The 143587-nt window shown below is 44.3% G+C and overlaps 4 protein-coding genes, 1 non-coding gene and 1 pseudogene across 10 annotated transcripts; 3 read left to right on the plus strand and 3 right to left on the minus strand.

Moving 5' to 3' along the window:
- The first annotated feature begins 5491 nt into the window (after window positions 1-5491).
- LOC137768506 (katanin p60 ATPase-containing subunit A-like 1) lies at window positions 5492-6955 on the plus strand (annotated as a pseudogene).
- A 6507-nt stretch (window positions 6956-13462) lies between these two features.
- On the minus strand, window positions 13463-37704 carry HUS1 (HUS1 checkpoint clamp component). 2 transcript variants are annotated; one of them, XM_068550220.1, is made up of 8 exons: window positions 37511-37704; window positions 36770-36897; window positions 36493-36669; window positions 27639-27746; window positions 26542-26616; window positions 22529-22628; window positions 15015-15134; window positions 13463-13847 (listed from the first exon to the last, which is right to left on the minus strand). In XM_068550220.1, the coding sequence occupies exons 1-8, from the start codon at window positions 37560-37562 to the stop codon at window positions 13765-13767; spliced, it is 843 nt and encodes a 280-aa protein (XP_068406321.1). In that variant the 5' UTR covers window positions 37563-37704; the 3' UTR covers window positions 13463-13764. The 2 variants fall into 2 exon arrangements, with proteins under 2 accessions (XP_068406321.1, XP_068406322.1); XM_068550221.1 differs by lacking the exon at window positions 37511-37704 and adding an exon at window positions 37032-37365.
- A 5898-nt stretch (window positions 37705-43602) lies between these two features.
- On the minus strand, window positions 43603-82889 carry SUN3 (Sad1 and UNC84 domain containing 3). The gene is made up of 10 exons (XM_068550031.1): window positions 82768-82889; window positions 78649-78710; window positions 72383-72486; window positions 66783-66823; window positions 65590-65761; window positions 64238-64322; window positions 56061-56176; window positions 54835-55002; window positions 44751-44843; window positions 43603-43722 (listed from the first exon to the last, which is right to left on the minus strand). The coding sequence occupies exons 1-10, from the start codon at window positions 82887-82889 to the stop codon at window positions 43603-43605; spliced, it is 1083 nt and encodes a 360-aa protein (XP_068406132.1).
- LOC137768989 (U6 spliceosomal RNA) lies at window positions 70891-70997 on the minus strand. The gene has a single exon (XR_011074904.1). It is a non-coding gene; the product is annotated as a U6 spliceosomal RNA (small nuclear RNA).
- Window positions 82890-90282: 7393 nt separating the features above from the next.
- On the plus strand, window positions 90283-106693 carry C8H7orf57 (chromosome 8 C7orf57 homolog). 5 transcript variants are annotated; one of them, XM_068549851.1, is made up of 9 exons: window positions 90283-90448; window positions 90666-90834; window positions 97908-98093; window positions 99821-99929; window positions 100363-100519; window positions 101565-101662; window positions 103122-103327; window positions 104211-104225; window positions 106180-106693. In XM_068549851.1, the coding sequence occupies exons 2-9, from the start codon at window positions 90780-90782 to the stop codon at window positions 106224-106226; spliced, it is 873 nt and encodes a 290-aa protein (XP_068405952.1). In that variant the 5' UTR covers window positions 90283-90448; window positions 90666-90779; the 3' UTR covers window positions 106227-106693. The 5 variants fall into 5 exon arrangements, 3 of the variants coding, with proteins under 3 accessions (XP_068405952.1, XP_068405953.1, XP_068405951.1); XR_011074745.1 differs by lacking the exon at window positions 90283-90448 and adding an exon at window positions 105916-106007 and having other exon boundaries at window positions 90685-90834; window positions 106180-106230; XM_068549852.1 differs by lacking the exon at window positions 90283-90448 and having other exon boundaries at window positions 90669-90834; window positions 103170-103327.
- Window positions 106694-109304: 2611 nt separating this feature from the next.
- On the plus strand, window positions 109305-133505 carry UPP1 (uridine phosphorylase 1). The gene is made up of 8 exons (XM_068549848.1): window positions 109305-109380; window positions 117611-117674; window positions 126541-126655; window positions 128277-128435; window positions 129458-129572; window positions 132154-132363; window positions 132597-132743; window positions 133366-133505. Exons 2-8 carry the CDS (start codon window positions 117631-117633, stop codon window positions 133503-133505), a joined length of 930 nt encoding a protein of 309 aa, XP_068405949.1. The 5' UTR covers window positions 109305-109380; window positions 117611-117630.
- The last annotated feature ends 10082 nt before the right edge of the window (window positions 133506-143587 follow it).

The following is a 143587-nucleotide window of genomic DNA, read 5'->3' on the forward strand; positions in this document are numbered from 1 at the left end:
TATGAGACTAGATATCAATTACAGGAAAAGATCTGTAAAAAATACAAACACATGGAGGCTACACAATACACTACTTAATAACGAAGTGATCACTGAAGAAATCAAAGGGGAAATCAAAAAATACCTAGAAACAAATGACAATGGAGATACGACGACCCAAAACCTATGGGACGCAGCAAAAGCAGTGCTAAGAGGGAAGTTTATAGCAATACAAGCCTACCTCAAGAAACAGGAAACATCTCGAATAAACAACCTAACCTTGCACCTAAAGCAATTACAGAAAGAAGAACAAAAAACCCCCAAAGCCAGCAGAAGGAAAGAAATCATAAAGATTAGGTCAGAAATAAATGAAAAAGAAATGAAGGAAACAATAGCAAAAATCAATGAAACTAAAAGCTGGTTCTTTGAGAAGATAAACAAAATTGATAAACCATTAGCCAGACTCATCAAGAGAAAAAGGGAGAAGACTCAAATCAATAGAATTAGAAATGAAAAAGGAGAAGTAACCACTGACACTGCAGAAATACAAATGATCATGAGAGATTACTACAAGCAACTCTATGCCAATAAAATGGACAACCTGGAAGAAATGGACAGATTCTTAGAAATGCACAAACTGCCGAGACTGAACCAGGAAGAAATAGAAAATATGAACAGACCAATCACAAGCACTGAAATTGAAACTGTGATTAAAAACCTTCCAACAAACAAAAGCCCAGGACCAGATGGCTTCACAGGCGAATTCTATCAAACATTTAGAGAAGAGCTAACACCTATCCTTCTCAAACTCTTCCAAAATATTGCAGAGGGAGGAACACTCCCAAACTCATTCTACGAGGCCACCATCACCCTGATACCAAAACCAGACAAAGATGTCACAAAGAAAGAAAACTACAGGCCAATATCACTGATGAACAAAGATGCAAAAATCCTCAACAAAATACTAGCAAACAGAATCCACAGAATCCAACAGCACATTAAAAGGATCATACACCATGATCAAGTGGGGTTTATCCCAGGAATGCAAGGATTCTTCAACATACGCAAATCAATCAATGTGATACACCATATTAACAAATTGAAGGAGAAAAACCATATGATCATCTCAATAGATGCAGAGAAAGCTTTCGACAAAATTCAACACCCATTTATGATAAAAGCCCTGCAGAAAGTAGGCATAGAGGGAACTTTCCTCAACATAATAAAGGCCATATATGACAAACCCACAGCCAACATTGTCCTCAATGGTGAAAAACTGAAACCATTTCCACTAAGATCAGGAACAAGACAAGGTTGCCCACTCTCACCACTATTATTCAACATAGTTTTGGAAGTGTTAGCCACAGCAATCAGAGAAGACAAAGAAATAAAAGGAATCCAAATCGGAAAAGAAGAAGTAAAGCTGTCACTATTTGCAGATGACATGATACTATACATAGAGAATCCTAAAGATGCTACCAGAAAACTCCTAGAGCTAATCAATGAATTTGGTAAAGTAGCAGGATACAAAATTAATGCACAGAAATCTCTTGCATTTCTATACACTAATGACGAAAAATCTGAAAGTGAAATTAAGAAAACACTCCCGTTTACCATTGCAACAAAAAGAATAAAATATCTAGGAATAAACCTACCGAAGGAGACAAAAGACCTGTATGCAGAAAATTATAAGACACTGATGAAAGAAATTAAAGATGATACAAATAGATGGAGAGATATACCATGTTCCTGGATTGGAAGAATCAACATTGTGAAAATGACTCTACTACCCAAAGCAATCTACAGATTCAATGCAATCCCTATCAAACTACCAGTGGCATTTTTCACAGAACTAGAACAAAAAATTTCACAATTTGTATGGAAACACAAAAGACCCCGAATAGCCAAAGCAATCTTGAGAACGAAAAATGGAGGTGGGGGAATCAGGCTCCCTGACTTCAGACTATATTACAAAGCTTCAGTAATCAAGACAGTTTGGTACTGGCACAAAAACAGAAATATAGATCAATGGAACAGGATAGAAAGCCCAGAGATAAACCCACACACATATGGTCACCTTATCTTTGATAAAGGAGGCAAGCATATACAGTGGAGAAAAGACAGCCTCTTCAATAAGTGGTGCTGGGAAAATTGGACAGCTACATGTAAAAGTATGAAATTAGAACACTCCCTGACACCATGCACAAAAATAAACTCAAAATGGATTAAAGACCTAAGTGTAAGGGCAGACACTATCAAACTCTTAGAGGAAAACATAGGCAGAACACTCTATGACATACATCACAGCAAGATTCTTTTTGACCCAGCTCCCAGAGAAATGGAAATAAGAACACAAATAAACAAATGGGACCTAATGAAACTTAAAAGCTTTTGCACAGCAAAGGAAACCATAAACAAGACAAAAAGACAACCATCAGAATGGGAGAAAATATTTGCAAATGAAGCAACTGACAAAGGATTAATCTCCAAGATTTACAAGCAGCTCATGCAGCTCAATAACAAAAAAACGAACAACCCAATCCAAAAATGGGCAGAAGACCTAAATAGACATTTCTCCAAAGAAGATATACAGATGGCCTACAGACACATGAAAGAATGCTCAACATCATTAATCATTAGAGAAATGCAAATCAAAACTACAATGAGATATCATCTCACACCGGTCAGAATGGCCATCATCAAAAAATCTAGAAACAATAAATGCTGGAGAGGGTGTGGAGGAAAGGGAACACTCTTGCACTGTTGGTGGGAATGTAAATTGATACAGCCACTATGGAGAACAGTATGGAGGTTCCTTAAAAAACTACAAATAGAACTACCATACGACCCAGCAATCCCACTACTGGGCATATACCCTGAGAAAACCATAGGTCAAAAAGAGTCATGTACCAAAATGTTCATTGCAGCTCTATTTACAATAGCCAGGACATGGAAGCAACCTAAATGTCCATCGACAGATGAATGGATAAAGAAGATGTGGCACATATATACAATGGAATATTACTCAGCCATAAAAAGAAATGAAATGGAGGTATTTGTAATGAGGTGGATGGAGTTAGAGTCTGTCATACAGAGTGAAGTAAGTCAGAAAGAGAAAAACAAATACAGTATGCTAACACATATATACGGAATCTAAGGAAAAAAAAAAAAAGGCCATGAAGAACCTAGTGGCAAGACGGGAATAAAGACACAGACCTACCAGAGAATGGACTTGAGGATATGGGGAGGGGGAGGGGTGAGATGTGACAGGGTAAGAGAGTGTCATGGACATATATACACTACCAAATGTAAAATAGATAGCTAGTGGGAAGCAGCCGCATAGCACAGGGAGATCAGCTCGGTGCTTTGTGACCACCTAGAGGGGTGGGATGGGGAGGGTGGGAGGGAGGGAGATGCAAGAGGGAAGAGAAATGGGAACATATTGTATATGTATAACTGATTCACTTTGTTATAAAGCAGAAGCTAACACACCATTGTAAGGCAATTATACTTCAATAAAGATGTTTAAAAAAAAAACAAACATGGAGGAACCTTAAATGCGTATTAGTAAGTCAGAAAAGCCCATCTGAAATGGCTGCATAAGATTCTAACTATATGACATTGTGGAAAAGGGAAAGCTATGGAGACAGTAAAAAGATTAGTGGTGACCAGAGGTCCAGGGGAAGGAAGGGATGAACAGGTGGTGCACAGGAAAGGTATTTGCAGACAGTGAAACTACTCTGTAGTGGTAGACACATATCATGTCACCATACATTTGTCAAAACCCATATAATGTACAATACAAAGAGTGAACCCTAATATGTAAACTGCAGATTTTAAATAATAATGTTTCTGTATTAGTTTACTGACTGTAACAAATGTACCACACTAATACAAGATATTAATAGCACAGAAGCTGGAGTGGGGAAGGGAATACATGGGAACCCTCTGTGCTTTCCATTCAATTTCTATGTAAATCTAAAACTGCTCTAAAAAAGTAAATTTTATGGGACTTCCCTTGTGGTCCAGTGGTCGAGAATCCACCTTCCAATGCAGGGGACTCTGGTTCGATCCTTGGTCGGGGAGCTAAGATCCCACAGGCCATGGGGCAACTAAGCCCGAGCACCACAACTAGAGAAGCCAGCATGGTGCAACTACTGAGCCTGCACGCTCTAGAGCCTGCGCGCCACAACAAGAGAGAAGCCCCCATGTGCTGCAACGAAGACCCAGCGCAGCCAAAAATAAATTTTACTGGAGAACGATCAAGGTGGCCGAGGAGTAGGACGTGGAGCTCACCACCTCCCATAAATACATCAAAACTACATCCACACGTGGAACGACTCTCACAGAACATCTATTGAGACCTGGCAGAAGGCCTCAGGCTTCAGAAAGGGCAAGGAAACCTCCACACAACTGGGTAGGACAAAAGAAAAAAGAAAAAGAGAGAAAAGTAAATTTCATTAACTAAAAATATCTGAATGATGACAATCACGAGTATAGTGTTTACCTATTTGAATATCATGCAGCAATTAAAATGGTTAATCTGGATGTTAAATGTATCCTCCTAGTGGTAACCACAAAAATAAAAAAAGAAAGAAAGAAAAGAAAAAGGAAAAAGCAACTAAACACAAAAGAAGATAGTAATTCAGGAAATGTGAGACAAAAAAGCTAAAAGGCATATAGAAAACAAACAGCAAAATGACAGAAGTCCCTCCATATCAGTGATTACTGTAAATGAACTTTAACTAATAGATTTTAAAACATGATTTAACTATATGCTGTCTACAAGAGACTCACTTCAGATCAAAAGACACAAAATTGGCTGAAAATTAAACAATGGAAAAAGACAATCAATGCAAATCAAAAGCAAAAGAGAGCAGGAGTAACGGTACTGATACCAGACAAAATGATATTAAATCAAAAAGGTTTAAAAGAGAAAAATAAAAGCATTATATTAATAAATGGTTCATACAGCAGGAACATATAACAATTATAAACATTTATGTACCTAATCACAAACACTCAAAATACACAAAGCAAAAAATGACAGACCTGAAGGAGAGAGAGTTCTACAATAATGGTTGGAGATTTCTACACCCAACTCTCAATAATGGATAGAAAACCAGACAGAATATAGGTGAGGGAATAGAGGACTTAATATAATAAATCAACTAGACCAACTATACAGGAGAACAATCTACTCAGCAACAGAACTCACACTTTTCAAGAGGACATGGGACATTCCCCAAGACAGTCCACATCTTAGGCCATGAATTAAATCTCAATGGATTTTAAAAGATAAGTATCATATAAAGTATCTTCTCTGAATGCAACAGATGAAGTTAGAATTCATTAGCAGAAGGAAAAATGGAAAATTCACAAATATACAGAAATTATCCAACACACTCTAGAACAACCAGGTCAGAGGAAAAATCAAGAGAAACTAGACTCCCACCCCACCTGGACCACAGCAAAGTGGTCGGCTGACCTGCAGCACCTAGGTCTCTGAAAGATGAATTTGGGTGAGATTCGTGACAATGCAAAGAAAGGAAGAGACTATGCACTTCTTGGAAATTATGACTCATCAGTGGTATATTACTAGGGGTGATAACAGCAAATTCAGAGACATTGTCAGTCAATCGGAGACCCAGCTGTCAAAGGCCAATGGCAGCAGGTTCAACAGGAATTATTGGAAGAATATGAACAAGTTAAAAGTATTGTCAGCACTTTGGAAAGTTTTAAAATCGACAGGCCCCAGATTTCCCTGTGTCCTGTCAAGAGGAGCCATTTAGAGATCCTGCTGCTTGGCCGCCCCCTGTACATGCAGAACACAGAACTCCACCTCAGATAAGGCGTCCCAATCGAGAAGACCTCTGAGCAAAGAAATGCCGGGAGGAGGAGCCCAGGGAGCTGTAGGCTGAGCACTTCCTATATCAAAGAGTGAAAAACCCTCTACGAGAAGGGGCAAGGATTGTAGACAAGAAGGAGAGATGACAAGGGAAGGAAAAATATGCAAGGCGGTGCAAGTGATGGTGAAATTCCAAAATTCGATGGTGCTGCATATGATAAGGATCTGGTGGAAGTCCTCGGCGAGACATCGTCTCCAGGAATCCTAGCAGGAACCCTGTGGGACGACACAGCAGACCTAGAAGAAGTGAAGAGGTTGCTAAGGGAAGCTGCTGTTCTTCCTGTGTGGATGCCTGACTTTCTCAAAGGACCAGAAGGCCATGGAAGGGTGTGCTGATGCTTGGGCCCCCAGGCACTGGCAAGACCACACTGGCTGAAGCTGCACCACTGAATGTGACACAACACCCTTCAACAGCGCCCTCCTCCACACTGACCTCTAAATCCATAGGGGGGCCTGAGAAGCTAATCTGTCTGTTGTTTGAAATGGCTAGATTGTATGTCCCCACCACGATCTTCACTGATGAGACAGATTCTATCTGCAGTCGAAGAGGAACCTCTGATGAACACGAGGCAACTTGCAGTCACATCTGAGCTACTCATTCAGATGGATGGAGTTGCAGGAGCTTTAGAGAATGGCAGTCCTCCCAAAATGGTTATGGTATTGGCTGCTACTATGTTCCCATGGGACACTGATGAAGCTTTGTGAAGGAGATTAGGAAAAAGGATATATATACCTCTCCCAACAGCAAAAGGAAGAACTGAGCTTCTGAAAATCAATCTTCGTGAGGTTGATTGGATCCTGATATTTAACTGGAAGATACAGCAGAGTAAGACTGAGGGCTATTCTGGTGCTGATATAACTAAGGTTTCCAGGGACGCCTCTTTAATGGCAACGAGACGGTGAACGGCCTAAGTCCAGAAGAGATCTCTGCACTTTCTAAAGAGGAACTTCAGATGCCTGTTACCAAAGGAGATTTTGAATTGGCTCTTAAGAAAATTGCGAAGTCTGTCTCTGCTGCAGAATTTGGAGAAGTATGAAAAGTGGATGGTTGAATTTGGATCTGCTTGAATTTCTGTCAGCCTTCATTTCTGGTATTTTTGTTTATAAAATGAAGAAATTCCAGCAATTTTTTTAAAAAGCAGGTTTGGAACTTTTCCTTGGAGAGATTTTCTCTTAAAGGGGAAAAATTTAAAACCACAAAGAATATAACCACAAAGCTAATAAGAAAATCTTACATAGAGAGCCTCATATCCACATACCCATGCATTACAACTGCACACCCAAACCAGAGCATCAAGGCCTGAAGAAAGCGACCAGTGTGCTACTGCAGACACTTGTTTACAGAAGATTCAGAAGAACCTCTGTTTCTCACTGGCATTTGTTGGTTTTGGTTTTTTTTTTCTATTCCTTGCTCTAAACACGAGGGACCTATATCTGTTGACTTTTAACATCAAAACTGGGTTGGTGTCCGATCCATTATTTGTTAAGAATGATGGTTTTGGATTAACTAATGAATCTGCTAGTTAAACCTTTAGAATTCAATGCTTACAGTCTATCATATAATTTTTACCTTCCCTTCCCTCACCATTTCTTCTATTAGCTATTTAATCATTTATTGAGCTTTATGGGGGAATAGCCTCATGCTTTGTGGTTTTTGAATCATTTTTGCTGGATGGCTTTCTCCGGTCTTTAGTATTTTTTGCTGGCAATATTTCATGTTGGAAGGGTGGGAAGAACATCGTGTTTGCATAAGATGCTTTTCTTCATTCTAAGACTTCTGAGTTTGTTTTCACTTTTCTTTCAATATGCTCAATGCATAAACCTTTTATTTTTCTCAGCTTCAACACTGTTTTTTGCTGGATTTGCCTTTGGTATGCTAAATAAACGCTTTCGTATTCTAAAAAAAAGGGTGGGGGGAAGTAAAGAGAAACTAGAAAATACTTGGAAATGAACGACAATGAAAACACTACGTACCAAAACTTACTTAGGGGATGCAGAAAAAGCAGTGCTGAGGGAAATGTATAGCTTTAAATGCCTACGTTAAAAAACAAAAAAGATACCAAATTAACACTTAACTTTACAACTTAAGGACTCAGAAAAACCAAACCCACATCTAAAGCCACACCAAATACATTATTTGATGTAACTAATATCATAAAATATGAATAAAATCGTCTCTAGAAACCTTCGCATTTAAATCAACCTAACCATGTGATGCAAGTCAAACACTCCGCTTGTCGCGCAGATTCAGGACGAGGCCACGGTCCGGCAGGTGGCCGGAGCGGAAATTGAGCCACCAGTTTCCGGGTCGCTTCAGACGCGCCTGGTGTGAAAGGAGGTTGGCCTGCGGCACCGGGAACGCCCCACGTCACGCTGAGCATGACGTTCTTGATTTGGGAGGACCGCCTGCCCCGGAAACGGTGAAGCCCCGAGTCAGGGCTGCTGCGGAAGCCTGCACAGAAGGGGCTCGGCTCCCCGGGGGGAGGGGGAGGGAGGCCCCGTGCCCCGCCTCCCCCCGCCCCTCTGCCGAGCCCCAGGCCCAGTCGGGACGTCACTGCCCACTCCTCGTCTTCTCTTCCACCCAGAAAGCCCGACCTGCGGTTCCTCGCCCTAAGGAAGGTTTCCCTCCCTAAGGAAGGCTCCTAGGTGCTTTCCAAGCGCCTAAATGTTGAAGCCGTTTAAACACAGGGCTGTCCTCACAGAGCTGGGTAGCAGCAGACCGACAGGTACAGTCCCGTTTCTCGTGTTCTGACCAGATCCCCAGGTTGGAAAAGTGCCGAGAGCTGCACTTCCTCTAAACGCCACCGGGGGGAGCGCGTCAGTCACTGCTCCAGAGGCTGTTCTCTAAAAAGACCAGGACGCGGATGCTGGGAAGGGCCGGCGTCTCCCCCAGGCCCGGGCTGGGGACACAGGGCTCCCTCCGTGTTGAGCATGGTCAGAACACGGCTCACTCCGGGGACAGCAACAACAGAGAGGCCCGGCTCTCAGCAGGGCGGCTCCTATTCCCCTGCTATCCCTGGGGTCTTCTTTCATGTCATCAGGAGACTGTCTCCCCACATCCCCTGGCCTGGAACTTGAATTGTCTTACAAAGACTTTGTTACATACACTGACTCAGCCTCATGCGTGATGGGCCCACCAAAAGAAGTTATTCTGTGATGCGATCTTACCGTATTGATCCAGACTCAGTATTTCAAACCCGTGGTAATTTCAACATGACAAACAAAAGTTTAGTTTTCTACTTGTGAATAAGGATGTGCCGTGAAAATTAAAGTCCAATATTCAGGAAACTGTAACTGCCAGTTGATTATGCACTGCATTCAAATAATAAATATTATTACTCAGTCCCTTAAAAATGTTTTTGTCATAAAGCAGATTATAAAGGTTTTAGAAAATACTTAATTTACAAAAATTGAAATAAAACATCCAGAAATAACCAAGTTTAAATACTGGTGCCTATCTTCCCAATCTTTTTCTCATACATACACATGTACATTATTATTCTTCAAACTGGGATCAGATGGTACACACTAATGCCTGGTCTGCTTTTGTAACTTTAAGTCATAAACATTTTGCCATATCGGTATATTTTCTTCTGTAACATTACTTTTATTTTTTTGGTCACACTGCGTGGCATATGGGATCTTAGTTCCCGACCAGGGACCAAGCCCACGTCTCCAGCATTGGACGTGCAGAGTCTTAACCACTGGACCGCCAGGGAAGTCCCTGTAACATTACTTTCAGAGTATGAAATATAGACTGTTTAACCAATCCCCTATTTCATGTTTTTTTCAGTATAAGAGTATAAAACACCTTTGAATATGTGAATATGTATGTAAATTCCTATAAGGAGTATTTAATGAGTACTGAGTCAAAGGGTACATACCATTTTAAGGCTTTCCATATATAGTAAATGCCAAACTGGACTCCAAAAAACGTGCTATCAAGTCACACTCCCACAGCGGTGTCTGAGGGGATGACGTATCTCCCTGATCACCTCACAACAGGTGGTTCTTGCCCCCTGCACTGAGAAGGAGCTGTAAAAACACAGAAATGCCCAAGCTTCCTTTTGAACCCCCACTAGAATCCACGTAAAGGGACACAACCGCATCTCTTCAAAACGATGCTCTGCTCATCCGACAGCATCCGCCAAGGACACAAAGCCATCAAGCACCTCCCGCTCCTGGGGCAGAGCCAGAATTCCAGCCCAGGACTGATGCTGAGGCCACGTTCCAGGCCGCCTCCACCAGGCCCTGGGGATCACGGTGGGCAGGTGGTCCCCGTAGGGAGGAGGACGAGGCACTTGGATTCTTAGACATCCAGGACCCAGTACAGGATGGCCCCCAAACTTAGCCCAGACAGGTTCCCAAAGCAACATGGGCCTGAGCAGGACCACCCAGGACAGCCCTCCACACGGCAGCTCCTTCCACAATCACAGCCAGCCAAAGCATGTCTCTAAAACCCAGAGAGCGGTTTAAAGAGAGACCTCAACATCTGGAGATGTCAGTCTTGAAATAAGTTAATTTCTCAAATTATATTCTTTCCTCTAAACGAACTAAACTGCTATTTCCTGACCTAGTGAAATTCTGCCCTGGGATACCTGTTCAGTACAGCAGCACCGTTGTCTCCCCAGGTCGCCACGTCTGCTAGCTCCCCCATGGGAGGAAGGGCCACCCTCACTCAGCAGCTCTGTGGGAGCAGCGGCCGAGGCAGACACTGAGCCGCAAGTCTTGCTGACAGTCAGAAGGAGACCCGGCTTCGCCACTCCAAGGAAGGCCCCCTTTGGCCACATCCATGCAGAGAAAACCTTGAGCCATCCATAAAACCGTCCAAATCAGGTCTCCTTAAATGAACACTATGCAGAGCTGAGGGAAATTATATCTGGTTTTATGACATTTTAAAAATTGCATGCAAACTTGCTTTATCTTAAAACTAAGACGTTCTTCATTCTATGACATAAATCACAGCAAGATCCTTTTTGACCCACCTCCTAGAGAAATGGAAATAAAACAAAAATAAACAAATGGGACCTAATGAAACTTAAAAGCTTTTGCCCAGCAAAGGAAACCATAAACAAGACAAAAAGACAACCCTCAGAATGGAAGAAAATATTTGCAAATGAAGCAACGGACAAAGGATTCTCCAAAATATACAAGCGGCTCATGCAGCTCAGTATCAAAAAAACAAACAACCCAATCCAAAAATGGGCAGATGACCTAAACAGACATTTCTCCAAAGAAGATATACAGATTGCCAACAAACACATGAAAGGATGCTCAACATCACTAATCATTAGAGAAATGCAAATCAAAACTACAATGAGGTATCACCTCACACTTGTCAGAATGGCCATCATCAAAAAATCTACAAACAATAAATGCTGGAGAGGGTGTGGAGAAAAGGGAACCCTCTTGCACTGTTGGTGGGAATGTAAATTGATACAGCCACTATGGAGAACAGTATGGAGGTTCCTGAAAAAACTACAAATAGAACTACCATACGACCCAGCAATCCCAATACTGGGCATATACCCTGAGAAAACCATAATTCAAAAAGAGTCATGTACCATAATGTTCACTGCAGCTCTATTTACAATAGCCAGGACATGGAAGCAACCTAAGTGTCCATCATTGGATGAATGGATAAAGAAGATGTGGCACATATATACAATGGAATATTACTCAGCCATAAAAAGAAACGAAATTGAGTTATTTGTAGTGAGATGGATGGACCCAGAGTCTGTCATACAGAGTGAAGTAAGTCAGAAAGAGAAAAACAAATACCATATGCTAACACATATATATGGAATTCAAAAAAAAAAAAAAAGGGTTCTGAAGAACCTAAGGGCACGACAGGAATAAAGATGCAGACGTAGAGAATGGACTTGAGGACACGGGGAGGGGGAAGGGTAAGCTGGGACGAAGTGAGAGAGTGGCATGGACATATATACACTACCAAGTGTAAAATAAATAGCTAGTGGGAAGCAGCCGCATAGCACAGGGAGATCAGCTCTGTGCTTTGTGACCACCTAGAGGGGTGGGATAGGGAGGGTGGGAGGGAGACACAAGAGGGAGGGGATATGGGGATATATGTATATGTACAGCTGATTTACTTTGTTATAAAGCAGAAACTAACACAACAATGTAAAGCAATTATACTCCAATAAAGACGTTAAAAAAAACAAAAAAAACTAAGACGTTCTCTCCAGATTCCCAAAATGGTTGGTGACTGTTAACTCTGAAATGTATTATTCTTTATTCTGGTCACGTAGCAGAAGTGAGGGAAAGGGAAATCAGAATTCCTGTATTCGAATCCCACCCCTGCCGCCAGCTGTGTGGCGCAGGGCAGGTCGCTCAACCTCCTCAGAGTCCATACTGCTCTGATGGGACAGGCCCTGCCCATGCATCCTCCTCAGGACGACCGTGATATCTGACCCCGGACAGTGAGAGGCCGAAGGATGCATGTTAAACTCTTGAGAGGCAAAACTTGAAGGCATGTTGTGTAACGCAGATGAGGACATGTGCTCCGTTACTATTAACTTACACTAAAAAGCCCTAGATTATCTTCATTATACGTTATAAATCATCATTTAAACAATCAGAAATAGCTAGTTTTCCAGATTGGTGAGTCGCTTCCACAGTTTAACAGAAATCTAAGTTTTATAAAACTATTTTCAGGTGTTGCTTCATTGTACGTAATGAGTTTTAAGTTTTATCACTGCAGCTGGAATTAACTTGCTATAAGCCACAGACAGGAGAGAGGCTTCAAAATTCAAATAATATCCTGATTCTGATTTTAAAGTGTTAACTTAACAAATATTACATCCCATTCGAACTAACATTAGTAAGCACTGGAAGAGTCATTCAAATACATTGGTTTTTACCAAACAATAGGAAAAAGACATAAAATAATTTTTCAATTTTGCTGATGTTCCATTTCTTCCTCTTATCCTAAGCAACTGCCTCATTTCTCAGCTCTGCAGGGTGATGCTGAGATAGCGTTTATGATGTCCACCCACACAGGACAAGTGCAACTCAATCATGACAGGAATTATGATGCAGGATGCCTTTGGGAGGAGGAGAATGCAGGCCTGCCAGGACCCGCACCAGCTGTGACGTCCAAACACAAATGTGGGTCCTCACTGACTACTGACCCTGACCGAAGTCTCATTTGCTTCTCCCCTTTCCAGAATGGCAAACCCAATGCGTTGTGGAAGAAAGAACTGTGAGATGACAACTGGGACCACACCGGCCTCAGAGAGACACTGGGAGCTGGGGCAGCTGGACCACCTCACGGCACCACAAGGGGCCAACTCCAGTCTCCGTGGGCGTCATGACAAGGCTGCACGCACTGCAGCCGGACCCCAAGATGCTCTGCGGGGTCCGCTCTGTGGGACAGAGGTGGCAGGAGGGCCATCCTCACCTTCTTGAGCTCCAAGCACACGGAAACTTAAGTGCCCCAGGTCTGTTCCCACAATGATATGCTGAGCTGGAGACAGTGCCTTGGGGAAAAGTGCCAGGCTCAGCAAACATTATCTTTGCCAGTTTTGATTACTACACCAATTCCAAACACAGGAGGATTTTTAAAACTTTAATAAGAAAGTTTAAAGTCTGAATAAATAAATTTTAACTTTTCAACATCTTAAAGGCAAAACAAAGCAGACAGAATAAAGAAATAATACGAAGAAATGTTTATCCAACTGTGTTTCATTAATTCATTAACTCAATTTCTAGTTAAAATATTATAGAAGGGAAAAAAAGTAAAAATACATAGGATTCCACTGCTATGGGGACAGAGACAAATGACTTAGAACACATCACCCTACGGCCTCTTCGGGTCCAGAACAAGGTCCCTGAGCTCCCCGATACCGTAGGTGGGGTTACGACAATGCTGGGATGAAATACTGCAGGGAGACGTCTTCATGGAGCAGGTCAAAATGAACAATCTTGTTCTTCACAATATCTAGGCAGAGAGGAAATCCATTACCGTAGAGACCCATTCCGCACACACACTTTCACCCCTGGACACTGCAGCAGCTTCTCCCCCGAGCCTCTCCTGGAGCACCCAGGCCCTCCCAAGGTGACTGGTCTCCACTGTCCCAGCCGATGCCAAACCAGGGGCCTGGCCCAGGCCGGCTCACCTGCTGCCAAGGAACAGGCCAAGGTATCCAAGGAAAAACCCACACGGCAGACTTCCCAGAAGCCACATGTACCCAAGTCACCATCCTTCCAGGAAAAAAGCAGCTTCCCATCAGCGAGTGCCCTGAGTGTGCTGAGAAGAGCCAAGCATGCAGGGCCTTGTTACAGAGCGGGAGGCAGCCTGCAAGGGCAGGCATCATGCAGCCTAAGGTGAGCACCGAGGCATGGGGCCCAAGACCAAAAAGAGAAGCCAGACAAGAGGAAAAGGAGTGGCCGCAGCATGAAAGCAGCCCAGCTGCCAGGGCCACACCACCGAGGGCAGGAGCTGCAGGGGGAGCCATGGGGCAGGCCACACCTGAGGAAAGCCGGCTGAAGCTAGAACAAGCCAGGCAGCAGGAGAACGGCAAACAAAGAGCACACGCCCAGGCTGCTGAGAGACCAGTCCCAAGAGAATGGGAGGTTGGGAAGGGACACAGGGGACCAGCAGAAGGACACTTCAGGAGACATGCTGGACACACAGAGGTGGCAGTGGAGACTGAGGGTGGCAGGGAGAGCTCCCCAGAGGCGGGCAGCGGAGCCAACCACTGTTAAAAGTCAGGAGTCAAGAGGAAGCACAGATGACAAGACACCGACTACTGCAACAAGTCAGGCTCAGACACAGGAAGGAAATAAATGCTTTCAGATGGAAACTTAAATCCAAGCCCAGTGGTATCAGAGACTCCACATACGTAAGGTTAGAGAACACAGCAAGACTGGGCCGGACGCCCCTGCCCACATGCAGCTTCTCTCCAGGTGCAGACTCACACGTGACGCCAGGCAAAGTAGCACAGACCCAACGGCTGGGAAAACCCAAATACCTGACTACCCCAGAAAACTGGAGTCCACCAGTGACCGAGCTGTTCCCTGCACTTACGAAACTGCACACAACGCCTAAGACTACAGTTGATTAAAGTACTTGAAGTGTGAAAAACGAATCAAAATGCAAACTTACTGCATGTGGCCTTTGTAGGATTTACTTGTTGTCCAGCAAGGAACTGTAGGAGCTTCCTAATGTCTATGTGCACTTGAGCCATTTGTTCTGAGTTTCTATCTTGAGAAGCATTTTCAGAAGCTAAAATGACATAATATTTTAAGATACAATTATCTTCAAGTGGAACGGGGAACCCAGAGATCGTACGATGACTGTTTATGTAAATAAATGATTTACATGACCACTCATTTTAGCAGCCTAGAGAAATACTGCATGATATAAATGCAATCACTCACTAAGCAAACATTAAGTACTGACTCTTTTAAGATGCTATGCTACAGGAATTCCCTGGCAGTCCAGTGGTTTTAGGACTCCGTGCTTTCACTGCTGAGGGCCAGGGTTCGATCCCTGGTCAGGGAACTAAGATCCCACAAGAGTCACAGCCCCCGCAAAATACTATGCTAATGTACAGGGAATCTTCAATTATAGGGCCCTGAAATATGACCCAATCTCCTCCTTAAGGACAAAGAAAACAGTTTCTCTTAGAAACATATACAGGACTTCCCGGGTGGTCCAGTGGTTAGGACTCTGCACTTTCACTGCTGAGGGCCCAGGTTCAATTCCTGGTTGGGGAACTAAGATCCCGCATACCTCATGGCATGGCCAAAAAAAACCCCCAAAAAGAAAAAAGACCATATACACCTAAAGCAAGGCCTCTCATTATAAAGTGGAATGAAAGGGAAGAAAACATCCTTTCATCTCTGGGAAGGTATCAAAGACCCTCTTTGTTACTTACTAAAATAAACAAAATGAGGAACACCAAAATAAGTCATTTCATACAACTGCTGTCAAAGCTTTATTCACATGGATTTCACTTTGCTCCAGAAGCATGCCCGGCACTATAAAGTAAAATTCCCTCGCAATGGTAAGCTACAATGTGTCTCTAATAAGCAAACTTGTAGTAACAAATTTTAATTCTAAAAGTGGCAGGAGCCTTATTAGATCTACTTTGGAACACACGGGTGACTAAAACGGCCTTCACGGAGCGAGCACCGTCCCCAGGGCCTCTGCCTTGCTCCCTGCTGGAGCTTCCCTCCCACAGCCTGCCCGCCACTGTGAGCTCCACAGCACAGGACTCTGATTCCTGAGCCAATCCGCTCAACCACCCTCTCATCCACTGCTTACTGAACTGATTCCTAGTCCCTTACGACCTTGTATGAGACAAGAAATTTGATGATGTGTGAAAAGCTAATATTTGCTAATATAATTCTGTAAGTACCAAAGAGAGTAAAGTAGGAAAAGTGGGTGGGGTTGGAGACAAGATAGTGGAGTAGGACTTGAGCTCACCTCCTTACCTCCTCTCATGCAAACACCAAAATCACAACTAACTGCTGAAAAACCATCAACAGAAAAAGAATAGAACCTACCAAAATGATATTCTACATCCAAAGACAAAGAAAAAGCCACAAAGAGATGGTAGGAGGGGCACATTCACAATACAATCAAATCCTACACCAGCTGGGTGGGTGACACACAAACTGGAAAATAACTATTATCGCAGAGGTTCTCCCAGAGGAGTGAGAATTCTGGGCCCCACATCAGGCTCCCCAGTCTGGGTGCCCAGCATCAGGAGGAGGAGCCCCCAGAGCATCTGGCTTTGAAGGCCAGCAGGGCTTGAGTGCAAGAGCTCCACAGGACTGGGGAAACAGAGACTCCATCCTTGAAGGGTGCACACAAAGTCTCATGCACACTGGGACCCAGGGAAAAAAGCAGTGACTTCATATCAGCCTGGGCCAGACCTACTCGCTGGTCTTGGAGCATCTCCCGAGGAAGTGGGGGGCGGCTGTGGCTCACTTTTGTGGAGAAAAGGACACTGGTGGCAGAGGTAACACCGAGTACTCATCGGCGTGAGCTCTCCTGGAGGCAGCCATCTTGACACCAAGACCCGGCCCCACCCAACAGCCTGTAGGCTCCAGTGCTGGGACACCTCAGCACAAACAAGCAACAGGATGGGGGAACGGCCCCGCCCATCAGCAGACAGGCTGCCTAGTCATCTTAAGTCAACAGCCACCTCAAAACACACCCCTTCACAAGTCCCTGTGCACCAGATGGACAAGACCCAGCTCTACCTGATAGTGGGCAGGCACCAATCCCTCCCACCAGGAAACCTGCACAAGCCTCTAGACCAGCTTCACCCACCAGGGGGCAGAAATCAGAAGCAAGAGGAACTACAATCCTGCAGCCTGTGGGATCGCAAACACGAAAAGTTAGACAAAATGGGACAGCAGAGGAATATGTTCCAGATGAAGGAACAAGATAACACCCCAGAAGAACAACTACGTGAAGTGGAGATAGACAATCTACCTGAAAAAGAAATCAGAGTAATGACAGTAAAGATGTTTCAAGATCTCTGAAAAAGAATGGCGGCACAGACCAAGAAGAGACAAGAAATGTTTAACAAACAGCTAAAAGACATAAAGAACAGAGTGGAACAATTCAATAACTGAAATGAAAAATACACTAGAAGGAATCAATAGCAGAATAAATGAGGCAGAAGAACAGATAAGTGAACTGGGAGACAGAATGGTGGGAAATCACTGCTGCGCAAGAGAATAAAGAAAAAAGAATGAAAAGAAATGAGGACAGTTTAAGAGACCTCTGGGACAACATTAAAAACACCAACATTCCCATTATAAGGGTCCCAGAAGGAGAAGAGAGAGAGAAAGGGCCTGAGAAAGTATTTGAACAGATAACAGCTGAAAACTTCCCTAACCTGGGAAAGGAAACAGTCACCCAAGTCCAGGAAGCGCAGAGTCCCATACAAGACAAACCCAAGGAGGAACTTGCCGAGACACACTGTAATCAAATTGACAGAAATAAAAGACAAAGAAAAAAATATTAAAAGCAACAAGGGAAAAGCAACAAATAACATACAAGGGAATCCCCATAAGGTTATCAGTTTATTTCTCACCAGAAACTCTGCAGGCCAGAAGGCAGTGGCACAATATATTTCAAGTGATGAAAGGGAAAACCTATAACCAAGAATACCCAGCAAGGCTCTCATTCAGATTCAATGGAGAAATCAAAAGCTTTACAGACAAGCAAAAGCTAAAAGAATTCAGCATCACCAAACCAACTTTGCAACAAATGCTAAATGAAGTTCTCTAGGTGAAAAAGAAAAGGCCACAACTAGAAAAAAGAAAATGAGGAATGGTAAAGCTCGCTGGTAAAGGCAAGCATACAGTAAAAGTAGGAAATCATCCACACACAAATATGAAATGAAAATCAGCAATCGTGAGAAGATGAGAGTACAGTTTTGTATATATATAGCCTGCCATATCAAAACATCATGGGAACCGCAAACCAAAAATCTACAAAACATATACACACAAAAAAGAAAAAGGAATCCAAACACAACACTAAGGGCAGTCATCAAATCACATGAGAACAAAAGAGGAAGGGAAGAAAAAAGACCTACAAAAACAAATCCAAAACAATTAACAAAATGGCAATAAGAACATACATACTGGTAATTACCTTGAATGTAAATGGATTAAATGCTCCAATTAAAAGACACAGACTGGCTGAATGGATATAAAAACAAGCAACTAGAGACAGAACAAACAAAACCCAAAGTTAGTAGAAGGAAAGAAATCATAAAGATCACAGCACAAATAAATGAACTACAGATGAAGGAAGTAGAAAAGATCAATGAAATTAAAAGCTGGTTCTTTGAAAAGATAAACAAAACTGATAAACCTTTAGCCAGACTCATTAAGAAAAAAAGGTAGAGGATCCAAATCAATAATATTAGAAATGGAAAAGGAGAAGTTACAACAGACACCAAAGAAATACAAAGGATAAGAGACTACTACAAGCAACTATATGCCAATAAAATGGACAACCTAGAAGAAATGGAAAAATTCTTAGAAAGGCACAATCTCCCAAGACTGAACCAGGAAGAAATAGAAAATATGAACAGACTAATTATGAGTACTGAAATTGAAACTGTGATTAAAAATCTTCCAACAAACAAAAGTCCAGGACCACAGGCATGTTCTATCAAACACAGAGAGGAGAGTTAACACCTATTCTTCTGAAACTCTTCCAAAAATTTGCAAAGGAAGGAACACTCCCAAGCTCATTCTATGAGGCCACCATTACCCTGATACCAAAACCAAACAAAGATACCACAAAAAAAGAAAATTACAGGCCAATATCACTGGTGAACATAGACACAAAAATCCTCAACAAAATACTAGCAAAAAGAATCCAACAACACATTAAAAGGATCATACACTATGATCAAGTGGGATTTATCCCAGGGATGCAAAGAATTTTCAATATCCGCAAATCAAACAGTGTGATACACCACATTAACAAAAAATTAAAAAACCATACGATCATCCCAACATGCACCAATAGATGCAGAAAAAGCTTTTGACAAAATTCAACACCATTTATGATAAAAACTCTCCAGAAAGTGGGCACAGAGGGAACCTACCTTAACGTAATAAAGGCCATATATGAGAAACCCACAGCTAACATCATAGTCAACGGTGAAAAGCTGACAGCATTTCCTCTAAGATCAGGAACAAGATAAGGATGTCCACTTCCACCACGTTTTTCCAACATAGTTTTGGAAGACCTAGCCAGAACAATGAGAGAAGAAAAAGAAATAAAAGGAATCCAAATTGGAAAAAAAGTAAAACTGTCACTGTTTGCACATGACATGATTCTATACATAGAAAATCCTAAAGATGCTACCAGAAAACTACTAGAGCTCATCAATGAATTCAGGAAAGTTGCAGAACACAAGATTAATACACATAAATCTGTTGCATTTCTACACTTTAACAACGAAAGATCAGAAAGAGAAGTTAAGGGAACAATCCCATTTACCATTGCATCAAAAAGAATAAAATACCTAGGAATAAACCTACCTAAGGAGGCAAAGACCTGCACTCCAAAAACTATAAGACGCTGATGAGAGAAATCAGAGATGACACAAACAGATGGAAAAATATACCATGCTCCTGGATTGGAAGAATCAAAATGACTATACCACCTAAGGCAATCTACAGATTCAATGCAATCCCCGTCAAATTACCAATGACATTTTTCACAGAACTAGAACAAAACATTTTAAAATTTGGATGGGAACAAATAAGACCCCAAATAGCCAAAGCAATCTTGAGAAAGAAAAATGGACCTGGAGGAATAAGCCTCTCTGACTTCAGACTATACTACAAAGCTACGGTCATCAAAACAGTATGGTACTGGCACAAAATCAGAAATACAGATCAATGGAAGAGGATGGAAAGCCCAGAAATAAACCCACGTACCTGTGGTCAATTAATCTTTTATAAAGAATCCCAGAATATACAATGGAGAAAAGACAGTCTCTTTGGTAAGTGCTGCTGGGAAAACTGGACAACCACGTGTAGAAGAATGAAATTAGGACATTCTCTAACACCATACACCAAAATAAACTCAAAATGGATTAAATACCTAAATGTAAGACCAGACACTGTAAAATTCTTAGAGAAAAACATAGGCAGAACACTCTTTGACATAAATCGCAGCAATATCTTTGTGGAGCTAACCTCCTCGAGCAATGAAACAAAAATAAACAAATAATTAAACTTAAAAGCTTTTGCACAGCAAAGGAATCCATCAAGAAAATGAAAAGACAACCCAAAAATGGGAGAAAATATTTGCAAACGATACGACCGACAAGGGATTAATCTCCAAAATAAGCAAACAGCTCAAGCATCTCAGTCTCAAAAAACCAAACAATTCAATCAAAAAATGGGCAGAAGAGACTTCCCTGGTGGGGCAGTGGTCAGGAATCCACCTGCCAGTGCAGGGGACGTGGGTTCGAGCCCTGGTCCAGGAAGATCCCACATTCCCCGGAGCAACTAACCCTGTGCGCCACAACTACTGACCCTGCGCTCTACAGCCCACGAGCCACAACTACAGAGCCTGTGTGCCACAACTACTAAAGCCCGCGCACCCTAGAGCCTTGTGCTCTGCAACAAGAGAAGCCACTGCAATGCAAAGCCCGCGCACTGCCACGAAGAGTAGCCCCCGCTCGCCGCAACAAGAGAAAGCCCACGCGCAGCAATGAAGACCCAACACGGCCAAAAATTAATTAATAAAAAAAAAATGGGCAGATGATCTAAAAAGACATTTCTCCAAAGAAGACATACAGACAGCCAAAAAGCACATGAAAAGATACTTAACATCGCTAACTACTAGACAAATGCAAATCAAAACTACAATGAGGTATCACCTCACACCAGTCAGAATGTCCATCATCGAAAAGTCTACAAACAATTAAATGCTGGAGAGGGTGTGGAGAAAAGGGAACCCTCCTACGCTGTTGGTGGCAATGTATATTGCCATAGTGGTGCAGCCACTATGAAGAAAAGTATGGAGGTTCCTTAAAAAACTAAAAATAGAGCCACCATATGATCCAGCAATCCCACTCCTGGGGACAAAACCTGGACAAAACCGTAATTCAAAAAAATACATGCACCCCAATGTCCATTCCAGCACTATTTACAATAGCCAAGACACGGAAGCAACCTGAATGTTCATAGACAGAGGAATGGATAAAGGAGTGGTACATACATACAATATAAAATAACTCAGCCATAAAAAAGAATGAAATAATGCCATTTGCAGCAACATGGATGGACACAGAGATTATCATACTAAGTGAAGTAAGCCAGACAGAGAAAGACAAACATCATTATGATATCTTTATATGCAGAATCTAAAAAAATGATACAAATGAACTTATTTACCAAACAGAAACAGATTCACAGACTTAGAAAACAAACTTAGGGTTACCAAAGGGAATAGGTGAAGGGGAGGAATAAACCAGGAGTTTGGGATTAATGTATATAAACCAGTATATATAAAATAAACGACAAGGACCTACTGTATAGCACAGGAAACTACACTCAGTACTCTGTAATAACCTATACGGGAAAAGAATCAGAAAAAGAATATATATATATGTAAGTATTACTGAATCACTCTGCCATACACCTGAAAATAATACAACATTGTAAGGCAACTATATTCCAACAATTAAGAAAAAAAGAAAGAAAGAAAGAAAAACTTTTTACTTTTTTAATACACACACAAAAAAAGTAGGAGAAAATGAGAAGTGTCACCCACATTTCTGACTCCATCCCAAGTGAGAAACTACAACCTCTGGGAGAAGGCACAGGCAGTGAAGAGCTGGACGGGCTCTTGGAGACCGAGCCCAAGCCCAGGTTCTACGGACGATGAACGAGGGAGCCCCAGGGCTCACCCTTCAGCCACCGGTGGAGGCACGGCTCCTCAAGCCCAGGAGGCTCAGCTGCCCACCGCACTGCAGTAACAAGTGACCCAGGCCCGTTATCTGTTCCCTTCCCGAGCATGAAACACAGGCACCCAAAGTTCAACCATTTTCCATCTAGAGACCTCGGTATGGCATGACAACTTATCAAAAGCAAAACATAACCCAGCAGGAAACTTACCTAGTGGAGGATTTCCAAGATCTTTAAAATGAGTTGTAACACACACTAGTTCAGTTTCTATTTTCAAGTTCAATTCTCCATTTAGGTTTGCTTCAATAATCTGCAAATTGAGTATTTTACAGTCTTAAGAAAAGTAAAAAGGAAAAAAAAGTGGACATCAGCTTCCAACAAACCAGGTGACAAGGTAGCCCCCCAAAACCCAGGGCACTCCTGACAGCACCAAGCCCCACATGGCATCAGCAAGAAGACAAGGCCTGAGAGCCAGGGACTCAGAAATCCCCGGAGAGCAGCCCCTCCGCGTGCAGAGCGCCGTGGGAAGACCTGAGAACAGGTGGGGCTGGGGGTCCCTGCTAGAAGCTCTGACAACACAGACACTGTGCGACTCCTGCAAAACGGAGGGAGGAGAACCGGAAGAGAACGTGAAGTTAGAAGCTCACCACCTGCCTTATCTTTATAAACGGACCAAACCATCTACTACAACTGCCAATTCCACATAATCAGAAAGCCTTCAGAATATCAGGAGAACATAACCATCTACCTAAAAAATAAACTCAGACATTGGGAAGTGAGATTTCCAAATTCAGAAAGGCCCGGAGATGCCGTCAGGTGTCCAGGACTCCAACATGCTGCAAGGCCCCTGGCCGCTGTGCTTTCTGCACTCAGAGGACAGCTGGGCTTGGTGACCAACTGCCGTGGCCCCTACCGGCCACACCTCTCCCCACCCCAACAGCGCCTGGAACTTCTCCCAAGATCAGAGGGACCCTTTCCTTTCAAGCTCTGCCCTCCACCAACCGACAGGGTCTTTAAACTGGACAGAATCTAGAAATGAAGCTCAGAGAAAGATACAGGTACCATGATACGCTGAAGATTTGGGTCATCTGCCCAGGGCACGCTGCATTTCGCCTTTTACCGTCAGTACCTGGCCATCTCTAAAGCCTGGCAGGTCTTCGGAAAGCCCGTGCAGCACTGTGCAGGTCAGCATTTTGCTCAGCCAACAATACAAGACTGCCCCCGAGCCGCCGCAGATGACGGTGGCTGTCTCACCGAGGAGCCATTCCAGAGGTGCAGCAAGAGGAGCGGAGGCCATGGGACGAGTGGAGCACGCCCTGCTCCGCAGGGCTCAGCTGCAGCTAAATCTTACACAGATTTACTTCGGAGTATCACCTAGTAGACCTCATTCTTGTTCCTTAAATTAGTGAACTCTGAATAGTTTCCATCCTAGTAACAAAATCAAAAAATGCTTTTAACTTGAGTAAGCTCTCATTTCTAAGGCTTTGATGTTACATAGAAAACAGCCTCTACATTTCCTTGCTGCATTGTCTAGTAAACGTTACCTCTGAATGGGAAGAATTCATTATTCTTTCACTACCCAGAAACACACGGTGATGTTTCTAAGCCCGCTCTCTTATCCGGACACAATACTTGACTGAAATAAAATATGTAAAACAATCCTTGTGCCTACTGCGACTCTAAAGCTAACCCATAACACAGGCCCGTCTGCTTCGAGTAAGCACACACTCAGTGTCTACCTGTAAATTCTCCCCGCTTTTGAAAAACAGGTTTTATATAAATACAGATTTATTCAAGAAGGCAGCTTGCAAGGTTCTAGATTCACTCCAGACTTCAAACACTCTCGCAGCTTTCTTCACATCCCCACCACCTGAGTGATCAAACAGTAGCTCCACACCTCTGAGCACAGCCGGTGCCTGGTGTGGGGCAGCGTTCAAACAGAACTTGCCACGGGAGTTCACGAGCGACTCCCCGCACACTGGTCACCACGTTTATTTTGTGAGCGATGGCCAGAGTATTAGCCACATCAACACACTCTGCTTCTCAGGGACCTGGACAAGGTCTCACCTCTTTCGGAGATTCCCCAAATCATAATTACCTACCATTTACGGAACAGTGGCTAAACGCACTGGGAACCTAACACAAATGATCTCGATTCACAAAAAGGAGCAGAGCCACTGTGACAGTTGGGCTGCCATTCCCGTGCCGGGTAACAGCCAGCACCAGGGGGCACCGCTCAGCCGGGGGCCCAGGGTGGCTGCAAGGACTCGGCGCCTGTGAGGCTGAGACAACGTGCGAGGCGTAAGCAGCAGAGCACCGCTCCGACCACCAAGCACCGCCGACCCACGCGTCCACCGCAGCAAGAGCATCCCTGCGCGCTCGTCACACACTCAGCCCGACCCCACCGCAGACCTCCCGAACCAGACCTGCATTTGGCTGGAGGGGATCCCAATGCCTTAAAACCTGACGGAGACTCCTGTCAGCCCATGCCTGTTTTTTCTGCTCCTACCTGAGTTGCACACGTCTCTCACTAAAGGAAGTAAGGTAAGGATGGCATCTCAACAAGGGCTGCTGGGGCGTCTGACGGGACAGGGATATTTTTAAAGTGTTAAGTCCTATTCATTTTCCTTAGTTCTCTTGCTTGTAATCTTCAGACACAGAATTCTGGTTACTCAAGTAGATCTCATTATGCATTTGGCTACTCCAACTTTCCATACGTTTGATGACTTCCCATTTAGTATTTCACAATGCAGTAGCCACTTCCACAAAATTCTCGCTTTTAAACACTCCAGGGAAGAGAAAAACACCTCTGATGCTTTTATCTAAGCGACTTTGCTGACCCATTTCCCTTGGACCAAAAGAACAAACAATCGGATCCTGGACTTAATCGCCCTGCCTTTTCTCTCCTGGGCCTCTCGAACCTCTCTGGAGGTCCCCAGGGTACCCTCAGAGGAAGCTCCCAGCCTGACAACTGGATCAACATCAAGGCAGGCACAGCAGAACACCCATGTCTGCCCAGCACACACTGCTTCATTCACAGCCATTGTAAATTAAAGTGAAATCTATAAAGATTAAGTCATGAGTGAGCACACCTGCGGCGATAAAACAGCCCATCAGCGTTTTCCAGGCTTCAGGAAACTTTTGGATTCCAAAGATCTCTTGAAGCTAAGTTTCATTCCAGGTCCGTGTGCAAACACCTATTACCCGCGTGCTGACTGGCCGCCCCACAGTGGGTGGCCGTCACGCAGAGACGGTTAAGACAATCTCCCTTTTCGGGAAGCTGCCACTTGAGGAGGGTTCCCAGGTGCTAGCAGATAACTTATGTGGTGCCGAGCAGAGCAGCTCGGCAGAGGAGGGGCTTACAGCCAGTGCGGTGGGAGAAGGGCTAAGTGCTTTCCAGGGGACAACGGGAGAGAAGCAGCCAAGTGTGAACGGCAGAGACGGGCCTGGGAAGAACCGGTGCTGTGGGGATGGACGAGAGTCTAGAGGGGTCCTGCAGGGAGGGGGCAGCCGTGTGGCAGGTAACCAGCCTGCAGACACCGAAAGCAAAGGTTTCACCAGGTGGACAGGGGTTTCTATAATGAAACATCCAGGGCCACAATCGAATGAGTTCTGGGGGTGAGTAAAGAACTCAGGAGAACCCCAGGAGGGAAGGAGAATGACCCACACAATCCCCCAACACTGTCACTGTCACATACAGTGTTTCACGACATTGGCAGAAAACCTTCCCAGAAGTAAACAGGGAAGTAAACATGACCCTCGACCTGACCTAAGAGCTGCCTACGGGAAGAGGGGTGTGTCCTGGGGGATCTCTGTCCTGGGCTCACGGAGACATCTGGCAAGTAGAGAGGCCAGCATCAGTGATCATAAGAAAATATGTACATTATCAGATAAAACATGTAATATGCTGCCCAAAACATATGGAAAGAAAGCCAGAACTGTTGAATATATCCTTAACGTACTATTAATATAGACATGAGGGACTAGGGCAAATGCGAGTGAGGAAAGTTGAAAAGACCTAGAGCAGGTTGCTACGGGCGCCTGTAAAACTGCAAGCTCTCAACAACCAGCCAGGCCCCCAGAGCCGGGGGGTGAGGGACGCCCCACGCGGACACCACATGGTGAACGGCAGGGCACCAAGCCTCCATCAGACGGGGCTCCTCCCAGGACACGCAGCCGAAACCACACACTTGGGAGCTCTTTTCCAAGAAGTTAGGGCTTACAAGGTGATTGCTGATGTTTTTCATCTTCTCCACAATGCTCTTCATAGTCTTCAAGACTGGTAAATAAATACTAACCTACAAAGCAAATGAGAAAAATCAGTCGTATTAAAACATTAACATAACATAGTCAAGTACTGACAGGTGCTCATTACCTGTTTGCAATGTGTGTACACTTAAAAGCTCTGGAATCTTGTTTTTAAATTGCCTGAATACAGGTCCTGCTTAAAATATAAAAAGAAAAACAATTCTACAGCTTCACTCACTCATGCCTGCCTCTGGTGACATCAGTGACCATGCCCCTGTAGGCATTCCCTGGTTCCAAGACTGCAGCCCTGCAGCCAAGATGCCCTGCACATGCCCCAGCGGACTAAGACTCAGCACAGGCGGAGGCCGTCCTCCAGGGGTTCACACCCAGGCTCAAGGTCCGCCTCCTACTCTACGCAGAAACACTGGGGGCCAGTCTCTGCAGCAGTGTCCAGACTGGGTTACAGCAGTACTTGGTACGATGCTGGCTTTTTCCCAGCAAAGATGTCTTCTAGTAAAAGTCAAATAAATATTCCATTCGCTGTATTTTCACAGTCTCTTCTTCAATAAATCGTGAGCAAGAGTTTGACCCTTGGGCATCATCTTTATTCCCAGTGGCTCTGGGACTCCTGTCAGGAGAACTAAAGCAGGCTCTCCTTTTGGCTCTTACACACACCCTGGACATCACTCCTTACGAGACAAAGGAAAAAACCACGTTCTGTGAAACCCAAGCTGGTGCCTAGGACCGTTACTCCTGATAAATGCGATGGTCCTCCAAAATACTACCTTAGTTTTACTTAAGCGTTATTATTGGGCAAGACTTTCTCTCTCCTAACTGTAAAGAATGTGGCATTTCTATTATGTAAAACGCTACTTTAAGATGTTTTATGTAAACAACTAAAGACAAATATTGCAATTTTTTTTTCCTGGAGTGTCCTTTAAAAATGACTATCTCTTTTCAGGCACTATACAACTTTCAAATAAAACCTACGGCAAGACTTTATCTGAAGTCAGAGAATTCAAATCACACCATTTAATACGTGGTGAGCGACAGGACGCCGGGCATCACTCACGTCAGCGTCTGGGACCGTCGGTTCTTGTAAGTCCTTCCACAGTTTTCTAGGAATAACCTTTACAGGGATGTCATGTGTCACAACACGACTACTGCTTGACACGGATAACTGCCAACAGAAAAATTAAAAATAATTTGTATCACGTCAACACTTAAAAAAAAAAAGAACTGAAAGACAAAAAAAGTTGATCCCAAATCTAAGTGGAATGTTCTCAATTCAACAAATATTTATGGTGTGCCTATCCAGCTTGGGGCCCTGCTAGGAGCTGGGAAGTGTGGTGAGCAAGAACAAGATAAGGTCCCCTCTGTTCCAGAGGTACAGGTGGGTAAGGAAGGAAACACAAACTGTACATGCTGGGTGCACTACATATGATCACCGCAGATGTGAAGAAAGCAGAAGAGCGACCAGGTGAGCGTGGGAGGAGGGTCTTAGACTGGGAGGCCCGGAAAAGCTTCTCCAAGAGGTGACGTCTCAGACAGGACCAGAACAAGGATGAGCTGCCAGTCATGGGAAAACAGAGACGAGGGGGACAGTGTTCCCCCAGGCAGGGGGAGAGCACATGCAAAGCCGTGAGGCACAAGCTGACTTGCTATGCAGAAGGGACCAAGAGACCGTTCTGTGTGCACAGGACACTCGGGTGCTGCTGGAAGGATAGAACTCGACCTGTCCATGTGCAGAGGCTCCTCTGAGACTCCACAGACCAAAATATTCTGCTCTTTAAGAAAGAAAAGCATGATATGTTACTCTCTTACTTTTCCTTAAGTAACTTTAGAACCATACCACACTTATATTGTGAGGTGAAATACAGATTAGCTCTGAGAACTGCCTGACTGCAAAGAGCTGAGAAAAAGGAAGGAAGGTTGAGGAAGAGAGTGATCAAGACGGTGGAGGAGTAGGACGTGGAGCTCACCACCTCCCACAGATACATCAAAACTACATCCACACATGGAACGGCTCTCACAGAACATCTACTGAGACCTGGCAGAAGGCCTCAGGCTTCAGAAAGGGCAAGGAAACCTCCACGCAACTGGGTAGGACAAAAGAAAAAAGAAAAAAAGAGAGAGAGGAATTGGGATGGGGCCTGCACCCCAGGGAGGGAGCTGTGAAAGAGGAAAGGTGCCCACACCCTGGATGTCCCCTCACAGGCAGGGAGATCAGCCTGGACAGAGGGGGAGCTGTGGAACCTTGGAGGAGAATCCAGCAACCAGTTTACAGAAGGCAGAATGGAGAGAGACCTGCACAGACGGGAGATGCCACCGCCCTGCACTGCCCAGCCTGAGACACGTGTCCGCCGGGGCGGGTGGGGGCTGGGTGCTGAAGCGCAGGCTTCGGAGCTCAGGCCCGGGGAGAGGACTGGGGTGGGCTGCCTGAAGGGGCTGGAGTGTGGTGTGGCCATGACCAAGGGTGCACCTGGGCCCGCCAGAGAGGCAACGTGCCACTGCTGGAGGACGTGTGAAGGGAGGGGCGGGGCCGCCACAGGAGCTTCTTTCCACGTGCACGCGCACTCTCAGGCAACACAACACCACCTATACGAGCTCCTGGGGCGGGCGTGAGCCACCGCTGCTGCTGAGTGTCGGGAGTGGGCGCCAGCTGCCACTGCCGTCGCAGGCTCCAGGAGCACGTGCAAGCTGCTGCAGGCTCTGGGAATACACACGAGCTGCTGTTGTGGGCTCTGGGTGGGCAGGTGCCAGCCGCCGCCACTGCTTAGAGCTCCAGGAGGGGGCACCAGCTGCCCTCACTGTTGCAGCTCCAGGAACATGCAAAAGCCACTACATCTGCACACTCCCTATCAAGGGGATAGTGGCCAACACATGCTGAGGAGAGGCAAAGGCATCCATACTAAAAGCAGCCCTCGCACCAAAAATATTAAACCTACACAAGCTACACAGGGATGCTCCCGCATATAAATAGCCTTCTAAGACCACAGGTGGTAACTGTTTCTCCTAAACTCAGAGAAAGAGAAATACAAGTAAAATGAAGAAGCAGAGGAACCACTCCCAGTTAAAAGACCAAGAGAGAATTCCCCAAAGGAACAAACAATGAAACAGACTTCTTCAGTCTAACAGAGAAAAAGTTCAAAAAGGTGGTAATGATAATAGTGAAGGAATTAAGAAAGGCTTTTTTTTTTTTTTTTTTTTTTTTCAAAACAACCATTTCCACACACAGAGGAAGCTGCAGCAGGCAGATGCCCACGCTACGGGAACTCAGCCCTCCCGGGTCCACGCAAAGAAAGGCTTTTGACAGAAGTGCAGATTACCGTAAAAAAGAACTAGAGACAATAAGGAGGAGCCAAGAAAAATTACAAAATTAATTTGCCAAGATGAAAGCTGAGCTAAAGGCAACGAATAACAGAATGAATAACACAGAAGAAAGAATAAGTGAGCTGGAAGATAGAATAATGGAAATCACTCAATCAGAACAGCAGACAGAAAGCCAAAAGAAAAAAAAAAATGAAAGCAAGATAAGAGATCTATGGGATAATATAAAGCATGCCAATCAATGCATAATACGGATTCCAGAAGGAGAAGAAAGAGAAAAGTGGATTGAAAATGTTTTGAAGAAATTATTGCTGAAAGCTTCCCAAACCTAAAGAAGGAAACATATATCCAGGTACAGGAAGCACAGAGGGTCCCAAGTAAGATGAACCCAAACAGACGTACACCGAGACATAATTAAAATGGCAAAAGTTAAAGAGAGGATTCTAAAGACAGCAAGAGAAAAACAAGGAGTTAATTACAAGGGAACCCCCATAAGGCTATCAGCTGATTTCACTATGGAAATGTTGCAGGCCAGAAGGGAGTGGCAAAATAAATTCAAAGTCTTGAAAGGGAAAAAAATCTGCAACCTAGAATACTCTCTCTACCCAGCAAGATTATCATTTAGAATAGGAGGAGAAAAATTTCTCAGACAAGCAAAATCTGAAAGAATACAGTGATACTAAACCTATCCTAAAAGAAATATTGAAAGGTCTTCTCTAAATGTAAAAGAAGCAACAAGCTATACCAAAGAGGGAATAACAAATGGAAAGTAAATCACTTAAGCCAATACACAGATTAAAAAGAAAAAAAAAATTTTTAAATCTACTTGTGAAAACAATGATAACCACAACAAACTACAAAAGAATAAACATGAAGATGTAAAAGAGGACGTCAGACTCATAAAACGCAGGGGAGGAGAATTAGAAAACGAAGATTTTTTTTTTTTTTAAATGTGTTTGAGCCTACAATGACTATCAGTCTAAAGCAAGTAGATATAGGAAGGGGTTAACATACTTGAAAAACAGGGTAACCACAAATCAACAACATACAATAGATTCACAAAAACCAAAAAGAACAGAACACAAGCATAAAATAAAAGGAATCAAACCACAAAAAGAAAAACAAGACTAGAAATAAAGGAACAAAGAAGAAACACAAGATCAATTGGAAAACAAGGTTTAAAATGGCAATAAATACATATTTATCAATAATTTCCTCAAATGTCAATGGACTAAATGCTCCAATCAAAAGACAGAGTGGTGGACTGGATAAAAAAGAAGAGCCTGCAATATGCTGCCTACAAGAGACCCACTTCAGGGACTTCCCTGGCAGTCCAGTGGTTAAGGCTCTGTGCTTCCACTACAGGGGGCACAGGTTCGATCCCTGGTTGGGAACTAAGATCCCGCACACGGCATGGTACAGTGTGGCCAAAAAAAACACTAGAGACCCACTTCAGGGCAAAAGAAACACAAAGATTGAAAGTGAGGGAATGGAAAAAGGTATTTCATGGAAACGGAATTGACAAGAAAGTGGCAGTCGCACTACTCGTATCGGACAAAATAGACTTTAAAACAAAGGCCATAAAGAAGGATAAATAAGGACAGTATATAATGATAAAAGGATGAATACAAGAGGAGGATTTTATACTCATCAACATATATGCAACTAATATCAGAGCCCCCAAATACATAAAACAAATACTAACAAACATAAAGGAAGGAACTGACAGGAATACAATAATAGTAGGAGACTTTAACACCCCACTTGCATCAGTGGACAGCTCTTTGAGACAGAAAATCAATAAGGCAACAGAGATCCTAAATGATACAATAGAACAGTTAGACTTAATTGTTATTTTTGGGACATTACGTTAAAAAAAAAAGAATACACATTCTTTTCAAGTGCACATGGAACATTCTTTAGGACTGACCACATACTAGGGCACAAAACAAACCTCAACAAATTTAAGAGCACAGACATTATTTCAAGCATCTTTTCTGACCACAATGGCATGAAAACAGAAATCAACCACAGCAAAAGAAATGAGAAAAAAACAATCACATGGAGACTAAACTATGCTACTAAGAAACCAATGGGTCAACAAGGAAATCAAGAATGAAATTTAAAAATACCTTGAGACAAATGACAATGAAAACACAACCATACAAAATCTAAGGATGCAGCAAAAGCAGTTCTTGGAAGTTCATAGCAATACAGGCCTTCCTCAAAAAACAAGAATAATCTCAAATAAACAACCTAATCTACTGCCTAAAAGATTCAAAAAAAAGAACAACACCTAAAGTCTGCAGAAGGAAGGAAATAATAAAGATCAGAGGGGAAATACATAAAATAGAGATTAAAAAAATAGAAAAAGGGGCTTCCCTCGTGGCTCAGTGGTTAAGAATCCGCCTGCCAATACAAGGGACACAGGTTCGATCCCTGGTCCAGGAAGATCCCACATGCCACGGAGCAACTAAGCCCGTGTGCCACTAATAGTGAAGCCAGTGAGCCATAACTACTGAAGCCAGTGAGCCACAACTATTGAAGCCAGCAAGCCACAACTACTGAAGCCCGCGCCTAGAGCCCGTGCTCTGCAACAAGAGAAGCCACCGCAATGAGAAGCCCAAGCGCAGCAACAAAGACCCAATGCAGCCAAAAATAAATCAATAAATAAATTTATAAAAACAAAAAAATAGAAAAAAATCAATAAAGCCAAGAGCTGGTTCTTTGAAAGGGTAAACAAAATTGACAAACGTCTGGCAAGGATCACCAAGAAGAAAAGAGAGAGAAACCAAACAAAATAAGAAATGAAAAAGGAGAACTATCAACTGATACTGCAGAAAAAACCATAAGAGAATGCTATGAACAATTATATTTGAACAAATCGGACAACCTAGAGGAAATGGACAAGTTTCGAGAAACATACAGCCCACCAAAAGTTGAATCAAGAGGAAATCAATAATTTGAACAGACCGATCACTAGAAGTGAAATAGAATCTGTAATAAAAAAAATTCCCTACAAACAAAAGTCAAGGACCAGATGGCTTCACAGGCAAATTCTACCAAACATACAAAGAACTTTTACGGATCCTTCTCAAACTCTTCCAAAAGATTGAAGAGGAGGGAACACTCCCAAAAGCATTCTATTAAGCCACCATCGACCCAATACCAAAACCAGACAAAGATACCAGCAAAAATGAAAATTACAGGCCGATATCTTTGATGAACATAGATGCAAAAATTCTCAACAAAATATTAGCAAACCGAATCCAACAACATGTAAAAAAATCAGACACCATGACCAAGTGGGATTCATCCCAAGTTAACAAGGATGGTTCAACATATGCAAACTGATGTTATACACCACATCAACAAAAGAAAAGACTGGGACTTCCCTGGTGGTCCAGTGGTTAAGACTCCGTGCTTCCACTGTAGGGGCATGGGTTTGATCCTGGTCAGGGAACTAAGATACTGCATGCCACGCAGCGCAGCCAAAAATTAAAAAAATTAAAAAATTAAAAAAATTAAAAAATTAAAAAAAGAACAAAAGAAAAGACAAAAACCACAGGATCATCTCAATGGATGCAGAAAAAGCATTTGACAAAATTCAACATCCATTCATGATAAAAACTCTTACCAAAGTGGGTATAGAGGGAACATATCTCAACATAACAAAAGCTATTTATGACAAACCCATAGCCAATATAATAAGAGTGAAAAGCTGAAAGCCTATCCACTAAAATCTAGATAAATACAAGGATGCCCACTCTCACCACGTCTATTCAACATATTACTGGAAGTGTTAGCCACGGCAATCAAACAAGAAAAAGAAATAAAAGGCATCCAAATTGGAAGGGAAAAGGCAAAACTGTCATTATATGTAGATGGCATGATGCTACATATAGAAAATCCTAAAGACTTGACACAAAAACTACTAGAACTGATAAATGAATTCAGCAAGGTAGCAGGATACAAGATTAACATACAGAAATCTGTTGCATTTCTTTACAGTAACAATGAAATATCAGAAAGAGAAAGTAAAAAAGAAAAAAAAAAGACTCTTTTAAAATCACATCAAAGAAAAATACAATAAAATACTTAGGAATAAACCTGACCAAGGAGGTGAAAGACTTACATGCTGAGAACTATAAAACATTAATAAAGGTAATTAAAGATGATTCAAAGAAATGGAAAGATATCTCATGCTCTTGGATTGGAAGAATTAATACTGCTAAAATGGCCATACTAAGCAAAGCAATCTACAGATTTAATGCAAACCCTATCAAATTACCCATGACATTTTTCACAGAACTAGAACAAATAACTCTAAAATTCATATGGAACCATAAAAGACCCAGAATTGCCAAAGCAATCCTGAGGAAGAAGAACAAAGCAGGAGGCATAACCCTCCCAGACTTCAGACAATACTACAAAGCTACAGTAATCAAATCAGCATGGTACTGACACAAAAAAAAGCCATATGGATCAATGGAACAGAATAGAGAGCCCAGAAATAAACCCACACACCTACAGTCAATCTTTGTGACAAAGGAGGCAAGAATATACAATGGGAAAAAGACAGTTCCTTCAGCAAGTGGTGCTGGGAAACTTGGACAGCTGCATGTAAATGAATGAAGTTAGAACACACCCTCATGGCATACACAAAAATAAACTCAAAATGGCTTAAAGACTTAAATGTAAGACATGACACCATAAAACTCCTAGAAAAGAGCATATGCAAAACATTCTCCAACATAAATCGTAGCAACATTTTCTTAGGTCAGTCTCCCAAGGCAATAGAAATAGAAACAAAAACAAACAAATGGGACCTAATCAAACTTACAAGATTTTGCACAGCAAAGGAAACCATAAACAAAACAAAAAGACAACCCACAGAATAGGATAAAATATATGCAAATGATGTGACCGACAAGGGATTAATTTTCAAAATATACTACAATGAGGTACCACCTCACACCAGGCAGAATGGCCATCATTAAAAAATCTACAAATAACAAATGCTGGAGAGGGTGGGGAGAAAAGGGAACCCTCCTCTACTGTTGGTGGGAATGTAAGTTGGTGCAGCCACTACGGAGAACAGTATGGAGGTTCCTCACAATACTAAAAACAGAATTACCATGTGACCCAGCAATCCCACCCCCGGAAATATACCCAGACAAAACTATAATCCAAAAAGATGCATGCACCCATATGTTCATAGCAGCACTATTTACAATAGCCAGGACATGGAAACAACCTAAATGTCCATCGACAGATGAATGGATAAAGAACATGTGGTATATATAAACATTCAATGTTATAATACTCAGCCATAAAAAAAGAATGAAATAATGCCATTGCAGCAACATGGATGGACCTAGAGATTATCATACTAAGTCAGAAAGAGGAAGACAAATACCATATGATATCACTTATATGTGGAATCTAAAACATAACACAAATGAATCTACCTTCCAAACAGAAACAGACTCACAGACATAGAGAACAGGCTTGTGGTTGCCAAGGGGGAGAGTGGGTGGGGGAGGGATGGACTGGGAGTTTGGGGTTAGCAGATGCAAACTATTACATACAGAATGGATAAACAACAAGGTGCTACTGTATAGCACAGGGAACCATATTCAATACCCTGAGATAAACCATAATGGAAAAGAATATTAAAAAAAGAATGCATACATATGTATAACTGAGTCACTTTGCTGTACGGCAGAAATTAACACAACATTGTAAATCAACTATACTTCAATTAAAAAAAAAGTTGAGAAATCCTCTTCCATAAAGAGCATTAAACTGAATACAACACTCACCCGAAAAACAAAGTCCACAAATCACATAAGGAGGAGAGGTGCCAGGATGAGGGAAGGCCAGGGAAGAGGCAGCATTGGCGCTAAAGGAAGTTAAGGCTTCAAAGAGTAAGAGGAGAGACTCCAAGGAGAAGACCCAGCATCACCAAAGCGTGGGAGTTGGGAAAGAACGGGACACACCTGGGGAACCACTCGGAGGGCAAGTGTTTGCAATTTGGCTCTACAATGGGTTGGGCCACACGTGAAGGGCTTCGGACAGTAAGTTGGAAACGTGAACTTCATTCTGTGAGCAGTGACAGCCTGTGGGGTACATGTGTCCTGAAGAGAGCTGCGCATTGGATTCATCTGGTAGTAGCATGGAAGAAAGATGTATTCCTCGAGAACCAGAGGTCATTTTAAAGGTGTTAGCAGCAGAGGTGTGGGAGAAGGGAGCGACACACAAATGCTTCAAAAGTGAAAATGGAGAGAAACCATGGTTTCTAGACTAGGTGACAAAACCAGTAAAAGAAATGGAGATGCTGGGATATGCAGATATGAGAAGAAAGATGCAGACGTGCTATTTCATAGGAAAAGCAGTATCCTCGTTGAATATTATGGGATCACAATGCTATTTAAATATGAGGAGGACCTGACTCCAATGGAAAACAAATACTGATGTGCAGATCTTTCATTTTAATAAAACCAATTAGCTTTCCACATACTGTTAGAAAGCCTAGGCTTATAACTACTTTTGAATCCTCTGGGAAGTTTCAGAAACACTCCCGTCGTACTCACCAGCTCTATAGAAACTGTGAGGCAGGGAAAGTGTTTATTAGTCAGCTTGATTTTCAAGGCTCGGGCATTCTGGGCAGTTTTCAAGGCTCGAGATAAATTTTCCGATGTTAGCTCTAAATAAATCGCATTGTTTTCTGCGGAGACACCTTCCATTTGAAATTCGCTGAAGAAGTTCTCCTAAGGGAAGAAAAAGGGGGGGCATCTGTGCTCTTTCGGGCGGCATTCGTGGCGGGCGGGGGTGGAGGCGGTGTGCAGGCCTCTCCGAGCCTCCGCTCACCTGTTCCAGCTCACACCACATGCTCACCCCTCCATTGGCCACCTTGTCCGAGAGGACGAAGTTCAACTTATCCGGACAGATGCGCAGAGTGCAGGTTTTGGCAAGCTTGGCTATCATGTTACTGACTCCTACAAAGAAGGATTCTAGTAAGGAATTACTAAGAAGCACGCCAAGTATCCCAGACGCTAACTTAGCTCGCAGAACTCCCAGTTCGGCCCGACGGGCTTGCCGGTGGGAGAATCACGTTTACGCTGGTACCCACCGGGAAGCCTTTAATGCCGCTGAGGTCACGCCAGCCTCCCAACAACCCTGCGCGGTTCGCATCACCAGCCATCAGGGCTGGAATAAGGAAACCGAGATTCGGAAGTGAAATGGCGCCTACTGGCCGCCTTCATCCCTCCTACGGCCACTCGGGGCCCCCGGGTGCTGCAGGGATCGGGGCAGGGCCAGGCGCCGCAGGGGGCGGGGAAACCAACGGGGCCGGGCTGTGAAGGGCGGTCTGCGCCAGATAAAGGTGTCTGTGCCGCCAGCGGCCGGGTTAAGAAAAGACACGAGATAGGACTCAAGCTTCAGGGACAACCCTCGGCACCTGCGCCCGCCCCATCCAACAGCGGCCCGCCAGGCCAGCGCGCCCCCATCTTCCTCGCGGGGCCCCGGCCGCAAGCACTGCCCCTTCCGGGCCTCCCGCCCACCCCTCTGCCCTCCTCCCCGCTGCCCGGGGCCGACGCGGCCCCCACTCACGCGTGAAGTTGTTCAGACAGGCCGCATCCACAAGCTTAGCCCGAAACTTCATGGCGGGACGCAGCCCCTGCGGGGCGCCCACAGGCGGCCGACTCCAGGGACCCCAGCCTTAAGCGGCCCGCCGGAAACGCCACCGCGGGCCTGGGTTCCGCCTGGCTCGGCCGGACGCGCGCCCGCGGAGGGGAGGAGGGCTTTCGGGTCGCGCCTCTGAGGTGACGCGACCTCTGCCGGAAGTGACGCGTCCTCCGCCCGCAGGTACCGGAAGTGGTTCTGCCGATTTGAAGTTTGAGCTCCGTAATCCTTATTTCCAATTCTCTTTCACAACATGAGAAATAAAATCAATCCCTTATTTATAAAGTATTGAGTAGAGTTACCGCTTAAATACACACCTCTCTGGGGTAGGGGAGCTTTAGAACCTCCCTCGGCTCAGACGTTCGCAATAGTACCTCAGCGCTGCAGGACCACGTTGGATGATGCTGTGAAATTGTTTCAAATTTAAACTTTTAAAGTGTGCAAACCACAGGATGTTTAAAGAACACTAATGTTAAGTGGTAATTCTGTAGTCTTATCTCAAGATGAACTTCACCAGAGCCTGTTTAAAAATAATCTCACAGCATAGGGGCTTCCCTGGTGGCGCACTGGTTAAGAATCTGCCTGCCAATGCAGGGGCCACGGGTTCGAGCCCTAGTCCGGGAAGATCCCACATGCCATAGAGCAGCTAAGCCCGTGCACCACAACTACTGAGCCTGTGCTCTAGAGCCCACGCGCCGCAACTACTGAGCCCGTGTGCCACAACTACTGAAGCCTGCACGCCTAGAGCTGGTGCAACAAGAGAAGCCACCGCAGTGAGAAGCCCGCGTGCACCACACCGAAAGCCCTGTGCAGCAACAAAGACCCAACGCAGCCACAAATTAATTAATTAATTAATTTTTAAAAATCTGACAGCACAAACAATATAAATGATGTGGTAGAATTTTGAAAAACAAAACGAGAAATAGAACAATTGTCTCCAACTTGGTTTTTCAGAGACAAGATTGTCCATGTTAAGAATGTTTTATTTTTAATGTGCTTTGCAAGTAGAAACCTACAACCTTGTTTTTACCTTGGTGTATAGACTCAAGATATGATAAACAGTAATAACAGATCATTTTAAAAGTGCAAAGTACGAAAATTACAAGCAGTTCTGCCTATTTTAAGACTATAACATGAAGGTAGACTCCAATCTACATTGTTACAAGTGTTTGCCAAGCCAAACGTGATTAATGTCACATTTAAATTTTTTAGTAACAAAACATGCTTTTTAGTAGTTCATAAGTTAATTTTAAAATAGATAAATCATTAAATGAGGTGGTTGCTATGGAGGTCATGGATATGATTAAATACTAAGTAAGCTTTGTAAACAATGTTTCATAATGTATTGATATTTACTTCGAATCACTTAATTTTTTGCCATAAAATAAAAAAAAACCGATTTGTTTAGTCATAACAACATCAATGGCGTTGGGCGTTGTGGAGAAAATTGTCTAAGCATGGATAATGAGTTGTTTTATTCAAGAGGAAAAAAATTAAAGCTCTTTGGCAATATTAACCAAAAAAGGGGCTTCCCTGGTGGCGCAGTGGTTGAGAGTCTTCCTGCTAATGCAGGGGACACGGGTTTGAGCCCTGGTCTGGGAAGATCCCACATGCCGCGGAGCGACTGGGCCCGTGAGCCACAAGTACTGAGCCTGCGCGTCTGGAGCTTGTGCTCCGCAACGAGGGAGGCCGCGATGGTGAGAAACCCGCGCACCGCGATGAAGAGTGGCCCCCGCTTGCCGCAACTGGAGAAGGCCCTTGCACAGAAACGAAGACCCAGCACAGCCAAAAATAAATAAATTAATTAATTAATTAAAAAAAAAGTACAGTTCGTGAATTAAAAAAATATATATATTAACCAAAAAAAAAAAAAGATTTTTTTTAAAACTTCCTAAGAAGATACGTGAGTATACATTCTGCACAAAGGCCCAAATAATATAGGGAATTTTGACCCAACAAATATAAAATTAAGTTGCAATGATCTTTTCTTGAAAGATAATAGGAATCTTATGTTTTCTTGCAGTTTTCTTAAATAGGTTTGGCAAATTATTAATTCAGGCTAAGCCTGTCATTAGGACTCAAGTGCTATTGTTACTTGGTTCCCATTCTTGAAAGAGTAGCAAAGACTGGTGGTCCAGAAACTAGATAATAGTCTTGGTACAGGGAAAATTGGCAAGCTTAAAGCATTTGAAATGATTAGAAATGTATTTGGATCAATTTTACCAAAGTAAACTAATTTATATTTTGATATCTCTCTAATTATAGGTATTAGTTGATAATCAATACATACTTAATGAACTGAGTTGAATTTCATCACACTAATGAGGCTGTGTCTTGCTTCAGTCTTTTGGACCTTTTTGCTGTGGCTTGCTCTGTGCCGCACCATCTCTCAGAGAGGCATGCCATCCTGGATCCATCTTTATTTATGAAGGTCATAATCCATACGATAATATGATTATAAATCAATAAAAATGGACTTTTTGCATGCTTCTTAGAAACAAATAATAATTCAATAATTTCAGTATTGATAATTAAATATATTGACACTACTTCCCTACATTTCTTCCAAAAGTTTTGAAAGTGAGGAATGAGGTCACCAGAGCTGTCTAGAAGCGTGTGTGGTACTGAGTTTTCTAATGCAATGTATACTCATATTGTTGTTGGTCTAGCTAATATATAGTCTTCTAATGTATATGATTATAAGATCCGGAGAGCAGTGTTGATGTTATTCATTATGTTTGTTTATTGTGCAAGGAAATGCCCTCATCTTGAAAATGGAAATACAATGAGTGAAGCATACAAAACATCAATCAGGGTGTGGAGTTGGAAGTAAGGAACTAACCTTTTTATAGCTGCAGAGATGGTAAACTCCACCTAGATAAGTATCATGCATTTAGTAGCTGTCACCCAAAGCTGCATCTGCCAGTGTCTGTCAGGTGCCTGCTTCCCCCTACAGTCCCAGGGGAAGGCTATTTGCAGTCCTGTAGTTACCAGTTAATGCTGGAAAAATTACCCAAGGGGAAAGATACTGGCATAGCTCAGAGGTTCTGCATCAGTCCTGATGGGCAATATTTGTCTTTTTTTTTTTTCTTTTACATGGGAAAACTGTAAAATGAGGGAAAGCATACTGCAGAGGTGGCATGAGTGAATGTCTTTCGAGAATTATACTAGTTTAAGGGTGGGTTTTGCTTAAACAGTTCTTCAAAGACTCTTCTCATCTTTTAGATGTTAAAGGAAAAATACTTCAATACATTTCATAATTTAAAAAATTGACATCTGTGGAGCCTGTTAGAAGTGTCAGGTACAGTGCTTGGGGCTGGGGCTCCGAGGAGGGGGCTCCTCCACCCAGGAGGGGGGAAGACCCACGTTTGTTGGGTCGCTCCTGTGTTTCGTTTTGATGTAGTAGAAATTATTTTTTTTTTCTTTTGTGACTCCTGAAGTCTGAGTCATATTCAGAAAGGTGTTCCTCTATCCAATGCCATACGGGAGTTTTTCCAAGTTTTCTTGTTATATTTTTATGTTTTTTTATGGTTTTGTTACACCTGTAAATCTTTTCCCATATTGGGAATTCATCATGTTGCAAACTGAGAAGTATGGATGCAATGTTCTTTTCTTAACGAGAAGATAATTGTTCCAAGCCATTTGTTTTTTCCCATCCCTTTTGAGATGCCACCTTTATCATATATACTATGTTCCGACATAGATATTAATCTATTTCTGAATATCAGAAACAGAGTTTTTTGTTTGTTCCATTGGTCCGTCAATGTTCCAGTGTCACACAGTTTAAATTATTTATATCTATGTCATTAATAATTCTGGGACACCAATTCCAATGTGTGGGGCTTTCTCCCCCACCCCAAGAAATTCTCCAAGACCAGCTGGGTGTCCTATGATTCAAGTCTGACACTACCTACCTGGAGAGAGCGTCAGACCCCACAGGTCCCACAAGACTGGCCCCCCCCGTTCAGATGATGGTCACCGTCCAGATGTCACCTGTGCTTCTGATCAACTGGCTGTGAATTGGGGTACCATGATCCCCTCAGTGGATTTGAATGTTTTGCCAGAGCCACTCACAGAACTCAAGAGAATCATTACTAGTTACATTACTTACTAGTTGCAAGAGAAAGATTTTACTCACTGGCTTATTATAAAAAGATGTAACTCAGGAACAGCCAAATGGAAGCAATGAATAGAGCAAGGCATGATGAAGGAGCTCAAAGCTTCCCTACTGCCTCGGAGCTGGCCACTGTTCCCTAATCTCCATGGGTTCACCAAACCGGAAGCTCTCCAAACCCCATCCTTTTGGATTTTTATGAAGGCGTCTTACATAAGCACGATTGATTTGATTTAATCACTGGCCTTTGGCATTCAATTCAGCCTCCAGCTCCTCTCCTGTCCCCAGATGTCGAGGGTTGAGACTGAAATTTCCAACCCTCTATTCAGTGGTTGGTTCTCCTGGCAACCAGCCCCCATCCTTTCCAAAAGTCACCTCACTGACACAACAAAAGACACCTTGATCACTCTTACGCTCGGGAAATTCCAAGGGTTTTAGGAGCTCTGCACCATAAACTGGGAAGAAAAACAAATGTATATTTCTTACTGTAAATCACAGTACAGCAGTCTTAGAGCTATTTCCCTTTGTTGATTGTCTTCATTTCAGGGGTTTCCTAGCTTCTCACTAAGTTTATATTTCCGTGGAAACTTGAGAGTCAGTTTGGTTGAAAACACAACACTTTGGTTTCTTATGCATATGTGTTTTAATCTTTTTAAACCTTTCTAAAACTGAAAATGTCAAACATATATAAATGTAGACAGAATAGTATTAAGTGAAACCTTGTGGACCAACACCTGACTTCAGTGATCATTTCATGACCAATCTTTTTCATTGATCCTCCCACCCATTTCCTCCTATATTATTTTGAAACATATCCCAGGTATATCATTTCATTTGTAAATTTTAAAATATATATTATAAATCTAAGTGATAAGAATTCTTTGTTGTAACAAAATCATAATACCGTAATAACCTAAATATTGTTTTTAAAAACAATTCCTTAATATTTCATAATTGTCTCATAAATACCATAATTTTTTTTCTGGCTTTTAATTGAGATCAAATTGAATTTGTAGATCAATTTAGAGAGAACTGACTTCTTGACAGTGAAGTTTTTGTATCCACAGATGAGTTATGTCTTTCCATTTATTGAAGTCTTTTTTTCATTATCCACTTCTTTTTCATTGGCTCTTCATACAGTTTAATTCTTTCATTTGATTTTTTAAAATCTTTGCTGTGGCTTTTGTAAATTATATCCTCTTACTGGTTGTGGTTTGCATTTATGAATGATTTTGATTTATATATGATAATTTTATCTCCATCTGTGTTTGTAATGTATTTTTTAATCGAATTTATTGCATTTCAAGGAATTCATCAAGTCATCTGCAAATTAGTCACGGTCAGACTTCCTCACTAATTTTTACCTCTAATTTTATTAGCTTCTCTAATTGCACTGAGAGTGTATCCAGATCAGTGTTAAATAACAGTGGTAACAGCAAACATCCATTCCTGGTATGGATGAATAATAAATGAAGGCAAAGATGCTATTATGTGAAAGACTGTTGAAAAATACCATCTTCTTCTAAATGCAAACTCATTTTTCAGTGCTTCAACAACATGATTCATCCTCAGAAGCTACACTAACATGGGACTTCCCTAGCGGTCCAGTGGTTAAGACTCTGTGCTTCCACTGCAGGGGGTGTGGGTTCGATCCCTGGTTGGGGAACTAAGATCCCACATGCCCTGAAGCTAAAAATTTTTTTTAAAAAAGCACAGTAACGCAGAGAGATTGAATTTACTTTCATATTTTTTATTAGTAAAATTCATTCACTTTTTACTGGCAGGTAGGAACCACTTGGAGGTTTCTTTCTCACTCCTGATTTTTGATTCCTATAGGTGTGGTGTAATCTAAGGGAATCACTTGAATATTTTGGACCTGTGGTCATGGCCTTCTGCACCAGTTCTTCTAGGTGTCATCTCTTGGGGTGCCATGAACCCTGAATCTATATAAACAAGTATATTTCGGGTGTCCCCAATTACTAAGGATTTTAAGTTTCACACATAATAAGAATTCAGAAACTTCATGCTGAAAATACAGAAAAGATTGAAATTAATGTCTTATAAATTAAACCTTCTCAAAGAACCCTAAGTCATGCTGATGTAATAAAAAATTAAAACACTGTCTTTCCTTCTTAAGTCAAGTACTTTCAAGTACCAGTCTAATGGATGGTGTAATGAGCTACTGTAAGTAAAGAGCTCATAAAAAGGCAAATACAGGGGAGGGAGATAACATGGTGGTCTATACGCCAAGGCCTCTCACTGCCTTGTCCCGCCTCCGTGGTGCTCCTTGTTGGATGCCCCAGGGAGGGATGTGGGTATACAACTGAATGTGAAACTCTACAAGTACATTCATTTCTGACACATATACTGCTTTCAGCTTAGATTTTCTCACCATTGACCAAGAAGTGTAGTAATACATTTGTTTTTACATGGTTTGAGATGCCTTCAACATCTCTTCATTACTTCCTGTGACTAATGGGAAATGATGAAATATATTTCATATGCCCTAATGACTTTCAAGGGTTTCTAAGTTACCAGTTGGTATTCTTTCCCCATTGAGTTAGGGTGAGAAGTGTTACTTATATTATCTGGTATTAAATATTTATTCTCTCCAAGTTCCTCTCTGCCCCCAACCATCTCATTTTGTACCATCATCATCCCATCCCTTTTACCGATGGAAGATGATAGTGACCATCACACCTAATCTTATCAGGGGAATCTAATAAGTAAGATAAGGACTGAGAAAGAGTATATATATATATATATATATATATATATATATATATATATATATATATATATATATATATATATTAAAGTGATAGCAAATGATGAAGAATTTGGCCTAGAAACCACTTTTTTATTTGCTTATTTTTTGCATTAAAACTTATGTACATGATTGGAGCTAAGAATTGAAATTCAGACAAGCCTTGCTTATCTCATACTTTTGTCATATTTATTCTCACACACACCACTTTGCATCAAGCAATCCCAACAAATCCCTCCCTGGGATGGAGTCACTGATACCCTGTCTTTTCCCAAGGGTCTCATTACCTGGAGCACAAATGTTTGAACGGTGGTTCCTGTTTTATTATATATAAACTGACCTAGGAAAACTTCTTCTCCTTCATATTGTTTCGAGATGCCCTGTAAAGAAAGCAACAGACACAGAGGTTGTAATGAATGGGTGTTCAGTTACAGTAAACGGAGGCAAGTGTCTGTTCAAGTAGCAACGATTCTCCAGACGTCTTTGGGTGTCCCCCGGGGCACAGCGCTATGCTAGGTGCCAGTACTGCCCTATAAACCCAAAAGGTGTTTAACTCGGGTGGGGGAACCCTTAGGCAAGAAACAGGCTAATCAAAGGGCTGAATAGATTCAGATAGAGAGATAAACAGAGAGGTGAGAGAGAGAGATGACAAAGCAAATTCCAGTATTCACTTTGGCCTCATAAATGTATTTGCTATACATTGAATAAAATAAACACCAAATGAGTCCCCATATTGACCCAATATGCGTGAAACTTAACCAGTTTGCCAAACTTTGATCACACAAATAGCTCCATCCAAAATGTAAGCTTTTGTTGATTTGTGTATGCAATTTCCCTTGTGCTTTTGACCTTCTTTCTCTAAATTTTATTTATTTATTTATTTTTTTCCACTATCAAATATTTTTTTTTTCTTATTAGTCATCCATTTTATACACATCAGTGTATACATGTCAATCCCAATCGCCCAATTTATCACACCACTACCCCCACCCCCCGCCATGCTTTCCCTCATTGGTGTCCATATATTTTTCCTCTACTTCTGTGTCTCAATTTCTGCTTGGCAAACTGGTTCATCTGTACCATTTCTAGTTTCCACATATATGCGTTAATATACGATATTTGTTTTTCTCTTTCTGAATTACTTCACTCTGTATGACAGTCTCCAGATCCATCCACATCTCTACACATGACCCAATTTCGTTCCTTTTTATGGCTGAGTAATATTCCATTGTATATATGTACCACACTTCTTTATCCATTCGTCTGTCGATGGGCATTTAGGTTGCTTCCATGACCTGGCTATTGTAAATAGTGCTGCAATGAACATTGGGGTGCATGTGTCTTTTTGAATTATGTTTTTCTCAGGGTATATGCCCAGTAGTGGGATTGCTGGGTCATATGGTAATTCTATTTTTAGTTCTTTAAGGAACCTCCATACTGTTCTCCATAGTGGCTGTATCAATTTACATTCGCACCAACAGTGCAAGAGGGTTCCCTTTTCTCCACACCGTCTCCAGCATCTGTTGCTTCTAGATTTTCTGATGCTGCCCATTCTAACTGGTGTGAGGGGCTACCTCATTGTAGTTTTGATTTGCATTTCTCTAATAATTAGTGATGTTGAGCAGCTTTTCATGTGCTTCATGGCCATCTGTATGTCTTCTTTGGAGAAATGTCTATTTAGGTCCTCTGCCCATTTTTGGATTGGGTTGTTTCTTTTTTTAATATTGAGCCACAAGAGCTGTTTATATATTTTGGAAATTAATCCTTTGTCCAATGATTAATTTGCAAATATTTTCTCCCATTCTGAGAGTTGTCTTTTCGTCTTGTTTATGGTTTCCTTTGCTGTGCAAAAGCTTTGAAGTTTCATTAGGTCCCATTTGTTTATTTTTGTTTTTATTTCCATTACTCTAGGAGGTGGATCAAAAAAGATCTTGCTGTGATTTATGCCAAAGAGCATTCTTCCTATGTTTTCCTCTAAGAGTTTTATAGTGTCCGGTCTTATATTTAGGTCTCTAATCCATTTTGAGTTTATTTTTGTGTATGGTGTTAGGGAGTGTTCTAATTTCATTCTTTTACATGTAGCTGTCCAGTTTTCCCAGCACCACTTATTGAAGAGACTGTCTTTTCTCTATTGTATATCCTTGCCTTCTTTGTCATAGATTAGTTGACCATAGGTGCGTGGGTTTATCTCTGGGCTTTCTATCTTGTTCCATTGATCTATGTTTCTGTTTTTGTGCCAGTACCATATTGTCTTGATTACTGTAGCTTTGTAGTGTAGTCTGAAGTCAGGGAGTCTGATTCCTCCAGCTCCGTTTTTTTCCCTGAAGACTGCATTGGCTACTTGGGGTCTTTTGTGTTTCCATACAAATTGTGGAATTTTTTGTTCTAGTTCTGTAAAAAATGCCTTTGGTAATTTGATAGGGATTGCATTGAATCTGTAGATTGCTTTGGGTAGTATAGTCATTTTCACAATATTGATTCTTCCAATCCAAGAACATGGTATATCTCTCCATCTGTTGTTATCATCTTTAATTTCTTTCATCAGTGTCTTATAGTTTTCTGCATACAGGTCATTTGTCTCCCTAGGTAGGTTTATTCCTAGGTATTTTATTCTTTTTGTTGCAGTGGTAAATGGGAGTGTTTCCTTAATTTCCCTTTCAGATTTTTCATCATTAGTGTATAGGAATGCAAGAGATTTCTGTGCATTAATTTTGTATCCTGCAACTTTACCAAATTCATTGATTAGCTCTAGTAGTTTTCTGGTGGCATATTTAGGATTCTCCATGTATAGTATCATGTCATCTGCAAACAGTGACAGTTTTACTTCTTCTTTTCCAATTTGTATTCCTTTTATTTCTTTTTCTTCTCTGATTACCATGGCTAGGACTTCCAAAACTATGTTGAATAATAGTGTTGAGAGTGGACATCCTTGTCTTGTTCTTGATCTTAGAGGAAATGCTTTCCGTTTTTCTGCATTGAGAATGATGTTTGATATGGGTTTGTCATATATGGCATTTATTATGTTGAGGTAGGTTCCCTCTATGCCCACTTTCTGGAGAGTTTTTATCATAAATGGGTGTTGAATTTTGTGAAAAGCTTTTTCTGCATCTATGGAGATGATCATATGATTTTTATTCTTCAATTTGTTAATATGGTGTATCACATTGATTGATTTGCATATATTGAAGAATCCTTGCATCCCTGGGATAAATCCAACTTGATTGTGGTGTATGATCCTTTTAATGTGTTGTTGGATTCTGTTTGCTAGTATTATGTTGAGGATTTTTGCATCTATATTCATCAGTGATATTGGTCTGTAATTTTCTTTCTTTGTAGTATCTTTGTCTGGTTTTGGTATCAGGGTGATGGTGGCCTCATAGAATGAGTTTCAGTGTGTTCCTTCCTCTGTAATTTTTTGGGAGAGTTTGAGAAGGATGGGTGTTAGCTCTTCTCTAAATGTTTGATAGAATTCACCTGTGAAGCCATCTGGTCCTGGGCTTTTGTTTGTTGGAAGATTTTTAATCACAGTTTCAATTTCAGTGCTTGTGATTGGTCTGTTCATATTTTCTATTTCTTCCTGGTTCAGTCTTGGAAGATTATACCTTTCTAAGAATTTGTCCATTTCTTCCAGGTTGTCCATTTTATTGGCATAGAGTTGCTTGTAGTAGTCTCTTAGGATGTTGTGTATTTCTGCAGTGTCTGTTGTAACTTCTCCCTTTTTATTTCTAATTTTATTGATTTGAGTCCTCTCCCTCTTTTTCTTGATGAGTCTGGCTGATGGTTGATCAATTTTGTTTATCTTCTCAAAGAACCAGCTTTTAGTTTTATTGATCTTTGCTATTGTTTTCCTTGGTTCTATTTCATTTATTTCTGCTCTGATCTTTATGATTTCTTTCCTTCTGCTAACTTTGGGTTTTGTTTGTTCTTCTTCCTCTAGCTCCTTTAGGTGTAAGGTTAGATTGTTTATTTGAGATTTTTCTTGTTTCTTGAGGTAGGCTTGTATAGCTGTAAACTTCCCTCTTAGAACGGCTTTTGCTGCATCCCATAGGTTTTGGGTCGTCGTGTTTTCATTGTCATTTGTCTCTAGGTATTTTTTTTGATTTCCGTTTTGATTTCTTCCGTGATTTCTTGGTTCTTTAGTAATGTATTGTTTAGCCTCCATGTGATTGTGTTTTTTACGTTTTTTTCCCATAATTCATTTCTAATCTCATAGCGTTGTGGTCAGAAAAGATGCTTTATATGACTTCAATTTTCTTAAATTTACTGAGGTTTGATTTGTGACCCAAGATGTGATCTATCCTGGAGAATGTTCTGTGCGCACTTGAGAAGAAAGTGTAATCTGCTGTTTTGGGATGGAATGTCCTATAAATATAAATTAAATCTATGTGGTCTATTGTGTCATTTAAAGCTTCTGTTTCCTTATTTATTTTCATTTTGGATGATCTGTCCATTGGTGTAAGTGACGTGTTAAAGTCCCCCACTATTATTGTGTTACTGTCGATTTCCTCTTTTATAGCTGTTAGCAGTTGCCTTACGTATTGACGTGCCCCTATGTTGGGTGCATATATATCTATAATTGTTATATCTTCTTCTTGGATTGATCCCTTGATCGTTATGTAGTGTCCTTCCTTGTCTTTTGTAACATTCTTTATTTTAAAGTCTATTTTATCTGATATGAGTATTGCTACTCCATCTTTCTTTTGATTTCCATTTGCATGAAATATCGTTTTCCATCCCCTCACTTTCAATCTGTATGTGTCCCTAGGTCTGAAGCAGGTCTCTTGTAGACAGCATATATGTGGGTCTTGTTTTTGTATCCATTCTGCAAGCCTGTGTCTTTTGGTTGGAGCATTTAATCCATTCATGTTTAAGGTAATTATCAATATGTATGTTCCTATGACCATTTTCTTAATTGTATTGGGTTTGTTTTTGTAGGTCCTTTTCTTCTCTTGTGTTTCCCACTTAGAGAAGTTCCTTTAGCATTTGTTGTAGAGCTGGTTTGGTGGTGCTGAATTCTCTTAGCTTTTGCTTGTCTGTAAAGCTTTTGATTTCTCCATCAAATCTGAATGAGATCCTTGCCAGGTAGAGTAATCTTGGTTGTAGGTTCTTCCTTTTCATCACTTTAAGTATATCATGCCACTCCCTTCTGGCTTGTAGAGTTTCTGCTGAGAAATCAGCTGTTAACATTATGGGAGTTCCCTTGTGTGTTATTTGTCATTTTTCCCTTGCTGCTTTCAATAATTTTTCTTTGTCTTTATTTTTTGCCAGTTTGATTACTATGTGTCTTGGCGTGTTTCTCCTTGGGTTTATCCTCTATGGGACTCGCTGCGCTTCCTGGACTTGGGTGGCTATTTCCTTTCCCATGTTAGGGAAGTTTTCGGCTATAATCTCTTCAAATATTTTCTCTGGTCCTTTCTCTCTCTCTTCTCCTTCTGGGACCCCTATAATGCGAATGTTGTTGCGTTTAATGTTGTCCCAGAGGTCTCTTAGGCTGTCTTCTTTTCTTTTCATTCTTTTGTCTTTATTCTGTTCCACAGCAGTGAATTCCACGATTCTGTCTTCCAGGTCACTTATCCGTTCTTCTGCCTCAGTTATTCTGCTATTGATTCCTTCTAGTGTAGTTTTCATTTCAGTTATTGTATTGTTCATCTCTGTTTGTTTGTTCTTTAATTCTTCTAGGTCTTTGTTATACATTTCTTGCATCTTCTCGATCTTTTCCTCAATTCTTTTTCCGAGGTCCTGGGTCATCTTCACTATCATTATTCTGAATTCTTTTTCTGGAAGGTTGCCTATCTCCACTTCATTAAGTTGTTTTTCTGGGGTTTTATCTTGTTCCTTCATCTGGTACATAGCCCTCTGCCTTTTCATCTTGTCTGTTTTTCTGTGAATGTGGTTTTTGTTCCACAGGCTGCAGGATTGTAGTTCTTCTTGCTTCTCTCTACCCTTTAAAATTGAAGATTTTTGAGAGGAGAGCACACTGGTGGAAATTAATTTACCTTGTAAATCTAAAGTTTATTGTTAGGTTCCTTGAATCATAGTAACACAACAAAATAAAGATTTCATGAGTTCAGTCATTTTATTCAATATAATGAAAATCATAATATCAACATTTAAACTATTTATCAATTAATTTATTAAAAGAATTGGATACATCATGACTAAATAATGCACTCACAATTTTATATAATATATATTATATTCAATTATATATAATATATTCTATTATATATAATATATATTATATATAATATATACATTATCTATATATTGACATATCAATTTACATAGTTCACATTTGAAATATATATATATATATATATATATATATATATATATATATATATATATATATATATAAAGTCTCATATAGTTCCTTTAACCTGTTGAGAGGCATGCTAGTTTTATTTCCACCTTCTTTATCATTCTATTTTAATTTCACTTGGTTATAAATTCACTAATATTAGAGAAAAACAATGAGAAGTAATTTTTCTTACTAAAGGATTCTTGACTGAAGGATTCATCCATAAAATCCCTCTATAATGAGCAACTGTGCACACTTTTGTGAGATAGGGTTTGATCTGCTCAAATCCAACATAACTCAACTATAGGTGTCTGCAGACACTGACTGTGGATGGCATCAGGCTTGCATCAAAGGACAGTAGTCTCTGTGTTTTATAACTCCAGGACCATGTCATTTAAAGGCGTTTGAATGACACACAAGGCAGGCTGAACACCCTTGTTTAACTCTGAGCCCTCCTCTGGATAGGAACACAAAGGGATTGAAGTAAGGCATAAACCTCTGAGGAAAACACGGGAGCAGACACTGAGAGAAAAACATGTGGAGATAGCCAGATGGTGACTGGTGTAGTGGCCTGGAGAAAAGTCACGCTACCCTGGCTGTAGGGGGAATCAGCAGCATGCTGGTGCTGATGTTTACTGCAAGGGCCCAGAAAGGGCCAGAGCTGGGGCCGTGCTGTGGGGCCCAGCATGAGGTTGAGGGGTCCCTACACCTGAGAGTGGGCTAACTGTCTTTTTAAGAAGCAGTTAGACCCTAGTCATCACCCCTGCCCTTGTCCAGAAAGAGATTATATTTTTCCTCCCAGGTCTAGGACAGCTGACCTCAGGAGCACCCGGCAAAAATAAGAGGTGAAGGTATAACCTCTGCATGAATGGTGGGCTGTGCACCTCCACACCCAGCACATTGGCCAAGCTGAAACCCCCAGGGCACAAGGTTGCAGGATTCCTGGGGTCAAACTTCGGGATACCACACTCTGCAGTCTCCAACCAGACCATCTAGCCGTGAAGCTCACTGTTGACTTGCCTCTCATGTGTGCAGAAAAAGCCAGCTTTTGACTGTTCAGCTCTTAAATGTGACAAGCGTCACCAGACAAATGTGGAAAGCAACTAACAAGAAACATGGAGCCCCTGTTAACAAATAGGAAAGGGGGTACTTGGGAGTAAAGATGTGAGGGAGCTAAAAACATGGAACAAAACTGTAATTGCACCCAGTAATATAGGAAAACATATAGACTCTAGAAAAAGGAGTATTTATAGAAAAAAAAAGTCTTAGAATAATCATAACAGCAGAAATGAAAAATTTAGCATAGGGTTTAAAATATAAATTGATAAAATATTCCAGAAGGTGGAACAGAAAACAAAGAAGAAAAATAAGATAGAAAAGATTTTTAAAATAATAGATTAGACAAAACTACAATGAGGTATCACCTCACACCAGTCATAATGGCCATCATCAAAAAATCTACAAACAATAAATGCTGGAGAGGGTGTGGAGAGAAGGGAACACTCTTGCACTGTTGGTGGGAATGTAAATTGATACAGCCACTATGGAGAACAGTATGGAGGTTCCTTAAAAAACTAAAAATAGAACTACCATATGACCCAGCAATTCCACTACTGGGCATATACCCTGAGAAAACCATAATTCAAAAAGAGTCATGTACCAAAATGTTCATTGCAGCTCTATTTACAATAGCCAGGACATGGAAGCAACCTAAGTGTCCATCAACAGATGAATGGATAAAGAAGATGTGGCACACATATACAATGGAATATTACTCAGCCATAAAAAGAAACGAAATTGAGTTATTTGTAGTGAGGTGGATGGACCTAGAGTCTGTCATACAGAGTGAAGTAAGTCAGAAAGAGAAAAACAAATACCGTATGCTAACACATATATATGGAATCTAAAAAAAAAAAAAATGGTCATGAAGAACCTAGGGGCAAGATGGGAATAAAGACACAGACCTACTAGAGAATGGACTTGAGGGTAAGGGGAGGGGGAAGGGGAAGCTGTGACAAAGTGAGAGAGTGGCATGGACATATATACACTACCAAATGTAAAATATATAGCTAGTGGGAAGCAGTCGCATAGCACAGGGAGATCAGCTCGGTGCTTTGTGACCACCTAGAGGGGTGGGATAGCGAGGGTGGGAGGGAGGGAGACGCAAGAGGGAAGAGATATGGGGACATATGTATATGTATAACTGATTCACTTTGTTATAAAGCAGAAACTAACACACCATTGTAAAGCAATTATACTCCAATAAAGATGTTAATAAAAAAATAGATAAGTCAAATCCTCAGGATGTGGACATGAAACCCCCTGACAACAGTTGTGCATCAGGCCTGGCCAGCAACCAGGTTGGAGCAGATGAGCAGTGCTCCAGAGGATATCTTTAAAAAATAAAAAAGAAATTATTTTTAAAGTATCTGACATGAATGGGCAGAATGGGAGGATATTTACACATCTGAAGAAGAGGTTGGGAATGTTTTCATGATAGAAATATAGATAACTAAGCAAATTAAATTAAAATGAGGCAATTATCCTCAAGAACATCAAAATTTTCATGTAAAGAAAATAGTATTCCAGTGCATTGTATGACTCAACTAAAACAATATTGTTCACAGAGTCACAGTGAAAACGTTGGCTATGGATTAAAACTGAGATAAGCCGTCTGGCAGTGTCTCACACATGAAACACGGATTCATCATGTGATCCAGCAATTCCACTCTGTGGCACAAACCCAAGAGAAATGAAGACTGAGGTCCACAGAAAACCTTGTACCCAGCTCCTCACAGCAGCTTTATTCATAATAGTCAAATGGGTGGGATCCATTCAAATGTCCAGCAACTGACTAACGGATCAATAAAAGGGGTCTATCCATATAAGAAGATATTATCCAGAGATTAAAAATATAAAGTACTGACACATTATAATATACATGAACCTTGGAAACATTATGCTGAGTGAAAGAAGCCATTCACAAAAGACCAGGACTTCCCTGGTGGTGCAGTGGTTAGGAATCCGCCTGCCAGTGCAGGGCACAGGGGTTCGAGCCCTGGTCCGGGAATATCTCACATGCCGCCGCGGAGCAACTGGGCCCGTGTGCCACAACTACTGAGCCTGTGCTCTAGAGCCCGTGAGCCACAACTACTGAGCCCTGAGTGCCTAGAGCCCGTGCTCCGCCACAAAGAGAAGCCACCGCTCGCTGCAACTAGAGAAAGCCCGCACGCAGCAACAGAGACCCAATGCAGCCAAAAATAAATAAATTTTAAAAAACAAAAAAACAAAAGACCACATATTATATGATTCCATTTTATACAAAATATCCAAAATAGGGAAATCTACAGGTACAAAGTAGATTAGTGGTTGTCAGCGGCTGGGGGAGTGAGGTGGGGGATGGGAAGTGACAGCTAAGGAGTGCAGGCTTTCTTTGGAGAATAGTAAAAATATTCTAAAATTGATCATGTTGATGGTTACACAACTCTGTGAATATACCAAAAGCCACTAAGTGTATACTTTACATGACTGAATCGCCAGAGTGTGAATTATATCTCAATAAACCTGTTTGTTTTTTTTTAAGTTAAGACATAAATATTTTGGGAGAATGGGAGAGGCATGGAAGAGAAGTAATCTCCATTTTCCATTAGAGGAAGTCAGTAGATAATAATCAAAACTGAAAAATCAAGGAATAACAGTAAAAGCAAATATGAAGGCAGTAATGACATAAGCAGCTAAAACTGTTGCAAGTGGAAGCTTCCAGAGAGTAAAAATTGGGGTGGGAGAAGTGGGACAAGGGGAAATCATGTTTCCCTATAAACATGGAAATGTTTCTTTTTAAATTATACACATATAACTTTGATAAAAGTAAAAAATAGAATTAAGTAATAGTAATCATCTGGTCCAACCCTCTTACTTTGTAGATGACAAAACAGGATCCAGGAAGTAAGGGATTTTCTCACAGTGATACAAATGGTTAGCTGCACAGTTCAGATGAGATCCCAGCTCCCAATTCCTAGCCAATCACCTACTATAACCCCTTCTGAATGAAGATTTAGACAGCTTCTCACATAGACAGAAAATTCCTTGGGTGCGCTGGAGATGTTTCCTGAGGGAGACACCTTCTCTGAGATGTGCTCCATGGTAACAGCAGTTGGTATGATCTTCCTGGCAAGCTTGATTAGGGCATGACCCTGGGAACCTGGAAAGGCCCAGCACTTCCCAGGGTGGACATCTGGCTGGAAAGAAAGCACTGCATTAATCTTTTATCTGCTTATATAAATCCACCCCACAATGTTGGCCAGCTAATCACTATTGACCAAAGAACTTGCTTATGCCTATAATATGAAGGCACTGTGTGGGATGTATCAAACAGGAAAGCTTCCATGACACCCATAGTTTTGGTTGTGCTGATGTCAATCAGAGCCTTTTATTGCGTGAGTATGTTTTCTTTTATTGCTCTAACTAGACTGTAAGTCGCTACAGGCAGCTAGTTGGTATGAGTGGTGAAGGCACTGGTGAAGACAGTGCTGGTGGTGGTAATGAAGAGGGTGGTGGCAGTCACTGTGGTGACGATGATGGCAGGTGATGATGGTGATGGTGGTGGTGATGGTAGTAGTGGTGATGATAATGGTGGTGATAGCGAAGCAGGCTATCCTGGTGGTAAGGAAGAAAGATGATTTCTACCATTTTCTAGATCTAGACTGTACTCTGGAGTGAGATCTATACATTTGCCCCTGAAGGTATTTCTAAACTGGAAATAAATTCAGGTGTGTAGTTATAGTTAAGAAGAGCTGTACTGTCAGTTGGTGTCTAGTGCCTTTTGAACTGAACTGAAATGATAGTGAAAATCTTACTTGGAAATATCGCCTATTATAATTGGACTTTATAAAAATGTGTTGGCCTGAACAGCACATGGCACAGTGCTTGCACTTAGGGGTCATGCATCTTCAACAAGTGTTTGGTGAGTGACTGAAGTTTTCAGTGGAAAAGGAAAACCACAGAATCAACTTAAAGAAAAGATATGGAATATGTATGTTTTATTTGAGAAGTACATACTCTAGTTCACTGATCTTAGAATAATAAATAATTATTAATTAATTAATTAATCATAGTTCATTGCCCATAAGTAGGAAGTGTTTCATGTAGTTTGATGACTGTAGAAATGCAAGAGGACAATTTCAGTTTCTCTGACAAGTTCAGAGTTGTTTCCATTTCAGACATAAATATTTTTCATGATAAGTAATAGGAACAGAATCCTAAAATATAAACAGGTTATTTTAAATCTAGCTTTTACCTGGAGAATGATATCTGGAGGCATTTCATAATTTAAGAACCCAATCCCATGCCAGTAGAGTTTTGCTTTATTATTTTTGTAACTTTCTGAGGTCCCAGCTTCAACAACAGAGGCTCCTGAAATTATAAAATAATTTTTAAAATAAAAAAATCACACAATTCAAAACACCATTTAGATTTTAATGTTGCTGGAAAACTATTACTGGGCAACTTACAAATAAGGTAAAATGCATACCAGGAAACTGATAAGAAAAGTATGACTTTCAGCTTTCACTACCACTGAAATTTTGTCACTTTGAGAAAACCATGCTTGCTCTGTGTGGTTTCACAAAATTTCTGGAACTGATATTACAATAAAAAATTGAAATCTGGAGCAATTGATTTAGACATGGAAGTATTATGTGTACTGTGTTTATTAGCTAAGGAGACATATGGATCCCCATATTTCAACAACTCATGTGATAAATAAGCCCAATTCACTCAAAAACAAAAGCAGAATGACCAGCAATGTCATAAATGTACTAACAAGTTGTATTCATACAGCCATTCTGCAGATTTATTGAGCTTTCATTTTAATCAAAGAAATATAAAATATACTCATCAAATATTATCCCTTCAGGTTACTTCATTTTAGAAGCAAAATGTATCTGACACATAAGAAATAAAGAAAATGCAAATCACTTCCTTAAATTCCATCTGGATATCACAATACAACATTAAAAAGACACATACGTGATGAATATCAGATCACCAGTGCCTTTTCTAAGATGGTAGGATTTGAAATAGTGAACGTACCCAGGGTTGCAGGACTTAGCAAGTAGAAACACAAGATTCCCAGTTAAATTTTAATTTTACATAAACGATGAATAATTTTTTAGTACAGTTACGTCCCATACAATATCTGGGACATGTACTAAAAAATCGTTTGCTGTTTGCCTGAAACTCAAATTTCACTGAGCATCCTTTATTTTACCTGGCAACCCTGTGAGTACCTTGTTGTTTTTTTTTTTCTTTTTTTCTGGTATGTTTGTAGAATATAGATTTTTAAAAATGCTCTGGTTTTGTCTACATGGTTATTTCCTTGTCATATTTTTTTTTAACATCTTTATTGGAGTATAATTGCTTTACAATGGTGTGTTAGTCTCTGCTTTATAACAAAGTGAATCAGTTATACATATACATATGTTCCCATATCTCTTCCCTCTTACATCTCCCTCCCTCCCACCCTCCCTATCTCACCCCTCTAGGTGGTCAAAAAGCACAGAGCTGATCTCCCTGTGCTATGCGGTTGCTTCCCACTAGCTATCTATTTTACGTTTGGTAGTGTATATATGTCCATGCCACTCTCTCACTTTATCACATCTTACCCCTCCCCCTCCCCAAATCCTCAAGTCCATTCTCTAGTAGGTCTGTGTCTTTATTCCCGTCTTGCCACTAGGTTCTTCATGACCTTTTTTTTTTTCCCCCTTAGATTCCATATATATGTGTTAGCATACTGTATTTGTTTTTCTCTTTCTGACTTCCTTCACTCTGTATGACAGACTCTAACTCCATCCACCTCACTACAGATATATACAATGGAATATTACTCAGCCATCAAAAGAAACGAAATGGAGTTATTTGTAGTACCTTGTTTCTGAGTGCTGATACCGTCTGCTTGGTCAGTGAATGTTCCTGCTGGACTGATTGGACGGGAATTAAACTTCCACATACTGATGTGAGGACTGACCCCACCCCAGCCATAATCTAGTTCAGAAAACGCTAATTGTGGCAGGTAGGGTTTTTAAGTAATTCAAATTCACTTTTCTCATTCTCATTTTTTAAGTTTCTATTCAGCTTTAATGAGATATACATACTACCCAATTTACTCATTTAAAGTGTACAATTCAGTGGTTTTTAGCGTATTCACAGAGTTGTACAACCATGACTGAAATCAACATTAGAACACTTTCAATCAGCCCCCAAAGAAACCCTATTGTGCTCAGCGGTCACTCCCCACTCCCCCGAACCCCACCCCATCCCTAGGCAATCACTGACCTACTTGCTATCTACATTTGCCTATTCTGGACCTTCTGTCTTGCTGTCTCTTTGTAGTCAATCACAGTAGTAGCCTCTTGAATATGGCTACTTTCACTTAGCACAATTGATACATTTGAGCTTCCTGGCAGGTATAATGAATGTGTTCCTTCTTATTGTTGTGTAACATTCCACTGTATGGATACAACACAACTAGCTATTCCTTCATCTATTTCCAGTTTTGGTCACAATGAATAAAGTTGCTGTAGACATTCTCAGACAGGTTTTATTGTGAACATAAGTTTAAACTTCTCTTAGGTAAATATTGATACGTAGAGGTGGAATTGCTGGGTCATACATGTTATGTTTAACTTCACAAGAAATTGTCAAATGTCATACCCTAGTGAAGTAAGTCAGACAGAGAAAGACAATTATTGTATGTTTTCACTTATATGTGGAATCTAAATAATAAAACGAGTGAGTGAATATAACAAAACAGAAACAGACTCATTGATACAAAAGAGCAAACTAGTGGTTACCAAAGGGGAGAGGGCTGGGGGGAGGGGCAAGATAGGGGAAGGAGATTAAGAAGTGCAAACTACTAGGTATAAAATAAATAAGATACAAGGATATAATGCATAGCACAGGGAATATAACCAGTATTTTATATGTAATGACTTTAAATGGAGTATAAGTTATAAAAATATTGAATGACTGTGTTGTACACCTGAAACTAATGCAACATTGTAAATCAACTATATTTCAATTAAAAAAAAAAAAAAAAAGAAAGAAATTGGCAAATGGTTTTCCAAAATGGCTGTACCACGTTACATTCTCACCAGCCACGTGTGAGAGTTCTGCTTGCTTTCCTTTGCTGCCGCCATTTCAGTGTCAGGTTTTGTTTGTTTGTTTGCTGTTCTAATGGGTATATCTACATTTCACTAATGGATACTAATGATGAGCATTTTTTCATGTGCTTTTTTGACATGCATATATCTTCTTTGATGAGGTGGCTTTCAAATCGCTTGCCCACTTTTTATTGGATTGGCTGTTTTCTTACCATTGAAATTTGAGAGTGTTTATAAATTGTGGATATAAGTCCTGTGTCAAGTATTTGGTTTGCAGTCCTGTCTCCCAGCCTGTGACTTGTCTTTTCATTCTCTTCAATGGCTTTTCCAAGCAGAAGTTTTAAATTTAGATGAAGTCCAAATTATCCATTCTTTTCTTTTTACGGATCACATTTTGGATATTGTGTCTAAGAAATCTTTTCCCAACTCAAAGTCACAAAAACTTTCTCTTATTTTTTCTTCTAGAAGTTTTATAGCTTTAAGCTTTATATTTAGATCATACTTTTTACATTTAACGCATTTTGAGTTAATTTTTGTAAGGTGTGAGCTGTGAGTCAAGGTTTATTTTTGCATATGAATGTCCAACTCTTCCAGCACTATCAACTTGCTTTTTCTCCTTTGTCAAAAGTTAATTAGTGTGGGACTATTTCTGGACTTTTTATTATGTTTCATTAATTTCATCGACATCACATTCTCTCATTACTGTAGCTTTATAGTAAGCTTTCAAATCAGTGTGAGTCTTCCAAATTTGTTCTTCCTTTCAAAACTGTTTTGGCTATTTTAGAAAGAGCTTGTAGATTTCTAAACAATCATGCTGGGATTTTGACTGGGATTGTATTGAATCAATAGACTGGTTAGGAAGAATTGCCATCTTACCAATATTGATGCTTCTAATACACAAACTTGGAAGATCTGTCCGCTTATTTAGGTCTTCTGTTATTTCATTCATTAGTGGGTTTTTTTTTTTTTTTTTGCTTTTAGCATGTTTTTCATGTTTTTTACTGCTGTTGTGAATAAGACTGTTTTTAAAATTTCCTTTTCCAATTTCTTACTACTAGCATCTAAAAATTATATATATACAATTGAACTTACTAACTTCACTTATTAGTTCTAGTAGATTTTTTGATCATTCTCTATATAAATCATCATGCTGTCTGTGAATACAGAGATTTTTATTTCTTCCTTTCCAATTTGCTTGCTTCTTTCTTCTTTCCCTCTCTTCCCCTCCACACCCCCACTCTTTCCTGCCCTTCTCTCTCTGATTCTTGTCTTACTTTACTGTTAGGAATTCTAGTACAGTGTTGACTAGGACAGAGCATAGGTCTTTCATCTCCTTAGTTAAATTTATTCCTAGGCATTTTATTCTTTCTGGTGCAGTTGTAAATGGAGTTGTTTTCTTTATTTCTCTTTCTGATAATTTGTTATTAGTGTGTAGAAATGCAGCAGATTTTTATGTTTTAATTTTGTATCCTGCAACTTTACTGAATTCATTTATTGGTTGTAATAGTTTTTTTTGTAGAGTCTTTATGGTTCTCTGTATATGATATCATGTCATCTGCAAATAGTGACAGTTTTACTTCTTTTTCTTCCACTTGGATGCCTTTTACTTCTTTTTCTTCTCTGATTGCTGTGGCTGGGACTTCCAATACTACATTGAACAAAAGTGGTGAGAGTAGGCATCCTTGTCTAGATCCTGATCTTAGAGGAAAGCGCTCAGCTTTTCACTGTTGAGTATGACGTTAGCTCTGGGTTTGTCATATATGGCTTTATTATGTTGAGATGTGTCCCCTCTGTACACACTTTGTCTCTGTATTTTTTTAGTGGTTGCTCTGGCAATCTTAATACACATAACTAACCTTTCAAAGTCAATTTAGAGTTAATATTTTACCAAGAGGTCCCTTTAACTTCACCCATTGACCTTTCCTTAAGAGTTGTCCATCTACATATATTAAAACCCCATCAGCTAATGTTATAATTTTTCTTTTCAACAGTCATACCTATGTTAAAGAACTTAAGAAAATTGTCTCATAGTTATAGATATTCATCTTATCTGTTGTTCTTTCTTCTTTCCTTAAGTTCTAAGTTTCCTTTTGGTGTCATTTCCCTTAGCCCTGAAGAACTTCCTTTAGCAGATCTGTTGGCAAAGAAGTCCCTTGGTTTCCCTTCATCTAAGAGTGACTTCATTTCACCCTCATTCTTTTTTTGTTTTTTGTTATTTGGTTACACTGGGTCTTGGTTGTGGCAGGTGGGCTCCTTAGTTGCGGCACACTGGCTCCTTAGTTGTGGCATTCGAACTCTTAGTTGCAGCATGAATGTGGCATCTAGTTCCCTGACCAGGGATTGAACCTGGGACCCTGAATCGTGAGCACGGAGTCTTAACCACTGCGCCACCAGGCAAGTCCCTCACCCTCATTCTTAAAGGATATTTTTACTGGATCTGCATTGGCATTTCCTTTATTTCAGTGCTTTACAGTGTAGTTCCCTTCTCTTCTGGTCTCCTTGGTTTTCGATAAGAAATCTGCAGTCATTTGTATCATTATTCTCCCATATTAATGTGTGTGTTTTGTTCCTCTAGCTGCTTTCAAGACTTCCTCATCTTTGGTTTTGTGAAATTTATCATGTGTCTGGATATAGTTTTCCTTGACTTTATCTTGTTTCTGATTTCCTCAGTTTCTTGACTCTATAAATTTACGTTTTTAACAAAATTTGGGATGTTTTCAGGTATTATTTCTTCAAATAAGTTATTTTTCTGCATTTATCTCTTATCTGCTTCTGAGACTACAAGGATGAGAATGTTAGACCTTTTCATATATGTCCCATAGGTTTCTGAAGCTTTTTCATTTTTTTCAAAATTGTTTCCATTTTTTCCCACTTCTTCAGATTGGATAATTTCTACTGATCTTCAGTTTCACTAATTCTTTTCTCTTGTCATTGTCCTATTATTAAGCCCATATAATGAATTTTTTTCAGATGTTGTATTTTTCGTTTCTCAAATTTTCATCTGGTTCTTTTCCATAGTTCCTCTGTCTTGGCTGAGAGATCATATCTTTTCATTCATTTCAGCTGTACTTACCTTTACCACTTGAAGCCTAGTTACACTACCTGCTTCAGAGTCTCTGTGTGATAATCCAACATCTGTGTCCTGATGGAGTGGGTTGGCATCTGCTGGTTCTCTTTCCCTGTGCAAATCGGTCACATTTGCCTAGGTCTTGGTATGTCGACTAATTTTGAACTGTATCCTAGACATACTGAATATTATATTGTGAGACTCTGGGTGCTTTTGTTTGTTTCATCAGACAATCAACCAGAAATGTTCAGACCATAAATGCCCCTCCTTTTCTATGGGAGGTGGTAACAATCTCAGTTCCATTTTCAGAGCCTTTACAATAGGCATGTTCTGCCCATGTGCCCCTCAGTGGACAGTCTAAGACCCGAGCTGTGGCTAAATCTTTGTCAAAATCTCAGAGCCGCTGCTGTGCTGCCGTGGGTCCGTCTCCGTGAAAGAGAAGCTATGAGGCAAGTCGGCAGCAGGCCACACACAAGAGGTCAGGGCGTCTGCTCTCCTGTCCGGCCTTCTCAAGCCTTCCTCCTACACTCTCTGACCGACAGGACTATTTTGTTCTGGTTCTTTCTAGAACAGTGGAGTTTCTCTCACAATTTTAGTCACCCACCGCACTGTCACCACCTTGTGGCTCTGTCACTGCAGCTCAAGCCTCAGCTAAAGCTTCGAGAGAAAAGAAAAACGGTAAACTCACCCTTGCATGGGCCACATTTCCAGTCTTTTACTTCCCTCCACAATCTGCCTCCTTTTGTTTACTTTTCATCATACTCAGGTAGCTGGTTTTTATATTTTGTCCAACTCTTTTAGATGTATGTCATCAGCAGGGAAGAAAGGCTGCCCTAGGCTTTTCTCCATCTCATCCTAACCAGAAGCTGGCTGTGCATCATGCTAACATTTATTCAGAAGCCATAACATTTTCTGCTATTCCTTGTTCTACATAGGGTATCTACGGACCTTTGTCATTATGGTTTTTCCAAATGGAAGTTGTAAATATATTCAACAGAATAGGAAGAAGGCATCAAAAGGCTGTATCAGAATGCCAAGACTCGGACTTCCCTGGTGGTGCAGTGGTTAAGAATCCGCCTGCCAACGCAAGGGACACAGGTTCGAGCCCTGGTCCAGGAGGATCCCACATGCTGCGGAGCAACTCAGCTCATGCACCATAACTACTGAGTGCATGCCACATGCCTGCGGTCTAGAGCCCGTGAGCCACAACTACTGAGCCCGCATGCCACAACTACTGAAGCCTGTGCACCTAGAGCCCATTCTCCGCAACAAGAGAAGCCACCGCAATGAGAAGCCTGTGCAAGGCAACAAAGAGTAGCCCCCACTCGCCGCAACTAGAGAAAACCTGTGCGCAGCAACGAAGACCCAATGCAGCCTAAAATAAATAAATAAATAAATTTATGCCCAAGCAAACAAACAAAAAAAACATTCTGTGAGTTACCTTCCCACCCTATCTAAGCTCATGCCTCTCAGGCTTCAGGGAATTCAAAGTCAGGCATCTGTCCTCTTGCTCTGTCTCTCAACACACACACACACACACACACACACACACACACACACACACACACACACACATGACTAATAATCATTCTGGTCCAAATGCTCTTTACTCCATGTAGGACACAAATTTATTCCCGCAATATTAGTTTGGCTTTTGTCACTTGATAAAAATTAGCGTTCCTCTGTGGGCTTTGTATTTCCTCCCTCTTTCTCTTGCATCCTTTCCTCCTCCTTCCCCTCCGCCCTGTCCCATGCTTCACTGAGCCCATGGTCATACACTGCCACAGGCAGGGGTTTCTAGGCAATATTAAGGTTAACGATTCACAGTCTAAGCACTTAAGAATATATTTTTGGAGGATACTAAGAACATTATATACAGTCTTGAGACACTATCACTTAATCACTAATAATGCATTTAGATTAGTCATTAGTAGTCGTTTTAGTATACAGAGGATAAAATGTTATAATGTTTGTGATGCATCCCCAGCCTCCCTGTGGCAAGCGCACTTTCTCTTTGGTGCTCTTAGTGTACGTCACACGCGCTAAGGAAGATGCACAGTTTGTGCTCCGTCTGAGATTTGCACTCACCTACAACCATTTCTATTCTCCGCTTTATTGTCTAGGTTTGTTAGTTTTTCCTCCCTTTCCAGTTACCAGATAGATAAACACCAGATAAAGAAACACAGAGGACATAGATGCTTTTGAAGCATCGACTTTTTATACTGGCCTTGTCACTTCTTTACTCACCTGCTGACTTAAGGGCGTAATCGGCCATCTGGACTTGATCTTCTCTCAACTTTTTAAGTACATAATTTACCAAGTTTGACGTTTCCTGTACAAATTTTAAAAAGAGTTTCCTGTTAACAATCTCTGTCAACTGCTTGAGTTTTGACAATTTACTGTGTTGATTTGGACCCAAGTTTCCTAATCTGCAAAATGATAACAACACTGAACGTTGACCAAGCTGCAGATGGAGCCCGGCACCACACACAGATTCTTAATATCGCTTTCCCAGGTCAGTGGGCTCGGTGTTTCTCAGGCAAGTGAGTTATCCAAGCTGCGATGTGTTCGGCCATTCTCCAAGGCCACAGAGCAAGGCTGGACTCAAGCCCCTTCTGAAGCCCTGACAACCACTCCATCACGCTCTCATGGTGGGACAGTCAAATGAGGATGCGTGTGACCTGCTGGGTGCCACTTTTAGTGTCTCTGCTTAGTAATAAAGACTTGAATGTTCTGTAATATTTGGTTAAATGTATATATATATATATATTTTTTTTTTTTTTTTTTTTGCAGCTTGTGGGATCTTAGCTCCCCAACCCAGGATCGAACCTGTGCCCCCTGCAGTGGAAGCGCAGATTCCTAACCACTGGACCGCCAGGGAACTCCCTGTAGGTATTTGGGGATCAAGGCAGTTTACATAGAGTACATGATTGCTTGTGTTAGAAATTATTCATCATTTGAATTAATATTGAGTTCTTAAGGATGTTCTGAGTCTAAATAAGCAAGTGTCCTGAGAGAACGTAACAGTCTGAGTTCTAACTGAGGAAGCACTTTGTCCCAGGGCCGTGGCAGTGGTGGTCAGTGTCAGCTTTCTGTGTCTTTCAAAAAGCAGAACCTAAGGAAAGGAAAGAAGTTACTGCTAATAAGGGGGGAGAAGAGGCAAAACCAAGCTCATTGGTCTTCATCATAATGTTGCCCGACCTGGTGCTGAGTAGGTCAAATACACGAGCTTTAGGTTCCTGAATAAAAATATTTTACTATTTAAGTATTTGTGTATGGACTTTCAGAGACTGTCATTTCTGAATGAGCTTTTGTTTGTCTTCTTTTGTTTTTTAAGTGCAAAATAAGACAGAATCAGTTACTTATTTGGGTGGGAAGTCAGTTTTCTTGCAATACAAAATCTTCCCTGTGACACAACAATTATGAAAAAGTGTGTTTCCAGGGGCAAGCTTTAGTGAATGTAAGCTACTGCCGGGGAAGAATTTTCAAGAGGACACAGACCACAGCCCAGCTGTCGCCCCATTCCCCACTCACGTAAGCTGTGGATGTGACAACTGAAGGTCGGACGAGCCCCGCCTCCCTGCCAATGCCCACATCACCTCGTCCACAACTTCAGTGTGGTCCCAGCCTTCAGCGTGGTCTCCGTCTGCAGTCCAGCTGTAACTGTGCAGACCATCCCGTATATCTCTAAGTAAGGCCTTCAGAACATCTATTTCTTCAATTAAGAATAGAATTTCACGGAAGTTGTTTTCCAAAGTCTGGCTTTCCTTCCTGTGAATAGAGACCCTCACTGTGAAAGGAGGAAGCGGTGGGCTCTCTGCCGCCCCCCAGGGCTGGGCTTCAGGGCCAGCAAAATGAAGAGGTGCTTTACGTTGCAGAAGAGAGAAGCCCCTAGTGAGGGGCGCTCAGGAGATGCCCCTTGGTCAAAAGCACTGCCCTTCACTACATGGGAAAAGCAAAGACTTTCAGGGAAGCCGTCCTGAGGGCATCCCAGGGCTTGGGGTGTGCTCTGTGCAGGCACGTCCCATCCCTCCCCTGGGGACTGCAGCCACCCTGACCTGAGCTGGGTGATCTCACAGTGTAGATCTTAAATCCCCCTCTCACCTCCTTAGGATGGGGAACACCTTGTACTTTGAGTGGGGTACAGAACAGGAGATTCCCAACCAAGCCCTGAGGCTCTGTGGACCAGCCTCGGGCAGGCGAGGGGGGAGCTGGAGGATCCAGCCAGGGGTGGAGGTGGGGGGCAGCTGCCTTTCACCAGCTCCAGGGTGCAAGATTTTACTTTCCAAGTATGGGCTCTGCTACTTGTACAGTTTGAAAGTTATTAGAAAGAATAAGAAAATGTCAAGCCAATGGGTATTTCTTTATGCTGAAAAAAATGGAAGCACTACTTATCTAGTATTTTCTCCCAATTTTTGAAACAATATAAAATTTTGAAGAAATAAAAACTGTTAAATTTTGGTGTGTTTGTAACAGTTTTTATTCCATGCAAAAACATTGTTACAAAATAATTTTGTGTCCCACTGCACTTCCCAGATCAGTGAATATATTTTAGAATTATTTTAATGGCTTCATAATTCTCCACTCCACATATTTAACCTTCGACCTGCTCTTCTCATCTTGGTGGTTTCCTTTTTAAAAAAAATAATAAATAATATTGAAAGCACCTCCCAGTGTATATTTCCTTAAAGAATGATCTGCAGAAGTAGAAATTAGTTTTATAATTTTACAAAAGCATTTCAGCGTTTGGACCCACACCAGAAAGTCACACACACGAGAACATCTCACTCACTTTAAAAGTTCCAGTTGCTCTTTTGGCATTCGAAGCCTGGCCTGAAGAAAACAAAACAAAACAAAACAAATCATTCCAAATCCTGCCTACTCAGGTGGAGTTATTTTTCCTATTTGTAAAGGGGAAGGAAATCACACTGCCACCCTCGATAGAGACGTGCGGCAAGTGGGACCCACAGCCTCTAAGACACCTGCATCTTCCTGCAAATAGTTATATTTAGAGGAGATGCGGAAGCATCCAGACCTGAGGTTTGTTCCTGCACACAGTGAGGGGCACCCCCTTTCTCTGCAAGGAAGCCGATGGCTGGATTCCATTAGCATGCCATCAGACAAATTGCAGGCCTTTACCTAATGCCGGCAGGGTGTCTCAACAGGACCACCTCATGTTTGAACAGGGGGTGCCCAGCCAGGCTGACAACGCTGCTGCCATTTGGGATGCACACAGGGCGTGGCGGAGGAGGTCCACACGGGACGGCGGACAGAGGGTCTGCTCCCAGGCTGCAGCGCCTGCCCACCCAGCTTCCTTCTGCCAGCTCCTCTGTGTGCGAAGCTCCACGTACCTCGTGGGTTCTAGGCTCCCCCACCAACGGCTGCAAACCCAGCAGCTTAAAATGACAGAAGTGGATTCTCTTACAGGCCTGGAGGCCAGAAGTCTGAGATCAGGGTGTCAGCAGGGCCACACTTTCCTCTGAGGCTGAAGAGAGATTCCATTTCCTGCTTCTTCCACCTTCTGAAGGCTCCCAGGCTTGCTGTGGCTGCACTGTCCCCACACGCCCTTCTCCGCTAGGTGCGTCTCCTCTGTGTGTCTCTTTTTTTTTTTCTTTTATTCTTTTTAAAAATAATTTTATTGAAGTAGAGTTGATTTACAATGTTGTGTTAATTTCTGCTGTACAGTGAAGTGATTTGGTTATACATATATATATTCTTGTTCATATTCTTTTCCATTATGGTTTATCACAGGATATTGAATATAGTTCCCTGTGTTATACAGTAGGACCTTGTTGTTTATCCATCCTATATATAATAGTTTGCATCTGCTAACCTCAAGCTCCCACTCCTTCCCTACCCTCCCCCTTGGCAACCACAAGTCTGTTTTCTATGTCTGTGAGTCTGTTTCTCTTTCGTAGATATGTTCATTTTTAGATTCCACACATAGGAGATATTATATGGTATTTGTCTTTTTCTTACTTCGCTTAGTATGATAATCTCTAGGTCCATCCATGTTACTGCAAATGGCATTATTTCATTCTTTTGTATGGCTGAGTAATATTCCAGTGTGTGTATTTATGTGTGTGTGGGTGTGTGTGTGTATACCACATCTTCTTTATCCATTCATCTGTCAGTAGACATTTAGATTGCTTCCATGTCTTGGCTATTGTAAATAGTGCTGCTATGAACATGGGTTCTTTTCAAATTATAGTTTTGTCTGAATATATGCCCAGGAGTGGGATTGCAGGATCATATGGCAAATCTATTTTTAGTTTTTTGAGGAGCCTCCATACTGTTCTCCATAGTGGCTGCACCAATTTACATTCCCATGAACAGTGTAGGAGGTTTCCCTTTTCTCCACACCCTCTCCAGCATTTGTTACTTGCACACTTTTTTTAAAATATAAATTTATTTATATTTATTTATAAATATTTATATAAATATAAATATTATATATATTTATATTTATTTATATATAAATAAATATATATATTTATAAATATAAATAATATTTAATATAAATATAATAATATTTATTATAAATGATAATAATATTTAATATAATATAAAATATATTAAATATTAATATATTTTACATTATATTTTAATATATTATAAAAATATAAAATATATTATATTAAATATTATATATCATATAATATAATATTTAATAAAAATATAAATATAATATAATAAATATTATATTATATTTATATTTATTTATAAATATATATTTATATAAATATATCATTTATATTTATTATAAATTTATAAATTTATTTATTTATTTTCGGCTGCATTGGGTCTTCATTGCTGCGTGTGGGCTTTCTCTAGTTGCGGCGAGTGGAGGCTACTCTTCATTGTGTTGTGTGGCTTTCTCATTGTGGTAGCTTCTCTTGTTGCGGAGCACGGGCTCTAGGCACACGGGCCTCAGTAGTTGTGGCACACAGGCTTAGTTGCTCCGTGGCATGTGGGATCTTCCCGGACCAGGGCTTGAACCCGTGTCCCCTGCATTGGCAGGCAGATTCTTAACAACTGCGCCATCAGGGAAGTCCCATCATTGTATTTTTGATTTGCATTTCTCTAATAATCAACGATGTGTCTCTTATCTTATCTGTATGACACGTGTCAATGGGTTTAGGGCCCATCTGGGAAATCCAGTATGACTTCATCTCAGTAGCCCTAATTACATCTGCAGAGACTCTTTTTCCAAATAAAGGTTCTATGCACAGGTTCTGGGGGTCAGGCCATGAAATAGCTTCTTGGGGGTCACTTTCAACCCACTGCAGTGACCATCCATGAATTATCTGGGAAATAATGTCCCATCCTTCTCAGCGGACAAGTCTGCTTTTTTGTTTCAAAGACTCTGACTTCCCATCAGTTTGTTCTGCCAAAATGGTGCAAGGCGGGAGGGACATCTCATCCACACTGTTGTGTGACAATGGAGTGGAATGGAGCACAGCACGCCACACAGAAAACAGTTACCTTGCTTTTGTTTTTCTGCTGAGCAATTTAATTTTTAAAAAAATTTTATTGGAGTATTGTTGTTTTACAATGTTGTGTTAGTTTCTGTTGTGCAGCAAAGTGAATCAAATTATACATATACATATATCCCCTCTTTTTTGGATTTCCTTCCCATTTAGGTCACCACAGAGCACTGAGTAGAGTTCCCTGTGCTAAACGTAGGTTCTCATTAGTGGGCAATTTAATTTCTTATAGGCTCTCCTCAACATTTTTCTTTTGATGGGGATGTGGATGTGGGAGCTTATTTTTGGTAGGGAGAAATTCTTACTTCTAGTTTTTCAGTTTCTGTTTGAATAGGTTTCCTGTCGGTAGGGGCAGTGTTCTGCACTTCTGTTACTTTTTTTCTGTTCTAACCTTAAAAGAACATACAGAAAATATGCCTTCATTAATTTGTTGATAAATGAATTTGAGAGTTCTTTGAAAGCTAACATTTTCCGGATTTTTAAAAGCATTTTTATTTGCCTCATTTCCAAAAGGACTTTATGTGGCTTCCACTATAGGAACAAATATAGTATAAAAAGCCATCAGACGAGGGCTTCCCTGGTGGCACAGTGGTTAAGAATCTGCCTGCCAATGCAGGGGACACGGGTTCGAGCCCTGGTCCGGGAAGATCCCACATGCCACGGAGCAACTAAGCCCGTGCACCACAACTACTGAGCCTGCGTTCTAGAGCCCGTGAGCCACAACTACAGAAGCCCGCACACCTAGAGCCCATGCTCCACAAGAGAAGCCAACACAATGAGAAGCCTGCACACTGGAACGAAGAGTAGCCCCCACTCACCGCAACTAGAGAAAGCCCGTGTACAGCAACAAAGACCCAACACAGCCAAAAATAAATAAAGTAATAAATTAAAAAAAAAAAAAAAGCTTAAAAAAAAAGCCATCAGACCAAAAAAAAGTGAGGGAATGAAAGTGAAGGGAAAAGAAGGACTGGAAAAGGAAGATAACACGTGAAAGATGGGTTGGCATCCACAGGGAAAAAAGAAAACCTCAAAGATGCAGCAGAGGCTGCTTTGGGTACAGCTGGTGATCCATCCCTTCCACGAGGGTCCTGTGATAAGAATGGTGCTGGGGCATCTAAGAACCTTTCCGGAACTTCCTTCCGGGAAGGTGTACAGAGCCCCATGGAAGGTTAGGACAGATGTCCAGAGCCTTCAGTAGGACTGCACAGCATCTCCAACAAAGCTCCTGATGAAACACCTGCTGCCTGACCCAAAACATGCCCATTGAAGGAGGACCAGTTGGCATCTACAGTCAACTGAACAGGTGTGGAATCAACAGCCTCCTGAGAAATGACAGGGCTGAGTAGAAAAGGCAGAGAAACAGCTGTGGACAGGGCCACAGACTTGTTTGTCATTGTTAACTATTTTACTCTTAAAAATATGGAAGCCTTCATGAATCTGCTAGTCATCCTTGTTCAGGGGCCGTGTTGATCTTCTCTGTACTGTTACAGTTTTTGTATGTGCGCTGCCTAGGCAAACACTGTTTTGTTTTTACAGGTAATGTCGACTGAGACCCAAAGCTTTATGCCTTAGAATGTGGCTCCAATACTTCGAGCTGGGACAAATTGGATGCAAGTGTTCACAAATGCCTCACGTGGCCAGTACATTTTTTTTTTTTTAATAACAAAACTGCCACAAGTTATCTAATTTTAAACCTTATAACTTCCAGGGAAGAGGGCACCAACTCAGGTCCAAGGTCATTGACTGGATGGAGTTCATTGGTCTGTCCCTTCTTTCCGTGGAGCAGTGGTTGACTTGACCGAAGCTCCTGTCCTTCCTCTCTTCTCTCATCTTCGGAGGCCAAAGCATAGGATAGACAAGGTAACATCTGGAGTGCTGGGGTGCACCAGAGAGAGAACACCAGTGTCTGGTCTCAGGCTAAGTCCCTTTTGCTCTAACTAGCTTCAGGACAGCTGTGAGGCCATTCTGTCCACAGCTCCAGGCAGTGGTTAACTGAAGTGCTAGTTGCCATTTTCCACATGCTGAAGCTTCCCTTGGGGTGCTGGCTTAGTTTGTTCAGGCTGCTCCAGAATACCAGAAACTGGTTGGCTTATAAATAACAGTTTATTTCTCACAGTTGTGGAGACAGAATTTCAAGATCAAGGCACCAGCAGATTTGGTATCTGGTGAGAACCACTTCCTGGTTCATAGACAGTGTCTCCTCACTGTGTCCTCACATGGCAGAGAGAGGGCAGGGAGCCCTCTGGGGTATCTTTTTTTATTTTTTATTTTTATTTTTTGGCCACACCATTTGGCATGCAGGATCTTAGTTTCCCGACCAGGGATCGAACCCACACACCCTGCAGTGGAACTGTGGAGTCTTAACCACTGGACCGCCAGGGAAGTCCCTGGGCTATCTTTTTTTAATGGGCACTAATCCCAACCATGGGGGATCCACCCTCATGACTTAATCACTTCTCAAAGGCCCCACCTCCTAATACTTGGGGTTAGGTTTCAACATATGAATTTGGGGGGGACATAAATATTCAGCCTATGACATTCTAACCCTGGCCCCCCAAATTAATGTCCTTCTTACATGCAAAATACATCTATTTTATCCCAACAGCTCAAAAGTCTTTGTTCATTCCAGCATCAACTTAAAAGTCTAAAGTCCAAAGCCTCAACTAAATATCATCCAAGTCAGATATGGATGAGACCCCAGGTACAATTCATCCTGAAGCAAACTCCCCTTCAGCTATGAAGCTGTGAAATCAAACACATTATCTGCTTTCAAACATAGCAGCATAGGATAGACATTCTCATTGCAAAAGGGAGAAACAGGGAAGGAGGAAAGGGTAATGAATCACAAATCTAGTGTATTAGATTTTAAATGAGTGACATACAAAATGATTTAACAAAACATCACCTGGTAATTGTAAAGCTGTGAACCATATTCTGCAATTGCAGCATAAAATTGTCTGGATTTGTGAGGAAACTCTTTTTCTTTCAGCCTCATGTGATTTCTAAATCCTGTTAAGGAAAAGATTGACTTTGATTAAATAGTTTATCTGGAAACAGTTATAAGATATTTTACATTCATGAAACAAAATTTATATTTTCAGGCAGGACAAAAAAAAATGAAAGTTCTTTCTCTGTGTCCATTTGGGCCTCCTCCCTCCCTCCCTAATATGCAGTGTACATCTGCATTACACATTAACCAGAGCTCCTCAAAGACGGGAGTGAACTTTATATAAATATCAGCATATCATTTTGACGTATGAGCTTTTGTCTCAAAAATGTATATGTGCCTTCGACTTCTAACAGGTGGAACAGTTCTCAGAACTACTGAGAGTCTGTCTCCTGAGATATAATCCTCAGTTTGGCTTGAATAAAATTCCTCTTTTTTCTTCTTAACCTGATTGTTAATTGAATTTTCGTGGACAACATATATTAGTAGAAATTTCTCTAAGCAGGGAAGCTATATCAGATTCTTGGGTGAAAATAATTTCCAATGACAGCATAAGGGGCTCAAAAAATTGTTCCTCTATTGAAACAATCATAAGCTTGCAAAGACTAACAGGACCAACTTTATTGGAATTCTGAAATCTAATCTCAAACTTACAGCAACCAGAGGACTGAAGAAAAGGGCAGATTAGTTTTGGAAAGAGAGCAGTGTGGCATTATTGCTCACCTGCTCTATCGTATCCCACTCCCCAGAATGGTGGCAGTGGCTGTGTGAATGGCAGCCAATGTTTCTCGTGTAGATGTTGTGCCAGGGGTCTAATACAGACATTGTTCTTCAACTACTGTGACTCTGAGCTTTGACCTGCCTAGTGTTCCCCTGATTAGCTGGTGCAGAGGCTGACCTCTGTTTCTACCCACTCCTTTGGGCTAGAACAGTTTTCTGGGAGGCTGCAATGTCTGTTGAAAGACTTCAAGACATAAACTGGCCATGACGTCTTTGAGGAAGCCCAAACATTGGACTAACTAGACAAAAACTTTATAAACCATCTGTCTTAAATATGCTCAAAAACTAAAGGAAACCATGGACAAAGAGCTAAAGAAAACCAAAGAAATGAAGTATGAATAAAATGAGAATATCAATAGAAAAATTATAAAAGGAACCAAATACAAATTCTGGAGCTGAAAAGTACAATAACTGAAATGAGAAAATTCACTAAAAGGGCTCAACAGCAGATGTGAGTAGGCAAAAGAGAGAATCAATGAACTCAGAGATAGAACAATTGAAATTATCGAGTATGATGATGAGGAGGAGAAAGATTAAAGAAAGTACACAGGGCTTGAGAGACCTGCAGAACAGCATCAAACTTATCAATGTACACTTATGGGAGTCCCAGAAGAAGACAGAGCAAAGGGCAGAAAGAATATTTGAAGAAATAATAGCTGAAAACTTCCCAATTTGATGAAAAGCATAAATCTACACATCCAAGAAGCTCAACAAACTCTAACTAGGATAAACTTAAGGAGACTTATACTAAGACACACTATAATCAGTCAGTCAAAAGCCAAAGACAGAGAATCTTTTTTTTTTTTTTTTACATCTTCATTGGAGTATAATTGCTTTATAACGTTGTGGTAGTTTCTACTGTACAACAAAGTAAATCAGCTATATGTATACATATATCCCCATATCCCCTCCCTCTTGAGCCTCCCTCCCACCCTTGGTAGTGTATATACGTCATTGCTACTCTCTCACTTCATCCCAGCTTCCCCTTCCCCACTGTGTCCTCAAGTCCAAAGACAGAGAATCTTGAAAAGAGCAAGAGAAATACTACTTGTCATGTACAAGGACTCCTTAATAAGAATATTATCAGATCTCTGCATATTATCAGAAACTATGGAAGCCAGAAGGTGGTGGGATGACATATTTAACATGCTGAAGGGAAAAAAAAACAAAACATGCCAACCAAGAATTCTATATCCACCCAAACTATCCTTCAAAATGAAGAGGAAATTAAGACATTCCCAGAAAACAAAAACTGAAGAAGTTATTGCCAGAATACCTGCCCTACAGTAAATGCTAAAGGGACTCCTTCAGGCTGAAGTGAAAGGGCACTAGGGAGTCAATGTCATCTGGAGAAAATCAATATCTCCAGTAAAGGCAACTATGCGTTTTAATAAGTAAATATAAAAGCCAGTATTATTGTATTTTTGCTTCGTAAGTCTTCTTTTTATTTCCTGCATGATTAAAAAGACAAATGCATAAAAATAATTATAGATCTATGTTAATGGATACACAATACATAAAAGTGTAATTTTTGACAACAACAGCATAAAGGAGGAAGGGATGGAGTTGTATAGGAGCAGAGTACTTATATGCTGTTGAAGTTATGTTGGTACCAATTCAGGTTATATTTTATGAATTCAGAGTGTTAGTTGTAATCTCCATGGTAGTCACTATGAAAATTTCTAAAAAATATACACAAAATGAGAAGAGAATCAAAACAGTACACTACAGGGACCTCCCTGGTGGTCCAGTGGTTAAGACTGTGTGCTTCCACTGCATGGGGTGCAGGTTTGATCCCTGATCAGGGAACTAAGATACCACATGCTGTGTGGCACAGCCAAGAAAAAACAACACAAAAAAACAATTAAACACAAAAGGCAATAATGAATAAAATAAGGACCAAACAAGGTATAAGACAGAGAAAACAATAGGAAAATGGCGGAATTCTTTTCTTATCAGTAATTACTTTACATGTAAATGGATTAAACTCTCCAATCAAAATAAAGACTGCCAGAATGGATTAAAAAAACATGATCCAACTATATGTTGCCTACAGGAGACGCATTTTACAACCCAAACTGAAAACTATAAAACAATGCTGAGAGGTATTTTTTAAAGATCTAAATAGATCAGGATGCTTACTATTGTTAAGATGACAATACTACCTGAAACTGTCTATAGATTCCAAGCAATCCCTGTCAAATTCCAACAATGTGGTCCAGGCATAAAGATAGACATATAGACCAATGGGATAGAATTGCAAATCCAGAAATAAGCCCATACATCTATGGCTGATTGAATTTTTTGACAAGGGTGACAAGACCATTCAATGGGGAAAATAGCCTTTTCAACAAATGATGCTGAGACAACTGGATGTCCATTTGCTAAAAAATGAAGTTGGATCCCTACCTCACGCTATATACAAAAATTAACTCAAAAGGGATCAGTGAGCTAAATGTAAGAGTGAAAATCATACAACTCTCAGAAAAGACATAGAAGTAAATTGTCATGACCTAAAATTTAGTAATGGATTCTTAGATATGACACCATTAAAATTAAAACATTTTGTGCATCAAAGGACATTACTCAAAAAGTGAAAGGGTGACCTACTGAATGAAAGAAAATATCTACAAATTATATATCTGAGAAGGGTCTAATATCCAGAATATATTAATATAAAGGACTCTTACAAGTCTAACCACAAAAAGACGAAAGCCCAATCAAATGGGTAAAGGACTAGAAGAGACCTTCTCCAAAGAAGACATATAAATGTCAAACAAGCACATGAAAAGTGGCTCAGTATTAGTCAATATCAATCATTAGGGAAATGCAAATCAAAACCACAATGCGACGGCACTTCACATCCACCAGGATGGCTACAATCCTAAAAAATGGAGAACAACAAGTGTCGGTGAGGATGTGTGGAAACTGGGACCATCATACATTGCTGGTGGGAAAGTGAAATGGTGCAGCTTCTCTGGAAAAGAGTTTGGCAATTCCTCCCTAGCAATTTGCTAGTAGGAATATAACACAAAGAATTGAAAACAGGTACAGTAAGTCCACTACATGTGAATGAGTTCCGTTCTGAGAGCTAGTTCATTAAGTTCAATTTGTTCGTAAGTCCAAATACTTATAATACTTTTCACACAAATAATACATAAAAAAACAAAGAAACACAAAAAATAAAGAAAACATTTTAAATTCTACAGTACGGTACCTTGAAAAGTACAGTAGTACAGTACAACAGCTGGCATACAGGGGCTGGCATCGAGTGAACAGGCAAGAAATAAAGATACCGTACTACTGTACTCTATACAGTACTGTACAATAAAGTACACAAAAGCACAACCACTTGCAGAGGATGCACACACATGACAATATACGCCAGACATGTGAACTAAGTTATGCGATTGGACATGTGAACGTATGTTCGAACCTTTGAAAGTTCACAACATGAAGGTTCGTATGTAGGGGACTCACCGTATTCAGACAAGTACATGGTCACACATGTTCATAGCAGCACTATTCACAACAGCCGAAAGGTGGAAGCAGTGGATGCCCATCCATAGTTGAATGGATAAACAAATTGTGGTCTATTGATACAATGGAATATTATTCATCCACAAAAAGGAATGAAGCACTTATTCATCTACAACATGGATGAGGCTCAAAAACATGATGTTTAGTGAAAGAAGCCAGACAAAAATGGTCATACGTTGTATGATTCCGTTTATGTGACACATTCAGAACATGTCAACCCTTAGAAACAGAAAGCAGATTGGTGGTTGCCAGGGGATAGGGGAGGGGGAATGGGGAGTGACTGATTAATGGGTGTGGGGTTTCTTTTGGGGTTGATGAAAATGTTTCGGAATTAGAAGTGGTAGTTGTACAACATTGTGAATGCACTCAATGTCACTAAATTGTTCACTTCTAAGTGGTTAATTTTATATTATGTGGATTTCACCCCAGTAGATAAAAATAGGATCCGAGGGGCTTCCCTGGTGGCGCAGTGGTTAAGAATCTGCCTGCCAATGCAGGGGACACGGGTTCCAGCCCTGGTCCGGGAAGATCCCACATGCTGCGGAGCAACTAAGCCCGTGAGCCACAACTACTGAGCCCGTGTGCCACAACTACTGAGGCTGCCCTCTAGAGTCCGTGCTCCACAACAAGAAAAGCCACCGCGATGAGAAGCCTGCGCACCGCAACGAAGAATAGCCCCCGCTCGCCGCAACTAGAGAAAGCCCACGCACAGCAACGAAGACCCAATGCAGCCGAAAATAAATTAAATAAAAAAAGAAGGATCTGAGTCCAGTTTACTTCCATTGAAATCATTAACACATCAGTGGTGTCTAAAATGGATCTGGCCCCTTTGTGGGCAAGTGGGCAAGCTTACAGTGGGGAAAGACAAAGAAGAAGTTTGCATGCACTGTGAAGTTGTATCTTAAAAGATGTCAAAGGAATATAGGGTATTCATTTCCAAAACAAGGAAAATCCTGAGCACAAAGAGTTCTACCGTTCACATGGCGCGCTCCTGACACAGGCAGGGAGGTGGGGCCTAAGAAGGGCAGGCGTGGATCACTGTACACGGGGCTAGGGTAGAGCTGTGGGAAATCTCATCACAGAGGGTCCACGAGTCAGGGCCGGGCAGCAGCAAGGGGGCTGGGGCGTGGGTGCGGCCTCCTGAGGTTCACAGTCTGAAATCAGCAGAGATGAAGACAAGACAGCTGGAAGCAGCAGAGCCAGGTAGGAACTGGAATATTCAAGGTCTAGTCTAGAGGTCTGCTGAGATGGGGTGGGTGCTCAGGGCACTAAGATGCAGCTGAAGGAAGGCTAGTGCAGGCTTTAGAGAGCCCTCTGTCCAGGTATCTGCATGCAGTCCCAACTAAATAGCCCCCACTGCCATGTAAAACAGCATTTCGTGGTGAAACTGGGTGGAACTCTTTCATGGGCAGTCTACACTTCAGGTTGTCTGCATACCACAGAGCAGTTTTCCGGTGTGCTAGGGTTTGTGATGGGTGATATTTACAGTCAGAAAACTGCAAACGGCATGTTCCATCATTTCTTCAAGAATCCCATGATAAGCCAGAGTTTTTGGTTGTCAAAATCCCATAAGATGAGTCACCCAGATTTAGAAAAGGTCAATTGTATGTGTTTGCAATAAAAATATAAAGGATTCTTAACTTCAAAGCAAGTTCTTTCATTTTAAACTGTGATTCTAAGAGAAATAAAGTACTTGCTAAGTTTTCACAAAGATGCCCATATTCCTTTTACAATCAGAAATAAAAGATTAAAAAAAAAAAAAAAAAAAGGAATGGTTCAAGAGCGTGCAGTCACTTCCAGGCTCCTGTGGCATTTATTACAAACGTGAGTCATTCCCCTGTGATGTCTCTCACCACACACATCCTGTGAAATGGCTTCAAGGATCATTATTTAGGAAGACTCACCTAGAAGAAGAAAAGTCAGTATAAACACCATACTCGCAACAGTCTTCCATGATCGAGTCAACCTAAAAAGAAGAAAAATAACAGCGAAAAGAATTTAACCACACACCACCCTTAACCTTTAATTTGAACTTTAACCTCTATAAGCAAGTCAACAAACATGACTAGGATGAGCATGTGAGTTAATTTAATTCCTAATCCACTATCTGCGAAACTGAGGGAAAGCAGTATTCAGGCTGGTGCATATACAGATTCACACACACATATATACCCCTCTCTTTCACACACATTACTGTCATGCTGTTGCATGTTTTTATGCCTGTAAATGCTTATAAAGAAGAAAACAAAGGAGGTTATCCTAGAGGTCTGCAATGTAGCGTGAGCCAAAGAGAAAAAAGAAAAGTCAGAGTCGGATTTTGTGGAAATTCGGTATTAAGCTAAAGAACCACGACAATGAGCAACTACCTGATAAAATTCTTGAAAGCAATCCTAACCTTTTTTCCCACTTTTTATTGAAGTACAACATACATACGGAAAAGAGCACAAACCATCACACAGCTCAGTGGACCTTCACCAAATGAACGTATCCACGTAACTTCACCCAGAACCGGGCAAGAGCACGGCAGCTGGTCAGCAGCCCCTCTCGGCCCCCATCAGACCCTGCATTTCCCGCCCCTGAAGGGCACCTCTCTCCCAGGCTCTGTGCCCACTGAGTAGGCCGCCTGGTTGGGAAGCATCATAAACGGAACGTATGTGCGGCTGCTCCTCTGAATGTTTGCGAGCCGTCCATGGCCTCACGCTGCGTGGCTGGAGCCCCTTCATCCTTACCACCGCAGAGTATCCCACTGTGTGAGTACACACACGGGCACCATCCTAACGTTGGTGGGCATTAGGGGTCGTGATGCACAACACCGCTGCAGTCTTACAAACAATGCTGCTGTGAGCCCTCTTGTCCGTGGCTTTTGATGGACACACCGTGTGTATTTCATTTAGGTGAACTCCCAGGAGAGGAACTGCTGGGTGGTAGGCTCTGTGCATATTCAGCCTCAGTAGATTTTTCCAAAGAGTTTTACAATGTGATCCCAGTTATAACCTTTTCAGATCCAACTTTAAAGATTGTTTAAAAAGAAAAAAAAAGAAATTGGCTAAAACAGGCTAATCCCGTTAAGACAGAAGGCTAGGAGCTTTGGGACAAAGTACTCTAAGGTGGCAGATTGAAATTTCTATTTAAAACATACGAAAAACTAGGTAAAGATGAATCACTCATTAATTACAGATGGCACCTTGACATAGCAGGAGAAGCACTGGGTCACAACTTAGGAAAGGGGGCGTTGTTACTGAACGCAAGTCTGTGTGCCCGATGCACAGTGAGGGCAGACAAAACAGAAACGTTGGAGTGTGGAGCAGAGAAAGTTTTATTTCAGGGCCGATCAAGGAGACGGGTGGCTCACGCCTTAAAACCCCCGAACTCCCTGAAGCCTTTCAGCAAAGCCCTTTCATAGGAAAGGTGAGGGACGGGCATGGTTGGTTGCTGCAGGCTTCTTGGTGCCAGAGCCTTTGTTCTCGCAGCTGTCCGTGAAGGTCAGGTCACGATGTTCCTGTAAACCTCCATCAAAACAAATGTTATCCTCTGTCCTGCAAGTTTTTATCTAAAGGTGTAATGCTCTTAAAGGTCGTAGACAAGGAAGAGAAAGACAGGCATTACATTCCTTCTCCATGCGTCCTTGCGGCTTTTAACACATAACAAATCCCTAAGCAAAGCGACAGCGTCACCCCACATCTTACTTGTTGAGGTCCCAAGTCTCGACTTTCGCCCTCCGAGGTCCAGGCCGTGGCTGAGGGGACGGGGGTCCCTGTGCGGGCCGGTCACACTGCTGGGCAGCGCTCATTCAGCACACAGTCTGGGTCTTCCTGCCAGTGCCCAGGCCCCGCTGAGGAATCCCAGCTGGCAGTGCCCTCAGGGCCAGGTCCCCAGACCTGCCCAGCCACCATCACTGAGGGAGCCAGGTGCCCAGGACCCAGCCGGCCCTCAGCCTCCTCAGGCCACGCAAATGGGGACCAGGTCCCTCGGACCCGTGCTCACAGTCTGGCGATAACGGCCTGGTGCCCGCCCCGCCCCTATGACACTGCTGGGCCTGAGTTTCAGCAAGTCACTTGAGCAGTTTGGGTTTGGGGTTTTGACCTGTTATGAGCTAGTTGCCATCAACAGAAAGGCAGAATTCCCTGCTCCAGGCAAATGAAGAATGGCTGAGCAAGGGACCTCAAGTCTGGAAGCTGCTTCATTCATAGTGCTGGACCCTGCACACGAAGAGACCGGGCAAGAGGCCACTGACAAATGAATGACCCGAGAGGCTGCAGTTTACAGTCATAATTTCACACTGCTGCCGAAGTGCATTCTCTAAAAAAGAATGTCTTTCTCTTTCATAACCCTTGTCCCCCACTCGCTGTAATTAACCTAGAACCCCAGGCCACAGAAAGTAACATTGCTGTTTAACATTATGCAAGGAGACAGGAAACAGATTTCCTGAATTCATTTGAGCTAGTTGACCAAATGGACAGATTTGCTCCCTCAGGGATCTGCTTCTGAGCTGTACTGTCCATTGGGCTTGTAACCTGACAGCCCGGGAAGCAGCTCCAACGCCGCGGGGAGTATAGACTCAGGACTGTCAGGGAGGAAAACATTTTCCTCTCCCCTCCTAGGTTCCTCTGGCTGGTCTAAGAATTAAATGGACCTGAGACAGATTAAGCAAACACAAGTTTTATAACAGGTACGTGTGAGGGAGGCCAGGAAAATGGAGTCGCTCACCCAGATGGCTGAGACGCTCACCTCAAATACCATCTTCAGCTAAAGGCAGAAGAGGAGGTCAGGTTTGGGACTTTAGAGGGGAGGAAGGCAGTTCACATGGGGATGGAAAAGCAAGTGTCTGGTACATAAAAGCGGAGACGGTGGGACACAGAGTGGACCCTGATGTCTGGGCCCTGCCGGTCCCCACCCCTTGCCCCAATTCTCTGCAGACATCCCTCCCTGCCTCCCTGTCCCTCTGTTCCAGGGACAGTCCCTTTATCTCAGTTCTTTACGCAGCTAAGGGAGAGGTAAAAAGAAAGACCTCCTGAGTCTTCTGTTTCTTCAAAATAATCAGCCTAAATTAACCCTCATGCCAAAGAGACATATTTTATGGGGTGGGGGGGGAGGGCAAATTTTGTTCCTCTACAGAATGAGCCACCTAATTCCCCCCATATAGAATCTTTAAGTGGCTTATCCATCTACAAAAAGCAATCATGCCTATTGTCCATCCAAGGTGGTGAGAATGTGCTAAAAGCAACAGAGAAGAAGGTCTTCCCAACCCTCTTCTCTGAAGGGACAGTGCATTCTTGAAACCACCATACCCCTTGAAATCTCACTGGTCACCTGGGGGATCCACTGTCTAAAGAGAGTTACTCAAAGGTCATGGACCCCTCCCGAGGGACTGGCTTAATGAAAATTACCACATACCTCATTAACCAAAGGTTAACTAAGCTTTTTGATTAAACCTTAGCTGTTACCATGGGGACGGTTACTTCATTACTCTTTGTTTTGTTTTCCCAGCAGGCAGCTCCAAGGAGGCAGGTAAAGGGTCTTGGGTCTTTGGGCCACCCAAGTGGCCGGGGCTTTCCTGCTGTCTCCTCACGTGCTTTAACTAGAGGAGACAGTTATTAGCTCAAAATATGTACCCACTAACAGCCTGTGTAGTCAATTCTCACCCAAGGATGTAACAAATGCCCTCTGTGTCCAGAGTCGTAAAGCTCAGCGCTGGACCCTGCACAGGACAGAGACCGGCCAAGAGGCCACTGACGAATGACCCGAGAGGCTGCAGGTTACAATCACATAATTTCACACTGCTGCCAAAGTGACATTAAAAAAGAACGTCTTCTCTTTTATAACCCTTGTCCCCCACTTGCTGTAATTAACCTAAAACCCCTACCGTTAGAAAGAAGACAGCAGGCCACAGAAAGTACTGGGATTCAGAGAAATATTCAGAGGCTTTCTCTATAAAGGAGGGTTATTTTCCAGGTGAACAGAGCACATAGGACACATGACACGTATCCCATCAGATCTTATGGAATCCCCCTGCAGGTACGTACCCACTGGCGTCAGGGTTTTCCTGCTCAGAGAGCACAGCACTCCTGTTCGAGCTGCTGCCGGCCTCCTCAGAAGGACCCCTGAAGAGCCTGGCGCCCCGCCTCGACCTGGGTCTTCCACTCATTTTCCCCACGAGGAACAAGTTGCTGGTAGATGGAATACCGTCCGCTGTCTCTTTGCTACCTGATGGAAAACATGATGCGATCCATTATGCGCTTTGGGTTGGTTCGGGTTTTGTCTTCTTACCTCTCAGGTGGTTGTCCTTCGAGGAGGAAACCGAGTGAACAAACCTTGAGATGCCTCGGGCTCTTCTGTTGCATCACCTTCTGTGACACATCACAATGGCCCAGCCCCGCGCAGGGGGTGCACGCGGCCCCCTCCACCAGCCAGCACACGTCCTGAGTGTACATCACAGTGCTTTATGGCAGCAGCTCCCAAACATACCAGGAAATGCCAGGGTACCCGTACCCACTGTTATCAATTTTTTTTAATTAAAAGATTTTTTTTTTCTTTTGGCCATGCCGCACGGCATGTAGGATCTTCGTTCCCCAACGAGGGATCGAACCCATGCCCCCTGCAGTGGAACTGCAGAGTCTTAACCACTGGACTGCCAGGGAAGTCCCCCTACCCACTATTCTGCTACAACAAATCAATGTTTCACTGTGTTTGCTTCAGTACTTTTTAAAATTTATTTTTGCTGTGTTGGGTCTTCGTTGCTGCTTGAGGGCTTTCTCTATTTGTGTCGAGTGGGGGCTACTCTTCGTTGTGCTGCGCAGGCTTCTCATTACGGTGGCCTCTCATTGCGGAGCACGGGCTCTAGGCGCTCGGGCTTCAGTAGTTGTGGCACACAGGCTCAGTAGTTGTGGCTCACGGGCTCTAGAGCACAGGCTCAGTAGTTGTGTTGCACGGGCTTAGTTGCTCTGCGGCATGTGGGATCTTCCCGGACCAGGGCTTGAACCCGTGTCCCCTGCATTGGCAGGCGGATTCTTAACCACTGCCCCACCAGGGAAGCCCTTCAGTACTTTTTTAAAAAAAATAAAATACTAGAGACTTCCCTGGTGGCAAAGTGGTTAGGAATCCGCCTGCCAATGCAGGGGACACGGGTTCGAGCCCTGGTCTGGGAAGATCCCACATGCCGCGGAGCAACTAAGCCCGTGCACCACAACTACTGAGCCTGTGCTCTAGAGCCCACGAGCCACAACTACTGAGCCCACGAGCCACAACTACTGAGCCCACATGCCACAACTACTGAGCCTGAGTGCCATGCTCCACAACAAGAGAAGCCACCACAATGAGAAGCCCGTGCACCACAACGATGAGTAGCCCCGGCTCGCGGCAACTAGAGAAAGCCTGCAGCAGCATCGAAGACCCAACGCAGCCAAAATTAAATAAATAAATTTATTTTAAAAAAACAAAAAACCAACAAAAAAAGTACCTTAACTAAAAAACACTTTAAAACAAAAACAAACAAAAAACCCAAACATGTAGTAGAACATCAAAAGATTACTGCTAATCACAAAAAACAGACATCTCAAGTTAATGAATTTAGTACTTTTCTATGTATGGGAAGATGCAAGAGTCTGGGCTCATTGAAATCATTCCATTGATCTGCACCTCAGCTATCTGGGGCCAGCGTCCTGCTTTTCTCCATCCCGAATCCCCTCCTCAGTGGCCTGATGGTGGGGCAATATTCCTTGTTTACTGGAATGGCTTGCAACTTTTTTTGTCCACACATCACAATTCACTCACCTGTTCTTATATGGATGTAAAGTTCTGTTGCTTTTGGTTTTTCAGAAGCACAATGAATGTTCAATATCTGTCTTTGTACATGTCTCCTGCACACCACAAGGGCTTCCCTGGGTGGACACGCAGGAGAGGAATTGCTGGGAATGATGAGCATGGTTATTTGGGGCATAAAATTCCAGGGTGACAGTTATTTTCCTCTCAGCCCTTTGGAGATACTATTCCATGGTCTTGGACTCGATTGTTGTGGATGAAAATTCTGCCTAAACTTCATTCCTCTTTATTCCTTTTTTGTGAGAGTGTCTGTATGGCAACTTGGTTTTTCTTTTCCCTTTGGTCGTTTTTAAGATTTTCTGTTCATCTTTGATGTTCTTCAGTTTCACCCAGTGTACCTCAGTGTGATAATGGTTTTTAATTTTTCCTTCTTTTTGGAGGAAAAAGCATAAGATACTTCATGCTTTCAGTTTGAGTACTCATGTATTTCTTCAATTCCGGAATATTTTTCAGCCATCAGCTCTTTAAATGCTGCTTCTTTGCCATTGTGGCTCTTTTCTTATGATGGCCCACCTGCTGACATTTGTGACTTCCTCTTGTTTTATTCTCCATAGCGCTCAACTGTCCCTTCGTATTTGTTTTTGATTTTTTTCTGTTTTTTGGTTTTTCTCTCTTTGCTATGCTGATTTCAGGGTAAATTTGTAAGTGCTAGTATATAATTCACTGATTTTCTTTTCTTTTTTTAAAGATTTTTTTGATATGGACTATTTTAATCTTTATTGAATTTGCTACAATATTGCTACTTTTTAAAATGTTCTTTGGGTTTTTGGCCATGAGGCATGTGGGATCTTAGCTCCTGGACCAGGGATAGAACCTGCACCCTCTGCATTGGAAGGCGAAGTCTTAATCACTGGACCGCCAGGGAAGTCCCGCTAATTTTCTTTTTAACTCTGTGAAATATAGACCTATCCCAAGAAATCCCAAGATTCCTGATTTTTTACCTAATGGTCCCAAATTCAAAAGATACAAAATGATACATAGCAAAGTGTTGCCTTATTTAACCCACTTCTGCCTTGTAGTTATCAGTTCTCCACCCTCCTTGCATCCATGGGACCATTTTCTTTTATTTTCTTTCAAAGATATGATATGCATGTACAAATATATATGTAAAATACATATACTTATGTACAAATATATGGGTGTATCTATCTCTCTCCATCTATCTGTCTATTTATCTCTTCACTTTGTTGAAAGTAAATGGTAGCTTGCTAGGAACCATGCTCTGCATCTTGCTTTTTTCACATAAAAATATATCTTGGTGACCATGATAGTGGTGGTGGTGATGAAAAAAGAAGAAACGTAAATAATAGCTTTGATTTTAGGGTAGTAACTTTTCTCTCTCAGTAAATGGTTTATGAAAGTTCCAAAGAATCTTTAATCTTTTAAAAATGTATTGTAAAACCTGCCAAGTATAATAAATTAATTCATATTAGGAAAAAATATATCTTGGAAGTTTTTCTGACTCACTTTGAGATGATCTTCCTCATTCTTTCATGTCTGCCTAGGATTTCATTGTACGAATGTGCACTGAACAGTTTACCCTGATGAGCATCTTTATATTGAAAACAGTGTTCAGTAAATAACCACATGCTGAAGTTATTCTGAGTGTACGAGTACATCTGCAAGAATGCACAGCCAGAGGAAGAACTGCTGGGTCAAAGTCTCTGTGTGTTTGTAATTTTGATAAATGTTGCCTTTGTCCTCTGCGGAGACTCTACCAGTTAAGTTTCCATTAGGAATTTATGAGATTTCCTCCTGTTCACCAACATGGTGTTTTATCAACCTTTTTATCTTTACCAGTTGAATGGCTTTTAAAAAACTGTACCTCAGGGTAGTTTCCTTTTGCATTCTGATGAGTGAGTTTGAGCTTTCTTTTTCCCACATGATTAAGACCCAAGTTCTCCTGGGTTCTGCTTTTTTTTGTTTTTGTTGTTTTGTTGACCTGTTTTTGCTTTGTTTCTTTTGCTTGGAAATTTATTTTTAAAATCATTATCATTCTTTCATTTATGTCTTTAAGTGTATTCTTATTTCTTTAAGTGTGTACTCATTTGAAAACCCTTTTCAAACAACTGGATTAAAAATAAAATCTGTCTGGAGATCATTCATTTCCTGATGAGTCACCATCTTTCCATGGCCTGTTTCCTCGGTGACTTAGGGTTTTGGATGGCAGACTTATTTTGAGTGGGGAGTTTCCTAGTTTCACTCCCATCTCTGATCTTCCGTGTTTATTGGCACCCCATGACTTCCAGACTTGTTAATTTTTTTCTATTTGTATTTTGTCTATTGTTGTTATAAATTTGGAATAAGGAGGTACTTGAGATCACAACCCCAAATCTGATATTTTTCAGAAGACCCTAACATATTTTTAAAAGCAGTATTGTGATACAGACCTTTCAGCCTCCTACCTGCAACTGGGTTTCCTTTCTTCTATGACAACAAATAAGGAAAACTTCATTTTTTTTAACATTTTTATTGGAGTATAATTGCTTTACAATGGTGTGTTAGTTTCTGCTTTATAACAAAGTGAATCAGTTGTACATATACATATGTTCCCATATCTCATTTTAAATGGAATCAGAAAGCTCCTGAAGGGGTAGCTCTCATGAAGGTGCCGGGAAGAAAGAGGGAGGTAAGGATTGCTGTAACAAGGTCTGTTAGTGTAGAATTGTCTTGGTCTCAACTTCTTATCCATGATAATAAGAATGTTACTTTTCTTCTGGCACAAGGAGGGCATTCTTCAACATGGGAATTTCTTCTGATTTTAAGGGAAGGAAGATCCCTCCCCACCCCAGTAACAATGCACTAACCACAACTTGCAGCCAACAAGAAACTGCCACAACCTGGAACTCTTGTTCTTTTCTAATGAACTTTTATTCAAAACAACCCTCCCCAATTTCCTCCCAAAACCTAATAAAAACTGACCTTCCCTTTGTCTCTTTGGACTTGCCTATGGTTCACCACAGTGTGGACAAAGAATGTCTCCTGCCATGTTAGTAAACAGGACATGTGGCCATCAAAAGCCATCAGCCACTGCAGTCTCATGGACTGTGCACCCTGAGGGGATCCAGAATGGAGAAAATCTGGACACTGGCCCTAGATAGCTGAGGTGCACATCAAAGGAATGATTTCAGGGAGCCCAGACTCTTGTATCCTCCCATACATACAAAAGCGCTAAATTCATTAACCTGAGATATCTGGTTTTCTTTAATTAACAGTAATCTTTCGATGTTCTGACTACCTGGTCTTTGCTGCAAAATCTCCTACATATTCTGGCTCCCTCCTTACCTTTTTTGGAGCAGTCCCTCAGAGCGATCTGAGAGGCTGTCTTCTCGGCTTAAGTCCTCAGCAAGTCCACTGAATAAAACATAAATTTCGACTTTTAGGTTGTGCTTTTTTTTTTTTTTCCAGTCAACAATAGCTTGGTTGTCCCAGATTGCAATTCCTCTGCTATTCCCAAATAAAGTCAACCCTGCTTTTATAATTTGTCAATAATTTTATTTAAGATTACAGTTTCGTTGGTTCAGAAGGAATTCTGATTGGCCATAATCTATATTAACATTTCTCTTCCCCAGCCCCTCTTGGCTGTGCCCTCTGAGACCCTTTCTTTGCAGGACCTTCCCAGACCAGTTACTAGCTGTTCCCAACTGAGCCAGGGGCAAGAGAAATATGCCATCCCTGCCAAAAGTTGGGGAGCGTTGTGGCTGGAAGTAAACATTTGGGAGTCGTCTCATATGGGGGTGCTGGAGGAGATTGCATAATCAGTGAGTATGGATAGCACACAGAGATAGCTGTCCAAAGACTGAGGTCTATGGCACTCCAAAATATAGATGCCAGGAAGAAATGTAGGATCCTGCGATGAAGACTAGCTTGCAGAATTAGCTTGCGAGTTAGAGTGAAAACAGCAGAGTCCCAGGTCTTGGAAGGCAAGTAAAGAAGGTGTGCGGGACCACTTATCCAAGCAGTCTTAACTGTTAGTCTCCAGGTGCAACAGTTTCAAAGCTGTGAAAGTTATGGGAACGTCTGGTTCAGATGAATGATCCAAACATAGTTCTAAAAGCCAGTTCCTCCTGAAATCCTAAACATGATGCAAAGCCTTTGTCTTAGTCCACGAGGGAGCCCACAGACTGGGTGACTTATAAACAACAGGAATGTACTTCTCCCAGTTCTGGAGGCTGCAGCAGGTCTGGTGAGAACCTACTCCTGGTTCCCTGACGCCATCCTCTCACTAACCCTAATCCCTGGGCAAACAATGCTGTGACTTATGCAAAAGGAAGCCCTGATATTCTTAGTGACAGTCTACGTGCCTCTACCTGCAATGGAACAAACATTTGACATCATTGAAAAACAAAGTCTTGATTACTTTCAAGACTGGGCCAGCTGAGGATCCTGAAAATATTATATGAGAGCCGGATTAACCTCAGTTAGGGTTAATTCCCATCGCAAGAGTTACCCTCTCGTTACCCAATTCGTACGTCACCTGTCTTCCGCTAGATTTCTAGGGCTTTACTTGTGTAGCAGAAGCAGCACCTTGTTTAATTAAAGTTGCCAAATGACCACCTTTAAAGACATCTTGATTTTTCTTTTTTCTGCGAAAGAAAACCTTAGCTCCATACTACTGCCCGGGTGGTGGGAACCACAGGGTCTCCAGCGGCTAGTCCTCTCCATCATTCTCTCCGGATGACCACGTCGTGGTCCCTGCTGCGGCCTCTGGGCTCACGGAGCAGAGTGGGGAGCCCGACTCACAGTAGAGCCCGAATCCAGGTGGGACAAAAGTGCGCACTGAAGTCAAGCGTTGGGACTCTGAACACTGTTCCGAGGAAACACCGCCAAAGACTTTTTTTTAAAGGATCTCTTAATTTCCAAACCAGAAATACTGAAAAAATAAAGTGTGTGGAAGACGTCTACATGGTAATTTTACTATTGATACACAGTTGGCAGAAATGGCTGTGTGCTGAGTTTTGCCAGGTACTTATTTGTCCTTTTTTAAAGATAATTAATTAATTAATTAATTATTATTTATTTATTTTTGGCTGCGTTGGGTTTTCGTTGCTGCGCATGGGCTTTCTCTAGTTGCAGCGTGGGCTTTCTCTAGTTGCAGAGAGCAGGGCTACTCTTCGTTGGGGTGCATGGGCTTCTCATTGCAGTGGCTTCTCTTGTTGTGGACCAGGGGCTCTAGGCATGGGGACGTCAGTAGTTGTGGTTTGCGGGCTCTAGCGCGCAGGCTCAGTAGTTGTGACGCACGGGCTTAGTTGCTCCTCGGCATGTGGGATCTTCCCGGACCAGGGCTCGAACCCGTGTCCCCGGAATTGGCAGATGGCTTCTTAACCACTGCGCCACCAGGGAAGCCCTGTCCTCTTTTTCTTAATGCATTAAATGAATGGGAGATTGACAAGAAAATCTCTGTCGAATTTCTTGGACGACTGGGAGGCGAGGGCGCACCAGAATTCTGAGGCCGGCCTCGCCCCCAGAACGCCCCATGCCTCGCCCCGCCAGCAGCGCGGCCTGGCCCAGCACCGAGGCAACGCCCCTGTCAGCAGCGCAGCCACGCCCCCGCCACGCCCCCGCCACGCCCTGAGGACTCGCCCGGCCAGCAGCGCGGCCACGCCCAGGCCAGCACTTAGGTCACGCACTGGCGCCGGGCAGTTGATAGTAGGAGCCCGCGCTCTGCCCCTGGAGCTGATTGGCCGGCTGCGGCCCCTCACACTGCCCCGATTGGCTGCCGCTGCTCCTGCTGCGACCGCCGGTTGGCACAGGCCGTTGCCCCGGCGACGCGGGTTGCTGTGGTTCCGTGCCGCGCTGGGAGTTTGGGTTTGGTCCCAGCCGCCCGCTGGAACAGAGTGGCCTCGGACGCTGCAGGTGGCAATCACCGAGACCCTAGGCCTGCAGGTGAGCAGCGTCAGACGGCCAGTGGGGTCGGGGCAGGGAGGGGGCCACCCGTCACCCGGGATGGAGGAGCACCGGGCCGGGGGGCGGGTGTACCTCGGAACCTGCTGTCCCCTGCTGTCTACTCGGCGTGTGTGTGCCCCTGCTGTATACCCTGCCTGGACGTGTCCCTGCTGTATACCCGTGTGGATGTGCCCCTGATGTATACCCTGCCTGTCAGGCGGAGGAGGACAGACAGAGCAGGAACGGGGACCCGGCCTCTGCAGCTCAACCCCCGCGTCGGTTCCTGGTTCACCCGAGAACAGAGAACAGCCGGCCCAGCGTGTCTCCCGGCATGAGGAACACGAGCAAGGAGCTGCACGGCGCCACGAGCCGCTATGCTCCCTGCGGTGAGTGACCCGAGGAGAGGAAACCCGCGTTTGCTCTGCGGCTGGACTGGCTCAAACCAGCATCCTGCGTGCGTGTGTGGCGGGGGTGGCCAGGAGGGGACAGGACAACACGGGGTACCCTCAGAGAAAGCTGCACACTGCCCCTATGCCCCAGTGTGGAAGCAAGTCTTAAAGGGTAGCATGGGGGGAAACTAAGCTTGTTAGTTAGTTTGTTTTTTCCCTTTATTCAACAAGAGAAAGTCAGGCTACCCACTGCTGTTGGAGCTCCTCAGTTTTTGGAGCGATAGCATCTCTGAAAATTTCTCTGTAACAGTAACCCTGTGTAAGTCTCACAGGGGTCTCCCTGTACGTTGGCTTGGGCACTTTCATTTTCAGCTGCATCCCGATGTATTTCATTGATCACCTATCTCTTGCTCCTAATTTAGACCCCAACCAGGGTAACTATGTCTCCTGCTTTAAGCAGTGGGACACAGGAAACAAGCCTCTGGTAGAGGTTCCCACGGCAGTGGGCTTCTCACTGTGAAGCTGGCAGAAGGGAAGGAGGAAGACCTGGGTGCTGGAGTCTGATTTTGCCTTGGTTTTTACGCTGCCCCATCTCGAGAAGGGCTGGAGAAGGAGGGAGGAGAAGAGAGTCCCAGAGCTCTGCTGGGAAAGGCAGGGTGAGGGCTGGCAGGGGGGCTGTGGGCAGTGGGACCAAGCATGGGCTTCTTCACAGTCTCAACGTGCTTCTTGCCTGGAGCTCTGCTGTGGCCACTATGGTTGGGTCCGTGGCTGTGCTGGGAATGGGGCAGGGGACGGGAGGCCTGGGCCCCCGTCTCCACGGTGGGCTCTCAGCCTGGGTCTGATGTCTCAGTGCCTTAGTGGGTGGCCTCCCCATGTGAGCAGCACAGAAGACGGCAACACTTGCCAGGTGCTCTGCTAAACACTGTCACACTAACACTGAACTTCAGAACAACCTGTCGAGGGGTCCTTAGCCCTGGTTTATAGGTGAGGAAGCTGAGGCTCAGAGTTTCAGGAGGCTGCCCTGTTCTCCAAGGCCGCAGCAGCCCAAAGGCAGGGCTCCAGAGCCCCGTGGGATGTACCCTCAGACACCAGAGAGCTGTGGGGCTGAGTCACCTTGTGATCTCTCTGAGCCTGGCTCCTTATGGATAAAGCAAGCACGGGAGGGGGCAAGGGAGCTCGTAAAGAAATCTACACGGTAGTAAGTGATCTGGTGCCATACAAGTACTGATCATGTTTGAGGACAAGACAGTTCTCGTTCCTTTAACCGTGTGTGTGTGTGTGTGTGTGTGTGTGTGTGTGTGTGTGTGTGTGTGTGTGTGTGTGGTGACAGCTGGTTCACAGTGACTCGTGTGCTGGCTCTCTGAGCAGGGCACACAGTGATAAACAGCCAACCAGGTTAGAGCTCAGTGCCCGCCCAAAGCTTCCGGTAATGAGAAGTAGAAGCTACTCTGTTCTCTGTGGATTAATTAGTAATCAAAACACAGAGAGGAAAAATCAAGCAAGAACCGAATGCCTTCCCTCTAAAAGAAAATATTTGAGCTGAATACAATCAGATAAGATGGTCCTACCCATCCTCCTAGTTCTTAAATTAATTCTCTGTGAGCTTGGGCACACTTCTTTAAAGCTTTCCCGGGGCGGGGGGTTTCTCCTTTTCAAAACTATAGTGTTTCCACTATACTGTTCATCTAATTACTGTTCTTTAGATATTTAAAAGATTTCCCATGAACATTCATTTTTATGCAGTGAACTAGCTTTAGTTCCAAGTACAGATTGGGTGGCTAACTTTTAGCTTCAGAGGATGGTGGCTTCTTGTTCCTGGGATCCATGTGTGCTTGTGTAAAGGTATCTATTCAGCATCATTTTCCTGTGTTCCTACTGTACCAGTCAGGGTTCTCCATAGCCCAACAAGATGTGTGTGTGTGTATAGAGAGAGAGAGAGAGAGGGAGGGAGATTGACTGGGAGACTGATTTATTTTAAGGAATTGGCTTACACAGTTGTGGAGCAGGCAGGTCCAAAATCTGCAGGCCGGAGACCCAGGGAAGGGCTGATGCTGCAGTCCTGAGTCCAGAGGCTGTCTGGGGGCTGAATTCCTTCCTCCTCAGGATACCTCAGTCTTTTCTCCTAAATCCTTGAACTGATGGCATACGGCCCACCAACGTTAGGGAGACTTACCTGCTTAATCAGAGTCTATTGATTTGACCGTTAATCTCCTCTAAAAAGCACCTTCACAGTAACATGCCAGACTAAACATCTGGGAACTGTGGCCTAGCTAAGGCGACACATAAAATTACCCATCACACCTGCCAGGAGCCAGTCCTATGTTAGACCCTGAACGCCATGCTTTTTTTTTTTTTTTGGCCACTACACACAGCTCGTGGGATTTTAGTTCCCCGACCAGGGATCGAACCTGGGCCCTCATCAATGAGAGTTCAGAGTCCTAACCACTGGACTGCCAGGGAATTCCCTGAACGCCATGCATTTTTGACAGCTCGTTCCAGTAAGCTCTTAAATGCAAGAGTTACTTGTGCTACGATAGTGGCATCTTTCTTATTTCACACTTCTGGATTTTGTGTCCAAAGCTTTCAATCAGCGGTGATATTTGTTCTTATATTTGGACATGCGGTTAATCAGTTTCTGACGCGAAGTGTCACCAGAACACCAAGAGCCTGAGTGTCCTAGGGTCTTCCCTCTGTGGAGCCATAAGTGGGCCTGATCACTACAGGTCCCTGGGCTTCTGCCCACACCTCTCGCTCCTGGCAGGGACCCTCACAGGTGGTCACAAAGCAGCCTGCAGGGCTGTGTCTTGGGTGCCCACTGAGGGGGCCTCAGGGCTCTGACAAGGCCAGTTCAGCTCACCCCCCGTGGCCACTCTGGGTGGGGCGGGGGGTTCAGATCGATGGGGAGGGAAGGCAGGGAGCAAGCTGGCCTTCATTCACCACCCCCCCCGTTTGTCCTCCCACCCTCCTCTTCACGGGACCCTGTCCCCTAGAAATCCCACACCTTTTATCTACACTCACCGCGCTTCACCCTTGTGGGACCAGACTTGATGTTTCCACGGAAGCCACATGCAGCCCACCCCTGCCAATCTGCGGCCCGAGATGCTTCCCACAGCATGAGGATGCCCGGGACAAAGTCCCCCCCCCCCGCCCCGCCCCGTTCAGCCACCCTCCTGAGTGCTGCTCCCCTTTCCTGTCTGACGACTCGGGATGTCCCACTTTGGCCTCAAGCAAAAGGAAAGCGGGGTGGGGTTCAGATGACATTGTTTGCCGGTGAAGCCTCCCCGATGGCGGCACTCAGTCCTGCATCTTCCTGCTCCTGTCAAATTAGCAAACCTGTTCAGTAAGGCTCTGTCTGTGTTTGTTTGTTTGTTCTTCCAATTGGAGTATAGTTGATCCACAATGTTGTGTTAGTTTCTGGTGTACAGCAAAATGATTCACTTATACATATATATCTATTCTTTTTCATATTCTTTTCCATTATAGGTAGATATTGAGTAGTATTCCCTGTGCTATACAGTAGGTCCTTATAGATTATCTATTTTATATATAGTAATGTGTATATGTGAATCTCAGCCTCCTAATTTATCCCTCCCACCCACCTTTCCTCTTTGGTAACCATAAGTTTGTTTTCTATGTTTGTGAGTCTATTTCTGTTTTGTAAATAAGCTCATTTGTATCATTTTTTTAGATTCCACATATAAGTGATATATGTGGTATTTGTCTTTCTCTGACTCTGACTTACTTCACTTAGTATGATAATCTCTAGGTCCATCCATGTTGCTGCAAATGACATTATTTCATTCTTTTTTATGGCTGAGTAGTATTCCATTGTATATATGTAGCACATCTTCTTTAGCCATTCATCTGTTGATGGACATTTAGGTTGCTTCCATGTCCTGGCTATTGTAAATAGTGCTGCTTATGAACATAGGGGTGCATGTATCTTTTTGAATTAGAGCTTTCATCTTTTCCAGATATATACCCAAGAGTGGGATTGCAGGATCATATGGTAGCTCTATTTTAATTCTTTTAAGGAAACTCCATAGTGTTCTCCATAGTGGCTACACCAATATACATTCCCACCAACAGTGTAGGAGGGTTCCCTTTTCTCCACACCCTCTCCAGCATTTATTATTTTTTTAATTAATTAATTAATTAATTTTTGGCTGCGTTGGGCCTTTGTTGTTGTGCATGGGCTTTCTCTAGTTGCGGTGAGCAGAGGCTACTCTTCGTTGTTGTGTGTGGGCTTCTCATTGCAGTGGCTTCTCTAGTTGCGGAGCACGGCTTCAGTAGTTGTGGCACGAGGGCTCAGTAGTTGTGGCTTGTGGGCTCTAGGGCACAGGCTCAATAGTTGTGGCACTTGGGCTTAGTTGTGGGATCTTCCTGGACCAGGGCTCGAACCCGTGTCCCCTGCACTGGCAGGTGGATTCTTAACCACTGCACCACGAGGGCAGTCCCCAGCATTTATTATTTGTAGACTTTTTGATGATGGCTATTCTGACTGTTGTGAGGTGATACCTCATTGTAGTTTTGATTTGCATTTCTCTAATAATTAGTGATGTTGAGCATCTTTTCATTTGCCTATTGGCCACCTGTATGTCTTCTAAATGTTTATTAAACCTAAATGTTTATTTAGGTTTTCTGCCCATTTTTTGATTGGATTGTTTAATTTTTTGTTATTGAGTTGTATGAGCTGTTTGTATATTTTGGACATTAAGCCCCGGTCCATCACATAGTTTGCAAATATTTTCTCCCAGTCCATAGGTTGTCTTTTTGTTTTGCTTAGATTTCCTTTTCTATGCAAAAGCTTATAAGTTTGATTAGGTCCCGCTTGTTTGTTTTTGCTTTTGTTTCTATTGCCTTGGGAGACTGACCTAAGAAAATGCTGCTACGATTTATGTCAGAGAATGTTTTGCCTATGTTCTCTTCTAGGAGTTTTATGGTGTCATGTCTTATATTTAAGTCTTTAAGCCATTTTGAGTTTATTTTTGTGTGTGAGAGAGGGAGTGTTCTAACTTCATTGATTTACATGTGGCTGTCCAACTTTCCCAACACCACTTGCTGAAGAGACTGTCTTTTCCTCACTGTATATTCTTGCCTCCTTTGTCACAGATTAATTGACCCTAGGTGTGTGGGTTTATTTCTGGGCTCTTTATTCTGTTACATTGATCTATAGGTCTGTTTTTGTGCCAATACCACACTGTTTTGATTACTGTAGCTTTGTAGTTTTGTCTGAAGTCTGGAACAGTTATGTCTCCAGCTTTTTCTTTTTTCTCAGGATTGCTTTGGCAATTCTGGGTCTTTTGTGGTCCCATATAAATTTTAGGATTATTTGTTCTAGTTCTGTGAAAAATGTCATGGGTAATTTGATAGACATCATGTTAAAGCTGTAGATTGCTTTGGGTTGTATGGCCATTTTAACAATACAGTAAGTCCCCTACATACAAACAAGTTCCGTTCTGAGAGTGCATTCGTAAGTCCAATTTGTTCGTAAGTCCAACAAAGTTCGCCTATGTACCCAGCTAACACAATCGGCTATATAGTACTGTACTGTAATAGGTTTATAATACTTTTCACACAAATAATACATAAAAAACAAACACAAAAAATAAAGAAAATATTTTAAATCATACAGTACAGTACTGTGAAAAGTACAGTACAACACCTGGCATCCAGGGGCTGGCATCGAGTGAACAGGCAAGAAGAGTTACTGACTGGAGGAGGGAGAGGAGGTGGGAGATGGTAGAGCTGAAGGATCATCAGCAATAGGAGTTGGAGGGCAAGCTGCAGTTTCACTCATGCCTGATGTTGATGGCACAGGTTCTGGTTCCTTGCTGGAACCAGATGCATGTTCACATCTTTGAAAGTTTGCAACTTAAAGGTTTGTATGTAGGGGACTTACTGTAATAATTCTTCCAACCCAAGAGCATGGGATATCTTTCCATTTCTTTGAATCATCTTCAGTTTCCTTTATCAATGTTTTATAGTTCTCAGCATATAAGTCTTTTGCCTCCTTGGTCAGGTTTATTCCTAAGTAATTTTTTTTCTTTTTGATGTGATTTTAAAAGGGATTTTTTTTTTTTTTTTACTTTCCCTTTCTGATATTTCATTGTTAGTGTAAAGAAATGCAACAGATTTCTGTAATCTTGTATCCTGCTACCTGGTTGAATTCATTTATCAGTTCTAGTAGTTTTTGTGTGGAGTCTTTAGGGTTTTCTATATAGAGTATCATGTCATCTGCATATAATGACAATTTTACTTCTTCCCTACCAATTTGAAAACTTTTTATTTCTTTTTCTTGTCTTGTTGCTGTGGCTAGGACTTCTAATACTATGTTGAATAGAAGTGGTGAGAGTGGGCATCCTTGTTTTGTTCCAGATTTTAGTGGGAAGGCTTTCAGCTTTTTACCATTGAGTATTATGCTGGCTGTGGGTTTGTCATAAATAGCTTTTATTATGTTGAGATATGGTCCCTCTGTGCCCACTTTGGTAAGAGTTTTTATCATGATATCTCAGTGTTTTTAAGGTTCTAAGTTGATCAAATCTTGGCTAACATTTGGTCACATAGTCCAGAGACTTGCCCACATTTTAAGTGATTTGGGATCTTTCAGGAATGTGTACTCCCAGAAATGCAGTCTAGTCCCAATTCCAATGGAGGATTGAAGGAGAAGAGAGAGAGAGCTGCACACGTAGGGGATTTGGATACCTCACTGGGAGGTTAAAAACCTCAGAGAAGGGCTCTGCTCTCACTGCTTTGGGACAGAGGAACAGCCAGTAGCAGAGAGGCCAGCAGGCCTCCTAGAAGGTGCTTGTCATCTGCTGGGTGCTGTGGCTGCTGCTTGTGGCCTTTAGGGACTGTTAGCTACACGACTGGCAGGGTTATGCCTCAGGTAACAGGTGTTTACAAGAGGGCAGTTTCACCTGTGCTGGTGTCCCATGTTGATGTCCTCTGCTGGTGTCCTGGGAGGGTGAGACGCCCTCCCTGGTGTAGTTGTCTTCTGGGCAGTGGACCAAAGCAGCCTGGATTCCGTAAGTAATGACCTGACTGACCCTTGGCCTCCTCTTCCCTAGATTGGTATTACCACCTTCCTGTGAAGCGGTCTGAGAAAGCTATGGATGCCCCGCCAGCATCCCAGATCCCAGGCCTCAGTGACCTGAGGGAAGCCCCCAGTGGGCACACGCTCAGGGAACGAAGGTACTGGGTGAAGGAAACGGACTCAGAGTACGTGAAGCTGGCAAAGCAAGGCGGCCAGCCCGGTGAGCACCGCAGGCTTGTGCTTTGTGGCGGGAGTGACACGGTCGTCTGGTCATTGTGTCTTCCCTGTAAAAATATGTGAAGTGTATGAGCTTTGCCCAAGGCTGTAGGAAGTCCCGGTCAATGGATACAGTTCAGGGTGCAGACTCTTCAGGGGCGTGCTGCCGTTTATGGGAAAGACCCACTAGGCTGTGAGTTCACCGAATTGGGATTTTCCTTCCGAGCGACACCCCTGCGGTGACTCCCGTGCCACCTCCCTGTCTAACTGCAGTCTCTGTCTCTGCACTGCAGTCGCCGAGCTCCGGGCCACCCCGTCCCCAGTCGCCTGTGAAGCATCTTTGTTCCTGTTGCTCTGTCTCATCGTCCCTCATCCTGTGTATTAGTGTCTTCTTGATAATGGAGGCCAGGGATGAGTGTCCATGGTGATGCAGACGAACATCACACTTGTAACCATGATGTAACTGAGAAAGGCCTGCTCAGCTGTGCTAATTAAAGCTGCTGGTCAAGCTAGGAGTCACGTCTATCTAGCACGCCTTCTGGCTGGCCTTTGTGGTGAACGAGCCTGAGAAACGCTGACCCTTCTCTCTCTCTTTCTGACCCCTGCTCCTGCTGTGGAGATTGTCACGGGGAGAGTGGGCGACATGGCAGAGGGCAGCACCTGGCTTTAATGGTCAAAAGCCCGGAACAGACCATGTGACTCACTGCGTGTAAAGCATAGAAAGTGCGCCACCTCCCCACTCCCCAGCCACCAGTTAAAAGGACATTAGTGCGACAGCTGGCAGAATCTGAACAAGATCTGTAAACTGGCTAAAAGGATTGCATCACACTAATTTCCTGATTTTGATCACTACACTGTGATTATGTCATAACTGTCTCTCGAAGCCTCCCAAACGGTTCCCCAAACAGCAATGACAGTGACAGTACTAACGGGGGGTGGGGTGGGGGGGGGAGAGAGAGAGAGAGCAATAAAGCAAATGGGAAACGAATCGCAGCATTTGAGGAATCTGGGTGAAGGGTTTAGGGGAATTCATACCATTTTTTGGACCTTTTGTCTAAGTCTGAAATACTTAAAAACGAAAAGTTCAAAAAATAAAAAAGTTAAACATGTCTTGCTAATAGTAAGAACAGTCGATGCTGGCCGTCGCTCCCGCTTCCGCGCCTGACTGACCCCTGCCTGGGAAGAGCCCTCAAGCTGGGGGAGGGGGACGAAGACCTGGCAGCAAGTGGGGGGGTCGGGAGCTGGAGCCCGAGCGAGTCTCTGACCCTCTCAGCCTGGCTCCACGGGGGGCACCGGTTAACACTCCCCCTGCCCCCAGGATTTAGAGGGGCCGGTGCCTCGCTTCCCACCGGAAACCTGGAGGGGGCGGCTCACCACAGAACTGCCGCGTGGGGGGTGGAGAACAGACTGTCCTGGGCAGAGAGAGGAGCCAGGGCGCAGCCCCCCGGGGGGCCCGAGGAGTTTTGTCCCCGCAGATACCGCCCTGGAGCAAGGACCCCTCCCCCTCCCCCCAGAGACAGGGAGGCGGTGGCCGGCGGCGGGGCAGGGGTGCAGGAGGGATGTCCTCTGGGCACCAGGCAGCAAGAGCACTGGCGGGAGAGGACCGGGGACACCCCGGCGTGCTGCCCCCCGGCCCAGTGGAGCCCAGGAGGAGAGCCGGTCCCCTCGTCGCTGCGACCTGCCCGCTGGTAATGCGCAGGCCGCTCACAGCCGTGTCTTTTTGGCCTTGAGATCTGTTGAAGCACTTTGCCCCCGGCACCACGAAGGGCTCCCCCGTGGCCTACTCCTTGCCAGACTGGTACGTCCACCACAGCCAGCCGCCGACGGCCGACCGGAGGCAGTGAGTATCCTGACCCCCGCGTTGCGGCCCCGCCCAGGCCTGCGTCCCCAGCCTCTGACCTCCGCGCCCGGCCTCTCCGCCCGCCGCCTCCTTGCAGCCCACTGTCTCCGGGAGGCTGGGCGCCCTCTTCTGTCCCGTCCTTGCTGGGAGTCCGCTGGTTGCCCAGCTTCTCCCCTGCGCTGCATCCCGGAGGGCCCCCTCCCTCTCCCCTCCCCACCCCTCCCTCTCCCCCTCCCCCTATGCTAAGGGCCTAGACTTTATCCTAGCAGAACGAGGAGCCGAGAAAATGAGGGGGGTGGGGTGGGTGGGGACTGGAGAAGGTCAGAGCTGGGTGCTGGGGTGGGGGGGGGGAGAGGGAAGGAGGGAGGCAGGGAGGGGAGGTCAGGAGGTGGCCCTAAGCCGCGGGCCGGGGCTCCTCTGTCCGTTTCTGCAGGGTCCCCGCTGTGTCCATACCGGATTACATGGTTTATGAAGAGTCTAACCCCGATCACGTCAGTGGCAACTATGAGTCCAGAAGGGGGCCCTTCGACTTTGACATGAAGTCGGTTTGGCAAAGAGAGGCCGAGGAACTGGAAAAGGAGAAAAAAAAGGTGACTAGAGCCCCAATAGATGGCATGGCTTTGCTTGCCGCCGGGAGCACGCCCCTCGATGTGCTTGTCGGCAGGGTGTGTCTCATGGCCCCGAGGTCTGCATTTTAATTTCGATCTGCTCAAAGGCCAGAGGCCACGGGAAATTAGCTTCCTTCTTCTCCTTATGAATTCGACCTTCGAGGTAAGATTGCCTTTTACTGAGTGAGTTTTAACGAGCTGACACTCATCTTGGGGAAAGTTGGCCGTCACTTCTCATCTGCCCGGATAGAAAGGACATTATCCAGTTTCTGAACAAGCCCATTCTGTTTAAGGGTTTAAGTTAAAGTTCCCCGTGATACTCTGTACGGGCAAGAAGGGAAGAGGAGATGCTGCTTCTCTTCTGTGCAAACCCTGGGTATTTGTATTTGACCTTGAAGGAGCACCGACGGCAAGGCAACACACTTTCAAGGCATTTCGGTTTCAAAGGCACCCTGTGAAGGCCATCCCGGGTCAGTGGCTTCCTGGTGGCGGTGTCTCGGTTCACGGGACTGGCGTGGCTCCTGGGACGTGGGGGTCTGTGGGTGAACTGGAGACGTTCACGGTAAAACCGGCAGCGGGTCCTGATGATGAGCAAGCCTGGCCGCCCTTCCCCCGCACAGCAGGGGAGCGGCCTTGCTGGCTGGCAGGTTCCTTGCCTGACCCCAGCCCGCTTCGCAGTGTCTGCTAGGAAGAGAAGCCCTGGAAGTTTATTCCGGGGCTCGGAGAGTTGACCACTGTACACAGTGTCAGCTGCGTGCAGCAGGCCGGCTGTCTGCCCTCAAGACACCCTGTCCCAGCCCTGAGCCTGGCTCTGGGGGGTTGGCATGTTCAGTGAACGGGCTGCTCCTGGCGACCCTTCCCAGCAATACATAGAGGCTTCAGGTGCTAACCAGGGCCACGGTGCCCATGCCCTATAAAAGGCTGGACGCTGTACTGTCGCCAAACCATTGACAGGGCCATGCCGCGGCTGAGAAAGTGCAGGGAGCAAACCCTTCTAAGTCAGGGTTTCGTGTGTCTCTCTGTACAGGTGAGGCTACCAGCCATCAAGTCCAAGTATCCGAGCAAAGCCGGGACCCCGCTTGGCCCCAAAGACCCTGCAGGAAGCAAACTGTCCTTTCCCCCCATGTAAGTGCACGGGCTGCGCCAGCATGGTCTGGATTCGGTTTGGGTTTGGTCTTTGGTCCAAGTGACAACAGTGACAACCATGGCTCCAATACACGATGCTGATGCCGGCCTAACAGTATTCGCTTCCCAGCAGCAGGTTGTGGTGATGTGACTTCAGTGGCACAACTTCCCACGGCCTGGCCCTGTCTACTGGCCTCCTCTTCCATTTTCCCTTCCCTCCGGATGCCCATCCCCCCGGGCCCCTGTGGGCCCCATCCTCCCCCTCCCTGAGCACTGAGCTGAGCTCTCTCCTCTGTCAGCCTGTGTCACCCAAGCTCGCCCTATAAACTTGGGGCCACATGTATGTGCTGCTCAGTCCTGACGTTTTCTGTCCCCAAGGCCTGGACCCTGGTGTCTGCGCCTAGTGAGCCCTTGGCTCTGCATTCAGCTGGAACATCTGTCAGGCGCCCTGACACTTCATTACTCGCCCAGCTGGAGAGGGGGTCCCTGAGGCCTTCTGTTTCTCTTCCCTTCCCCAGAATCCCACTGTAGTGCTAGAATTAATGCCGTTAATTGTCTGACTAATTCTTACAATTGCTTCTCCTCTAGTGGGGCTGGGGGAGGAGCAATAAATCAGTTACATTATGTGTGACAAATGCCATGAAAGCACCACACTCAGACTGCTAGGGCAAAAAAATTATATCTATCTATTGTCCATCTATCTATCTATCTATCTATATCTGTATACATCTATGTCTTTCTATCTATATCCATCTATATTTCTATATCTACCTATCTCTCTACCTATACATACATATATATATATATATAGAGAGAGAGAGAGAGAGAGAGAGGGAGAGAACGCCAGCCTGCCAGAGCCATTAGGAAGACCCTTGACAACAGAGTGATTTATTTACGAGTAAGAAACCCGAGGCTCTCGGAGGGCACAGGTGATATGCATCACCTGTTTTACATCCAATCTCCCCGCCTCTCCTAATGGAGGTTATGATAAGGTCTGCAAAGATGTAAATGACAGAGAGAAGACAGAGGTGTGTAAAGAAGCAGCAGATAATCTTTAACCTGAACAGGGAAGAACTAATTAAGAAAGTAACAATTTGTTTGAAAGTGGTAGAGTCTGAGTCACTCATCCCTCCCCAGGGAAGGGGCGGTTCTTTCAGAAGAAGGCATCCCTGGGAAATGCTGGAATTCTTCTTCTTCTCATTGGCTGTTCTGAAGAAAGGTTTTGGAAACTGAACTAAGTATGCGCTCACTGTGTACAAGGATGCTTGGAGGTTACTTCCTTATGCTTAAAAGTGGAGAGAGATTGAGAAAGAGAGATAAGAGGGAGAGAGGGAGAAGCATCTCTGTTGTGTATTCAGGGACAGTAACGCATCTAATTTACCATCAGTATGTTCGCTGAGAACGCTTCTGGATTATCCTTCACCTTTGTACTTAAGTACTTAATTTTTCTCTTTTTGAGGCCTGGTCAAAAAACCAGTTCACCCACAAACTTTTCCAAACTTATTAGCAATGGATATAAGGCTGAGTGGTTACAGCAGCGAGCAGACCCAGACAAGAGGACCCCGCAGACATCCAGGGCCTCTGCTTCATCTCCGTCCCAGTCTCCGCGGGACGCCGCACTGCCCCCAGACCCAGAGGCTCCGGAAGGCGCCAAGGAAGGCCCAGGTGAAGTGCACGGCCCCTGAGACCCCTTGTCTCATTACCTGTATCATAATGAGTGATCTAAAAACCACATAAAAAACCTACAGAGATATTGAGGTTACAGATACACATGAGGATAATATATATTGTGCTTCTTTCCTCTTTATTCAGATGAATAGCAAAAGTCATTATTTCTGTGGCTTTACATTTTCTTTTAGTTGTCAAAAATTCTGATGCTTTATGTGTTGTACCACACACATAATATCAGTTTTAGCTTCCTGGGTCCAAAAGATTCTGACCCCTGCAATGCTTGGTCCTCTCTGAGGCAGCTTCAGATAAAGCCCTAGTTCTTGAAAAGAACTCGCAGTTCAAGCTTGAATTTGTTCCATTATCAGCATTTCTTAAACTTTGTCATTAAACTTTGAATAGCTTAGACATTTCCCTGAAATTAGCTGTTCAAAAAACTTTATTAGTTTGATTTTTAACAATCACTGTCACAGGGACAATTAGTCTTATTTTGGGCGACGTCCATCTTAAGGTCTATCGAGTATGATGTTTAGTTTCTGTAGCTCTAGAACCTATTGACCATTTGCCTTTAGGAAACTTACTTTCACTCTGAGGCTTCATTTCTCTGATTAAGGAGGAAGGAGCTGTGTTGTGTCTCTTCAAGCATCTCAAATGTTTTATGTGATCTTTTGTAAACGTGAGCTCTGCCTGTCTTCCAGGCCGGTGGGCACCATGCTGGCCTGGCCAGTGTCTTAATGATACCCTCTCTCCACTGTCACCATGATGCCATTTTAAGTCATATAAACTTTTACTAATTTTTAAGGAATTATTGAGAGTAATTCTTTTAAAATTTGCCTCTTTTATTAAATTGAACAACTAATGCACTTGTCTTTTATTACAGAGTCTTCTTCTCCAAGTGAGTATTTATAGAGAAACTGACCTGCATCCAAGTATAAAAAGTGTCTCAGACACAAAAACAGTTGATGGACATAGTTCTTCAATCTGAAGGTGATGCATCTCAGAAGCCTCTGAGGTCCCTCTCCAAACCACCCGTGTTCTAACTACAAAAGCTGGTGACATCTATGCCTTTAAAAAGTCAGAGTTCTAGGACTTCCCTGGCGGTCCAGTGGTTAAGACTCCGTGCTTCCATTGCAGGGGGCACGAGTTCCATCCCTGGTCGGGGAACTAAGATCCTGCATGCTGCGCAGAGGGGCCAAAAAGAATAAAAAAAAAAAAGTCAGACTTCTAGAAACACAGTTTGGGGACAGCAAAAGGAGGACCACTTACATTATTACAACAGAATTATTCTTTTATGCATATCACACAAGATAAAGCATATTTCAATTTACTTCAGAGGCATACATTTTATTAGACACTACGTGAGAAATGTGGGTTTAAATAATGGTAAAGAACTGAAAGGCCAGGAGAGGCCTCTAATTTAAATACAGAAGCCCCTATATACACTAGTAAACGTAAAATAGATAGCTAGTGGGAAGCAGCCGCATAGCACAGGGAGATCAGCTCAGTGCTTTGTGACCACCTAGAGGGGTGGGATAAGGAGGGAGGGTGGGAGGGAGGGAGATGCAAGAGGGAGGAGATATGGGGCCATATGTATATGTATAACTGATTCAGTTTGTTATAAAGCAGAAACTGACACACCATTGTAAAGAAATTATACTCTAATAAAGATGTTAATAAATAAATAAATACATACATACATACATACATACATACATACATACATACATACAGATGCCCCAGGCACAGAGGCCCACCTGCACAGGGTCTCTGAGGGTTTTTAGTATTGTTTTTCTGCATGGTCTTAAATAGATAGAATTTTCCTCACCACCACCAAAATATCTGATCTGGTCAAGGAACTGTCGTTGGACATTAAGGTGATACACTTTCTACTGGGAAATGAATCATTGCAGTGCTATATAATCCACGTGTTTAAATTAGCAGCAAGACCCTCTTAATCTCAGAGGAAATTTTTAACAGTTCAAAATTAGTGGAAGACCAAGTAGGCTTGGTAAAGCCCCTGTAACCGGGAAGAATCACCGCTTGGCTGAGCAGACCTGACTCTGCGCATTTTCTGGGTCGCCGAGGCGTCACTGCCCAGGTGTCGACCCGCCCCCCCAGAACTTCAGATCCGGACGGGCGGCGTGCTGGGGCTGCCCTCGGCCACTCGTTGCCCTCTGTCTCCTGTGCCTCCTCCTCCTGTCCATCCTGGCTTTTAACGTGATGAACAGCAATCGCCCACCCGGAGCTTGCCTTTTCCTTACATGGAACCACGCCCCGAGCCGGCCGCTGCAACTGTCTGGACCTCATCAAGGCTTCTTTAGTGTGTTTTCCCTCCACCTGTCACAGGATTATCATTTTTCACTGCAATTTTTGCAGCCACTCGAGGTGTTTCTGACACGCCAGATAGCTAGCTGGCCTTTAGATGAGTGGCACCGTTGACGCAGGTGCGCAGGGTGCGCTGTCGGGGTGCACGGTGGGGGCCAGGCAGCATCCCCTGGGGCCGCAACAGCCCGGTGGAGCTGGGCCGCCCCCCTGCCCAGGCCGCTCCCCGCTGCGCGTTCAGCTCCGCCCTCCTGTGTCCGCAGAACCTTCTCGGCACGTGCAGGCTTGACTCAGCGATCACCAGCCGCCTGCGGGTTGGAGGCTGATGTTTCCGACGTGTGATTTGTGGCTGCGGGTAGGACCGTGCACTAGATTTTTATGTAGACTTAAGTAATAATCCTTATAAATAGGTGCAGAGGTACACGTTTTCTTTTAGTTAAAATTAATAGGTTCAATTTTCAAATTTATAAAACGCGCCATCTTTTGTCTCTTTGCCCTTAAAGTCTTATCTTTATTTTGCATTGCAGGTCCAGTAGCACCTCCATCCGCCTCAGCGCCCAGGGAGCACAGATAAACCCCGCTGTGATGTGCAGCTGGGACCTGTGTAACAGCTATAGTTACAAGGCTCCTGTTACAGTTTATTAACATAGATTCTCACGAAATGATCCATCTTAGAACAGATTTGACGTCGCTGCTGCATAGATGGTGCCAGTGTTGGGTTTTGTTTCTTGCATCCCTCTGGGACGCCAGGCGCGTGGCCTTTGCGCCGCTGCGCCTCTCTGGCCTGGGAAGTCCCAGGGTCTGGGAACCGGCCACTTCCTTCCCACCCTCGGCCGACGTCACCACCTGACCTGTGAGCCTCTACTGGCACCACTTCTGTTGAAATCGACGGTTTAGACTCTTGACTGGAAATGACTCACCCAAAAGCTTTTTCACTATTTGGTCCTGTAATCTTTGTAGGAATAATTTTTCTGTTACAAAAAAGTATTTAATTCCAGAATATTGTGATATAGTTTATATTAAGAAACAGATTAATTTATTATGCCTTGAAATTTTAAACATTTAGTATGAAAACATTGTAGGATTTGCTAGTTTTAAATGTTTGAAAATATTTTTGGCATAAACTGAAATCCATAATAGTGAACATTTATTATTTTGTATTAAGTAAAAATATGTTTAATTTAAATATTTAATTTAGTAGTCTTAACAAAAATGTTTTACTGCTCAGACAATTCTCTCAGTTTATAAATTTCATTACTATTTATATGTAAGTAATTAGCATAAAAATGTAGTTTTATATTTTGTACATTTAATTCACTCATAAAATAATAACATTCTGCTGGAAGATTTTCAGAGAGCCAAGTAAGTTCAGAGATGTTTTAGCTTCTTTCCCAGAATAAACTTATCATGCATTTGCTCACCTAAAATCTAAACGTTTTCAATTAATTATTTAAACGATATACTGCATTGAACGCATGGATGCGTGTGGTTGTGTAACTACACAGCTCAGAGGACGTGAGTGGCATGTGCGGTGAAGGGAAAGAGTCCGCTCTAGAAGAAGGTGCCGACTGTCCCTGGTTTCTCCCCTCCCCCTTCCTTCCTCCACTTCAATCCCTACCTCATTCTCAACCCGCCCCCCCCAAGAAGAAAACATCAGGAACAGGTATCAGTAGCTTAAGACTCTTCGATCCATTTTGAGGATATTAGAGTAGCAGAAACCCGTGGTTTTAGGGAGAGGACAGAGTTTGGGGCAGGGACCTGTGACCAGATCTTGGCTCCACGCAGGGCAGCTGGGGTCTGTTATTGAAAAGCCAGGCGTGCAGTTAACTTTCTGCTTGGTAATAGAAAACAAACATTATGAAAACGGAAGATTTGCACATTCCATCTAATTGTTCTGAAGTAAAGCACTTTTGCCAAAAGATAAAAAATATAGCTAGATCATACTAAGTATAAATTGTCAGTTAAAACCAGCAGAAAAAGTGTTTAATGAAATAGTACTTTCACACATATGTGTGTGCGTGCACACTCACACACACCCTTCCAGTGTCCTGATGTTTCTGTGACAGGCATTTGGCAACCTCAGCTCACCACAGCCCAGCTCACAGAGCTTAGCTCTGAGCCTTGGTTTCCTCCTTTATCAAAAGGAGATATTTCCGGGACTTCCCTGGCGGTCCAGTGGTTAAGACTCTGCGCTTCCAATGCAGGGGACACGGATTCCAGCCCCAACGGGCCATCCCACAAGCCATGTAGCGCAGCCACTAAATACATACATAAATACATAAAGAAAAAGGAGATACTTCCTATCCAAGGGCTGTCATGAAGATTAATCAAAATAAGTTTCAACAAGTTTCCTGACACAATATCTGACACTGTACTCAATCATTCTCTCAGCTTTCAGAAATCTAATGTTCAATTTGGTGGTCAACTTGCCCATGAAGGGAGGCCCAGATACACGTAGGAAAGCCAGCATCCCTGGAGAAAGCTGGGATTCTAACCCCTGTTAACTGATTTAGTACAGAGCCTGAGATCTGCCTGAAATGGGCCCAGAGGTCACACTCTATGAAAAGTAAAGCAGAAGTTAGTGGAAGAGAGGAAAGACAAGAGAGAATAGCTTCAAGGAGGAGAATGCAGAGCAGTGCAATAACAAGTAAGGCAGCATGGAAAGAAAGTGGAAATAAATGTCAGGAATTAGAGCAGATATGATGATGGAAGAGAATGAGGTACTTTGCACCCTACAATGGGCTTAACTCGAGCCCAGGAAACATCTTCAAAAATTGGCCAGATTGTACATTAAAAAGCAGCAGAGGGGCTTCCTGGTGGCTCAGTGGTTACGAATCTGCTTGACAATGCAAGGGACAAGGGTTCGAGCCCTGGTCCAGGAAGATCCCACATGCCGCGGAGCAACAAACCCGTGCGCCACAACTACTGAGCCTGTACTCTATAGCCTGCGAGCCACAACTACTGAGCCCACGTGCCGCAACTACTGAAGCCTGTGTGCCTAGAGCCCGTGCTCCACAACAAGAGAAGCCACCGCAGTGAGAAGCCCGTGCACCACAACGAAGAGCAGCCCCGACTCGCGGCAACTAGAGAAAGCCCGCGGGCAGCAATGAAGACCCAACGCAGCCAAAAATATATACATAAAAAAAAAAAAAAATCATAACAGGCTTTTGTATCTCATCTGACCCTCGTCGACCCCTGCAGCAATGGGCATTGTTCCCATCTGAGGGATATGTTCAGAAAGTCACCGGCCAGCACGCAGCACGGCCAAGGGCACCAGGGTAATTTCACATGAGGGAAAATTCACTACAGACAGCACCAGTTAATGGTTTAGAGTGAAAGCAATGGGGCAGAAAGCTCGTGGAAAACGGCTCTGGCATGAGCGGTGACCTCGGGCAGTCATCTCTGTCCCCCACGTCTCTGCTGTCAGGCGGGGAGTAAGCCGCAGGGAGGTGTCGTGGGCGGGGCAACTGGTTTCATGAGAAACCTGCTGGTCAACCGCCGCCGCCCGCTGCGGAACAAGAAACCAGGCGGGGGTGGGGTGGGGGCGCCGGGAGGGGAGTGGCCCCGGGAGGGGAGGAGGGGCTGGCGGGCGGGGGTGGACCCCCGGGCGGCCCTACTCCACTTGTTCGACGGTAGCTCTCGGCACGCGTCGGGCGCAACCCCTGGCTGTCCCTGCGCGGGAAGTGTCTGCTGCCAGCGCCCTGTTTTTGGGAAGCACCGACCTGCCGGTGAGGCGACTCGGGCTCGCGGACGCGGGGCCATCTGCGGGGAGCCTGTGCGCGGAGGGCGCGCGGGGAGGGGGCGTGGGGAGGATGTGCCGGGAGGGCGCGCGGGGAGATGTGCGGGGAGGATGTGACAGGAGGGCGCGCGGGGAGGATGTGCCGGGAGGGAGTGCGGAGAGGGTGTGCCGGGAGGGGCGCGGGGAGGGTGTGCGGGGAGGGGGCGCGGGGAGGGTGTGCGGGGAGGGTGTGCCGGGAGGGGGCGCGGGGAGGATGTGACGGGAGGGGGTGCGGGGAGGGGGCGCGGGGAGGATGTGACGGGAGGGGGTGCGGGGAGGGGGCGCGGGGAGGGTGTGCCGGGAGGGCGCCGTCCGGATGCTAGGTCCACCTGGCGGAGGCGATTCGCGCGTGGCGGAGCTGGGCAGCTCTTCCTCAGTCCAAATTGAGCGGTAAGGGAATCGGGAGCACTTGGAACGTCCCCTTCTCGTGGGGGGAGAGGGGAAATTACGTTTTGGAGAATGATCGTTACCGGACTTGCAGAGTTCAAATGGACTCAGGTGTGCTCCTTGAGCCAACAGAGAACAAAGTGTCACAGCGTAAAATATTGGCGTCGAGGTGTCCGGCAGGTCAAAAGAGAAACTTCAGTCACAGAGTATCTGACACAAATATGATTTGCACCGGGGAGCGGGTCCCTCTGCCGCTCTTGTACGCAGCAGGCTGTTCTTAAGACTGGCACCTGGGGCAGCCTCGCTGGCTCCGGGGTCGGGGCGTGACCCGGGGACTCAAGGTCACCGGCCCGCAGCTTCCCTGTCCCCACCGCCCCACCTCCAGGACTGGCGGTCTTTGGCCCTCCTCGCCAGAGGTCGGCCCTGCCCTGGGCGGCTCCCCGCCGATGGTGAATTGCAGAGCAACCCCGTCTGAAATCCAGGTTAGAACGGGGCCATTTCCTGGAAGGCCTGCGAGGCCGGCTCCTGGCGTGGCGACCCTGCGCTCTGCACTCCCCTCGGCTGTTTTCCGCCCTTCCGTCCGCCTCCCTGCCACCTTGCCCTGACTAGCCTGGCCTCACTTTGGCCCATCTTTCCCCACTTCTGTTTTCCGGGTCAAAGAGACCTTTGGTTCTATTCGTTGGCTGTGACCTTGGCTTTTAAAAGACTTGCTATTTCCCTGAAAAAAAGACTGTCTCCATCTGGGTTTCCCACCCTGCCAACCCCTCCCATCCTGTCTGCTTTCACTCTGCCAGGCTCTCAGCACTGCGCTCCATTCTCCCACTTCTCAGCCAGTCTTCCATGACTTTTTTCCCTTTTCAGAGGCCAAACTGACCTTCTAGTTGTCTCTCTACTAGACTCCTTAATTCAGCCAGGTTTATCAGGCATGAATTATATTCTTTTCTAGGACTTTCAGCCCTGGTGGGCACTGAAGTAACACTTTAGTTGAAACAGACAAAGTAATTTTTCTTTACATTGGCTTTTGTCCAAGTGGACTTTTTCATTAATCATAAAATTAATACAAACTCATTGTTAAAAAAAAAAAAGAACCAAAACTAACATATAGCAAAAAGTGAAACTTCCAGCTTTTCCCACTTCTTAAAGGTAAACCCTGAACATTTCTTTCCCTTCCTCCCTGCCCCCTTCTCTCTCTCCCTTTCTCCCATATACACACACACATTCGCTTTTGAAATACGTTCATTAAAAAAAAAATGTTATAAACGTTTACACACTTAGCTATGTGCCAAAGTAACCCACCTATCTGAATTTGGTTTAGTGGGTTAAAACTAGAATAAAACAGAACAACAACAAAAACAAAACAAGAAAAACAAAACCAACTGGAGGGCGTTTTGATTTTGCAAAGGTAGTGTTGCTGAGACAATCTTAAGTAAGGAAGGGGTGGGGTCAAACCAGAAAATGTCATGTCCCATGGGAGTAGAACGGGCAACGGAGAAATTGTAACGGGCGCAGACAGGCCCATATTAAGAGCTAGAGTGCGAATTTCGGAACCCTCTGTGTTCCCTTCAATGGTGGTTGGGAGGAAGGTGAGCGATGACCTCCTGTGTCTCAGGTAGAAACAAAGAGTAGTTCTCAGTAATTAATGATTTTAAAAAGAACAAATAGTTCAGGAACAACCAACTGTTCTCAGGCAAGAGAAGTCACCATAGCAAAGACAAGAAATCAGTCATAAAGACTCCCAGTTCTGTTTCAAAGGTAAAGATCGGCCTGAAGCACATTCTTGAGCTGTTTTGCAGGATCCAAACCCCTTTAAGCACCCAACCACCAGATTAACTGGTGCCCAAGGGATGGTGATGCTGACCTTTGGGACCCACGTGATTTACTCAATCAGGTGCCTGGATTTTGTCAACCTAGAGTGATCTTTGCCTCTTTTTAACGCTAAAATCTCTGCCCCAAGGGTGGGATTGCCGCCATGTTTGCACATGCACTGTGTGTTGGAGCATGTTGTCCACTGGGCAAGGGCGTCCAGAGCTCCCATCTACACGGAAGGTCACATGTGCCCTTTCATGAGTACGCGTGTGCCCTTGGCTTAAAGCGTCCCCATCCTGCTGCTGGGGAGACGGTGCTTGGATGGCTAGCTCCCTGTCTCCTTACTTGTTACCAGCAGTAAACGCTCCTGCTTTAATCAGAAGCACCTGGTGTGTTCATTGGCTCAGCGCCCCAGGCAGTGGGACCATAGGGTCCCCTAACAGTCGAGGAGCCTGAGACCCCAGAGCCAGGATCGGAGTTCTCTGGGAGGTGGCACCTCCGGGCCGGAATCTAGTGAAACCCTCCTGTTTAGAGAACATGGGGTCCTGGAAGGTGAGAGGAGACACCTTTAGGACACCGGCGGCCCTTGGGACAGTGTTAGAAGGAATGTTTTCTAAGACAGGCTCCAGGTCAGCATTGTCCTCAGGAGCAGGGTCTCACGCCACCGGTCGGCCGGGCTGTGGGAAAGCCATCAGTTATTCTGGAAGCCCTGTTTCTGGACCAGGGCTCACCTGGGACCCTGCTGCCCCCTGAAAGACAGAGTGGAAAGTCCATGCTTCTCTAGTACTGGACTCGGCCCCAGGCCCCTAGTTCCTACCGGCCCTGTATCCCCCAGGATTTCTGCCTCGGGTGATGGCTGCAGGCACCTTGTGCACGAACCCAGTGCCTCTGACGAAACGTCCAACCTCACCCCTTGCTTGGTACATCACACTGTGGCCTTCCTTCCCTGTCCTCCCACTTGACACAGGCATCCCTGGCAGCCTCACCCTGATACCACCTTCCAGCCCTTTGGAGTCGCCTCCTGGATGCGGAAGGTGCCACACCTTCCTGTTCTGACTGCATCTCTGCTCACGCTGTGTGCCCCTCAAATCCAACTGCAGGGAGGAAAAACTTCTGTTCTCTTAGATTCATTTCTTGGGGGACTTCAAATTAAAAAGACAAAAGACAGATTAGCAAGAGAAAAGAGATTTTTATTTACGTGTGTATGGGAGAGTTCAGAGAAAAATGTGATTTCAGGAGGTAGTTAGAATTTGGGACTTATATACCATCTTAAAAGGGGGTGGGGAGAGGCAGAGAGGCACTTCTGGGAGAGACAATGACAGAAGGGGGTGGGACCAAAAGGGCACTTAGGGAAACACAGAGGACTTCGGAGAGACAAATGGTCTCTTAGAAAAAGAGATGAGATATAAGATAGGACAATATCTGTTTGGGTTTTTTTCAGAGAAAAGAGTTTTTTCCTAGGAGGGGTCGTGACATGTTTGGAAGTCTCTAGGTTCAGGCAGGTACGGGCTTTCGGGAACTCAAAGTCTTCAGCTCAGAACAGTTGTTATGTGACAGTGGCTTATTCTGGAGCCCTTTGTGTGGATCCAATATACAAACCTCTGACTGTCATTCCCTGCTTCCAAGTTTTCCGAGTCCCCCGGTCGCCCCCAGGACGGTGTCATGTTGTCGGTGGTGACACGTGGCTGTCTGGGCACCTGGCCCCTAACCAGTGCCCGAATCCCATCTCCCCATGCTGGGCTGGCTGAGCTGTTTCTTCTGCACCCTCCACACATCTCTTGGGCTTTCACATCTCCTTGTTGTAAATACCGTCAGCCCTGTCCTCTCTCTGCCGCATCTTTTCCTGGCTATTCCTAGTCAGGGACCACTAAGAAACAACCCATTCCTCACGCTGAGCTAGATAGACCTCCGGGCGCTGTTTGCACCTTTCCGTGGCTCTCCCTCAGCCGACCTGCATTGGAGCTCATGGTGACTCATGTTTGCTGCAGTGGACTCCAGCTTCTCAGAGTCCTGGGTCTTTCTCATCTCTCTTCAGATCACACACACCACAGCGGGTGCGGATTCTAACCTGAATAGGTGCACCCTGAGGAGCCGGGAAAGCTGCCTGTTGGTGATTTTACACATTGGATGACTGATGTGTGCAATGCTAAGCACTTTCTGCTATCTTACACATAATACTTAAATAGAAAGGCATTAAGTTACTAAAAAGGTGAACTAAAGGTACCAGGCAAGTGCCCGAATCCCCCTGGTGTTGCAGCTCCATCCACAGCTGCAGGGGCTGAGGCGGGGCAGACCAACCACATTGAGTCTTTCCTGGTTGGACAGCGCTGCGGCGCTAATTCAATGATGGGGTTTGGCAAGCTGGATTTTCTCGGCCACGGACGAAACGAAGTGGCTGCGCCACAGGTTTCGACCTGGGATGACGTCCAGGCTGGAAGTCCGCTGTATGATGTCAAGCGTGTGTCCTTAGGAAATGCACATACATATTATCTGTTGGAGGAAACAGGTCCAGGCGCATGATAACATGAATTCAGTACAACAATTGAAAAAGCGGTTGTCAGAAACATTCCCTAAATTCTCTGAATGAGCTCACCTATGAATGACCTCTCCTAGTTACACTGCAGTGCTGGACAGTGCCTGCCCCGGGCCTCTGCGTGCAGAGCAGACGGTGGGGCATCCCCCACGAGTGTTTGTCCAGGCCTTAAGTTGTGACCTGGAGTTGAACAGACTGCAGTGGACCCTGGGGAAGTCCTGCTCTCCGTGTTAAACCCCAGTGGACCAAACTTTGGCCTCGTTGGTAAAGGGACTGCAGCATCCCCTGGGCCTGTTTCCTGATTCCTTTGACGGTTGGAAAAAATAGTGCAGCTTGTTGACTGAAAAAAAAATGCACAACCTAAAATTTGGGAAGTATGTTTTATGCAGTGGCCTTACTGAGGACTAGCCCAGCATACAGCCTCGCAGAGAGCTCTGAGGGACTGCTCCCAAGAGGTAAGGGGGGAGCCAGGATATAGAGAGGGTTTTGCTGAAAAACAAACAAACATGTAATTAAAAGATTACTACTAATCAGAAAAGCAGGCATCTCAATGATTTCAGTGCTTTTCTGTGTATGGGAAGATGCAAGAGTCTGGGCTCATGGAAATCATTCCTTTGATGTGCATCTTCACTACCTAGGGCCAGTGTCCTGCTTTTCTCCATCCTGAGTCCCCTCGGGGTGCACCATGGGGGGGTTGCTGCAGTGGCTGATGGAGGTAGCATTCCCCGTTTACAGGAATGACTGGTGTCATTTGTTTGCCTACAAGTTTATGTATTTTTTTTTAACTTGAAAATTTCTTCTGAAATTCCACCATCACCCTGTGCCCCTGCATGCGTGGTTATCACTCTATTCTTAATCATCACCGGGGTCTCCTTTCACAGCAGTGGGGCCCGCTCCCCTCGCTGGTGGCCTCTGGAATAAGGGGGAGTCTGGGTGAGCAACCAGCCTGCCGGTGAGAGTGGAGTGGCTCTTGGGCTCCCGCTTCTGCTCTAACTGGTCTCAAGGGAAGTAAATTGAGAGGTTCACCTCCTCCCCACCTTTGACCTTTTTCAGTGGGCAGGGGGGTGGTGGCCCTATCATTGATCCTCCACACCCAGGTCTTTCTGAGAGTGAAATGTGGCTCTGGCGATTATACCGGGACTCCCAGGCCAACCTGCCTGTGTGCTCACTCCACCTATAAGTGTGTTAAGATATTTAGTGGGGAAATTTCCAATTAGAACATTGCAAAAGAAGTCTGCGATTTTGTGTGCACAGAGTTGGTTCAGTAAAGCCTTGCTGCCCGCAGGATTAGGCCCAGGCCCAAGGAGGAGTTGCTTTGGGGGTGGGGGGGAGGGCGGGGTCACAGCCTGGAGGGGAGCACTCACCCGGCACTGAGAGTACAAGGGAATGCAGACCCCGAGCAGACTCGGGAAGGAGCCCAGGTCTGGGGCAGCAGAGGGCAAGGCCGAGGCAGGGAAAACAGGTTCTCTGGTTCAGGGGCAGGAGAAGCCACCCAGCCTAGAGAGTAACACTTTCTCTGCAAGACCAGACAGGATGTCTTCTCTGTGGCTGAGTTTCCTTTCCTGGAAAATAGGGGTTGGGGACCTTCTGGGGTGCACTGTGCGTCTCTGATTCAGCTGCTGCCCTGTGGGAAGGCACCTCTAACTCTTCCTCTTTCTGAGCTCCCCACCCCCTACCCCCAGAGGAAGAGCCAGCAGCCTGGAGGGGACGGATTGCAGGAGGAGGTGACCCCAAGCCCTACTTCATCTCTCAGTGGACAAGGGAGAGCCGATAATGGGGCTGTGGGCTGACTTCCCCGGAAAGCACGTCTGCACTTACTGCAGACATTGAGGTGGATCCCAGAGGGACAGCGGCTGCTGATTGAAGGGTGGAGGTGCCGGGGGTTGCATTTCCTGGAAGCCAGACTTCTTCAGAAGCTGGGCTGTCTGCATCAGTCTGTCTGATGGATGCTGTAAAGGCAAATTATGACCTAAGATTCTGATCACCAAGTACAATTCTACTTTGTTTTCCCCACACCGCCAAGCAATTCTCCACACCAGCTCCTACACCAGGGGGTCCTACAATCCAACTCAATTCTGGCGCTGTCTACCTGGGGACAGTGTCAGACCCCAAAGGCTAAGGGCTCAGTCCCATAAGACTGCTCGCCTTCCCCGCCCACCGCCCCCTATCACAAGTCCAGGTTATCACCTGTGCTTCTGACCCACTGGCTATAGAGAGGAGGTTCCCATAACCCCCCTCCTTGGGTTCAATCAATTTGCAATTGACTCACGGCTGACATTTCCTCAGAATTGTCCTATAAATGCTAAGGGAGGATGAAGGCTAGGTGAAGAGAAACAAGGCAGCACTCCAGGAAAATCTGTGCTCCAGACCTAACTATGACAATATTCTTTGGTTTTCAGAATTTGCCAAAAATGGTCAGTATTTAACTGTGTAACAGTGGCCATCAATCCTTTTTTCCAAAAAGAGGGCTTTGGGTTTTAGCTTTGTGGGGCTGGTTTTCTGGTAAGTGGCTGGTGAGGTAGCAGGTTGAGAACCTGGCCTGGGGATGGTGGAGCTGGCTCCACCGTAGACCACTCACCGAGTTCACCCAGCAGGTGCTTGGGCTCAGCTCTGCAGGGACTGGTGTCGGGTCAGTGCTCTGGTGGCTGAGCCCCAGTAAGAACTGCGGTTGTGTCTCATGGTTTTCCCTTCCTCTGGTTCTGGAGTTGGGGCCAGGGCAGGGGTTGATCCCTATCTGCCCCAGGTCTTTCCCTTCCCTTCATGGCAGGCCTTCAAGAACTGGTGCCTTTGCCGGGCCCCTCTCTGCCCCCTGAGCTGTCCTTGAGGCCTGCTGGAGGAAAGTTAAAATTCTAGAAGAGTGAGGCACCCAGGTGTGGTCTGTTAGGTCAAGGCAGTCTTGGCTGAGGGACCAGGAAGTGAAGAAGGGTTTTCTACCAGAGTAGGAGATGCCAACCCAGGCTTGCTTTGGGCACATTTCCGCCAGCTCCTCTCTGAAATTAGCAACCCTCCAGGTCTTATATATGTACGTGTATGTGATGTAAATGTGTCGAGTTCCTCTTGATGGCACTGACCTTCCACAGGTTAGCGTGGCCTTGCTGACGGTCCGAGTGACCTTGGTTCCTATTGGGGGATCCACTAGTGTTCAACTAATTAAACAAGGAGCCCATTGGACTGAGGTGGCTCTAATGCCGAGGCAGCCTGTGTCAGCAAACTGAAATCTAAGCTGTAAATGCCTCCAGGCTACAAAATCAAAATGCTATGAACAACCAATCACACAGGCCCCCTGGGCCTCATGCTGCAGCCGTCAGTCACGTCCTTGCTTTGCTTCCACCTTCTCTCCGTCTGCCGCTCCCCTGCTCCCTTGTCGACCAATGACTCCAATCGAAGTGCGCTCAAATAAGCTCCTAAAGTGTTGACTATTACTTCTAACAGACTCTGTGCTGTTTTCTCCTAGGGTCCTGCCTCAGCTGAGAGATGGCCTCCCCAGGAGCTGAAACAAAGAAACCTGGAAATCACAAGTAAGGCTCTGACCTGCATGCTGCTGGGCTCCGGCTCGCTGTGATGACTTTGAGCCACACAGTTTTCTAAGAGCTGACACACGTGGACACCTTGGTTCTCGTGTCAGAGCCTGAAGCCTGGAGGACTGACCACTCAGTGGGCATACAGCTGAGCTGGCTGAAGACCCCTGGCACCTGGTGCCAGGGCCGCCGCTCGTAGCCTTGGGATGTTTGTTTCCCAAGGACGTCTGGGCACTTGCTTGGTGCCCAGACCTGTGTCCAGTGGGGTTTCTTTACATCTGGACACTCTTCTGAGTCACAGTCCCTGCTTCTTTCCCAGCTCTCTCTTGGTTCTGACCTTTCAATACTTTCCTTATTTCTTTGCAGTTTTTCATTATTCCACTATGTGATTCACATGGCCACTCTTTTATGTATATTTGTGCATTGCTGGTGTTGATGAAAAAAATTACTCAGTAGTTGATCTAAGAAAGAAAGGAAAAATTTTATTTGAGCCAATCTGAGGATTATAACCTCAGGAGACAGTTTTTCAGAAAGCTCTGAGCATTGCTTCACCCATAAGAGGTCAAAGCATGGTTATATACGTTTTTGAGACAAAGGGTAATAATACCAAATGATGTGTTACTGACAGTTTACACAATCCAGATCTACATGTACAGAGTAGTGGGCATGGGTCATTATGGCCCCTCACAAGATTAAGAAGGAAGGTTATCTCTTAAGGAGTTGTGACCCCTGATGAGATTGAAAAGGAATGCTGTCTCCTAAGGAGGTCTGGCTAGTACAGATGCACAACCCACACTAAAGGGAAGGGAGGAGATCCAAATGGGCAAAGGAAATGCTATGTTTAAATTTTTCTTGTTTTAAAATTTAAAATATGAACTTTTTTGTCAATTTCCCCCTTCTGATCATTAATCTTTTGATAGAAAGCCTTGGGTGATCAAATATTTGGTCCTTTGATGCTAGGGTGGTTGCTTACCTGCCCTGGGTCCATCGTGTCCCTTGATGTCCAGACCTAATAGCCTGCTAGTTTCTTTCCTTTTAAGGGGTTGTATTAGTAAGATGTCTGGCAAGGACTGTCAATTCCAAGTTGTCCAGTAGACTTTATGCCAATTTACCTTGCATGTACCTTGTGCATGTTCATTAATTTATAGTGAGCAATAGATGTGATCAAAATTGACAGTAAAATTAATGTCATTAGTAAGCGTTTAAGTGAAGATCCTCCTAAACCAAACCATTTTCCTAGTATTTTTACTAAATTTGGAAGATGATCATTCAGAAAAGAAATTTGATTCTTCGTATGTCATAAGATGAGTTAACAAATATCTCGGCCAAATGGTCATACCACTGGAAAACTGATAGAAACCCAGAGTCCTCATATTAAAGGCAGATTGGCAGGGGTTGTTTTCAAGGATACCTGCAGGTGAACTTAAGCCCAAGGGAAAGCAACTATGCATCTTCCTAACCAACCCAGGGGAAGCCAAGGCCATAAACTTTTCCATAGGTCTACTGAGTCCTGTTAAGAGCTACCCAATATTTAACATCTAGTGAAAAGGAGTATTTATGGCCAAGTTCAGAACAGGTGTCATTAAATTGGCCAGGTAGGATGGTCTCACTTAGTGATATTGGTGGTAATGTTAGCTTGCATGGTGCTGATAGTGTTGGTCTTAGTGGAAGTCTAAGAAGGCCTGATATGGTCCCTTCCAAGGTGGCTGTAAAGAGTCCTTTATCTGATATCTTTTCCCGTATGCATAATCCCCTGGTTGCAGGTCATGGCACGTGGGATCTTCATCTGAAGATAGATGACTGAGATAAGTTTCAGAAACAAACTCTACAGTAATGTAACATAGCAAACAAGGAATCATCTGAGAAGTGATTCTGAGGCAGTAAATACAGACCTCAGTTAACAATTATCAGGCAATTAACTTTATTACCTGATAAAGCTGCTGGGAACCTCAGAGTTCCCAATCTCTGGAGAGATCAGGTAGAAAGAAAAGATAAATGTCTCAATTCCACTTACAAGGGAGTAATTTACCCAAATTGCTGTAAGTCATAATTAGCTTGAGGGGAAGAGTTTCCTTATATCTGGAAAACAGATTAAAAAACCACCAACCAGGGAATTAATTCCCTGGCGGTCCAGTGGTTAAAACTCTGCGCTTTCACTTCAGGGGGCACGGGTTCAATCCCTTATTGGGGAACTAAGACCCTACAAACTGCACAGCGTGGCAAAAAAAGCCAAAAATCAAAACAAAACCCAAAAAACAAAACCACCAACCAGGGATTGAACCCAGATCCCTGCAGTGAAAGCACCTCGTCCTAACCACTGGACCACCAGGGAATTCCCATAAAGTCCTTTCTATGAATCTTTTTGAAGATGAAGCAGTCTATAAATGACAAAAGACTTAAAAAAGCAAGGTTAAAAATCTGATTACAATGCAATTGTCAAAGAAACTTGGTTATTGCTGTGACATACAACATTTTAAGACAAGAACTAGAATTATGACTATAAACATTTACCAGGACATACCAGATTCTTAGGAGCTCCATATAATTTCTAGAGTATGTATATTAATAATACTTACCCATACAATGTAACCTAAGAAGGTTTATCACCACTCATTTGACAATGCTTCCCATGTAATTTAACATACCAAATAAGCCTAATTAGTTTAATATTCCTCTCTCTGAGGTGCTTCAGGGGTCCTCTCTGAAGAACCCCCAAGTTAGCTAGAGGTCAAAAGAACTTCATGGAGAATTTGATATTTGGGAGTTTGTCAAAATATCAAAAAAGGTTTAAAATACTTGGTCAAATAGGATATAGGTCACTGTGGAACAATACTTAATTCACTTAACCAAAGTGACAATAAAATATTTCACAAGCAAACACAGCTCACTTAAAAGGCTCACTAAAAGGCAAAGAAACTTACACAATCCATTACCAAAAGCTACTCAATACTCCAAGAAAACTTTACTCTCTCAACAGAGAGAGAAAATGAAACTCCAGTCTTGCATCAGCTACTCTTAATAACAAATGTATTTAATTCAATTCAATGCAATCCCAGCCTCACCACACACAGCACTCTTTTCTCAGGGTTCCCTTTTCCACACACCTTCCATAATGTTCTGTCTTTTGTCACTTACTTTATTGATTATGCAGAAAAAATCCAGCTCTAGGACAGAATTAATTTCTTTCCCTTGAACAAAATGATTTCCATTCCTCATACCTTCTTTGGCTGAAAACATGCCTCCTACTTTCCTTGCATACTGAAATGTTTCCCTTATTATTTTAGTGGCTTTAGTTACATATATATTATAATTCTTAACCTTAAAACCTAGTATCCAGCAGAAACTAACAAGTAGGCAATTATGAACTTTTGCGTTAGCATCCCAAACATTAGCATGCCACACGTTAGCAAACTTATACATACTATTTACCATTTCTAGAAAATACATCGTTTTTTTTTCCTAACAGAAAATGTCTTAGTGTGGCACCAAATATATTTTTATTAATAGTCCTAAATATCTTTAGTTTCTCTGTAAAAGGAAGCCTATGTTCAGTAATTAATGTTTCAGTATCTTATTTGGAAATAAATTCTGGATAGAATCATTTAACTTTAACTTAATCTAACAAAATTTAATCACTTAACTTAATCTAACAAAACTCTAAAGTTTCAAGTTATCTGAATCTGGAGAGACTATTTTTAAGCAGACATTCCTAAAACATAATTATTCCTTTAGAGTTTACACCAAAACTCTCATCATTTCCATTTAATTCACTTAAAAGTTTAGCATACCAAGTCATTTTTCTTGCTGACAAATTTTGTAACAGGAATAATAAGATCTTATGTGATTTCTAGTGAACCTGGGTACAGTAAGAGTATTATACTTAATGTTGGTGACTGTAAAGACATGTCTGTATTAATTAAACCATTTGCTTTCATTAAAATTAATTTTAATGAAATTAAAATCAATCTTAGCTCACACGATTCTGAAATTCATTCGAGATAGTTTCTTTTATATTTCTAGGTATGTATATAAGTAGCAGCCAACTTCCTTTAAGCCAATTAAATAGAGCTCTTAAACAAATTAATTTTGGCAATACTACACATCGCCAATACAGTTAGACACATACAGACACACAGACAGAGACCCCATAGTTCCCAAAGTTCCGCAATTTCAGCCCTGAGTCAGGAACAATAATAGAAATCCCTTCAGTTACAAAAGAAGTTGGATTCAGATTGGGTTTCTGGCAGATGCAACAGTGTTGCCTGTCTAGAGGGCCAAACCCTTTTTACTAATATTTATGAAGAAGAATTGCAAAGAGATAATCGTTCCCGGAGGTGATCAGGTAGAATATTTGCATCTCAAAGGCATAGAAGGAGAAAGGCAAGTTCCTCCTAGGAGGACTTTGTTCCCTTAAGGCCAGGATTTTTTTTTTTTTCTTCCTCAATACCTACAAGCCTCTGAAGATAAACAGGGGAGGATTTTGGAGTGGTGAAAGGATTGGTAAACTTTGAGATGTTTCTAAAGGCACCCCTCAGGTCCTGTAAAGACTAGATTTGTAAAACAAGGGCAGCTGTTTTTAATTCCTCAAAGAATTGGGTGGCCTTCTCAGTGTATCAAAGGACTGACATGCCCATTCATTTATGTTGGAATGTTTGACTTTCCCTCACTTAGCTTAGGGGAGAACACCCCACCCCCCCCACACACAAAAAAAATTCCTATCAAGCTCTGAGTATCAGCTCTGGTCAGTTTAGTCAGACCACAGCCCAGTGGCTTCCCATCTTGGTAATCCGTTCACAAAAAATTTGAGGATCCTCCCGGGCTTTAAGAAATTCTTTAACTATGGCCCTCAGTTCCAACTTTTTGAGACAAAGGGCTGTATGTTAAATGATGTGTTGCTGACAGTGTACACGATCCAGATCTACAGGTACAAAGTGAGTAGTGGGTCCTGGGTCGTCATGGCCCCTCACAAGATGAAGAAGGAAGGTTATCTCCCAAGGAGGTCTGGTTAATGCAGATGCACAATATACAGTAAAGTGGGGGGGAGGCGGAAACAGGCAGAGAAAAATTTTATATTTAAAATGTTCTCCTGTTGCCCTGAAATACAAAATTTTTTCATCACTGGAAAAGCAAGAATTTTATGTCTTAATCCCAATTCCTACATGGACTTGAAATCCACTACTTTTCCCAGTTTCCTCCCCACCCACCTCTGCTGGGGTTCCCTGGGAGACCCCATCCTGGGCGGTGGCCTCTCCTGGTTCTGGTGGCCTCTCGCCTTGATGACGTCCAGGGCCGTATGCTGCCCTCTGGGAACCCAGCTTAGGGCTCCTTGGTTCTCTTCTGGGAGGTTCCTCAGGAACTGCTCTGGAGACTCGCACGTGTGGGTCACCTAATTCCACACGGACACCTGTCCCCCCCTTTCCTTCCCCATGGGTTCTGAGGTCCATTTTCAAGTTTTGGAGCTGCCCTGAGAATAGTACTTGTAGAGAGAATTTTTAATTGAACTAGTAGGATCCCTGGTGCTTCTTTTTTATTTTTAATAAATTTATTTTTGGCTGTGTTGGGTCTTTGTTGCTGCGCGTGAGCTTTCTCTAGTTGCGGCGAGCGGGGGCTACTCTTTGTTGCGGTGCACGTGCTTCTCATTGCGGTGGCTTCTCTTGTTGCAGAGCACGGGCTCTAGGTGCGTGGGCTTCAGTAGCTGTGGCTCACAGGCTCTAGAGTGCAGGCTCAGTAGTTGTGGCGCATGGGCTTAGTTGCTCCGCAGCATGTGGGATCTTCCCGGACCAGGGCTCGAACCCATGTCCCCTGCACTGGCAGGAGGATTCTCAACCACTGCGCCACCAGGGAAATCCCTCCCTGGTTGCTTTCAATCATTGACAAGCAAACACGCCCTGTCCCCACTTTCCGAGCCCCCCGCGCCCCTCCCCCGCTCCCCCCCCCCCCCCCCGCCGCCTTCCCGGGTTGAGGATCCTGGAGGCTGCCTGAGCGGGTGGTTGAAACGAAGGCTGGAGAAGGGAGGCCTGGCGTCAGGTGCCCTGGACGTGGCTCCACTGAGCAGTGACCCCTCCCCGTTGGCTAGTCATTATCTTCCCCTCCTTCCATCGTTTTATGGTCAATACCAGCTTGTATGTTCCACCCTCCAGAGGCCAGCGAGTCCTGTGAGGACCCCTGAAGTCCAGCTAATGAGCACAGCCTCTTATTAAAGGTGTGACCCTGAGCCTTTACGACAGGGACTGGTAGAACCTAGCTTCTGTGGCAGTTGTGATGTCGAATGACTTACACGCACCACCACTAATGACATGGTTTCCACCGCAGTTGAATGTCTTCCATCCTGCTGATCTCTGCATCCCTTCTGCCTGGCACAGGGCCTGAGGCGTGCTTGTGTGACTTTCAGCCGAGGGCCCCCCTCCTCCCTGCCCCAGAACCCCTTCCTCGTTCTCTGCCAGTCCCTTGAGCATGCGGCGCAAGATGTCTGGGCCAGTTTGTCGAACGGTCAGTCATGTTTTCCCTTCCCTGCTGATAAACTCCTGGAATCAGAAGCCGAGTTTCATTCATTTTGCATCTCACCCATTTCTTTTACAGAGTAGGTACTCAATGAATATTTGTTAAATGAATAAAGTGACAGAATAAAGCAAGATAAAGTCACTTGACATCGTGTGTAGACTAGAAAAATAGTTTTCCAAGTAATATGTCTTTGACTTGTTATTTTAAAATCCTTTAAAAAGTGGAGTTTAATCTATAAAAAATTGAATCACTATGTTATAGACCTAAAACTAATACAATACTGTAAGTTAACTATACCTCAGTAACAAAAATACTTGTTCTGTTCACTGTTACGTGTCCAATTTACATATTTTAAAACCCTTGTTGGTCTTCACAGTTACACCCTATTTCCTTCTCCTCCTCTTCCTGGAATGAAAGAGGAAAGAAACGTTTTCTATTTTGAAATATGACACAAAGTTGTTTTATCACATTCTGTTTTGTCAGTTCTGATGCTCGGCCGTTAGCCCTTCTGTTTGTACTCTGTGTTTGTAACATCCTGAAGGAGAACAAGAACCGTAATTACAGTAAAATATTTGTCTTTAAAGGAGCTTCAGATGCTCTGGCTGTGTTATGACTTCAGAATTTCAGCTTGGCCTGGAGATCAAGAAGGCATTCTGGGAAAGCTTGGGGTTTGTCCCAACTGGATTTGGTCCCTTGGAAAGAGACCTCCCTGCCCCAGGAGAGTAAGCCTGGTCAGGACTGGTCTGGGTCCAGTGCAGACTCTGGCTTGGGCGGGTTGCTTGCCCCTCCTGAGGGAGACTCTCGCGTCCCTGCCCCAGTGCCAATAGCACAGTCTGCTGGTGGTCCTGCTGCCAGTTTAGTGATGGGCTCAGGGTGTTGGCCAGTCCACCAGCACCCTCCCCTTTAGAAAAATATCCTGTCTCTCTTCAATATTTTGTTCGCATCTTTTCTACATCAGCCTTTTGAGACTGTTCAGCTGTGAGTTAACTTGGATGCCATTCTAGGGAAATCGGAGGGAAATGTGAGAAGCACGAAGGGAGGAAGCGAGGAGATGCAGGAGAGAGAGAAGCAGGTGCCCTCGGTCTGGAGCCTGGGCATCTACGGTCGATGACCGATGGACTCGAGAGAGAACAGGGACCAGAGACAGTGGAGGAAGACGTGTGGGCAGCCCGGGTCAGTCACGTGATGGTGTTTACAAATCACAGGCTGCTGAGAACTTCTCTTCCTGTATGGTTTTTTTTCTCACAGAGTTAGATTGAGAAGGAAATGTGATCCGTGGGTTCTGGGCGGAAAGTGTGACTCTGAAGGAAGAAACAGAAAGTCCTGATTGCTGGGGACCCATGGCTGCTTCCCTCTGTGCCACTGGCATCTGGCAGCACGCCTGTGAGTGGGGTCAGGAAGGCACAGCTGTGGAAGGAGGCGTGCCTAAGGCTGGAGTTGCAATCTAGACCTGGGCATCATGTTTGTAAATAAAGTTTTATTAGAACACATCCACACTCATTTGCATGTTGTCTGTGGCCACTTTCATGGGCCAACAGCAGGGCTGAGAAGTGGCAACAGAGCCCCTATGAACTGCAAGGAAAAAATATTTACTATCTGGCCTTTTATGGGAAATGTTTGCTGACTCCTATTGCAGGCCAGCAGTGTGCTGTCCAAGAGAAATATAATGTGAGCCACACAAAGTTTCTAGCAACCACACTGAGAAAAACCAAAATGAAAAGATGTCCTGTCTCATTACTCCCTTTGGACATTGTACCAGCGAAGTGCTGGCTAGTGAAACAAGACAAGGAAATGAAAATGAAAGACCTCAGATTGGAAAGGCTATCTCTGGGTGGGAGAATTAGAGGCGATTTTTTTCTTCTCATCCATCCACATTTCCTGTGATAAATGTATTATTTTTAACTTGAAGCCAAGTTTATATGTTGAATGAACCTGGGTTGGGTAGCAACTGGCTACATGCTTTATATGGGATGATTTGGCGTTTTGATCTTTGTACTTTTTTTTTTTTTTGGTGGAGCCGTTCGGCTTGTGGGATCTTAGTTCCCCGACCAGGGATTGAACCCGTGCCCTTGGCAGTGAGAAGGTGGAATCCTAACCACTGGACCGCCAGGGAATTCCCTTGATCTTTGTGCTTTTTGGTGCTCTTCTGAGTTCTTCCTGATCATCCTCCAAAGGAGCCCTGGGTGTGACGAGCGGGTGAGGGGAAGGAGAGGGGGAGGAACGGAGACAGGGTGGGAGCCTCTGCAGGCTGGGATCGGCCTGCCCTCCGTGGCCCATACACCTCGCTGGCACAGGGTGCTGCTGTGGTCCTGCTGGCCCCTGGATGCTGGTTCTCTAAACTGCCTCCTTTCCTGTTTTGGGACAGCGACTTTGTACAGCTTTGCAATCCCCACGTGGCTGCAATGAAAGAAGACATCCTCTACCATTTCAGCCTTAGCACCAGCACGCATGACTTCCCGACTATGTTTGGAGACGTGAAGGTAAAAGCAGGGTTTTTGATTCTGGGCATTTGCCCCAAGATTATCCCCCTTTCAGGTGACACAGGTAGACTGCACCACACAGGGCCGAGGTGACAGAGGACGGGCTCTTGAAGTTATATGTTTATCGGATTTTTGCAAATTGTTACCTTTCAAGAATATGAACTATTGAGTGAAAGAAAACTGTCACGAAGACTGCCGCATTGGTTCCTATAATTGAAACAATGTAAAATAAATTTCCTAATGCTTCACTGAGAGACTAGAAAGGAGCAGACACTAATCCTTTTCTAGGGGAGCGAGGGATACCCAGGAAGAGCAGTCGCATGTGTCTGCTGTCTGTCATTTAAGATGCACATCCATCTGTTTAGCTAGTTCGGTCCTGACTTATCCTCGCAGAGGACTTTTAAAGTGTCTGATCCCCGTGTGGAAAAGTGGGCTAACGTTTAGAATTCAAAACTGAAACAAGCCATTGACCCGAAGTCCGGGGCTGCCTCATGCGATCGTAAAGTCATAACCAGGTTACGTCCTGCCAGCCACCCAGATCTTTTGCGCTGTTCGTTTCAAACCGAGGGACGACTTTCCATGTGTTGTTGTTTTTTTTGTTTTTAAATTTTTATTGGAGACTAGTCGATTTACAGTGTTGCATTAATTTCAGGTGTACAGCAAAGCGAATGAGTTATACATATACATATATCCACTCTTTTTTAGATTCTTTTCCCATATAGGTCATTATGGAGTATTGAGTAGAGTTCCCTGTGCTATACAGTAGGCCCTTAGTAGTTATCTGTTTTATATACAGTAGTGTGTATATGTCAATCCCAATCTGTCAATTTATCCCTTCCCTTCCTTTCCATGTGTTCTTAATTCATTCAATTTTCATTCTTTCCTTAAGTTTAACCTGTAATTTTTTCTAGGCTACAGAATTTTCCTTTTTATGTTAAGAGACTAGTAACTATTTGATCACCGAGTCCTTAAGACGGGCTTATTTACCTGTTTCTCTTTGGACGCTTTCACGTATGGCACTTTGCAGATGAAGGTCCTACTTCTCCGAGAGCCCCCTGCTCACCGCACGGCTGCGACTCCCCGAGCCCCCACTGGCCCCCGGCTCTTCCCACAGGTTGGCCATTTGGGCCTCTGCTGGCCGGCGACACAGCGCTTAGAAGCCCATGTTACAGATGGGCTGTGGGGCCCTGGTTGCACACTGAGGGGCCTGCAGCATCTTATTCCAAACGCAGGCTCTCTCCAGTGCAGTGGGCTGCTGTGCACACGATGCACGGAGCCTGGGCAGGCGTGGAACCTGGGCTTTCCTGCCTGGAGAGGGCGAGGGTGTGGTTGTCCTGCCTTGTGTGGAGCTGATTGCTCTGCACTGTTGGGGCCTCTTGCACTGAGCTGTGAGTCTGTGAACCAGTGTTTCGTAAACTCGAGGGAGCGTCAGAATCACCGGGGGGCTCCTTAGCGCACACATTACTGGCTCCCCGGATGCGGGGGGGCCAAGGAAGGGACCTGCATTTCTAGCAAGTTCCAGGAGATGCTGCCGCCGCTGGCGGGGGGCACTTTGAGGACCCCTGCTGTACAGATGGGGTGCGGTGCCTGTGCTGATGGGGGTTCTGTTCTCTGTCTGCAGTTTGTGTGTGTTGGGGGAAGCCCTTCCCGGATGAAAGCCTTCAGCAAGTACGTGGCCGTGGAGCTGGGCCTTGACCACCCAGGTGCAGACTATCCCAACATCTGTGAGGGCACCGACCGCTACGCCATGTTTAAAGTGGGCCCGGTGCTGTTGGTCAGCGTGAGTACCTGCCCTCGTGGTGGGCTCAGCCCTTGTCTCTGCAGGCCCCATCCCCGCCCTGCACACAGCCTGACAGAGGAAACAGGAGTCGAGGGGAGCCTGGGGATGGGCTGCAGAGGTGGTGGAGCCCGTCTCCAGCAGAGACAGATACACACGTACAAACACACGCGCACACCCACCCAGCTGTGCACACACGGTGAGCACCCAGGTTGGAGACCCAGGAGGGCGGTGCTCTGCCTGGACCAGGGCCACGATGAGAGCCGGGCACCAGGTGGCCCCCTCGCCGGCCGCCTGTGTCACTTCACACACGTGCGATTCAGCAATGGGTGAACACAGAAACCTCTGGTGTTCTCGTTTTCCAGTCTTGGTTCCCTTTGCAGAGGAGAACATTTTTAGAGGAAGTGCTGCCCTACAGTAAGGCTGCCCCTGAGGCTGGGACGGGGGCCCACCCCTCTGGGCAGCTGAGACGTCTGGTGGCACCAACCACCCGGAACACACCCAAGAGCCAAGACGTATTCAGGTCCAGATAATCCACGGAAGCACTTCCCACGAGCAAGACTGCAGGACTAACACGTTCTCCAAAGAGTCCTTGGCCGCAGGGGCAGCTCCTGGCAGACGTGGCACCGGGAGGGCCTCTGAAGAAGGGCGGTTTTGGGGATGCGGAGGCGGAGGAAATGGCACAGGCAGAACCGCGGAGGTGGAGCCACCAGCCAGTTACAGAGTTTGGCTGCGGCAGAGCGTGTGGAGAAAAGGGAAAACGTGCACGGGGCTTCCCACGCCAGCAGCTGTTACCTAGCAACAGCAGCCCTCTGGTCCTCAGCTGCCATCTGTTCCACGGGTGGTGTGGGTCAAAGGGGTCATCCATTCGACAGCATCGTGCAAACCTTTACACTTCCCCAAGTGTTCATAGTTTTTAAATGTACGTTAGGAAGTTCATCTTCTTCACCACCAGTTAACAATGTACCACAGAACACACAGAGGTGCTACCAGAGAGTGACGCTGGCATTTCTCCCTGGCTCTAGCACGGGATGGGCATCCCCTCCATCGCCATCATGCTGCACGAGCTCATCAAGCTGCTGTACCACGCCCGGTGCTCTGGCGTCACCCTCATCCGCATCGGCACCTCTGGCGGGATAGGTTAGTGTGCAGAGCGCCACAGGGACCCGGGTGGGCAGCGTGGGGACCCAGAGCTCCTCCCTGGGCCGTGCTCAAGGAGAGCTCAGCAGCAGCAGGCGTTTTGTTATTTTTTTTCTGGTCCAGCTACTTCTCCCAACCCACACCCCAGAAATAGGCACAGAAAGGCACCAGGCCACGTGCACCCGAAAACCCATCCTTTTGGAGTTATACAACGTGTGCCTTCTTGTTTGCTTGATTCTCTTTTTATTCTTGCTAATCCCTCTTTTCTCTGCCTTTCTCCTTCACTTTGCTCACTCCTCCTCTCTATTCCTGCAAGGATGTGAAGCACCTTATGAGAAAACCTACAGGAAAGTCAAAGGGGGAAGAGAGAGATGCAATACAAAATTAAGATAAGTGTCCTTAAGTTGCCTAAAAGCCCCCAGTTCGCAACATAATTTTTTTAACATCGCAAAGCCAACAAAGAAAGAAGAGGATACAATGAGAAAGTAAAACGCTAAAAATCATGTTGAGTTTTCAGCCAAAGTCTTTGAGGCAAACTTGTTTTACTCTGATGTCCCAACTCTGGGCCTGTTTTTCTGCTGAAAACTGGGTTCTAGTAATTCTCGCTCCTGCCGAGGAGCTGGGAGCTGCTGAAAGGAGGTCTGCTGTCATCGGCCTGGCCTCTGCATTTGTTTCTGACTGCCTAGGCCTGACCTCCCCTGCATTTATGGTAATTTGAAAATTTAGGTATTCTCGCTGTGAAAGAGGATTGCTGTAGGCCCTAAATATTCTCAATACGTTATCTCATTTTTCTTTTCACTATATAGACAGATTGATGGATAACATCCGTGTTTGCAGATTGTAATTCAAAGTTGAAAGGAGTTGTTCTCGGGAAAACACTCCAATGACCGCGAGCTCCCAGACTGTGCACACTTAGTCTGTGATGCCATCGACCCAATGGACTCCCGGCTGTGCCCATCGCACCAGCGTCGGCGAGGAGCTCCCAGCAAATCCTTCCTGAGTTCTTGCTTTGGAGGGATTTTAAAATCAATAATCAGAGAGAGAATTCTGGAGGGATTAGGGTGGAGTTGGAGTCTCCCAAAATTGACCCATAAAAATGGAGAGATCAACTAGAGAGCCAGACCCCAAACCCCTGACAACAAAGTGTGACATGGTGTCCCCACAAACCCCAAAATAGGAACAGTGGGTGGCTGGCATGGGCCGCCACTCGGGAGGGAGCACCGGGTGACTCCAGGGTTTCTGTCAGATGTGAGAATTCTGAAATGGCCAACAGGCATCCCAGAAAAAGGCAGGGCCTGTGTGAGGAAGAGCAGCTGACACTGGGAGGGGGTCTGCACCCTCCAATTTGAGGTCTGAAGTGGCTTGAAAATTCTAGGCCCCATGAATTCATGAAAGCCACCATCTGAGCTTTCTTCCAGGTCCACACTTGGTGTGGGAAGACACCTGAGGAGAGTCTACGTTGACCAGAACAGGGACAAAGCAGCAAGGGAGAGAAAGTCCAGATGAACATGCAGGGGGCAAGCAGAGCCAGAGCTTGGCAATTGGCCACGTTTTTTATTTTTTAAACTAAATTAGAGACACAATTTATACTTTATTATTATTTTTTAAATTTATTTTTGGTTATGTTGGGTCTTCATTTCTGCGTGCGGGCTTTCTCTAGTTGCAGTGAGCGGGGGCTACTCTTCCTTGTGGTGCGCAGGCTTCTCATTGTGATGGCTTCTCTTGTGGAGCACGGGCTCTAGGCAGGCGGGCTTAGTAGTTGTGGCTCATGGTCTCCAGAACGCAGGCTCAGTAGTTGTGGCGCACGGGCTTAGTTGCTCCGCGGCATGTGGGATCCTCCTGGACCAGGGCTCGAACCCATGTCCCCTGCACTGGCAGGCGGATTCTTAACCACTGCACCACCAGGGAAGCCCCTGGCCACGTTTTCAAATGTTTCATGAAAGCGGCCGACGTGGGGCTCTGGGACAGATCTCCTGGCTTCTTCTTCCTCCCTAACTGTTTAGGAAAACCAATATCACATTAAAGTAAGTAGTAGTGTAGTAGTAGGAAAGGCTCCTGGTCAAATCTCAAGCAAAGTTATTATAAGATCAAAGAGCAAGCAGCAGAGTAACGTCTGTACAATCTTGGAAACGCCCAGGGAGGCACAGGAAGCAGGACCTCCGGTGGGTCAGTCCTGGAGGGAAGCCAGGGCGTCAGGAGCTGGTGACGGCAGGAGCCGGGTTTGAGGTGCCCCAGTGTTCCTTACTCAAAACCTGAAATAATAAAAAGGTACAAAACAGGGATCAGCTGAACACATACTGGTAAAGGGAGCCCCAGACAGTTCCAGCAGCGACTGAAAGAGGCTGATCTGCCGGGATGGGCCGCTCGTCAATTTCACTTTCTTCTTTGCACTTTTCTGTATTTTCTGCAGCGTCTACGCATTCATTACTTTACCTTCAGGAAAAAAAAATCTGGTGCTGAAAAGAGATCCTTACCTATTTCTTTTTAGGGCATGACTGACCCTTCAGTGTTATAGTGCGTGGACGGGGCCCTTCCGTCCCTGACCGCCCCTTGCAGCTGGGACACCCGCTTCTTCCTGCAGGTCTGGAGCCCGGCTCCGTGGTCATCACCCGGCAGGCGGTGGACGCCTGCTTCAAGCAGGAGTTAGAGCAAATTGTCCTCGGGAAGCGGGTGGTCCGGAACACGCATCTGGACGAGCGGCTGGTGCAGGAGCTGGTGCGGTGCTCCACGGACCTGGGCGAGTTCCCCACAGTCGTGGGCAACACCATGTGCACCCTGGACTTCTACGAAGGTGAGGGGCGCGCTGGTCTCCCGCCCGGGATTCCGCATCGCTGCGGGCGTGTGTCTCAGCACCGATTCCCTTGCGGGCCAGTGGGTCGAGGACAGGCGGGGCCCGTTGGGCTGGACAGCATCTCTGTCGGGGGGGCGGGGCGGGCATGCAGTAGGCGCTTACTGCGTGCCCGGGGGGGTGGGGGAATGGGAGGTGGGCGCTCCGAGGCTAGCGTCGGCTCTCCACGTTCCCAGGGCAAGGCCGCCTGGACGGGGCACTCTGCTCCTACTCGGAGAAGGACAAGCAGGAGTACCTGCGGGCGGCCTACGAGGCCGGCATCCGCAACATCGAGATGGAGTCGTCCGTCTTCGCCGCCATATGCAATGCCTGCGGCCTCCGAGGTAGGGTCCCTAGGCCGCAGCTCCCCCTACTCCCCACCCCCCCCACGTCCTCCCGGGCCCCGCCCATCGCCAGCCTTGGCCTTGCACCCGCCCTGCCCCCAAGGCGTGTTTCTGGACCCCTGTGCTTGGACCTCCTTGGATTGTCACGTGATCCAAGGCAGGGTCCTCAGTGTCTCTGCAGGGATTCACGTGCCACTGAGAGACCAGAAAGATGAGAAAGTCCCCCCTTCGGCTCTGGGCAGGCTTTGCTGCCGACTCTACAATGAATCTGGCCTTCAAAGCTCTTTGGATTTCTGAATTGGGGCTAATCCACCGCAGTTCCTGGCCTCACCCCTCGAAGTCCAGCTCTGCCTTCCAGAACTCCTGCCTCGCAGCTGTCACGTCACCTTGCCTTTCAAGACAGTGCAGGGCCCCCGAGCTGGTCCTGGGGTTTGCTTGGGAATCTCTGGGAACAAAGGCAGGCAAGGATAAGAACAGAACAGGATAGTGTGGCCCCGTCAGCTTTTTCGTGTTCTCTATCAGAAGCCACTGTCGGCCCCTTCCCTTGAGGCCTGGACACTGGTCTCTGTGAGCTAAGCTAGAATCCCGTTCTTTGCCCTGACCTGGCGTTTGCTTTTTGCAGCGGCCGTGGTGTGCGTCACGCTCCTCAACCGCCTGGAAGGTGACCAGATCAGCAGCCCCCATGAGGTGCTGGCCGAGTACCAGCAGCGGCCCCAGCGGCTGGTGGCCCACTTCATCAAGAAGTGCCTCGCGGCAGCCTGAGGTCCCCAACTCTCCAGACATGAGCGTTGGTGTTTGCAGCAAATAAAATCATTGCCACAATCTCCTTCTGTATGACTTCCTGCATCCTTTGTAGAAGAGTCTAGGGAACTGATTGTGTTTCAGAGGCAAAGAACCCTGCATTAACTACGCAGGAGTTTTTGTTTTTTTAAAGCTTCATGGGAGAATTTCTACCACATTAGCCTGATTTGGGTTTTCTTTAAGAATGTTCCTCTGAGTATTTGAAATATTTCTAGGGAGGTTTTTCAGACTTGTAAATTCTGATAGTTGTCAGATTTCACTCACTAAGAGAGAAGTCACGTCCGCCCTGGCCTGACACCTCCCCTGCATCTGTGCCCCCGTGTCCCTTGGCTTCTTCCTGGGGAGTCAGGGCCCCCCAGCTGGGAGACTGGAGGGCTGGGCAGAGGGAGAATCCAGGGTGTCCCCTCCTGTCTCAGGTGGGTCTGGCAGCTGCTTTTGGGGTGTCCCCAAGTCCCCCCAGCCCAAGGACAGTTGCCCCAGTTGTCTTCTCGGCACGTCTACACCCCTGTGACAATGTTTGGTGTTCGACTCTTTTAAGTGCCCAAGGCGTGCTATTTACTGATTGCACACTGAGGCGTGCACTTGTGCTACTTGGCAGGTAGCTCTGTGACTTTTCGGGGTGCAGGGAACCGTGCGGGGACCCTGGTGTTGACGTATGAGTATGGTCCACACACTCTTCAAAAACCCTCTTCCCTGAGATTCTTAGGTTCACCCCAAAATGAGGGTGGGTAATCAGGTCATTTGAGACCCACTGAGCCCGGCACCGGTCCAGATGCTAGGACCCCCTCCTGGCCCCCCTTCTGTGCTGGAGGCTGCAGTGTGGAGAGGGAATGCCTGCGGTTTTTCCCTCGGCACCCTGGAGAGGTGTCTGCTGCACCCCAGAATTGAGGCTGCCCAGGAGGGAGCCGCCTGGAGTCCCCCGGGAGGCTGGCAGGTCCTGGAATGTGTGTGTCCACTGGCTCTTGGCAGCCTCCAGCGCTGGCACAAGCTGCAGGAGCTATGCCCAGGTTCCTGTCACCAGGCTCCCACCTGACCCCAAAGTCCGAGTGCCCCCGACTTCAGCGAGACATTGCTGGTCCCTCTGGACGCACGGCTGACCGGCTGACCAGTGACCCCTGCAGCCCACCTGTCCGGTTGGGCCCCCTGTGCTTGTGGTCACTAGGCCCCAGGCCTGGGTGAGGGGCCGTGGGGGACCTGCGGGCTGGTCCTGTGTGCGCCCCTCCCACGCAGGTGTGGCCGCGGGGTTCCTCGTGGTGAAGCTGCGGGGTGGGGGGTTGGGGGGAGGCAGAAGATGGGCGGTTGGCAGCCCAAGAGGCTGTTACAGCCTGGGAAGGGCCGGTTCTCCTTCAGCCGCTGTCTTTGCGGCATCTCCCCGGCCACGGCCACAGCCCCACGTCCACTGCTGGGAGCCGCTCTGGAACCTGCTCACCGACCCCCTCCTCTGGGGCGAGGCCGCGGGAGACGACTCTGGACAAGGCTCTTCCTACAGATGCTGAGGCCCCGCGGAGGCGCCCGGGTGGGCCTGCGTCGCCCTTTGCTGACCGTGGCGGGGAGGGGCCCTGCCCATCCTTCGGGGGAGACCCCGCCCTGCCTCACCCCCCGTGGGGGGGGGCTTGTGAGGCCACGTGACGGCTGAATGGTGCCCACCCGCGGGGAACACAGGTCGGACTCTTGTGATGGGATAAAAGTAATGATCATACGCATTTCCACCACGACAACCTAAGCTGTGGACTAGTGTGGTCTCCGGGAGGACTCCGGAGCTGACGGTGCTTCCCCCGCCCTCACCGCCCGCCAGCACCCGGGTCCCTCCTCTCCCTCCATCCTGGGCCAGAGAGAACTGGGGCCGGAACTGAGGACTGGGACAGCTGGAGAGCTGGTTCAGGTCTGAGAGACGGTGCAGCTGCGCTGGTGTGGCGTGCTCTGTGCACACGCGTGCGCACGTGCACACACAACACACATGGGCCCGCACAGAACACGCCCCCATGCAAACGCGCACACAACACACACATGGGCCCACACAGTACACGCCACCGTGCAAACGTGCACACACAACACACGTTCCCACACACGCGCAGGCCCCGTGCACACGTGGGTGCGCAGATAGACATTCACTAAGTAGGAAAGGAACGGCACTCAGTTGCCTTGACCTCCCGGGGGAAGGAGAGCTTTTGCACAAATCCCACCCTCGGGGCCAGCCTGGGAGCCCCGCCGAGGGTGGGGCGCGTCTGCTCGTTTTAGGGTCTCCTCCAGAGAGAATGGTTTAAAAAGAAAAGTTTTTAAAGGTAACGTATGGCTGTCCTAGAGTAGATATCAGTGAAATGTGCGCTGCGGAAATGCACCGATCCTGCGGCGAGGGCACCTCGGTCCCGGTGTGAGAGGGAGGGAGCAGACTGTGCCTCGGGAGGCTCCCCAGGTGCACGTGGCTCAGGAGAGGCCACGTGGCTCAGGAGAGGCGGGACCTGCAGACTGAGGAGGCATCTCACATCCTGTCACGTGGCTCAGGAGAGGTGGGACCTGCGGCCTGAGCAGGGATCTCACGTCCTGTCGTGGGCGTTTAGAAGGGGCCTGTGTAGTTCCTTTCAGCCCCAGCCAGGAAGGACAGTGCTGAGGCCACAGGTGCTGGTGGCGTCTTACCCACCCTCTCGGGGCACGATGCACCTATGCACACGTGTGGGCCTGGCTCTGTTGTGATCTGGGGCAGCTGCTTACCTGTGACATTAGAATAACGACGCCTTCTCCCTTGGTCATGAGGGTGTCAAGGATCCGCAGATGAGGGTCACCTGGCTCCGTGGGTGTCGGTTACTCTCACGCGACCGCGGTGGTGCTCCTCCCATCAGGCTCACACAGGCAGCGAGGGGATCCTGGAGGCTCGCTGCCTCGGGGAGACCTCTGTCGCGATCGGTCCTGAGATGGTGGCTGGCCTGCCTTCCAAGTTTCTCCCTCCGTTGCTGTGGCTGCTGCTGGCCTTGCTTTACTCTCCTCTGCGGACCCCCTGATGCCATGGAGTGGAGCAGCCCCCCTCCCCCCAGGCCCCCCGAGCCCGGCTCTGGTCTAGGAGTCAGAGATGCGCAGATGTCAGTGAAGATGTTCATTGGCTGGCTGCCTGTCTGGGGCCCAAGGGCTTTCCAGCATCCCCAGGATCGGAGGTTATGTGACTCCCTTAAGCCATATGGTTAAAAAAGTCAGTACGGCAGTTCCTCCAAGAATTCTACATAGAATCACAACGTGATCCAACAATTCCATGTCTGAGCACTTGCACAAAAGAATTGAAAGCAGGGACTTGAACAGATGTTTGTACACCTGTGTTCACAGCAGGCAAAAGGTGGAAATGGCCCAAATGTCCAGCAACAGATGACTGGATAAACAAAGTGTGTCCATCCATACAATGGGAATGATTCAGCCTTAAAAAGGGAGGAAACTCTGTCACGTGCTATAACACGGATGAACCTTGAGAATACTATGCTGAGTGGAATAAGCCCATCACAAAAGGACAACTACTGTAGGATTCTACTTACATAAGGTCCCTAGAGCGTCAAGTCCATAGAGACAGAAAGTAGGATGGTGGTTACTGGGTCTGGGGAGGGAGATGGGGAGTTAGTGTTTAATGGGGACAGAGTTTCAGTTTGGGAAGATGAGAAAGTTCTGGAACCCTCCCCCTAACGTGCTTCTCTGACAATCTCCAACACTGAGCGTGTGGATGGCCTACAGTTTGATTTGATTATGACAGTTAACTACCTGGAGTTATGTCAGATCCCACAGGTTGAAGGGCATGGTCTTGACTTGACAATACTGCTCTTGTTTTAGACGACAGCTGCAAGCGGGGTCCCCAGGCTACCCACGCTTCAAACTGGGGGCTTCCCATAACACTTTCAGGTTTGATAGTTTGTTAGAATGGCTCACAAAACTCTGGAAAGTGTTATACTTATGACTACCATTTTATCATAAAGGCTGTAAGTGAGAAGCAGAACAGGTAGGCCAGGTCCACGAGGGTCCCGGGTTCAGGCGCTCCTGTCCGCAGGGGTCAGTGTGAGCTTCCCTCTGTACATCCACATTTTCACCAACTGGAAGCTCCCTCAAGCCTGGCGTTCAGAGTGTTTAAACTGAGTTTTCAGTACCTAGACATGATCCAATAAACCATTGGCCACAGGATTGAACCCGATCCCCAGATCTGCTCCCCTCCCCTCCCCAGGGGTCAGATATGGTGAAAAGGGGTTGGTATTATTCAGTTGGCTGGGGACTGCCAAAACAAAATAACATAGACTAGGGGCTTAAACGATAGGAAGTCATTTCTCGCAGTTAGGGAGGCTGAAAGTCCAAGGTCAAAGTGCCAGCTGATTCAGGTCCCTGGTGAAGGCCCTCAACCCAGCCTGCAGATTGCTTCTGATAAGGACATTCATCTCATCATGGGGGCCCCACCCTCATGACCTCATTTAACCTTCATCACCTCCCAAAGGCCCCACCTCCAAACACCATCACATTGGGAGTTCGGGTTTCCAAACATGAATTTCAGGGGGACACAAACATTCAGTCCATAGCAGTTGTAACAAAAGACATTCCAAGGGTTTCTGAACCAGGATAAAGGCCATATATATATACTTATTATCTCACAACACCACCGAGGTTTTTTTCTTTTTTTTTTTTTTAACATCTTTATTGGAGTATAATTGCTTTACAGTGTTGTGTTAGTTTCTGTTGTATAACAAAGAGAATCGGCTATATGTATACATATATCTCCATATCCCCTCCCTCTCGCATCTCTCTCCCACCCTCCCTATCCCACCCCTCTAGGTGGATCAGCACCGAGCTGATCTCCCTGTGCTATGCGGCTGCTTCCCACTAGCTATCTATTTTACATTTGGTAGTGTATATATGTCAATGCTACTCTGTCACTTCATCTCAGCTTACCCTTCCTCCTCCCCATGTCCTCAAGTCCATTCTACACATCTGTGTCTTTTTTTAAGAAAATTTTTGAATTTTATGTATTTTTTTATACAGCAGGTTCTTATTAGTTATCTATTTTATACATATTAGTGTATATATGTCAATCCCAATCTCCCAATTCATCACATCTGTGTCTTTATTCCTGTCCTGCCCCTAGGTTCATCAGAACCATTTTTTTTTTTTTTTTTTAGATTCCCTATATATGTGTTAGCATACGGTATTTTTTTTCTCTTTCTGACTTACTTCACACTGTATGACAGACTCTAGGTCCACCCACCTCACTACAAATAACTCAATTTCGTTCCTTTTTATGGCTGAGTAATATTCCATTGTATATATGTGCCACATCTTCTTTATCCATTCATCTGTTGATGGACACTTAGGTTGCTTCCATGTCCTGGCTATTGTAAATAGAGCTGCAATGAACATTGTGGTACATGACTCTTTTTGAATTATGTTTTTCTCAGGGTATATGCCCAGTAGTGGGATTGCTGGGTCATATGGTAGTTCTATTTTTAATTTATTGAGGAACCTCCATACTGTTCTCCATAGTGGCTGTATCAATTTACATTCCCACCAACAGTGCAAGAGGGTTCCCTTTTCTCCACACCCTCTCCAGCATCTGTTGCTTCTAGATTTTCTGATGCTGCCCATTCTGAATGGTGTGAAGGGCTACCTCATTGTAGTTTTGATTTGCATTTCTCTAATAATTAGTGATGTTGAGCAGCTTTTCATGTGCTTCATGGCCATCTGTATATCTTCTTTGGAGAAATGTCTATTTAGGTCTTCTGCCCATTTTTGTTTTTTGTTTTTTTGTTTTTGATATTGAGCTGCATGAGCTGCTTGTATATTTTGGCAATTAATCCTTTGTCAGTTGATTCGTTTGCAGATATTTTCTCCCATTCTGAGGGTTGTCTTTTCGTCTTGTTTATGGTTTCCTTTGCTGTGCAAAAGCTTTTAAGTCTCATTAGGTCCCAGGTGTTTATTTTTGTTTTTATTTACATTTCTCTAGGAGGTGGGTCAAAAGGGATCTTGCTGTGATTTATGTCATAGAGTGTTCTGCCTATGTTTTCCTCTAAGAGTTTTATATGCCCCTTACATGTAGGTCTTTAATGCATTTTGAGTTTATTTTTGTGTATGGTGTTAGGGAGTGTTCTAATTTCATTCTTTTACATGTAGCTGTCCAGTGTTCCCAATACCACTTACTGAAGAGGCTGTCTTTTCTCCACTGTATATTCTTGCCTCCTTTGTCATAGATTAGTTGACCATAGGTGCATGGATTTATCTCTGGGCTTTCTATACTGTTCCATTGATCTATATTTCTGTTTTGGTGCCAGTACCATACTGTCTTGATTACTGTAGCTTTGTAGTATAGTATGAAGTCAGGGAGCCTGATTCCTCCAGCTCCATTTTTCGTTCTCAAGATTGCTTTGGCTATTCGAGGTCTTTTGTGTTTCCATACAAATGTGAAATTTTTTGTTCTAGTTCTGTGCAAAATGCCATTGGTAGTTTGATAGGGATTGCATTGATTCTGTGGATTGCTTTGGGTAGTATAGTCATTTTCAAATATTGATTCTTCCAATCCAAGAACATGGTATATCTCTCCATCTGTTTGTATCGTCTTTAATTCCTTTCATCAGTGTCTTATAGTTTTCTGCATACAGGTCTTTTGTCTCCTTAGGTAGGTTTATTCCTAGGTATTTTATTCTTTTTGTTGCAATGGTAAATGGGAGTGTTTCCTTAATTTCTCTTTCAGATTTTTCATCATTAGTGTATAGGAATGCAAGAGATTTCTGTGCATTAATTTTATATCCTGCTACTTTACCAAATTCATTGATTAGCTCTAGTAGTTTTCTGGCAGCATCTTTAGGGTTCTCTGTATATAGTATCATGTCATCTGCAAACAGTGACAGCTTTACTTCTTCTTTTCTGATTTGGATTCCTTTTACTTCTTTGTCTTCTCTGATTGCTGTGGCTAAAACTTCCAAAACTATGTTGAATAATAGTGGTGAGAGTGGGCAACCGTTTCCTGATCTTAGAGGAAATGGTTTCAGTTTTTCAACATTGAGGATGATGTTGGCTGTGGGTGTGTCATATATGGCCTTTATTATGTTGAGGTAGTTTCCCTCTGTGTCTACTTTCTGGAGAGTTTTTGTCATAAATGGGTGTTGAATTCTGTCAAAAGCTTTTTCTGCATCTATTGAGGTTATCATATGGTTTTCATCCTTTGGTTTGTTAATATGGTGTATCACATTGATGGATTTGCATATATTGAAGAATCCTTGCATTCCTGGGATAAACCCCACTTGATCATGGTGTATGATCCTTTTAATAAGCTGTTGGATTCTGTTTGCTAGTATTTTGTTGAGGATTTTTGCATCTATGTTCATCAGTGATATTGGCCTGTAGTTTTCTTTGTGACATCTTTGTCTGGTTTTGGTATCAGGGTGATGGTGGCCTCGTAGAATGAGTTTGGGAGTGTTCCTCCCTCTGCTATATTTTGGAAGAGTTTGAGAAGGATAGATGTTAGCTCTTCTCTAAATGTTTGATAGAATTCACCTGTGAAGCCAACTGGTCCTGGGCTTTTGTTTGTTGGAAGATTTTTAATCACAGTTTCAATTTCAGTGCTTGTGATTGGTCTCTTCATATTTTCTATTTCTTCCTGGTTCAGTCTTTGAAGGTTGTGCTTTTCTAAGAATTTGTCCATTTCTTCCATGTTGTCCATTTTATTGGCATATAGTTGCTTGTAGTAATCTCTCATGATCCTTTGTATTTCTGCAGTGTCAGTTGTTACTTCTTTTTCATTTCTAATTCTGTTGATTTGAGTCTTCTCCCTTTTTTTCTTGATGAGTCTGGCTAACGGTTTATCAATTTTGTTTATCTTCCCAAAGAACCAGCTTTTAGTTTTATTGATCTTTGTATTGTTTCCTTCATTTCTTTTTCATTTATTTCTGATCTGATCTTCATGATTTCTTTCCTTCTGCTAACTTCGGGTTTTTTTTGTTCTTCTTTCTATAATTGCTTTAGGTGTAAGGTTAGGTTGTTTATTTGAGATTTTTCTTGTTTCTTGAGGTAGGATTGTATTGCTATAAACTTCCGGCTTATAACTGCTTTTGCTGCATCCCATAGGTTTTGGGTTGTCGTGTTTTCATTGTCGTTTGTTTCTAGGTAGTTTTTGATTTCCTCTTTGATTTCTCCAGTGATCTCTTGGTTATCTAGTAGTGTATTGTTTAGCTTCCATGTGTTTGTACTTTTTAAAGGTTTTTTTCCCCCGTAATTGATATCTAGTCTCATAGCGTTGTAGTTGGAAAAGATACTTGATATGATTTCAATATTCTTAAATTTACTGAGGCTTGAAATATGACCCAAGATATGATCTATCCTGGAGAATGTTCCTTGAGCACTTGAGAAGAAAGTGTATTCTGTTTTGGATGGAATGTCCTATAAATATCAATTAAGTCCATCTTGTCTAATATGTCATTTAAAGCTTGTGCTTCCTTATTTATTTTCATTTTGGATGATCTGTCCATTGGTGAAAGTGGGGTGTTAAAGTCCCCTACTATTATTGTGTTACTGTCGATTTCCCCTTTTATGGCTGTAAGCATTTGCCTTATGTATTGAGGTGCTCCTATGTTGGGTGCATAAATATTTGCAATTGTTATATCTTCTTCTTGGATTGATCCCTTGATCACTATGTAGCATCCTTCTTTGTTTCTTTTAATAGTCTTTATTTCAAAGTCTATTTTGTCTGAGATGAGAATTGCTACTCCAGCTTTCTTTTGATTTCCATTTACATGGAATATCTTTTTCCAACACCTCACTTTCAGTCCCTAGGTCTGAAGTGAGTCTCTTGTAGACAACATATATAGAGGTCTTGTTTTTGTATCCATTCAGCCAGTCTATGTCTTTTGGTTGGAGCATTTAATCCATTTCAATTTAAGGTAATTATCGATATGTATGTTCCTATTACCATTTTCTTAATTGTTTTGGGTTTATTATTGTAGGTCTTTTCCTTCTCTTGTGTTTCCTGCCTAGAGAAGTTCCTTTAGCATTTGTTGTAAAGCTGGTTTGGTGGTGCTGAATTCTCTTAGCTTTTGCTTGTCTGTAAAGCTTTAAATTTCTCCATCAAATCTGAATGAGATCCTTGCTGGGTAGAGTAATCTTGGTTGTAGGTTTTTCTCTTTCATCACTTTAAATACGTCCTGCCACTTCCTTCTGGCTTTCAGAGTTTCTGCTGAAAGATCAGCTGTTAACCTTATGGGGATTCCCTTGTATGTTATTTGTTGCTTTTCCCTTGCTGCTTTTAATATTTTTTTCTTTGTATTGCATTTTGGATAGTTTGATTAATATGTGTCTTGGCATGTTTCTCCTTGGATTTATCCTGTATTGGATTCTCTGTGCTTCCTGGACTTGATTGACTATTTACTTTCCCATCCTAGGGAAGTTTTCAACTATAATCTCTTCAAATATTTTCTCAGACCCTTTCTTTTTCTCTTCTTCTTCTGGCACCCTTATAATTCGAATGTTTTTGTGTTTAATGTTGTTCCACAGGTCTCTGAGACTGTCCTCAATTCTTTTCATTCTTTTCTCTTTATTCTGCTCTGATGCAGTTTTTTCCACTATTTCATTTTCCAGGTCACATCCATTCCTCTGCCTCAGTTATTTTGGTATTGATTTCTTCTAGAGAATTTTAAATTTCATTTATTTTGTTGTTCATCATAGTTTGTTTGCTCTTTAGTTCTTCTAGGTCCTTGTTAAACAATTCTTCTATTTTTTCCATTCTTTTTTCCAAGATTTTGGATCATCTTTACTATCATTATTCTGAATTCTTTTTCAGGTAGACTGCTTATTTCCTCTTCATTTGTTTGGTATGGTGGGTTTTTACCTTACTGCTTCATCTGCTGCATATTTCTCTGTCTTCTCATTTTGTTTAACTTACTGTGTTTGGGGTTTCCTTTTTGCAGCCTGCAGGTTCGTAGTTCCCATTGTGTTTGGTGTCTGCCCCCATTGGGTAAGGTTGGTTCAGTGGCTTGTGTAGGCTTCCTGGTGGAGGGGACTGGTGCCTGTGTTCTGGTGGATGAGGCTGGATCTTGTCTTTCTGG

The sequence above is a fragment of the Eschrichtius robustus genome, chromosome 8 (assembly GCF_028021215.1).
Source record: "Eschrichtius robustus isolate mEscRob2 chromosome 8, mEscRob2.pri, whole genome shotgun sequence".
NCBI classification, from domain to species: Eukaryota; Metazoa; Chordata; class Mammalia; order Artiodactyla; family Eschrichtiidae; genus Eschrichtius; species Eschrichtius robustus.

Coding starts and splice junctions, on each gene's coding strand:
- SUN3 (XM_068550031.1), bottom strand. CDS start 82,889: ATGAGTGGAAGACCCAGGTCGAGGCGGGGCGCCAGGCTCTTCAGGGGT. Junction 72,487..78,648: donor ACTGACTTTTCTTCTTCTAG/GTGAGTCTTCCT, acceptor TTTCCTTAACAG/GATTTAGAAATCACATGAGG. Junction 64,323..65,589: donor ACACTGAAGTTGTGGACGAG/GTGATGTGGGCA, acceptor AAATTTGTACAG/GAAACGTCAAACTTGGTAAA.
- UPP1 (XM_068549848.1), top strand. CDS start 117,631: ATGGCCTCCCCAGGAGCTGAAACAAAGAAACCTGGAAATCACAA. Junction 117,675..126,540: donor AAGAAACCTGGAAATCACAA/GTAAGGCTCTGA, acceptor GTTTTGGGACAG/CGACTTTGTACAGCTTTGCA. Junction 126,656..128,276: donor CTATGTTTGGAGACGTGAAG/GTAAAAGCAGGG, acceptor CTCTGTCTGCAG/TTTGTGTGTGTTGGGGGAAG.
- C8H7orf57 (XM_068549851.1), top strand. CDS start 90,780: ATGAGGAACACGAGCAAGGAGCTGCACGGCGCCACGAGCCGCTATGCT. Junction 90,835..97,907: donor GAGCCGCTATGCTCCCTGCG/GTGAGTGACCCG, acceptor CCTCTTCCCTAG/ATTGGTATTACCACCTTCCT. Junction 100,520..101,564: donor TGGAAAAGGAGAAAAAAAAG/GTGACTAGAGCC, acceptor CTCTCTGTACAG/GTGAGGCTACCAGCCATCAA.
- HUS1 (XM_068550220.1), bottom strand. CDS start 37,562: ATGAAGTTTCGGGCTAAGCTTGTGGATGCGGCCTGTCTGAACAACTTC. Junction 22,629..26,541: donor AAAACATCAGCAATCACCTT/GTAAGCCCTAAC, acceptor CTCAATTTGCAG/ATTATTGAAGCAAACCTAAA. Junction 15,135..22,528: donor TCTTGGAAATCCTCCACTAG/GTAAGTTTCCTG, acceptor ATGTCATTTTAG/CTTCTGAAAATGCTTCTCAA.